A 144179-nucleotide genomic window follows, 5' to 3' on the forward strand; every position below is an offset into this window, starting at 1 on the left:
GCAGTTTAGGGGTGTGTTGTATTATGCTTAATTTAGATAACGGAAATCCATGTCTGAAAGTTGGGTGTTGGCTTGAAAAAAATCTAAGACACGTGCTGGCTTGGACCAACATTGGTGAGAGGTTGAGAGGTGATGAGGGAACTCTCTCTCTCCTTCTCTTCTCTCTCTTTTAAAGAAACTAGTTATTTTTTACTTCTATTTCTTTAAAAGATTTTATTATTCATGAAAGACACAACACCACACACACACACACACACACACCCACCAGAGGCAAGCCACAGGCAGAGGGAGGAGCAGGCTCACACAGGGAGCCGCGCGGGATCACATCCAGGGGGTCTCAGATCATTGCCCTGTGGCGAAGGGTAGGGTGCTTAAAACGCTGAGCCACACAGGGCTCGCCCTACTTTCTATTTTGAAACAATTTTAGACTTACACCACAAAGTCGTAAAATGACAGAGGGTCACGTGTTTCTGCAACCTAGCTGTCCTAATAGTAATAAAGCATAACCACCAGGAGTAATGACAAACACCCAGAAATAACAGAAAGCTACAGCCTGTAGAACCCGCCAGCGTTCTGGTGAGATTCTTTTCCGGTTTCAGAGATGCCAGTCCAGGGCCCTGGTTTGCACTTAGTTGATGTATCTCCTCGTCTGGGAGGACCTTCCCAGTGGACGGCTCCAGGGGTAGTGAGGAAATGTTCCTGGAGGGGGCATGGAGAGCTGGGCTAAGCAGCGGCAAAATGTGTGTGACTGTGGAGCCGCTGGTGAGTGAGACACGGAAGACGGGAATACGTACTTAATGAGGTTGCAGATCATGGCGAAGGCGATTTCAACGCGGCATGTTCAGGAGTATGGGTTGGCTTCCTTTAGTGATGTGTGATGGTGTTGTACAAGAGAGAGACGCCTTAGAAAAAAGGCACTATTCGTTTTCAAGCGGCACGTAGAGGAAACAGGCCAATGAGTTCTCGGTAGTCAGCAATAGTAAGGGAAGAAGATGGCCTCAGGGGCCTGACTCGTCCAAATGTGGCCTCAAGGTAAAAAATCCAATCAAGGACATTATGTTGAAGCCTAAAAAATGTTAAGATGTTGTCTAACTAGACCCTCGTTTGTCTACGCCAAAACGGCTTTTAGAAGAAGAATCTTCGGGGAGTCCACAGTAGTGCTCCACAAGCCCAGAGTGTGTCTTGGAAGTGAATTACAAGGATGTTGCTTTATGGGCATAGTTGTGGGCAAGAAGGAAACTCCATTAAGGTCACAGAAAACCCACACATATTTTGAGACTGCCTATTTGATGAAACCCCCACCGCCTGGGACTAAAGAAGAAAGAGACTCGTTGAGAAGGTAAAATAAAATGCCACCGGGCTCCCGACTTCCAATGGATAGGACGCATGCGCGAGTGATGCTGGTCAGCCAGAGGGCAGGCCAATTAACTTGCATTATGGAAACGGAGGAGCCCCAAGGTCATACGCCTGACCCGGAGCCCGGAGCCAGTATTCCGTGGTTCGGGGAAGCGGCTCCCAGGGGAAGGAAGAACCAGACACTCGAGAGGATTGGGTCTGCAGAGTGAGGGTGACTTTCAGCACTCTATGGCATGGTGGCTGCTTCGTGCCTTGTCCCCCGGTTACTGACACATACATGTCCCATCCCGTAGTTGACTCATCCCTCCCAGTGGGCGCCGTATGTCGGTGGTTACAAGGTCTCCAGAGGAAGAGGAGCAGCATCTAAAAGGCTCTCAGCCACTCCTCAGGGCCCAGGTGGTGTCATTAATCCTGGACCTTAGAGCCAGTGCGAGCACGAACGGATAATTGGGGGGAAGGGTGTCGTGTGTGTGTTGTGTGTATGGTGAAGTGTCGTGGCCAGGGGGATGGGATATGATAGAGTGTTTCCCAATAGGATGCTGGATTAGTTCCCCATTCCAGCGCGCTTCCATCCATTGGAAGTGTGGTTCTTTCCTGCCCCTCGGATCTGCTGGCCTGTGATGGGCTTTGGAAGGAGAATAAAATGGAAGTGACCTTCTGGGCTTCCACACCTGGATTCGAGAGCCTGCCTGATAGCCTCTGCTTTGCTCTTTCTTTGGGATCCCAGGCTGAAAAGAAAGCATAAAGGGCGCTGGGAATGGCCACTGAATGAGTGAGCGATTCACGTGAAGGGGGGGGCCCCAGCAACTTCAGCTGGCCCAGCCTAAGAATCAGATGTGGGGGGTAGAATCTGGCATTCTGGCCTCAGTGACAAACCACAGCTACAGGACACCGGTCGACCCCAGCTGCCATTCCTGGGAAAGCAGAAACTGCCCAGCGGGTTGCCCTTCCAAACTGCGAATTGTGAGCAAAGATAGTGGTCGATGGTTTTGTATTAAGTTACAGAGCTTATGTGGATGGCTGTCATGCAGCCAAAGATAACTGAAGCCATACCAACCCCGTCAGGGTTCTTCCAAGCTGCCTTAACCCTCCCTAATGGGCTGTGACGAGGCTAGCAACAATGTCAGAGAATAGAAGCCAAGTTTCATGGAGGAAAAACTCCGTTCCGTAAAAGGCTGGGACCCTGTATGCCAGGGTCATGGCCTGATGACAGAACGAGCACATAATTAGCTCAACTATTTGTTGATGGACATTAAATTGAAAGGCATGGAGATAAAAAGATTGTCACATCATGAACAAAGTAAACAAAAAAAGATACTTTAAACAGTTTGTCTCATTTTCGCTTCACGACAGGGCTCTCATTTTCGAAACACCGATGCCAAAAAAAAAAACCAAAAAAAAAAAAGAAACCCTGATTGCCCCGGAAGCCCGAAGGGATGCCTGTGAAGGGCAAGATTGTAGGACGTGAGGCAAGGGCAGCTTGACTTCCTTCTCATGTCCATCACCGTGGCTACACAAAATGAGGGCCCCTCTGGGAAGCACCTGGCAAGTGCTAAGACCTACTGGCAGATACAAATAGTACCTCTTTTCTAATGGAAGAGTTAAAAGCAGAATATGTATTCCATAGACTACCATTGGGGTAATACTAAAAGGACCGGAGGTACAATGATCCAGTAGCAGTGTTAGGTTGGAAAGTAAAGCAGTCAAAGCAGTATTGTTCACACATTAGGTCTCTCTTTCTTTCACTCTCTGGCCCATGTCACAATCTGATGCATCTTGACACAGCAAGACGCCCGTTCCACTACTATTGCTCAGGCCGGGGGTACTAGAGAATGGAGAACAGACAACAGAACAAAAACTGGCAGAATTCCCTGACACTCTCTGAGCATTAGGACATGCTTTTCCTGATCCTTGGGCCAGAGCAGAACTGGAGGGCTCCTTCAGGAGCTTGCTCTAGGCCCTGGCGCCCATTCCAAGTTTCAGGCTGCCTTACATTTAGACCAAGGGATTCTGGTAGGGGAAAAAACAAAACAGAAAACTCGCTGCTGATTCACTGGTGCTTTGCATTCTGGACTTCTTTTTCAGTTCACCTGCTGCTATTTTTAGGCTTTTCAAATAGCTGTTCCATGTGTTTCATCCAGCCTTTATAGCTAAATTCAGTGAGAAAGACAGGGTAGAGTTGCTTACTCCATTTTACCTAGAACTGGAATAATATATTTTATTTGCTGCTATAAATTGAATGTTAGTGTCCCTCCAAAATTCATATGTTGAAGCCCTAACCCCCAATGTGACGGTCATTGTAGATAAGTCCTTTGGGAGGTAATTGGGGTTGGATGAGGTCATAGAGATAGGGCCCTGGTGATGGGATTAGTGCTTTTGTAAAAAAGGACACCAGAGTGCACTTGCTCTCTTGCTCTCTCTTCCCCACCCTCCTTGTCAGGTAAGATCAGAATGAGAAGGCAGCTGTCTGTAAGCCAGCAAGAGAGCTCTCTCCAGGAGTTGAATTGGCCACCACCTTGACATTGGATTTCACAGCCTCCAGAACTGTAAGAAAATAAATTTCTATTCTGTAAGCCCCCCAGTCTTTGGAACTTTGTTATGGCCATCCAGCCTAACTTAAGACGATTGCCAAAATATTCATGAAAAAGACTCGTGGCACTACATATTGATTGTGTCCTCTTCCCAATTCAATCACAGCCTTTTCCACATAGCATATTTTTCTGCAGGCTTATTAACAATTTTTACTTAGCTGAATTTCCAGACAAAAGGAAATAATCCCCCTAAAACTAGACTTGTAACTTTAATGCTTTGTATTGTTAGTTATAATATTGCAAATATATTTTTTGATATGTCAATGTTTGAATTAATTTGCTGCTTAATTATTTGGGTCCTGGTCCCCTTGACCTAATTTAATTTACTCCATGTTTCATGTAAATAATCTCAAGGCTAAATGACCTAGGTCCTGTTTGGACCCATTCTATCTCTCTCTCTCTCTCTCTCTCTATCTCTCTCTCTTTCTAGCTCTCTACCGTCTTTGAGAGGCTTATTTCAAAGCACATGTGGTTAGAAGCCCACAAATCCATTTATTTCACATACAGCGTGGTAAAATACAAGAAATGAGAGTCGTGCTAAAGAAACATGATTGAGTGGAAGGAAGACAAAGGAGCTATGGAACTATGTTTAGCTTACTTGATAAAGGCTGTCTTTGGCAGATAATAGTTTTTAAAAATTCACATGTGAAAATAAGAACATTAATAATACTTGACCATTAACAATGAAGGACAAATCCTCATAATTGGAGTGGAATGAGGCTAGAACTAGGTTATTGTCTCAAGTGAGCCGAAGACTCTAGAATACATCAGTGAGCTTTGGTACCTAAGGCAGTTTCAGGTCATGCTCCATTGCTCTCCACCAGATGGACTTTCTTTCCTTTTTTTCTCCCACTTATCCTTTCCATCTCACCTGTTCCCTTTTCTTTTTCCCCTTTTCATAGTTTTTTACCTCTATAAGCTTGTGTTAATCAGTAGAGCAGGCTCTAAAGAAGCTGCTGATCCTTGGGGGTAGTGCCTTTCCTTCATGGGCTTCTCATCTCTTCCTTGCATGCTTACTGCACTGCACCCCCATTCCTATTCCACCTCTCTATACCATCCTGCTCCCCAGGGCCGAGCTTTTTTTTTTTTTTCCTCTAGGGCCAAGCTTTAGCTTGGCAAGAAGACATGGTTTTAACTCTGCTTTATTGAAAATAAAAGCTCATTACTTATTCTATAGTAACTGTAGTTTCCCCCACACACAAACACACTGGCATTTTATGAAAGCATTACATTGTTCCAGAATTAATATGTATAATTTGTAAAACTAAACCTCAGCTGTGATTTAGCCCCTTCCATCTTAGAGAAAATCCAAAAAGCAGTATTAGAAAAAAATAATTGCACTAGAACCTGTTTGAAAGAAAGAGTTAGCCTCTTGAATAAATTAGGAGTCCACATTCTGGGGATTTTGATTATTTGTGCTGCCCGCTGAGTAATATTAACTAAATTAATAACAGAATATTAACTAAAACAGACATTTCCTCTGTTGATGTTTCCTTTGGGAAACAAAAGATAGAGATTGTGATTAAGGCCTTTCCAGATAATATCCCACACCAAAGTATTGAAAGAAAAGGTTTATATAACATGACATGATAATGTCATGTAATATATGAATATTATTACCTAAGGATTATGTTATATCCAGCTGCTAAATGGTATTTGTATATTTAAGCCTATATTGGAAAAGTACGTAGTCTTTCAATCATTGGGTTTATAAATACTTAACTGAATGTCTGGTGTGTAAAAAAAAAACCTGTGCTAGACATCGTGAGAAGTAAAACGGTTTACACAAGGGGTTTTTTCTCCCCCTAACCTTCAAGAAACTTCAGTGCAAAGTGGGAGTACCTTCACTGAAGGGAAGACTGCGATGTAGTTAGGAATTGTCAGGGCGTAAGCTAGAGAGTCTAGGTTGCGTTTTGATTCTGAGTTTTACTATACCTTCTGATTGCTGTGAATCAGGCAGGTTCTTGGGAAGCCCCTGCTGGTTTGCTCTTTGCACAGTTCAGCTGGGATTAGCATCCTTCTAGTTGTAGGAGACATTACCCAGGAAGCTGTCTAATCCATGGGGGGAGGTGGCATCTTCTGAACCAGGCCCCCACAGAGAACTTTGAATGGGTGGAAAAAGGAGTTTGTGTGCATTCTTGCTCATGTCACAATGTTGGACATGTGACTTAAAGAGAAGCACGTGGCAGGTCAATGTGATTGGACTGTTTGATTACCAAGCCTTGACTCTACAGTGGCTCAGCGGCCAATGCTGCTCATTTAAACTCTGAACTGCCACATGGGTATGACATAAGATATATCAATAAAAGGCATAAAATTATTTAAATGTACTGTTTTTTGGGATATCTTGAAGGACTGGGGGGAGTCCTTGTTTCCTTGTCACCTCCCATCATGCACTTATTGATAATTAATCATCCATTCAGCATTTACTGAAAGCTACCAGATGGCTGACGGCATGCAGGGTGTCGGAGGTGGCAGCAAGGGAAGTGTGAAGGAACAGGCTCTATCTCTTGACTCTGTGACCGCGAACAGTGGACACTCATGCAGTGTTTGCCACGTGCCAGGCTTGTTCTGAGTGTTGTATATCTCCTCACTTAACCCTTAGAACAACCCCGTCAGTGAGTACTCTTATTTTCCCCATTATACGCTGGATGACACTGGGGGCACAGAGAGAGTAACTAACTTGCCAGAGGTCTCACAATTGGTAAAAGCGGAGCAAAATCTGAAAGCAGACAGTCTGGCTGCAGGAACAGTGCTTTTAACCTCCATGTCAGATAGCTTCTCAAGGAATTTATAGTCTGAGGGCACATGGGGAAATACTTCCCTGTTCAGGGTCAGGCAGTGAGGGATAGGTGTATAGGGACACAGAAGGTGACTGAGGTTGAGTGTGTTTGCTGGAAACTAATACCAAGAATATCTGACTCAAGAAATGCTTCATTCTGTGCCCCAAAGAGAAGAACGGAACGACAGGAAATTGTTAAGCCCACCAAAATGTTGGAAATATTTACCAGCAGTAGCAATCCAGTTTAATTTTATGTCCAGGGTTACACAGGGCTACACCCCTGAATCCTCCTTTCACATATACACTATGAGGGTGAACGAATACAGTTAACCCAATGACATTGTTTTCTCCCTTTCCTCTGCTTTGGTAGGGGTACCTGTGTGAAGGCTGCATCCCTAGGGAGGTTCGGACCTGTGTGGGCATGTCTCCTAAACTGATGGGATGGGTCTGCTGGGGGAGTACTTGCAGAAAACGGTTACTTCTGGAGAAAATCCCTGAAGGTGGAAGAGTGCAGAAATGATAGCCAAGCCTCAGCTATTATAAGAGAGGGATGACTTCAGTGCTTGTGGTAGAGGGGCAGGATAGGATCAAGTTGTCAGAAATACAGGGGATGTATTTGTATAGGTCACTGACAGCAGTATGTTATTGATAAATACTCATTATTTATATTATAGTACTCACCCAGGGCTGTCCTTGTAAAAACATGTTTGCAGGGACCTAAGAGAGAAAATGTAACCATGCCAGAGGTCTTCATTTACATGCATTTCTTTAATGACTTTATGCATTTCTAAAGTTATCAACAAATGTTAATAAGTGGTAGTAGATAGTATCATTATTGCTCTTATCCCCATTTTTTTGTCCCTAATTTTATATTGTGGTCAGTTGGAAAATAGAATTTAGTTTTGAAAATATTCAAATTTTACATAGATTTTTCTAAACAGAAAGAAAGGAATGAAATTCACACAAAGAGGCAAGGAACTTAATTATCAGTGGGCATTATGGATTTTGCATTCCTACAGAAACAAACTTGTGAACTATGATTTTATTATTGTAGAATTAATTTCTTATGAAGAGTCATGTTCTGCTTATCTCACCATTTGATATTTGCAAGATCACTAATATTTCTTCTGTTCACCCTAAACACCTTCCTTCTTTCCAGGCAGGTAGAGATTTCAGAAAGATGATGAGGAAATTCTATTCCTTCTAATTGGTTCTTTGGCCCTTTTAATCCCCCTTCCACCACCCCCGGGCAGGGCATGAGTCATTAAAATGCCTCAGACACCTGTGGAACCTTCAAGATCATAACCGTGATATGATCATGTTACACACCCATTCAAAGTTCTCTGCTCCAGGGTCAAGGTTTGGATGATGTCACACGGCCTCTGGATTGCCTGCCGGCAAATCCTGGACAGGTTTTTCTGTTGTGAGGATAGGAAATGAGAGAAAGATGAGCGCCCCGCCCCCCCAATATTCCTGAGGACCACATCTAACTAGAGTCTCATAAATCTTGAGATACCTCCATCTTGATAAATTTATCTAATTTATTCCTATTAACTTGGTACATAATCTATTGCATGAGAATGTCACATTTTATTCATCCATATTGATGGACATTTAGGTTCTAATTTCCTGCTACTTCAAATAATATTGCTGTGAACATCCCTCTGTAAGTGGTTGTATGACCTAGGAGAAAGTTTCTGTAGAGTAGGGGTCTTTAAACTCTTTTGCTAGCTCACCTCACAATTTGGAAAAACTTTTCCTCCTTACTTACACATTTTAGAATTGGAATCAAACTTTCTATCATAACTTTTAGTTGCAAAGGAATTAATTTCCCTGTAAACATTAGCATTTAAAAGTAGAATTCTAAAAAATAAAAAAATAAAAAAATAAAAGTAGAGTTCTTTGGGCACCTGGGTGGTGCAGTCCGTTAAGCATCCAACTCTTGGTTTCAGCTCACACTGTGATCTCAGGGTTGTGGGATGTAGCTCTGGGTCCAGGCCCTGTGCTCAGTGGAGAGTCTGCTTGAGACTTTCCTCTCTCTCTCTGTCTCTCCCCTTGCTCTCTCTCTTTTTCTCTCTCAAATAAATCTTTAAAAAAACAAAAGTAGAATTTCTTAAATATATCCAATGGCATATAAATACCATACTGATCTGACACCGTTATGCATGAGAACAAGGCTCTTACAGTGGGACTTGAACTTTATACTTGTGTCAGATTTTAATCTGAATGTAACATACGTTTATGTATGAGTGTCTTTTATTGATCACTTTGCCATATTTATTTATGACAAATATTATGTATAAACTTAAATTTCATTACGTTTTTTTTTTACCATGATACTCCAAAGTGTTAAAATTTTTTCCGAGTTATCATTATTTTTAGTTCATAATCAACCAATTAAACGCTTTTAAATGTTCATCATTATGAGACATAAAAAAAAATCATCGGAACTTTAAGAAATCGGTTTGCATATGTGAACAAATTTTACTTATTTCTAGAAGAAGACAGGTTCAGCGTCAGTTTACCTCCAGTTTTTGCTTTTATATTATAAACACGGAGGAATATCATTCACAGAAATGAGTAAATGACGGAAAAAGTGTGTAAGTGATGTTATTCATTATTTGAAAACTTTCCACATTATATGGCCCGCATCACTTAGTGGTGTATCTTTAATGATTTTATCAGTGAGTGGGTTTGCTTAGGTCTTTCTTCAATTTCACTAGGAAACAAGTGTCAAGCTTCGAAAGTGTTAGTAGACCCATTCAGCTTCTCAATATTAATCTCATTATTTCAGATTGTCTCTTTAGCTTCTTGCAGGTTTTTACCCTTGGGGGCAATATATCCTTGAGCATTCAGATAGAGAAGACAGGTGTGGCCTTTGTCTTTTAAAGAGAGAGAAAGGGCTACTATGAATGGGAGGTGGGGATTAGGAACCACAGGGCATTTGACTACACTAGTTCTCAGCTAGTTCAGATTTAGGTAGGAGTATACATGCAAGCCCCGGTGGCGCAGCAGTTTAGCGCCGCCTGCAGCCCAGGGCGTGATCCTGGAGACCCTGGGTCGAGTCCCACATCAGGCTCTCTGTATGATGCCTGCTTCTCCCTCTGCCTGTGTCTCTGCCTCTCTCTCTCTGTCTCTATGAATAAATAAATAAAATCTTAAAAAAAAAAAAAGGAATATACATGGAAGGTAAGGATCTGGAATTACTCCTTGGAAACCATCAGAGTGCCTCAGTTCTCACACAGTTTGAAACTCTTCCTCTGAGGTTTATATACTCAGCAGCAGAATTGCTAGTGTTAGAGTCTCCTGCGCTGTGTGTTGCTGGGGACATTGCTCTACCTCTCAAGGACTCGGGATAAGTTCCCTCTGAAGATCCCCATATGTGAGTCAGTGGAGTTTTTGAACTTTGGGAAAATCCACAGTCATTGCATTTAAATAACTGGTGGCCAATGAGTGGTAACCCACCAGAGACCTATGAGACATTTAATTCCTCTCTATAATTTGCTTTGGGACAACCTCTGAAAGTATTTTTATTCATAACTTTCTTTCTTTTAAAGGGCATCCTTAGTCCACATCAACCAAGGTGGTATAAAAACAGCACTGCACTTGGTTTGCATTCTGTGCCCTGAAGCAGAAATGCCTTTAATTGTTCATTGTGAAATAAACAGATGTCTACTGGAGAAGATTATTAAAAACATTTTGTGCACTTTGGGAGAACTAGAGGTCAGGACTGCTTGACCTAGCATCTCAAAGGAAACCCAAGCCAACCCAGCTACCAAGGTAAGTGAGCTACTAATATAGCTTATTCTTAGGGCAAGATTTTCTGATTGGCAAATTTCTTTTTTTTTTTTAAGATTTTATTTATTTATTTATTCATGAGAGACACACAGAGAGAGGCAGAGATGCAGGCAGAGGGAGAAGCAGGCTCCATGTGGGGAGCCTGATGCCGGACTTGATCCCGGGACCCCAAGATCACGCCCTGAGCAGAAGGCAGACACTCAACCACTGAGCCACCCAGGCTCCCTGATTGGCAAATTTCTGGATATAGTTAAAAGGGACAGTACATTTCAAAAAGAGAATAATGGCCATCCTCGGGCAGGATAATTCTACTTTAAAAACAGAAGATTTAATGTGCCAAATTCAGATCATAAAGAAAAGTTGCCGTTAATAGGATAATTGCCTCAACATTGTAAAATAAACAGGATTTGAAATGCAGACCATCGTATTTTACAGTTAAAGGTTATTTTAAAAATCTTAGTAAAACCTAATAATAAAGTAATAAGATATTATACAGTTAGCAGGTCTATAAGAACACATTAATAATGAGGCACATCCAAATTAAGGCCTCCCTTCTACTTGCTTCAACAGGTGAACAAGGAAGATGGTGGTCCTATGAGCAACAGCAGCCAGTGGCCTGGCACTGCACCCTGCGAGGCAGCCAAGACCAAGGTACTATGTCCAGGAAAGAAATTTCAGATAAGACTTAAGTCTCAGAGCTAAGTCAACAGGGATTTGTTTGTTTTGTCCTTAGAAAAATAGACTGTTTCTATCCACTAGCTTTGTGCCTCCTCCCAAGTTCCCAGGCTTCATAAAACTTATGTTGAGGGTTTCAAGTATTCCCAAATTAATTGTTAAGTACCACGACTTGTTCCTTATAGACCTCCTTTTCCTCTAGAGCTTCCTGAAATGTAAAACCTGTACATCTTTTAAGAAGCACAACACACTTAAGTGTGACTAAGTAGCAAACCTCCACCAAAGAGAACTGTCTATCATATTTAGAAAAGATAAAATTTCCCTTATAAGCTAGGTCTGACATTAGGTTTTTCTATGGTGTTCTTTCTGAAGTTGCTGCAAGATGGAAAAATATCAATCACAACGAGAGTACCTTTTGAACTCATTAATCCTAAGACATCATTAACAGGAAGGCTTTAATGCCTAGGATCTAGAACTGCTTTGTCATTAAGTAGAATCATGGAAATTAAATGGTGCCCCCGCCCCACCCCCCATTGGGCCACTAGGTTAGGTTTAAAACATTAAATGTAAATTAAGGATACTATATTCATGTGGTCGAAAAATCGAAGGGCATGAAGCAATGGCATAACATACAATGGGAAGTACGGCCCTTGGAGCTGTGGAACTTGGCAGTGCTGTAAATGTCACCTTCCCACTTGTCTCATAGCCATATCACTATATTAATAAGGAGAATCTTTTTTTTTTTTTTTTTGAAAGAGAGAGATAGGGAGGGAGATCAGTGGAGGGAAGGGCAGATCTTAAGCAAGATCCATACTCAGTGTGGCGTCTGTCCCAGGGCTTGAACTCACAACCCTGAGATTGCCACCTGAGCCAAGATCAAGAATCAGGTGCTCAACGACTGAGCCACCCAGATGCCCCATTAAGGAGAATCTTGAAATGTAGAGGCGAGTCGGAGGAAAATGGAAATAGATTGGCAGGGATGGCAAGAAAGAGGGCAGGAAAAGGAGAATAGGAGGATGGAAGGAAGAGGGTGTAGCCCATTGGGGCTGAGACAACTAATAGCTGGGTAGCTTCTAAGCATTGGAAATGTGCTTCTCACAGTTTGGGAAGCCGAAAGGCCGACATCAGCCCGCCTGCAGGATCGGGTTCTATGGCGGGGGCGAGCTTCCTGAATCCTGGATGGCTGTCTCCCCCGGGGGAACCTCACCTGGCCTGGGGAAGGGAAGGGCGCCTTCCAGGCCTCCCGTCTAAGGGCACTTCTCCATGTGTAAGGGCTCCACTCTTCTGACCCAATCACCTCCCAAAGGCCCACCTCCTCTTACCGTTACCTTGGGGTTAGTTTCAACCTAAGTTTTGGAGGAGGACACCAACATCAGTCCTCGGCCACCTGGGAGAACCAGGGCTGTACACAAAGGATCAGCCTGGTCCCAGCCCTCTCTTGCAATTGTCCTTTCAGGGGACGTGTATTTGTGTAAGAATGGAAGAGGAAGGAGCGCCTCGCTGGCTCAGTCAGCGGAGCGTGGGACTCTTGATCTCAGGGGTGTGGGTGCGAGCACCGTATCGGGTGTGGAGATTACTTAAAATAAAATCTTGGGGCACCTGGGTGGCTCAGTCAGTTAAGCGTCTGACTCTTGATTTTGGCTCAGGTCATGATCTCAGGGTTGTGGGATGGAGCCCCGCCTCAGGCTCCACGCTCAGCGCAGAGTCTGCTTGAGATCCTCCCTCTCCCTCTCCCGAGCTGACTCTCTCTCTAAAATAAATAAAACCTTTAAAAAAAATCTTAAAAAAAAAAAAAAGAATAGAAGAGGAAGAAATGGGAAGAGTAAAGAAAAAAAAGACATTTATCTGGGGAAGTGTGTGAGTGAGCCACTGGGAATTCTGCACCACGTGAAACTCTTGAATAAATTTGCTTGTATTGCTTCCCCCCCAACCCCCCAATATCCCTTTTATCTAGCCTCAGCCAAGTATATTTTATTATTTTGAGGTTTAGGCTTTAGGGAAGAGTTCAGAACTAGTAGGAGTCAATAGTGGGAGAGAGGCAAGCAGGGTTTCTCCTACCAGGAACAAACTAACCTTCCTGTGGGGCGCTGGCCGCGTGCGGGGAGGTGGGTTCTGGGGTGTGCGAGCGGCTCCGTTTACACTGCCGCTGGCCCTACAGCAGGTGGCGGTGTTCCTTCTCTTCCCGGCAGCTTTGGCGTTCCCTCTTCTGTGTTTCAATCCACATGTAAAGGGCTGCCTCCCTGGCGCCCTTGGGAGATGCTCCAGTGGTCCTGGCATGAGGAGGAGAAGCAAATGGGCAACGTGTAGCAATCCGTGGTTTTGTGTTTGGTCTGTAGAGCCCTGATCTGGTCTAGAGAACCACCCCGCTTCAGGGGGAGACCGTGAGTGTCACTAATCATATTGTGTACTCGCCCCCGTCTCCGCTGTACTAGACCCTATTCGGATCCTCAGGGAAGCTTCTTGCTCCCTTTGCTCACGCCTGTCCGAGGCTTGAGAATACTAATAAAAGCTCTCTCTAGCCAAATTTCTCTCTAATGAACGTGTTTGGATTTTCATCAAAATGAGGTTTTCTTCCCAGCTTTATTCACGAATTAACCCAGGCTGTGATCCAGGGTCCCTCACTGGGAAGCTACATAATCTGGGCATATAAACCCTGTGGGCTCCCGGTCATCATTTGTAAAATGGGATTGGTAAACTAAGGGACTTTTGAGGTTTCTCCTAGCTCTTATACTCTTGGATCCTCAAATAGTCGGCCACTGCCCTGCGTGGTGGTTGTACTGTGATACCGGAGGAGTAATTCTGATATTTTCTTTGAGCAACTGCTTCAAAGCAATGAGCAAATAGCTTCATGCTATTATTAAATAGCATGAAAAGTCAGAGTAGATTGAGGGGAAACAGTTGATCTGTGGAGAGGGGGTACTCAGGGTCAGGTACAGCATGTCCACTACACTAGACACCACGTATGACAGATATTCTCACGTATTTCTGTGGTGCAGCAGACACTGGCCATGCATTCAGCCTTAAATGTTAGAACTTCCTTAGCGTGCTCATTTATTTAAAAATGAAATCAGGGTTGGGCTGTCTCCCTGGTTTAGTTGATATTTTTCTGATGACGGACATTTGTTGATTTTTAGACTCAATTCTTCTATTGGGTGAAATCATTTTTTTTTTTTTACCTTATGAAAACACTAAGCCATCATTGTAAAGAACTTTCAACCCATACAGAAAGGAAGAAGTGGAAAGAAAAGTTCTCCCCCTGAAGCCCTCCCTCCCCATCCTGTAGACAGAGATAAGCAGTGTTATCTTCTCGTTTATCCTTTCTGATATTTTCCATGGATTTATACAAACATGGATATATGTATTATCACTTCTGTTTTATTTCATTGAATTTTCATGAATAATTTTATAGCATGTATTAATCCTAGAGTAGAAATATGCATGTAACACAGAGGAGAGAGCCAGTGAAAAAAATCATAGGGCTAGGGAGCAAGATAGATGACAAACAGAAAAAAGTTTTTAATCAAATTGTCATGATAGCAATGATTTTTTTTTGTGATTTATTTATTTGAGAGAGAGAGAACACAAGTAGGGAAAGGAACAAAGGGGAGGGAGAGAGAGAATCCCAAGCAGACTCCCCACTGAGTGCAGAGCCCAGCGCAGGGCTGGATCTCAGGACCCTGAGATCACGACATGAGCCGAAATCAAGGGTCAGATGCTTAACCGACCAAGTCACCCAGGCACCCAGATAGCAATGATTCTTAAATGATGGAGGTTCTAGGAAGAATTGACCAGGGAAGATTGTCTGTTTTAAGGAGACATTTCTAGGGGAGTGGGGTGTGGTCATGGTGGTAGAGGGCCACCAGCAATTACGCTGTCTCTCTCCATGCTTCCTACTAAGAGGTAGAGTCTCTTTCTCCTCCCCGGAATTCTTGACAGGCTCCATTACTTGCTTTGGTCAATAGAATGCGGCAAAAATGATGCTATTCCAGTTCTGGGCCTAGACCTGGCAACTTTAGTGTTTGCTTTCTTGGATGATAAGGAAGACTGACAACGGTGCTGAAGACAACAGCCTCATGGAGGCAGTGAGACCTAAGGAAGGAGACAGGCCCAGCCCCTCACTATTTCAGGCACTCCAGCTGGGCCCTAGCCCCGTGCTTGATATCATCATGGGTCCTCCAGCCCCAGTCAAGCCACCCCAGCCAACAGTACATGAAGGAAAGACAAGCTGTCATTGTGTTCTGTCCCTAGTGCAGAATGGCGAGTGAGAGAACAGTCGATGCTGTTGTAAGCTGCCATGTTTCAGGGGTGGTGTATTATGCATAATAGATAACGGAAATCCATGTCTGAAAGTTGGGTGTTGGCTTGAAAAAAATCTAAGACACGTGGCATTGGCTTTGGGACCAAGCATTGGGTAGAGGTTGGAGAGGTGATGAGGGAACTCTCTCTCTCTCTCTCTCTCTCTCTTTTAAATTAACTAGTTATTTTTTACTTTCTATTTTTTTAAAAGATTTTATTTATTCATGAAAGACACACACACACACACACACACACACACACACACACAGAGGCAGCACAGGCAGAGGGAGAAGCAGGCTCCACACAGGGAGCCCGACGCGGGACTCAATCCCGGGGTCTCCAGGATCATGCCCTGGGCCGAAGGTGGCGCTAAACCGCTGAGCCACCAGGGCTGCCCTACTTTCTATTTTGAAACAATTTTAGACTTACACCAAAGTCGTAAAAATGGTACAGAGGTCACGTGTGTTCTGCACCTAGCTGCCCTAATAGTAATAAATGCATAACCACAGAGTAATGATCAACACCCAGAAATCAACAGAAGCTACAGCCCTGTATGAACTCCGCCAGCGTTTCTGGTGATGATCTTTTCCGGTTTCAGAATCCAGTCCAGGGCCCTGTGTTTGCACTTAGTTGATGTATCTCCTCCGTCTGGGAAGGACTCTCCCAGTGGAGGCTCCAGGGGTAGTGAGGAAATTGTCCTGGAGGCTGGAGAAGTGGGGCTAAGCAGCGGCAAAATGTGTGGCAGCCGCTGCGTGCAGTGAGACACGGAAGACGGAATACGTACCTAATGAGGTTGCAGATCTGGCGAAGGCGATTTCCAAGCTGCATGTTCAGAGTATGGGTTGGCTTCCTTTAGTGATGTGTGATGGTGTTGTTACAAGAGAGAGACGCCTTAGAAAAGGCACTATTCCGTTTTCAAGCGGCACGTAGAGGAAACAGAGCCAATGAGATTCTCTGTAGTCAGCAATAGTTTCAAGGGAAGAAATGGCCTCAGGGGCCTGCCTATCAAATGTGGCCTCAAGGTAAAAATCCAATCAAGACTCTATGTTGAAGCCTCTAAACATGTTAAGATGTTGTCTCATAGACCCTCTTGTCTAGCCAAAAGGGCTTTTAAGAAGAATCTTCAGGGGAGTCCAACAGTAGCTGCTTCAACAAGGCCCAGAAGTTTGTCTTTGGAAGAATTACAGATGTTGCTTTATGGGCATAGTTGTGGGCAAGAAGGAAACTCCACTAAGAGTCACAGAAAACCCACACAATTTTGAAGACTGCTCTATTGATGAAACCCCCACCGGCCTGGACTAAAGAAGAAAGAGACTGTTGAGAATGTAAAATAAAATGCCACCGGGCTCCCGACTTCCAATGGATAGGACCCAGCCTGCGCGAGCTGTTCAGCCAGAGGGCAGGCAATTACTTGCTTATGGAAACGGGAGCCTCCAAGGTCATAGCCTGCACCCTGGAGCCCGGAGCCAGTATCCGTGGTTCGGGAAGCGGCTCCCAGGGAGAAGAACCAGACACTCGAGGAGGTCTGGGTCTGCAGAGTGAGGGTGACTTTCAGAACCTCTATGGATGGTGGCTGCTTCGTGCCTTGTTTCCCCCGTTCTGAACATACATGTCCATCGTAGTTGACTCATCCCTGTCTGGGCGCTGTATGTCGTGTGGTTCACAGGTCTCCAGAGGAAGAGGAGCAGCATCTAAAAGGCCTCAGCCACTCCTAGGGCCCAGTGTGTGTGTCATTAGATCCTGGACCTTAGAGCCAGTGCTGCACAGAACGATAATTTGGGGGGAGGGTGTGTGTGTGTGTGTGTGTATGTGAAGTGTCGTGGCCAGAGGGTGGGATATGATAGAGTGTTTCCCAATAGGACTGCTGATAGTTCCTCCCATTCCAGGCGCTCCTTCCATTTGGAAGTGTGGTCTCTTTCCTGCCCCTCGGATCTGGGCTGGCCCTGTGATGGGCTTTGGCCAGGAGAATAAAATGGAAGTGACCTTCTGGGGCTTCCACACCGTGGCTTTCGCAGGCCTGATAGCCTCTGCTTTCTCTTTCTTGGGATCCAGGCTGTAAAGAAAGCATAAAGGGGCTGGGACTGGCCCACTGAATGATGAGCGATCACGTGAAGAGAGGGGGCCGCCAGCCACTTCAGCTGGCCCAGCCTAAGAATCAGATGTGGGGGTAGCATCTTGGCCATTCTGGCCTCAGTGACCAAACTCACAGCTACAGGCCACCGTGTCTGACCCCAGCTGCCATCCTGGGAAAGCAGAACTGCCCAGCTGTGCCCTTTCCAAACTGCAGAATTGTGAGCAAAGAAGTGGTCGTGGTTGTCTTAAGTTACAGAGCTTATGGTGGCTTGTCATGCAGCAAAAGATAACTGAAGCCATTACCAACGTCAGGGTTCTTCCAACTGCCTTAACCTCCTCCCATGGGCTGTGAGGAGGCAGCAACAATGTCAGGTAAAGAAGCCAAGTTTCATGGAGACTCCGTTCCGTAAAGGCTGGACCCTGTATGCCATGGTCATGGCTCTGTGCACAGAACGAGCACATAATTAGCTCAAATATTTGTTGATTGGACAATTAAATGAAAGGATGGAGATAAAAGATGTCACATCATGAAAGAAGTAAACAAAAAAGATACTTTAAACAGTTGTCTCATTTTCGCCTTCAGACAGGTGCTCTTCATTTTCAGAAACACCGATGCCAAAAAAAAAAAAAAAAAAAAAAAAGAAACCCTGATGCCCCGGAAGCCAGAAGGATGCTGTGAAGGGCAAGATTTGTAGGAGTGAGGCACAGGGCAGCCTTGACTCCTTCTCCATGTCCATCCCGTGGCTACACAAAAGAGGGCCCCTCTGGGAAGCACCTGGCAAGTGCCTCAAGACCTACTGGCAGATACAAATTAGTACCTTTTTCTAATGGAAGAGTTAAAAGCAGAATATGTATTCCATAGGACTACCATTGGAGTTAATACTAAAAGGACCCGAGTACAATGTCCAGTAGCCAGTGTTAGGTTGGAAAGTAAAGCAGTCAAAGCAGATTTGTCACATTAGGTCTCTTCTTTCTTTCACTCTCTGGCCCATGTCACAATTTCTGAATGCATCTTGGACACAGCAAGCGCCCGTTCCACTCCGCGGCTCTCCTGGAATACCCAGCCCCACTGTCATTTCTCTGAGAGCGATCATTTCCTAGGGCACACCTCTCTACCGGGATGGGAGACCCAAGTGCCCTGTGCAACAGCTCCAGGAGGGCTGACAGATAAGAAGGGAAAAATTCTTTTTTGGATATGGTTACTTGTAGCGCCTTCCGGAGAAATGTCTTGGACTAATAAGCATCTTTATTCAAAAGAACCGTGACATTTATAATCAGGATAAATGAAATAAGGGGAAAAGCCTTGGACCCTTGGAAGGATAGGGTGGTTTAAATTCAAACCAGTAATTATTATATTTTTTTCTATTCTGTATTATTTAGGAAAACAGTGGTTAAACAGATAAAAATAGAAAAGACTGCTTAAAAATTAAAGCCATTGATTTAGATCTCTATTTGAAAGGTCAGTGTGTGGGAGACGAGGAAGGCATTATAGCAATCAGTGTTCAGCAAAAGACATTTTAGCAGCAGAACCTCCAAAAAGCACATCAACTATTTATATCACCCACATCGAGTTGCCGGTCATTTCATTTATCAAAGAAAATAAGAAAGCTATTTTCTTTGGACATCCTTTGGGTGTAGTGACAATATAGTTTTGGAATCAGCTGTTAGAAACTATAATTAAAGCTGGTTCATCGTGTTTACTAATTATTCTGCATAGTTAGCCTCCCCGAAGCTTTATATAATCCCCCCTTTGTTACAAGCTTCTGTTTCTCCCTAGGGCGGTCTGAATCCAGACAGGTAAAGGACTGAAGCGCCTGGAAACCGATGTCTTGTAATACCTGTGCGGCCGAGCGATGTCCGCAGTTGAAGTTGAAATTTTAAACCTTCTGTGCGCAGGTAGAGTCAGCTATTTAAGAGTTTTCAGCTCTACCACTTGGGTAAGGGGATCCCCTGAGTACAGGACGATGTGAAGGGAAACAAAAATCGAAAACTGAAATTTCCTTGAGGAACCTCTGTGACACTGGGGCGGGGGGGGGGGGGGCGGGGTTAATTCAGTCATTGCCCGATAACTACCCGCTATCACCGTCTGGCTGACCACTGTCTGTCGACACCAGGGGTCCTTTGGTTCAGTGCTGGGGGGGAGGGCGGCTCATGCTCAGGGAAGCCGCGAAACTCCTGGGCCGTCTTCCCCCCCCTGCCAGCGGGAGCGCAGTGGGCCGACCTCCTAGGCCCGCGCTTCGGTGCTGGGGGCGCGCCCTCCCCGCCCCCCGAAGAACCCTGTGCCCGGGAATGGGAAAGCCTCCTCTCCTCGCCTCCGACGCGCAGCGCCGGGCCCCTTTCCTCCCGGGGAGGTGGATTCCAGGGCACCGCAGACTCCTCCCCAGGTAGGGCAGCTCCCGGGGAGGCGCAGGGGAGCGCGCGCTCACGGCAGGGACCCCGGGCGGGGTCGGCAACCGGAGACACAGGTGCGAAGTTCTGCCTTCCGCCGCCGACCTCCCTTCCTTGAACCTGCTCCTCGTCTCCCATCCCCCACCAGGTAGCAGCATCCGCTGCTCGGGGCAGCGCAGCTCGGCTCCGGAACCCTGCGACCCGGCGGCACAGCTGGAGGGCAGGGCGTCCCGCGTAGCCTCTGGCCCACCGCAGGCCGCGCACGCGGGTTTCGGTTCTGGAGACCCGACGGAGCCCTCCCCTACTCCCCCGGACCCCCGCCCGCTTCCCTCTTCTACGTGTGGCCTCCCCCCGCCCCACGCGGGCTCCGACCGACACGGACCGCGAGGGTCCCGCAGGTTGCGACCTCCTGCGGCGCTCCCCGGAGGGAGGCCGAGCGCGAGGGCGGGGCCGGGGCCGGGGCCGGGGCCATCCGAGGGGCGCTCTGGGCGCCGCGGGCGTAGCGAGGGCCGCCTGCGAGCACCGCGCGCCGGGACAGCCGCTCCGGGCGGCCTCCGCGTCCTGGCGCACCTCCCCGGGCGGCGCGTCACTTCCCTGCGCTTCACCCGCAGGCCGCTCCGGCCCCGCTCCGGCCCCGCTGCAGCCCCGCTCCTCTGGGCGGCCCCGGCCCGCCTGGTGGTGCTCCCCGGGCAGGGCAACGGGCGCGGCGCCCCTCGGCCGGCGTGGAGGGGGCCGGGGCTCAGGCGGCAGGTCGGTGGCGGCGCACGGCCGGGCCGAGCCCTCCGAGCAGCGGGGCCCGCAGCGGGGCGCACCCGACAGTCCCCGGGCCCGGCGCAGCCGCCGCAGGGAAGCGCAGCGCAGCGCAGCGCAGCCGCCGCAGGGCGAGGCCGGCCCCGGCTCTGCGGCCACCGGCCCCGGCTGTCCGGCCGCGGGGGGCACGTGCGTGGACGCGGGTGCTTGTGTAACCAGCTCCCCCGGCGCCGCGCCCGCCCGCCGCCCGCCACTCGCCGCCCCACCGCCGCCGCTCGCCGGCCGCCCCCGACCCTCCTCGGGGACTGGGAATTTGGAAAGTTCCCCAACTAGGGCACACGTGACCGCCCCTGGAAGTAGTCCCGGCCGCGGCCCGCGGAGCCCTCCGCCGCCCCTTGAAGCCCCTCGGCCCCGCCCACCCGCCGGGCCGGCGCTCCCTCCCGGCCCGGACTCCTGGCTCGGGCCCGGGGCGCAGCCCGACGCGCGGACGCCCACGCCGGCCCGCGGCCATCCAGCCGGCCGGGTTTTCGCGGCGGCCCGCGGGGGGCGGGGCCAGGCGGCCTCGGAGCCCGGAGCCCGGAGCCCGGAGCCCCGAGCCCCGAGCCCCGCGCGGACCGGGCAGCAGGCGCCCCGAGGGACGGACGCCCGCTCTCGGGGGCGAGGCCGGGGCGGCGCGGTGGTCGCGTCCCCGGGGTCCTGGGCCCGCGGCGGCGGGGGTGGGGCGGCGGGGCGAGCCGGGGGCGGGGACACGCGCGGAGACACAATGGGGGGAGTTCCTCGGGCTCACGCCGACACGCGGGGGGCGGACACGCGGGGGGCGGACACGCGAGGGACAGGCACGGGGGGACACGCGGGGGGACACCGACACGCGGGGACACAATGGCGGTGTTCCTCGTGCTCACGCCGACACGCGGGGGACGGACACGCGGGGGGCACAATGTGGGTGTCCTCGTGCTCACACCAATGCGGGAGGGACGGGGGAACACGCGCGGGGGGTGCTCGTGGTCACACCGACACGCGGGGAGCAGGCACGGGGGCAGTGGCCACGCGAGGGCCATAGTGGGGGTGTTCCTCGTGCTCGGACACGCGGGGAGCGGACACGCGGGGGCACACGGGGCGGACACAGGGAGCTGCGGGCGGGGGAGGGGCGCCCCGGGTCCGCTGGCCCCGCCCTCGCCCCCTGCGCCCCCGGTGCGCGGCGACCTCCGTCCGACTCGGGTCCCCGACGCCCCCGCCCGCCCGTCCGTCCGTCCGCCGCTGCAGGAGCGGCCGCGGCAAGTGCAGCTCCGGGGGCCGCTCGCACTGGGCATGCGCGGCGGTCGCCCCCCGCCCCTCCCCCCGCCCGGCCCCGGCCCCCCCCGGCCCCCGCCTCCCCCCGCCTCCCCCCGGCCCCCGCCTCCCCCCGGGCTCCGGGGCGCCGGGCTCGCGGCGGCGGCGGCGGCGGCGGCGGCGGCGGCGGCGGCGGCGTGGCGGGACTCTTTGTGCGCCGCGGCAGGATACGCGGCGGGGCGGGCGTGCGCGCTGCTCGGCGCCTCGTCTCGGAAGCTGCAGCCATGATGGAAGTTTGAGAGTTGCGCCGCGGAGAGGCGAGGCCGCGCGCAGGGAGGGAGATGAGAGACGGCGGCGGCCGCGGCCCAGAGCCCCTCTCAGCGCCCGTGAGCAGCCGCGGGGGCAGCGCCCTCGGGGAGCCGGCCGGCCGGCGGCGGCGGCAGCGGCAGCGGCAGCGGCAGCGGCGGGCGGCCCGCCCTCGGCCTCGGCCTCGCGCTCGCGCCCGCGCCCGCCCCCCCGCCCGCGCCCGCGCCCGCGCCCGCCCGCGCCCCCGCCCTCGCGCCCGCCCGCGCGCCCCCGCGCCCGCCCGCGCCCGCGCCCGCCCGCGCCCCCGCCCGCGCCCCCCGCGCCCGCGTCTAGCCGTGCTCCCGTCGCTCGGCGCCCCGCGCGGGGGACCGTGGAAGCCGCGGGCCCGGCCGGGCGGCGGCGGCTCCGGGGAGGGGGCCGCGGCCGCCGGCGCCCCGCTGCCCCCCCCGCTCCCGCCCGCACCACGGCGGCGGCGGCGGCGGCGCGCGCAGGGCCCCGGGCCGCCCGAGAGCCTGCCCCCCGCCGCCGCCCGGCCGCCCGGCCCCCCGGCGCCGCCCCGGCCCGCGGCCGCCAGCCCGCCTGAGCGCGCGCAGGCCCCGCCGCCGACGCCCGCCCCGGCCGCGCGAGGGCCGCCCGCCGCCAGGCCCGGGGCCGCCTGCAGCCTGCGGAGGAGGCCGCGCCGCCCGCCGCTCCTGCCGTCTCTCTCCTCCTTCCTCTCCAGCCACCGGCTCCCAGACATGACAGCCATCATCAAGGAGATCGTCAGCAGAAACAAAAGGCGCTACCAGGAGGATGGGTTCGACTTGGACTTGACCTGTATCCCTTTCCGCGCGGCCGCGGGCCCCCGCACCCGCACCGGGACCCCGCACCCGCACCCGCACCCGGGACTCGGGACCCCGCGCCCGCACCCGCACCCGCACCCGCACCCGCACCCCGGACCCCGGCCTCGGCTTCCCCGGCCCGGCCTCCGACCTCGGCCTCGGGGCTCCGGCCCGGCCTCCGACCTCGTTCCCGGCCCCGGCCCCGGCGCCCCGGCCCCGGCGCCCCCGGCCCCTCCGCCCCTCCGCCCCTCCGCCCGGCCGCGGCTGTCGGGCGGCGGCGGGTCCCGGCCCTGCGCGCGCCCGGCCCCTCCGGAGGGCCATTGTCCGCGCCCGCGGGACTCGGTGCCCCTCGGCGGACCCCGGAGCCGGGAACCCGGGCTGCCCGACGCGCGGAGGGGACGCGGCGCCCGGGCTCCGGGGTCGAGCACGTTTCGGTCAAACCTTGGCTTTAGGCCCCCAGATCGACGGCACAGATTAGATGAAGATGAAAATTAGCGTTGCACGTATGCAGATTGCATCAGAATCTCGCAGTGATTTAGTTTCCTGGGTTGCTCGCATTGATAGACTTTTTTTTTTTTTTTAATTCGTAATGGGAGTTGTGAGCTGATTTGCATAACTTTGGAAGCAGAATCGCTCTCAGCACTCGGGGCGTTCGTTGGAGGGCACAGAAAGTAGGTTCGCGTGTGCTCACGCCGAGTTGAATTACAACCGGGAACTGCCTCTCCCAAGTTGTGTAGTTCGCGATCAATAGTGTCACAGGTAACGCACGTCCTGAGCCGCTCTTGCTGCTCGGTCTTTCTGAAATTTGCCTCCCCCTCCCCCTCCCCCCCTCCCCCCTCCCTTGATGGGGTGATCCAGGACAGGGCATGGGATTTTGCAGCTCAGCCGCATTTTAGGTTCAGTGGTCTTGTCTCACGTAGCAGAATGGGGATTGACTGCTTCTTGATGCCGGAGGAGCGTGTTGTGTGGGTTCTGGGGTATTGTGTGCAGCAAATCGTGATTGCAGACATGAAGCTTCAGTTCTTCCTTGAAATGCAAGTGCCACTGCGAGTCCAGAACTGCTGCTCACCTCATCCAGCTTTCAGGACTCCTGACGCCGCGTGATGTCCGTTAATTGTACTCGGGCTCGGGTGTAAGGTCAGGTGTAATTTACCAGCTAATCACCAGCAACGCAGGCAAGAGCGGATCACTCCAGCTTCGCATGGTCTAGGTATGTTAGCTGGTTTTCCACACAGTGTCTTGAATTTACTGACTCAGGTTGTTGAATGACACAGAAACCCGAGAATTTTTAACAGGAGTATCGTTTCGGTTGCCTAAAAGTTAGGCCTTTGTACCTGAAAAGATAGCGGTTATTGAAAGGCATTGATCTTGGCAGTTTCAGGTATAATGAACTGGTTTTGATCAAGAGTTGGGGCAGAGAGCCCTCCTTTTTTTTTTTTTTTTTTTCCCCCAGAATGGAAAGTATCACAGGCGTTCAGCGTTCCTGCTTAGGCCAGTGTCTAAGGCATGAAAAACAGAATTGACTTGTGGGTCTGAGATGCCCACAGCATCTTATTAACAAGGCCTCTGTGAAGGCCAGAAGTTTGGTGATGTGAATTATAACAGTGGACGGTATTTAGTTCAAACGTGATTGCGTCGGTTGTTATTGGAGGATTCTTAATAAAGATCATTTTTAGCGAACACCAGTAAACATTTTGCCTAAAGGTGGAGTGGCGCTGAAGGATCCATATGTCCTGCTAAACACTGTGGGGAGGATTTGGTTTTTGAAGAAAATTCTTTACATCTGAAGAGGTTTTTTTTTTTTTTTTTTTTTTTTTATAATTCCCTTTGGATTACATAGCAGCACATAAACGTGCACAGCTAATTCTGCCCAAGTGTCTGTTTTGAGCTGAAGGTAAAAGTCACCGAAGAAGGAGCTTTCTAGCACACAAAACGTAAGTTTTCTGTTGATTAAAAAATTATGTATTAGAAGACTATTTAGAAGTTTTGGAGTCTGCATTGATTGCAACACTGGTCAGGCTGAACTTGACCCGCTTGCCTAGAAGGTGACCAGTTGCTGGACAACTTCTGATTTGTAATTTATTTCAAAAGCAATCTAGCGTTAGTGTGAACTGACAGCCGTCTGGGTGTATAGGAACAAATTGATTACACGTTTCTTTGACTTTTTAGGAAAAAATCCCCGTGCAAAAACCAATGTCTGTGGATGCTGTTTGGTAGATTGCTTTTATCATTCAGAGTAGGTTTATTTTTACGTTACCCATTTGCTCTAAAATAGTCAGGGCTTTAAGATTCAGATCGTTCTGCGGGGTTCTTACACAGGAGTCCTGAGCTGGTTGGCCAGCTCGCCTTTGACTTCACAGGTGTGTGCCTCCATACCTGAAATTTACGTGACCTAGAGACTGTTACTAGAAGGGTACTTTTAGTTAGGGTGTGCATAGAAAGCAGTGTCAGACGCTGCGTCAAATGACTAGTAACACTTGATTTCTAGAGTTGTGGTTTTATTGAGCCAAATATATGAAAAAAAAATCATTTAGGAAAAAGTCAGTGAAGGGCTCTTTTTTTTTTTTTTTTTTTTTTTTGTTAGTTGGACTTCCAATAATTTTGATTACACCAGTGCACTTTGGTTTGCTTGGTTTCGCTTTAGGGTTCTCTGTGTATTGTGGGGGGAAATTAAGGTGGCCATTGAGGACTTTGGCAGGTTGTAGTGTCTGCTTCAGCAGCTAGCCTGTGAGAAGTTACGTTCCCTTATGAGAGTAGTGATTGGAGCATTTCTATCTGATAAGAAAGATGAAGAACGTAGTGATTTCTCAGAGGAAAACTGAAGACGATTATTTGCAAAATTGAGTTGTCCTAAAAATAATTTGTTAACATCTGTTAGTCTGGAAAATGGTGGTGACCATGAGACTAAAAAAAATTTTAGTGTCTTTAGATTTCATGGGAACTTTAGGCTCTGTTTGTATGTATTTTTACATCTTGATAAGTTTGCGTCTTTTCAAATATTAACCATAGGGAGTATTTTTAACTTGTAGAGGGTAACAGTGACTATGGAAGTTAACTGTATTATCTTTTAAGATCAGTGATTACTGAAGTGCCCGTATTGTGAGGTGGTTTTTTTTTTCTTTTTTTTTTTGTTGTAGTTGTTTTGTTTTTTTAAGATTCTATTCACAGTTTTTATTTTACACTGTTTTGTATCTGCTAAGTTGTATTTCTTTTCCGAGCAACATGACTGGGCATCCTGATCGCTGTGTAACAGTTTACAAACTTCATTTTCATAAAGATTGTTCAAGAATAGAGCGCATCTAAAAGGAGAATAATTCACAGTTTATATGACTTTGTATAAGGAAAAAGGAATTTTATTGCTGTCCATTGTAAAAGTTTGCACAGGAGTACAACCATCAGTACAGATTTTACATTGCTTATGATACACTAAATGAATAATAGATGAATAAGCGTCATAAAATATGGTGAGGTATAACCACCGTAGTTTTACATTTATTTTTAGAGAGCATAGAAAAAGATGCATTGGTGTTCCTTACCTTTTAGAATTTTACTTTAACACGAGAAAGGCGGCTATTGATATTTTAGTTTTTATGTGGGACGGTGTATCTGCTTTTTCCTAATAACCACTCAAAAAAAATACTCAAACTTCTTAATGTTCGAGGTTTCCTTGGTTTTTAGAAGTGAAATCTCTGATTCTTATTTTCACATGTTCTCATTTTGAGAGTTGCCCCGTTTGCTGTTGATTTGTGTGGTGATAGCTTAGTACTTTTTAATATATCTTAAGCCACTTAATCACTTCAGTGACTTTTAATGAAGGAATATTTATTATGGGAAAATCAGTGCACAAAGTTTCAACATTAATTCACTCTCAGTAAACATTGTACTGTAAAGTTTTGACCTCAGCCTTTTTAGTAAGACAGATGTGTAGGAAATGTTTTTATACTACAGTAATGTATGTGAAATGGAGTTTGTAAAGAGAGATTGAGAAGTGTGCATGCATATGATAGTTTCTCACTTCCTTGGAATGTTTGGGCTTGGTCATGGTACAAGGAAGGATTTAGCTTCCAGAAGCTATGTTATTAATTATCATGTAAAACATTTCTTTGATATCATTTTTTTTTTCCCCTTTAGAGACCACGAGTTCTTAAGTTCTGTTTCTATCTTGCAGAGACCTCACTCTTACCTTTTTTCTCCCTCTCTGTTTTTGTGAGCTAAACTTTGATTTTAAGTGAGGTCAGCATTGGAGAATTCTTTTGGTGACCTGAATTCTTTGAGAAAATGTGTTAGAATTTGTTCTAAGGATGGAGAGACTTAAGACATTTGTATCAACGTCTGAGATAGGGGTCAGTAATGATTTCAGTAAATATTCAGTTTTACAGTGGCTTTCTGTCTGGTAGCTTTGAAATGAATGCATTTGCTCTCAGAGCTGTCAGTAATGTTGAGGTTAGACTGCATAACCTTAAGTTCGTAAGGATTTGCTGAGCAAACTGATATCCTTAATTGTTTTATAAAGGCCACTTACTGCCACATGCATTCTTTGCTGGGTGGTCTGTCAATATGATTGCTTTTCTAAGCACTGGATACCTGCACCCACTAATGGACAATAGTTTCCTTTGTCAGGAAAGGTAAAGTTAGCATATTGGATTTGACTCTTCACCTAGCCTCTAAGTTTTTGAAATTTTTTTCACTGGTTACAGAAAAGGTATTAGCAGTCTGGTTCTTTACAAGTAATTTGCGCTGGAATAAAGGCTGTTGGGAAACATAATAATATAAGAAGAACAAACATCACTTAGGCGTGAATTAGTTTTAGAGGGGATATTTCAGTTCAGTATAGTTAGGGCATATTCTCTTTATTTGCAGCACTTTGCATTTAACAGGCAGGTGGACGTCTTCAGGGTGTCAGGGTATACACTCGGTTGTCCTGAGAATACCGACTAGTGGATATGTGTGGCTACACCCGACAGCACACGGTGTGCACGTGGTGTGGAAAGGAAGACTGTTGATGTATCATATTTTAGGTGGTTATGCACTTTGATTGTCATCAATAGTCATCACTTCAGATATGGACAGTGGATCTGCCATAAGTGTTTGAATATTCTGTGTAGATGTGTAAGTAGGTACAAAGTTAGCAAACTCATAATATTTCTAAAAAATGAGGCTACCTTGGTCGATACTGTTTTATCATTTTCACATAAGGTTACATTTATTTTAAATTACATTAAAATATTGACCATTAATTTTATCTTCACATTGTGTGTACATTGTTTCATTTTAGATGTTAGGGTGGTAGAGTAGGTAGGTCCTGGAGCCAGCCAGACTGGCCTGTGTTGGAACCCTGGCTCTCCCGCTTAGCAGCTGGGTGACTTTGGGTAGGTTGCTTAGCCTTTCTCAAACTGTTTCATCTGTAAAATTTGTCTTAAAGAATAAAGGAGATAATATGAGTAACTCACTTAGCATACTACCTGCCACATTGTAAATACTTACATGGTAACAGCTGCTCTTAAGAATTATAATTTCAGGGATCCCTGGGTGGCACAGCGGTTTGGCGCCTGCCTTTGGCCCAGGGCGCGATCCTGGAGACCCGGGATCGAATTCCACGTCGGGTTCCCGGTGCATGGAGCCTGCTTCTCCCTCCTCCTGTGTCTCTGCCTCTCTCTCTCTCTCTCTCTCTGTGTGACTCTCATTAAAAAAAAAAAAAAAAAAAAAAAAAAAGAATTATAATTTCAGATTACCCATATAGGAGAAATTATTTGTATTTTCATTTATGAGAGCAGTGATTGTAACTGAATTTCCTCAGTTTTGGACATGTTAGAATTTTCACTGGGCCAAATTACGAGTATTTTTTGAAATACGGGTATTCCTTTAGGAGTTCTAAGTCGTAGGTGTCTGTGACTTGATTGTTTCATCACAATGGAATATAAAGGTCTGTTCATTCATACTGTTGACCAGAGGCAAGTTAATCATGCTAATCAAAAAGTGTTTGCTTTGAGATACTGAGGTAAGATGAAAACTTACTGTTATTATTGCGTAATGAAGTAGACGTTTTAAAATAAATTTGTTATGAATTTTTTTTTTTAGTGTTAGAGATAGGTCAACTTGTATATTTTATTCACAAGGTAATCTTCTCAAAACAACTTTTAATGTAGAATACAGAAGTAATGTACACAGTTTACCCATAAAGGCGTGTGAGCATTTGTTTTTAAGTTCATTTTTGGTTGGGAGAGGCATGCAACTTTGAGTGCTAAGTTAGATTTATTACAGCACAATTTACACTTAATGTAATCCAACAATGCATTCATATAATTTAGGAATTTTAATTTTGTGTTAAACCTTTGTATTCTTGCATCACATTTTCACATTTGATCAAGAGTGAGTATCAATATAATATTAGGCCTTGGAAACGGGAAGAAAACTAAGGGGTCTTTTTTCTTCTTCATTGATTCTTGCCAGGGGAGGAAGGATGGAAGAAGCTTGAGACCTACCTGCTAAAGGCCATTTTGTGTGCATAGGGATGGTTCTTTTTTTTTTTTTTTTCCTTTGCTGGTCTCCCAGTACTATCAGTAGTAAAGCATTTGCTTTCCAGTGAGGTTTTTTTGCTTATTTGTTTTGCGTTGCAGAATGAATGGTGCTCTGTCTCATTATCTATGACTATTTGATGATGTGATTTTTATATATTATGTATCATATAAACTAGCTGTATCTTTGGTCTAAGTCTTGATAGTAGAATTGGACATTTTGACATCTTACAGGACAGTTGAGTTGTCTGAAACTCTTGTGCCACATGCCATCTGTGTTTTGCTTTATGTCACTACCCAAAACTTAGAGTTGATTTAATATTATTAAGACTCTTTAGGATAGTTTCGAATTTTATTTCGATTTTTGTAGATTTTCAGGCTAAAATACCAGGTTTTGTTCTTTACTATTAATTGCAAGGATTGCATTCTGCCAATTTTATATGTTTGATACTTTTGACCTTTAAAAAAGAATGTCTAAAGGTGTTAGGAAGTGCATTGTGATTTGAATCACATATTCCTTAAATCACATGTATTCTTGAAGTGATTTATAATATAGCATACATGTCCAAAGTTGCAAACAACTCTGTTTTAAAATGTATGCGTTTTGCATATTCTAGACATTCTGAACTGATTGGAGATTAAAAGAATCAAAAACTTTTTTCTACTTTTAGAATGAAGTTTGGGGGATGTTACTAAGCTTGATTTTTAGGTGGTTATTTTTAAAATGTGTATTTATGAATTACTTTACTCTGAGTCTGTTAGAGATCAAATGGAATGCTTGAGCTTTTCCTGTTTTTTTTTTTTTTTTTTTTTTTCATAATGTGAAAACAGTGTTTTGCCAGGCTTTATTTGGCCAATGTAAAATTTATTTAACATTCTCAATCATTCAGGAAATATGAAGTAAGAGAAAAATGAGGACTTGAATCAGAAGGAGTTTGTTTTTTTTTTTTTTTTCTGTTTAATTAATGTAGTAGAATAAGCTGGCATATATCCTAACAGTGTCTTATCTTTGTTTAGTGGTTTGTTTTTTTTTTAATTAATAAAGTTTTTGCTTAATCTTTAGCTCATTTGGTTTTGCAAAGAAGAAAAAAGCCTGGCAAGTATTCCCATCTTTTATTATTATTATTATTTTTTGTAGTATAGGAATCCTAGTTCCAGTAAGAATCGGTAGCTTGTTAAGGGCCAGTAGACATGGAGTCCAAAGAAGGATGTAGAGATTTTAGCCTCTTGGTGCAGTATTTTCCCTCATTATATCAGTAGCTCTCAAATTTGAGAGGGTGTCAGAGTAACCTGGAGGGCTTGTAAAACCGGAGATTACTTGTCCTACCCTGAGAATTTGTGATTCATTAGGTCTGGGCTGGAGCCTGAGAATTTGTATTTTTAAGAAGTTCCCATGGCCCGGGGAATCACACTTCGTGAACCATCGTGTTATGGTATCTTCAATCAAACAAATCCTTAATGTGTTATTTTCTTTAGGTTGATAGAATTTATACATACATTATCTCATTTGATCTGTAAATCCTAAATAGCTCAACATGGCAAATATTATTCTGATTATGTAGATGAGACAGTAAGTTTAGAAAAGCAGTGTGATATGGTAGAGCATGGACTTGGGAGTCAGTTAGCTAAAGTCTAGCTTCACTCCTTGCTCGGCCACTTATCAATTGTGTAATAAAAGATACGTTGCTTAACGGTAGCGAACCCTGTTTTCCACATCTCCGTCATGGTGGTAAAGATCCTCGTAGGTAGTTTTTAGGTTTGTTAGAAGTAGAGGTGAGGTGTTTTCAGAATATTGGTTGCCAACTGGGAGTGACCTCCTCCCACCTTGTCTGGGCCTTTGGCAGTGTCTGGAGACATCTTTTGGTGGTCACAGCTGGGAGATGGATATGGGAAGGATGCTCTTGGCCTCTGGTTGGTAGAGCCCAGGGATACTGCTATACAACCCTACTACTGTGTAGAGTATGTCCCTCTCACAACAAAGAATTATCTGGCCCAAATTACCAGTAATGTGAGGTTGAGAAATTCTACTTTAAAGGTATAAAGTGTCTGGTAGGTAGTAAGAGAAGTATAATATTTGATAAAAGTCATTACCTTTGCCCTTAGGCTGTGGTATTTTAAGAAGGTCAATTTGCTAATACATGATGGAGTGAGGCTTTTAACATCTAGGTTTTCTCACTGCTGCTAGGCGAATATTCTTTAAAATGGGAACTTTGTCACAAAGGGTATCACTGGTAACCAAAAAGGCTTGTTTGAAGAAGGCTCATGTGTTATTTGGCTGTTAGTGAAAGTGTTGCTTTGAACTTCTTTTAGAAAAGGCTGAAGATGTTTTCAATAAACTTGTAAGTGTAATGCACCGTAAGATTTATTTAAGAGGTATGTAGAACTGCTCTAATAGGATGGATAGGCTTTATTTAAAAAAACAAAACAAAAAAAAACCTCTTTTTTTTTCATTTTTATGTTGCCAATAGTTTTTAAAGTAATCTTTAGCTAGTTTCCTTTAAGTATGTAGTTGTTGAGCTGTTAAGAGATGTTTTGCCCCCCATGTACTTGTTTTTTTGTTGTTTAATGCATTTTTTAAAATTTATTTATTTATTTTTTTAGTCTGACGCTTTATTCTAAAGCTGCTTTTATTACAGTCAGGTATGGTGTAGTTATATGTGTTGATATAAAATGACAAATTTCTGACAAGCTCTACAAACTTCTCATGTCTTTCCAGATAAAGAAATTAGGCCTGACTCTAAGGTTCTCTGATGCATGTGTTACATTCTTTTTTCTACACCCTAACTTCACTGTGTCAACCTGTTGAATCGAAAGGCTTTAATTATCTGATTTAAAAACTTGTATTAATGTGACGTTTTTAGAAAAAATTAGGATGGAGCTTTAGATTAGTTCAGAGATGAGAAAATGACAGGGGAACAGCTTTGTGGATTCTGAATTTGTTTTGTTTTGTTTTGTTTTTAGGGCAGACAAATGTAATTACAAAAGTGTTCTAGGTGTAGATTGCTGTGATTTTCCTTTTTTTTTTCTATTTGCTTGATTTTATAATTTGCTTTGCCTCTCACTTTGCACAAGCAGAGTAAGATGTCAGGCCTGTTTTAAAAATTTTTTTTTTTTTTTTTAAAGCTTTCTTTTTTAGGAAGAAATGTGATTTGAAATTCTCCCCTCATGGTTTTTTTTTAAAATTTTTATTTATTTATGATAGTCACAGAGAGAGAAAGAGAGAGACGCAGAGACATAGGCAGAGGGAGAAGCAGGCTCCATGCACCGGGAGCCCGACGTGGGATTCGATCCCGGGTCTCCAGGATCGCGCCCTGGGCCAAAGGCAGGCGCCAAACCGCTGCGCCACCCAGGGATCCCCATGTTTTAAAAATTCTTAAGAAATTTAAGTTTTGACTGAGTGTTGTGATTTCTTTTGGAAATTGCAGGAGATACCCAGAGATACTGATAAATATTTTAAAACCAGGACTGCTAATTATATGATAGCTTCAAATTTGTTAAGAAAAACAGATGGCATTTATTGCTGTAATTTAATTGAGTAAGGCTTATGGTATTTATTTCAGTATATGAATAATAAACTTCATTTGCTTGCTATACTTTAGAAAAAAATGTGTCTTATAAAAATAAAACTAAGGAGAATTTTCAAAAAGTGCCTATTGCCCTACTTCTCTGAAACTTCATGTTTCTGTACTGGCTTCTAGTTTTGTTTGTATGCATCTACTTTAAAATGTAGTTCATCGTTGTGGATTTAAAAGGTGTGTGGATTTTTAAACAGTTTCCAGAGCCCCTCATAGCTGCCTTAATTATTTTAAATGGTGAAGTTGTCAGAAATATTTGTTTCCCTGTTGTTACACATTAGACTTTTTTCCAGTATTTGGCTAATATTTTTTTCTGTTATGTTCTGATTTTTCTTTAGAGTGGATTTAAGATGACCTGAATATTAGGAAAGATTTTCATGATTTTGATTCACAGAATCATAATCTGTTACGCACAAAGCTGAAATGTTGGACTCCTGAAACTTTTTTCCCCTTAGTTATTTCTAGGAAAGCTATTCCATATTTAAAATCTAAGCATATTTTATTTATTTAAGACAAAATAAAACTTTTCCTATTGTAGGAATATTAAATTGTATTGAAATTAAAGTGGATATACAAGTAATTTTTGAATAAACCATCACATCATTTTATACCAAAGTCAATACAACTCTGTCACTTTCCTGTCTTTAATCAGAAAGGGTATGGCTTGTCATGATGATACTGTTTCCTGGAGCATATTTTGAATGATACAGTTTATATTTGCATATGTTGCCTCAGTAATTGGTGATACTTATTGATGAATGTTTGCTGTGCATTTCACTTGTAATCAAAACTTGGCATTTGTTAGCGTCAGATTTTAAAGTGCCCAGATATAAAATATTAAAATAGGGAGATATTTTAACCTTATTAGCTAAATGATTTTTCTTAGCAAATGTATTAATTCATGTACTTATAACAAAAATATTGAGGAAGAAACAAATTCTTTTTTTTTCTTTGTTTTAAACAATTAGTTGCTAGAGTAACAATTTTCTAAGTGAGATAACGTTTCAATACTAAAACATAAGGAAATTTTTATCTAGGTGTGGTATATACCTTTTTGGTGCTAATGAAAACAAAGTAATGATAAAAATACTTTGTGAATGTATGCATGTATGTTTTTTGAAAACTGAAGAAGCAATCTGACATCTGGATAGTTTTCATGGACTACTTGTAGGAAATTTTTTGTAAAATAAATATACCAGTACGTCAAGAAAGTATGATGTAGTTTGAATATCTAGTTTCTGTTCACTGTGATCAGGATTATAGGCAATACTGTAAAATACACTAAGGTGCTGGATATTAAGGCTACTTGGAATCTTTTTAATACTGAAAAGGTCACACAGATTGTGATTATTGTGTAGTGTCCAAGAACTAAGGCTTGCCATCTGTTACTCAGATATAGGAAAAAGTTAAGATAATCTAGTGATATAAGTGGTTTTGACATTTCTGTGTTTTGGAATCATCTATTAATTACAGTCTTTAAAGACTAATATCAGATTTTAAGCTTTTGCAAAAACAAAACTTAGTGGTTATGCCAGTGTTTATATTTTTCTACTAAAAATGCAAAGATAGGGTTGAGAACTAAAGCTTATGTAATGGAAGCCTGGCTTTTAGTCATTTAGTTTTACAAGATTATTTGGATATTTAAGTGGAAACATCATGTTTCAACTTGAGCTATTATATGAGATTTTGGTATGTTTTAAACTCCAATTTTCCTAGCAGTTGATACATAAGAATTCATTATTACAGAACTTCATCAGGGAACTGATTTAATATGTATCCCTTAAACGTTTGCTTTAAATATTTTTCAGGCCCTCTGCTTTCTTGTATAACTCAGTTCTTATCTTTCTGCTAGAAAATGAGTTTCCCCATTTAAAATTTTGCTTTTTCCTTTTGAGCCACAATATAAGTTGTTTTTGTGACATAATTCCTTTTCACGAACCCCTGAAAGGGTCTTGCCAGGTACAAACCCAAAATTGCATTTTGGGTTTAATAGGGTCTGATTAATTATCATATACTTTTATTTATTACATTGACTTTGTTTTTTTATTGAGAGTTTGTCATCATGCCAAATGATTACTATGACCAGGTATAGTATTTCAGTTTAGATATGATTTTGTATTTATGTTCTCACATCCAACTTTGTGTTTAGAGCCTCTGTTTTTTTGTGTAAGAAACATCTTGCCAATTTCAAATTCATATCTGATGAAAGTAGATTGTTTTATTAGCATCACTTTACAGAATTTGTTCAGGTCTGAACTGTAGGCCATAGAAAGAATGGTGCCTTTTTGGACAGACAGATGTGTACATAAATTATCTTTCTCACATTAAGTGAGGTGGCACATATGTAGGTGACATCTTTATCCAAATACTAAAAGTCTTTCTTTACCTGTTTTGTTTACCTAATCATATATAAAGGGTGTGAAGCCTTAAGAGCTCCTTTCCCTTGCTTTCATTTCTGTCCCTCCATCTCACTGTTGGTGTTTTTGTTTTTCTTATATGTTGAACTTCATGTATTTAGAAAGTTTTACTGGTTGACAGAGTTAGCTGCTTAGTTTTATCTTTCATGTTTCAGCTTGTTTTCCAAGATTTTTAGTATATTCTCCTTTGCATATGAAGATTCTACAACTAACTTCCTTTTTCCCCCAATTATTACAATTGGATTTATACTAAAATGGTATTACTTCAGGAACAAGCATTTATGGGTAGCTGACTAAAATTAAAGGTATAACCTTTTCAAGCCAAGCAATGTAGACTTGCTCTTATATTTTTAAACATACTTAAAAATTTCATAGCATTAAAATTTTAAATATGAATTTTGACTAGTATTTTGGTAAATGTAATTTCAGCGTTTTTTTGATAATCCATTATTCAAATGATTGTAAAGTTGATACAATGATTAAAAATACCCTCAAAAAAAAAATACCCTCAGTGGGAATATGAATCATATTTTTCAATATTAGAAGAAGGCAATTATCATAAAATCATTAATATGATTCTTACTAATGTAGTAGTAAATGCCAATATGTGTGCCTTCATATTTTAAAATAGACATGTATTTCTAGTTTTATATTCTTATCCAGGATTAAAATACAGCAGTTAGGCAAAACTATTTTTGCCAGTTGGAAAAAAAAAGAAAAAAGCATGTCATTTCTAAATGATTTCCTGGCTTAGATATAAAATAAAGAGACTGGATTTTATTATATTAGAGCCAAATATAAAATGAATCAGTCTAGCACACACTTGTTTGGAGCTTTTCTGGATTTAAAATGGTTGGAATTAGCAGTGCTTTCATTGAAAGGTAAATTTTATTGTTAGAAGTAAATTTTTTTAAATTTTTAAAAAAGATTTATTTATTTATTTATTATTTATTTATTTATTTATTTATTTATTTATTTATTTATGAGAGAGAGAGAGAGAGAGAGAGAGGCAGAGACACAGGAGGAGGGAGAAGCAGGCTCCATGCTGGGAGCCTGACATGGGACTCGATCCTGGGACTCCAGGATCACGCTCTGGGCCAAAGGCAGGTGCCAAACCGCTGAGCCACCCAGGGATCCCTGTTAGAAGTAAATTTTAAAGATTTACAGTTTTAGTTTAAATTAGTAGGAAAATGAAAACCCCATTTGTTGGAGACACATTTTTGTATTAGGACTTTTTTTTTCTTAGTACCTTATGTGTGTAGTAGTTTTTGACTTAGCGCGTGGTTGCATCTAAAAGATCAGTACAGTTGGAAATATTGGAATCTTTTTTTTGGTGCATTTTACTAATAGTGAATTCACACTAAATATTATTAGGCCTTTGTTCTCAAACTGTTGACACATACCTTGTCATCTTCTGTGTCTTACCTGTTTGAGTGTCTTTTTTTCCGTAAAAGTTAATGGCCTTATAGAGCAGCCAAAACCTAGTGTTTTAGATAGTTGTCTGTGATAAAATGATAAAAAGCATGGCTTTTATAATGGAATGAATTACAGAAGAAACATAAACCTAACACTGAATGTGAAGATCAGAGCATAAAAGATACACCTACGTACTTTATAGTAATGCTGGATCAGTGTTAAAATTTTAACTTTTCTGATTTTTTAATATATTTTATTATGATTTTGCTGTAGAAAATGAGAGTAAGCATTTGGCTTAGTTTAGGTATATAATGCTGACAAATATGTCTAATGCACGTTGAACTGACGATCTTTCTGAAAGTTCTGTAAGTTACAACCATATTTGATTTGTCATTGGGAGTCAGTCTTGAACAAAAACCAGAGGGGGTGGGGTGGGGTGTGGGTGTGCGTGTGTGTGTGTGTGTGTGTGTTTGTGTGTATTTTAACAGCAGCAGAGTTCTGAAACAGGAAATCAGCCTTATCGTATTCATCCAGAGACCTAGGAAGAAGGTAATTGTTTCTTATGCTCGTTAAAACCAGTTAGTTGGGCAACTTAAATTTTTAGAGGTTCACAGATGTAGGTCTGAACAGTTGTAGATGCATTATTTCATAACAGCTCTGAAGAAAATTTGATTAAGTTTGTTGAGGGGAATAATCTCTCAGCTGATATATGAAAAATATTGTACTTTGGATTTTAGAGTATTGCTAGCATTATCAGTGACCTGATAAGGTACTTTTATGTGGTTCTAATTTGCTTAAATTTAAATCAAGTTCAGAAGGCCTTGATTGTTCCTTTAAAAAGTATTTGTTTAAAACTGCGTAATCGTCCATTTAAACAATAGAAAAAAAGTTAATTCTATGTCAGGTGTTTCTTACTGGAAATTATCTTTCCCTTTTTGTTAATGTATGTATACTCATAATTACATACTTAGGTATTTGTTCATGATTTAATTTTTATCTGTCCGTGGGTAGTCGTCATTTTTAAAGCTGGATAGTTAATATTATATCGAGCTAGATACCATGCTTTGCTTACTGTACTGTATTAGGAGTATTTCCATTTTCTCCCTTTATAAACAGCACTGGTTGTGACTATCTATGAATAGTTTACTTTGTTATTCTTAGAGTACATTATTAGAGTGGAGTTTTTGGAATAAAAAGTAAAACAGTTTCATAGCTCTTTGATACAGATTGCAGATTTCTTGCCAAATTAACCAATTTATAGTATTGCTACTAAGTAGAAGAATTACTAGCAATTCTTGATGTTACCTTTGAAGAATGTGATATTTTCCTTTAGAAAATGAAATCTAAGGGTACCTGGCTGGCTGGGTTGGTAGAGCATAGGACCCTGAAACTCAGGGTCGTGAGTTCAGGCCCCACACTGGGCATGGAGCCTAAGTTTAAAAAAATAAATAAGTAAAAAATAAATTTAAAAAGAAGACGACCTCTAGGAAGTGAGATCTAAACTTCATTTTAAAGCAAAAATATGGGTAAACTTTTCTGTCAAGGCAAGTTGGTATAATGTAACAATTTGAGAGAAAGTTGTGAGCTCCTAATTGTTTGGAGGAGTAGAAAGCTCCAGTAGAGCTCATAAATTATTTGGCAGTCAGTTTCCTTTCTGGTTTGGCACTGTGGGCAGTTAATTTAGAAGTGTTAAAAGGAACCTAAAATTTATGCTAACGTGAATTTAAGTGAATATATTGGAATTCTTTTCTAATTTGTTTATAAAAACATCATATTGGGTTGCTTTGTAATGAGACATTTAAACTAAAATTAAATAACACGGCATTTCTAGGTGGCATCTCTCATGCAACCTCAAATAATAACAACTTCTTATTACAATAGTAGAGCTCTTTGCAGTTTATGGAATTGAAGATAATGTCCAGATATCTCATATGATCCTTGAAACAACCAGTGAAGAAGTTAGAGCAGCTGTTAGGATCATTATTTTTGCAGAAAGAAGAAACAAAAATATTTGAGGCCCAGAGATTTAGTAACTTACCAGCAGTCCATAGGCTTTTAAGTTGAAAGGGGAGAATGGAACTCTGGTCTTCTATATTAAATGACATTATGCATTACGTATTTTAGTGCAAGGCCTGACACCTAGGAAATATTTAAATATTCCTGTGTCCTGTCGTGTTTCTGACCCAATACTTCTTTATTCCTAAAATCCCCATTTTTCGAGCATTCTTTCTGTTAATATATCCGTAGTTCAAGTTTTGGCACCCATTTCATTTTAGAAAATAAGATTTTAGGCTTTATTAATTTGCTCTTTACATGAATGATTATATGCTTTATATGTTAGGACAAATTGTTCTCAAATAATGAGCAATTAGCACCTCATCAACTGGAAAATTCAGGGAACTCCTATTTCTGCTTTCCTACCAATATGAATCTTTAATTTAGAAACCAGATACAAACATTTTACACATTTAATAGGGAAAAATAAAATCTAATAAGAAATATAAAATGTTTCATTAGATGAAACTCTGACAGAAGTCTGTGAGTGTGGCAATTATTTAAAGCATAATTTGATTAGTAAAGACACTATGGATATAGCTGTGACATGCATGGAAACTATTTGTTAAATTTAAACTTCTTAAAAACTTTCGGGAAAAAAATGTAGACCTGATGTAGCTTATGAATCAGTGGCTGAATTATTTTTCCTCTCACCTGATCCTTGAGTATCTGTTGGTTGATAGCCCTGAGAGAAAGCAGGGGAAAACCTCCAGAAATTCCTGGAAAATAGAATTAAATGGTGAAGTCCTGGTATTTGCTAACTTGCTTTTCATTTTCCGTGTCTTCCTTCATTAGTCTGACTTTATTCCTTCACTCCTGCTGCCGGATAAGCTCGGTGTTCATTCCTCTCGTGAGCCAGGTGACTTCAGATTGTCTTTTGATGCTTTTTGGTCACTACCTCTGTAAATCTGTATGTCCCTATTTGCCATTCATGCTCCATGTATGCTACGGCTTCATATTGTTAACTTCTAGCTAACTAGAGTTTAAAGAATCTCTTTATTTGATCTGTGGATATAATTTTTCTTAAAACAATCGTGGCAAGAAAAAAGTGTTACTGATTTGAATACTAGTACTGTATACTGGTATTGTAGTGTAGAAGTTGTTTGGGGATAAGTATATATATTAAGTAGTACTACAAAGAAACTTCAGAACTGCTTTATTTTCCATAATTAAGATTCAGTCTATATTCAGAAACACATTTCTAAAATAAGGCTTAACAAGCTATTTTTTTTATCCTCTGTTTGAAAATTCTAGTTAAATTTGTAACATAAACCACGTTAATTTAGGTTCAAGTAAAATTTTAAAGACAAAGTAGATATGAATTATCAGCTCACATGTGTTTTTCTAAAGGTATTTTGTTAATTAGATGTAACTTAGAATGTACTGTCTAGTGTTTTAAGTCATGATTGGATGCTTAGAATAGCCAGTAAAAATTTACTTAGCTCCTATAGTAGCCACATTATTTTACAATATGTCAGTTATATTATTGGTGAAATTGACTTCTGTGGACTGGCTTTAGAACTTAATTACCATTTTTTTTTTCTTTCAGTCTACAGTATTCTGTGGTGTGAGATGGGATTGTTGTAGCACTTAAATCAAGACTGTCCAACATGATATGTATGATTATCAAAGCTCATCAATGAATCACTTAAGATCTTGTATGTAAATTTTGCCTTAATTAAAACAAATTGGACATGTTTGCTCAAAGGTGAGGCGAAAGGAGACTGTCTGCTGTTACGTCATGTATCTCATCTCCAGATCTCCTGTAGCAATGGTGGCCATCCACCTTAGGCATGACAAGAAGTACCCACATGTGCACATACACGCATTTCTTTTACCTCTCCACTTATTGCATGTAGCCGCTGATAATGTGGGGAAAGAAGACCTTTTTTTCCTTTGGGAAATTTGGGAATATTTTACATTTGTTCTTAATTTAAATACTTAAAAGGCAGGTTGCTAGGGTTAAGATTTCACACAGTTAAGGTTTCTGTTAGGCTTTGATGCTCTTTAGAAGGATTAGGTTGGTTACTCAATAGTAAGTCAGTGTCATTGGAAAAAAAAAAACCCAAATAGTTATGGTGAGCCCTTACAGTCTGGGTCTGTACCATTTGTTCAATTGATGGACAGCTGTCACTATGTTCTAGTTGTTTTCCATATATTGATGCGTTTAATCCTTATAAACAACCCTGTGTGATAAGTACTTTGAGCAGTCCCATCTTACACAGAGAACTGAAGACAGGTAAACTTGGAAAAGATTTTTTAATACATGAAGCTGGAGGTCAAGTCCAGGCAGCTTGGCTCTAGAGCATATGTTCTTAACCATGGTGCCACCTTGCCTGCAAGTAGATTACTAGATGGCAAAAATATTTGGCTTCCTTCAGTGACCTAGTTATTCTAATTTTTTATGCTCAACATTTATAAGTTATTAGAGGAGAATTTCATATGAAGCCCTCTACTTGTTCAAAAGTATATCCAGTAAGTGCAGGTTAAGGCTATTCTGTATTAGAAATCTTGTATATATATTTTTTTTTTCTCAGTTATTTTTATTTGGTTTACATTGTCTAAAAAAAGCGTATCAAATTTTTTACATTGGGAAGCAAAAAAATCATATATTAGGTGTTTATTGGTATAATTCTTGGCATAACAAATATTTGTCTCAAAATTCAGTGCTTATCAATTGCTGAAATCAGTTCTGGAAAAGCCAGTGGAGTTTTGTATTGTCTTTTAGAAGTTTTAAAGTTTTAACATCTGATTAGTAGATTCACTTTCATTTGAACCTGCTCCCTCTGAAAATTTTTATATTTTTATTATTGATTTGGAAATAAAAGAGATCTTCATCTCCTTTCATGAGGCAGCATGGTATAAAAAGCCTGGGCTTTGGGTTATGTATCTAACTGGTTTGAATCATAGCTCAGTACAGGAACTTAGTGCAAATTACCCAGTCTTTTTCACCCTCAATTTTGTCATTCATGAAATGGGAGTATCAACTCTGTAGGATCTTTAAGATTAAATGGGAATGTATTTCTTGTACAGTGGCACACGCTCTCTGTGTCCTTATAACTTATGATAGATGCTAAAGTCTTGGGTAAAAGCTCAAACTATGAATAAGGATGGTGAGAGCCTCTGTGAACAATGAAATCTTAAAAAGACCAAATGCCTAGGTTCTGTGTAAAGGAAGAGACCCCCCCAGGCTGATTGTGGCCTTTGGCTCTTTATCTGTCTGGTTAAATCAAACTCCCTGCCACAGCATCCTTAAAACTAGACCCAGTCTTCCATCCTGCATTCTGCATACAGCCTTGTGTGTGAGTCGCGCTGGACTGCTTGTGTGTTCCAGATGTATGTATTTCCGTATCCCTCTTCTGTCCTCTGCCTGGAATGTTCTAACTGCTCTTGTTCGTTCTCCTGTCCTGCTGATGTGTGACTGACTTCTTAAGAATTATCTAACATCACCCACTTTGTGAAGCTTTATCTGTGCCCCTGCAGGATTCATCCCTCTCTCTTTGTCTCTTAAAATGTCTTGGTCTTATATTCAGGAGAGCCTGTGGCACCGTTGCACCTCCATGTGTCTGCCTCTCCTGATAGAGTAGGAACTCTTCCAGTGCAGTAGTCTTTGCTTACTTAGGCTTCTACCCTCAGTGCCCCTTGCACAGAATGCTCGCTCTGTGTTTGACTAATTGAGTGGAAGAGGGGGCCAAGTGAGTTTAATGAGTGTGTAACATAACATCCCTTTTTATGCATAGTTATAGGCCTATGGTTTTTTAAAGTAAGTTAACTAAGTCTTTTGCAACCTCATTTACTTTATTAGTTAGCATTCATAGTGCTAACTAATAGTTACATTTGAGTTTAGTCCCAGTTACAATGACTGCATTTCCAGGGGCTTTGTACTACTGTGCTTTTCTGCAAGGCTAAAATCTTACTAGCATCTTCACTGAAATGAAGGATTCAGTTGGAAAGTTTGTTAGTAGCAGTAATTGTTATTTCTTTGAATAAAAAATTTCTCTGTTGCTCAGAAGAAAAACTTGGGTGACCAGTTTATATTCTTGACTGACATGTATTCATAATTTCTTAGGTAGGAATTCTGGATTGGTGGCAGCTGCTTTGGGTTTACTGTTGCCTCATTTTTTTCCTGAGTGTTATTTCTCATTTTCTATATGTTGGTGCTCCCAAGACAGAGTTACAAGGTAAAGATTATTCACTTTCAGGAATTAATACTGCTACAGGCTTAATTTGAACCTCCAATTTCTTTTTTTTTTTTTTCTCATGAATGGACATACTACCTAAAACATTTTGGTAATTGAACGTAGGTCTTTGAATTGAGCTACATTTTTAGGTGGAACTACTTTCTCATGTGAGAATAATAGATGACAGCTATTATTTGTAATGTTAAAAATGATAATCCTAAGAGTTTCAGAGCCTTTATAGTAAAAGAACCCTTTGAGGTTGGGGGTGAATTTCTGTACTCTTAAAGTGACAAAAATTACATGGTCTTTTATCGTTATATGAGAGTGTGTGTGTGTGTGTGTGTGTGTGTGTATGTGTATATACATATATGCATTTTGATAGAAATTCATTTTTTAAAACTATATACAGAGCTGAATTTAAGTCATGAGGGACAAGACAATATTTTGTCATGACAGTAAATAGACTTGTAGATAATTATAAAACAATTCAAAAAATGTTTTAGAAATAGTGCAGGTGCATTGTATCAGCAACAGAAAATATAAGACAAAAATGAGAAAAATATATATATTTCCACCACCTATACATGATTATTTGTGATCTTTTCGTCTACATGTTTATTATGGATATATATGCATTATATGTGGCATAATGCTGTATATTCTCTCTTGAAACCTTTTTTTTTTTTTTTTTGTCAGTAATGTCTGCTTTTCCATGTCAGTAAAATTTCATCTCACCTAATGCCCAGATCATGTTCAAATTTCTCTGGTTGGCTCAAAAATGTTCTTTATGGCCGGTTTGTCCAGAGCAATATCCAAAATAGTACTGTACCTATGAACTTGGCTCCTTAGAACACTTAAGTCTTTTTATTTTTTGAAGATTTTATTATTTATTCATGAGAGACACAGAGAGAGAGAGAGACAGAGACACAGGCAGAGAGAGAAGCAGGCTCCATGGTAGGGAGCCTGATATGGGGACTCGATCCCGGGACTCTGGGATCATGCTCTGAGCCGAAGGCAGACGCTCAACCACTGAGCCACCCAGGCGTCCCATAGAATGCTTAAGTCTTTACATCAATGATAGCTACCCTCCTTGCCTTTTTAAAAGACATTGGAGCAGAGACTGGGTCATGTGCTACAGATCTTTTGAATCTGTCCAGTTAATTCTCACATGTCATTTAGCTTGTTTTCTTTGTTTTATTTACTGTAAATTATTGTATTTATTGTAAATTAAAATTTATATCTAAATGCTTGGTGGATTCTCAGATTGAAGATACCTTAGTTATTATAGATGATGCTGTGTCCTTTGTATTGTATTTGTATTGTATTATAGGATCTCTATGTAATTTTCTTGGTGATGGTGATGGACCCCCTGAAATTGGGTGGTGGTGGCCCTTTCTGCCTGCTGTTCAGTTGTATTTGTCTCCTTACATTAGAAAGTATTTTGTTCAGTGTTACTGTTTCTCTAAGAAAGTTCATCATCCAGTCACCTGTTGGTGTAGAACCAGTTGTTCATCTTTGCCTAAATCAGTAATTTTATTAGGGGTTGCAAAATACCATTTTTAAAGTTCTGTTCTTTTGTGTTTATTAACTGGCGTTTTTCTGTAAAGTAGATCTTTACCCTTATGAAATGGGGCTATTTGGTTGCCCTGAAATACAGAACCTACAGGAAAAGTAGCATCAATACTTAATCTCCCCCTTTACCTACTTTCAAAGTAAAGAAAGAACTGTTAAAATAGCCACTTCAAAAGGGTGATAAATGAAAAAGATTTAGTTCTTTTTTTCTTCTGAGTATCCTTATAGACTCAATGGTTTTAATTTTATTTAGGGTATTTTAATTTACTACCATTTAAATTTTTTCTTTGATACTCAGATTGTTACAACTCAAGGCCCTGGGATGTCTTCTTGTTAGCTCCAAATCTGTCTGATAGACACCATTAATCTCTGAATACCTTCCTTGTCTTCTGGCACAGAAAGATCTTCCTGTATCTTCCTGCCCCAGACCTGGCATCAGTTGTTCCAAGGAGTTTAGTATCTTTTAGTGTATTATATATTAGAGATGAAATCTGCATTCAGGGATTGTTTGCTGCTGGGATTGACATGCTTTTAGGCCAGGTCAGTGAAAACACCTAGAGAACATAAATTCTTATAAACATGAGTTCATGATGATGTTTTAGTGTTTTTACTTGATTTCTTGATTTTATAATGGTATCTCTTTTATACCTGTAATCATGAATCTTAAAATTATTAGCATAATTAGCAGTTTTTTCTACAATATAGAAAAAAGCTTGAGGATATCAACACTGAAATTAGTAAAAACAAACTCTCAGAAGAAGTTTAAATTTTCTTTGTAGTTCTTTTTGTTCTTAGAGTGCTTCCTACCAAGAAGTACAGTAAACTTGCAATGTCCAAATAACTCCTGTAAGATAAGCCCTGTCTCCTGGTTATCAATTTGGTATTTAATCCGGTTTGTTGCTGTTTTTAAGTGTATGCTTCTCCCCTTTGCCTCTCCTTCCCTGTGAAGCAATCATCTTTATTCGTTTCTCAGTTATCATCTGTGTGTGTGTGCACATGCACGTGTATGTTGAGAAGTTCAAATTCAAGCAACTATATGTGTAAGAGTTCTTCATTTTATACAAAAGGAACATTTTTTTTTTTTTTTTTAAATACAGAACTTAGCATACTGTGTATGATGTTCTATGTCGGTTTTTTTTTTTTTCCCTTAAAATATTTTTAGGTCTATCCAATCTGTATGGTAAAACTATGGATAAAACCTTTTAAAAAATAATACTAAAATAAAGGCCTTCGGTAGCCTGATAATTATTTTTGGATTGAAACTAATACTGAAATCAGCTCAATAATGTGAATGCAGCAGGAAGTGAAAAAATAAGATCTAGAAGAAGACACTGGATTTAGTGAATTTTGGATTGTATTTGAAGAACGAGTGGGGGTCCAGGAGTAGGCAGGTGGAGAACTTCAGGGATGGTGTTGATAGGAGGCTTGAGGCAGATTAGCTTGGTTATTTGGGAAGGTCTGTGTTCTCAAAATCATGAGATTAGAAAGAGGGATGATGGCACTCAAGAAGAAATGAGAGCTGCTACGATTGACAAAATGCATAGGAATGTAGATTTGGTGATGGTTTCTTTTTAGTTAGTTTGGTGCAGATTCTTCTGGAGCACAGAAGTTTGTTTTTATGCCAACTGTAGTGTGTAACATAAATGAATAGAACGGCTTGCTAAGTGTTGACTACCTTGATAGTAAATGAGAGTAAGTTTCTACCTTAGTTCAGTATTAGACACAAATACCAAGAACTTGGAGGAGATCACTGTGGTTGTCTCAGCCTAATTGCATGGAATGGGAAATTGAAGGCTAAAAAGGTTTAGTTACATGTCCAAATTATACAACTGGATGGAGGCATAGCCAGCTCTTAAATCTGGCTTCCTAATTCTTTTTCTCTGTGCTGTGGTGCAGTATATAACTATGAAAAATGAGTAGTTGTGTAGCTATTTTTGTTTTTATTTTGATGCTTGGTTTTTGTCCCAAGGTGACTTCAGTTCTGTGATTTATAAACTCTGTGGTTTTGTTTTTCAGGTACCCATGTCTAAGCGTTGGAAGTTGCTTTTTCCCTTGAATGTGTTTTTAATGTACTAGGTAGAGGGATTTGAAAATTATTTTGCCTTATGATTATTTTGAGGATCTGTTTTTGGAATTATGTACTCCCCTGTGTTTCTTAATTACATATGGTGGTTTATAAATACCTTGGACAACCGTTTAATTTTTAAAATCAGCTCATGTTTTACCACATGTATATGTTAGTTTGCATTGTTGTATATTTCAGACATTTCCTTAACTTAAGTACTCAGATATTTATCCCAACATTATTGCTATGGGGTTTCCTGCAGAAAGACTTGAAGGCGTATACAGGAACAATATTGATGATGTAGTAAGGTAAGAACTATTATTTTCTGTTTCAAATATTGATGTATTCATGCTGTATTTTCATTTAGAGAAGATTTCTAAATCGTGGAAAATGATGTACTATGAGATGTAAACTCTATTTTTATTATGTTGGTGCTCTGTAACTGCTTTCTGTTTGTTTAATGGACCTCAGTGGGATACAACTCATTTATAAGAACCTTTGACATGATCAGGTGTATGTGATACGGTTTCGTGGACTCCTTTCAACGCTTCTTACCAAGTTAATTTTAATTCCTGGATTCCATTGCACTATGATTTGTGTCTTTTATTTCAGAATTAGGGATTAGGTTTAGAATCCTTGAGTGGATTCATTCACTTAAATTTATTCATTCTAAGGTAGAGATAACTGATACCATCTATTTTTTACATAGAACAGTTTGTAATGAGCCGTAAGTATACCATGCATTTGAAGAAGTATTTTGTACAGAGGATCTGGACAGGAATTGCTGGACAAATGAAAGCCTGACTTTGTCTCTTTTATAAACTTGGGTAACTTTCTGAGTATAATTATTACTTGATTCAAAACAGTATTTTTCAAGGCTGATTTAAATGATTTAATACATGTATAACCTGAGTACATGATATATTTTATGAGAGAAGGAATTTGTATCTGTTGTGCAGTCTTAATATATTTTCTCACTCCAAAGCAAAAATATATATGCATGAAAAATTAACTGTAAATGTCAGCAGAAAATTTAATGGGTTTTTAAAGTTTATATTTTTGGATTATATCCTTTATCCTCTTTCAGAAATCTCTTTCTTGGAGACTTTCAATTTAAATATTTGGGGAGAATTAATGTTTTCATAATGGGAGAGCACTTTGCAAAGCATTATGCAGATGTAGAATCCTTTTATAATAGTTGTCTAAGCATATGAGCCTAGCTGTATTCTTATATGAGCTAGCCATAAGTTGTTTTTCTAAGTGGTTAATTTTTTAGTTTGCTTTGAACTGATGTATATATTTGCATTTTGCAGTATTGTGTCCAGTCGGACTGTTTTAGTGTTTATATTCTGTTCAGAATTATTCAATGTCAGTATCTACAAAAACTACAGAAAAACCCAAACTACTACTTTCTTTGTAGTTTCTGTTACAATGATAGGTACATGGGTCTGTCAGAAGTACTATTTAAGAGTGTGAAAATAGGAAAATAAATGTATCTTCTCATGGTTGGGCAGGACACAGTTGGAAGGATGGGTAACATCACAGATCCATGATACAGCTTCGTCAGTGGTGATACACATCTACAGAAAATGCAGTAGGGGATGGAAAACAGAATGAGGGGCATAAATTTTGAATCGAGAGTGATGGGAGAATCTGGAAAATGAGCAGTGCAGTCACTGCACATGTATTCTCTGCTGTGGCGCAGGAGTGTTTAATCAGGCCTCCTTATGACTTAGATGAAATGTTTTACAGGTTGATCTCTTTTGTATTACTACTGTATAATTCTGTATTCAACCGAGTACTAATTCAACCAAATCAGATTAGTACTCGTATGGAAAGAAGAGTATGAATACTGTGGGTAGAGGACAGGTTTTCTGGTCACTGCAAGGGCATCCTTGTGCTAAGTTAACCTGGGGGCTGGTCGTGCTTTGCCTGCTCTTTGCTCTCTTATGACAGTGAAAAGTCACTGAAAGTGATTGATTGTCTTTTCGGTTATTAATAATTTTGGTTTCTGGATCTACACATTTCATTTTCAGACCTTAGACTATAATAATCTCACCAAGAAAATACTGTGCTGGGAAGTGTTTTGATCTGTCATCTTCTGACTTAGTATCTCCTACCTTTGTGCCTCTGAATTGAGATTCATGCATTTAATTTGCTATCAATAACCAGGGTTGAAGTTTATTCTGTCTGCTTTAGTGTGTCTAGTTTATTTTAGCTAGCTTTTGATTTTTTTCAAATGTTACTCCTTAAAAAAGGTTTGTGAATATGGTTTGTTATTTAGCTAATGTTATTTAACCAATTGATCTTGTGACCCTTATGGTAATGGCAATGGCAGTAGCATGTAAATAATGAAGAATTATAAGAGTGTAATAGCTGTGATATGCTTAGTTTGTCTTGCCCTCCCCCATTTTTTGACTGGGGGGATTTATGGCTAGTGAGGTTGGCTTCACTTGCTCACTCCATTTCGCTTCTATTACGAGAAAAAGGATGAACAGTGACCACAAAGGTAGCTGTAGCTTTTTCCCTATGAAGTAAAATAAAATAAATAACCTTCAGGTAATTTTCCTGTGAGGATTAACCTCTCCAAGGGACTTAAGTACTACTGTCTCTAGTACCTAAATGATTGATTTCCTTGATCGGTTCCCACAATATTGGACACAGTAGTAATAATCAGTAGTGATTCCTTTTTGGTTCAAAGATGATAACATCTCAATGAAAAAACGTGTCTTTATTTCCTTACCAGTTTTCTCTTAACAAAGGTATTTCCATTTGGATTTTCCTTAGCCCTACCTATTGGGATGTCTTTTTATTTATTTATTTTTTTAAGATTTTATTTATTTATTCATGAGAGATACAGAGAGAGAGAGGCAGAGACACAGGCAGAGGGAGAAGCAGGCTCCATGCAGGGAGCCTGACGTGGGACTCGATCCCGGGTCTTCAGGATCACGCTCTGGGCCAAAGGCGGCGCTAAACCGCTGAGCCACTGGGCTGCCCCCTATTGGGATAGCTAAAGAATATTTAAAACTACCTTTCCTTCTCTAAATCCATGTTTTTTCTATGATTTTCCCCCCAAACAAGAAATGCTGTGCCAGGTTCAGATTTTGTTGGTGTTGTATGTCTTTGAGTAAAAGAAACTGAAAGTGCAAATGCCTTTATGCTTAAATTATGCAGTATTCAACTCTTTTGGGATATGGATTGTTATGGCAACGTGAAATTTTATACTTGAGGTACTCAGGTGACAAATATTTAACCTCTCTTTTTGAGGTTACCTCCTAGGATCAGGAATTAATGTAAATAAACAAAAAGTGGGGGAGAAGTGAACTAAGCTGAAATTTTTTACTATCTAAACTGTAAATGTTTTGTTTAATAATCAGAATTGACAGGGCAGGACAAGGACAAGGACATCTCAACAAGGGAAGTTGAAGAGCTAACTTTTCCCAGATTGTTTTTCTTCTTTTCCTCTTATACCCACCTTCTCTCCCCCTCCTTTACTGTCACTAAGCTCTTGCTCTGACTAGCTGGTAATTTGAAACAATGTTTTATTCAGGTAATTGATTATTCTTGGATATGTGTGGTAATCTTATCCCTGGGGCTAATATTGAAGTTACCCTAATTTATATGTTATCGGGATAAATCAAAGCAGTCTTTAACAAAATGATGCATTATGTGTTTAACAGACATATAGCTTAAGAACTCTTCTGTACTTAATAAATCAGACAGATGTAGGTTTCATAGAAGTGAACTGGCTTTCTTACTGCAGAACCTTTAATACACTGCTGTGTCTTGTGAATCTCTCAAGAGTGAAATTCGAATATGCTGCTTTCCTGTTCCTTTTTTTTTTTTTCTTTCTCTCTCTCCCTCACCCCTTCTCTGTTTTCTTTTGTACTGTATTGAATAGCATTTCTCTAAACAGTGTTCCTTGCAGTTTGGGAAATGTTGAAAATGAAAAAAGGTGGATGGATATAACAGTATTTCCCCCTACTCTGCAATCAGTAGCACACAGTTTACTTCCCTTTTTATTGGAAAGATTTGAGATTTGGGTAGATTGCCCTATTTATTGTAAGGAAATGCCTAGAGCTTAGTCTTCTGATATATTGTGATTTTTTTTTATGAATTAATCCATCATCTTCTTTACTATTAGCTTTTTTATTGATATATATATATCTTCCAACTTCCTGTTTTACATATTTTCTTCTTGAAAAAGCTTCAAATAATCTTCTTAATTATATGTTGATCTTTCAATCAACTTTATTTAACATGTTGGTTTTTGATACAAAAGGAAAAGTGTTTGTCTTCCCAACATTGTCATTATTGGCTACTTAGTTCAAAGAATTAAAAAGCGAGTATATAGAGGAAAATTTCACAGTAATTTACAGGAAAAAGTATCAATTCCAGTCTCCCTTTTCAACAACTTTTGACTTCTTCCTTCATATTGCCTTTCTGTGTCCTTCCTTTTTTTCTCTTTATTGAGGTGAAAATTATATAACATAAGATTAATCATTTTAAAGTGAACAGTTCAGTGACATTTTGTATCTTCAGTGTTTTGCAGCTATCAGTTTTCTCAAGTTCCAAAACATTTTTATCACCGCCAAAGAAACCCTATACCCATTGGCTGCCTCCCACTTCTATTAGTTCTATTACAAATAGCAGAACCTTAATGGATTGGACAGTGTTTATAGTATCTATACCAATCCAGTTTTTGAAATTTTAATAATAGGTAGGTAACATTGTACTTTATTCACATGCATGTGCTGCTGTTGCAAAAGCAGTTTACATGTGTCGTTGTATTAAAAATCTCTACCGTACACCTGTCCCCATTTCATGTCCCCATTTCATATATGGTTTAATAGAGATTACCTTCCCCAAGTGCTGCAGTTGATAATAGTGAGGTAAGGGTCACATCCAGTCTGTCATTTTCCCAAGCTGATTTTCTTAGTAACCATATCTATCAGAAGATGAAATGTACCATATACATGTATATGCCAGAGGTAGATGCTATATTTAGGCATATGCCAGAAAATTTATTTAAGATTTGTTTCCAGATTGAAAAGAGATATATAGTGCCAAGCGGAATGAATGAAAACAGGCCAGTGCCAGGCAGTTATGAAATTTTTTTAGGAACACCAGAAATGATGAGAATGTCTCAAAAGCTTGCAGGATCATTTAGGAAGGATTAGGAATATAAATGACATCTAACTTCTCAGCACCTAAGAGTTAAAGATGGAAGATGGAGGAGCGTGCTGTACGAGTTCTCTGTTCAGCTTAGAGTTCTGCATCCAGCCAAACCATCAATCAAGTGCAAAAGTAGGAGAGAAAGACATGCAAGAACAACCAAAAAATATGTACCCATGCAGCGTTTCCATACAGTGCACCCTAACAAAATGAGAGAATAAACCAAGAAAGAAAAGAGAAGGGGCTTTGGTAAACAGTGGATCCAACTCAGAAGCAACAAAGAAAAGTCGAGAGATGACAACTGTGTTATAAGCTGAAGAGCAAGCAATTCTGATGGGAGCAGTAGGAAAGAGGGCTTCAGGAAAAAAATTAAAAATTGAACTGATAGATGGATATTGAAATGTTTGGGGAAATAGATTCTTTGAAAAATAGGTGAATTAGCATAGGAAGCAAATAACTAACATCTGTTGGATGGCCTAACCCAGAATCGTCGTATTGCCATTTAAGGTTAGGAATAAGAGAAGTAAAAAGTGGGGATGGTACTGGTTTTGTAGGCTTCATCTACTGTGGCAGAAGCTATGCAGGTAATTGATAAATCTTCAAGAAGTAGTGTTGTATGTATAACATAGAAATGCTGAATTAAATCCAGGAAAAAAATAAATGAGTAGTTGAGGATGATTACTTTGGGGGAAGAAGTGAGGATATTGGTTTGAGGATGAATAGAGCTAAAAATGAATTTTTTTTATTGTGGTAAAATTATATATATAGATTATATGTATACATATAAAATATATACTATAAAATCCCCCCCCCCTTTTTTTTTAGACATGGGGCAGAGAGACAGACAAAGGGTGGGGGTGGGGGAGAGTCTTAAGCAGGCTCCATGCCCAGTGTGGAGCCTGATGCAGGACTTGATCTAATGACCCTGAGAAGATCATGACTTCAGCTGAAATCAACTGAGCTCCTAAAATTACCATTTTAACCCCCCCCCCCCCCCGCCAAGATTTTATTTATTTATTCATGAGAGACACAGGCAGAGGGAGAAGCAGGCTCTTTGCAGGGAGCCCGATGCGGGACTCGATCCCAGGACCCCAGGGTCACGGCCTGGGCTGAAGGCAGACACTCAATCACTGAGCCACCCAGGTGTCCCCATTTTAACCATTTCTAAATGTGTACTTCAGTGGTGTTGGGTACATTTGCATTGCACAGCTGTCATCACTGTCACATCTAAAACGTTTTTTTTCTCCTACCACACTGAAATGTTGTAGTAACTCTCCATTCTCTCTACTCTGAGCTCTTGGCAACCACTGTTCTACTTTCTGTCTCTGTGTATGGAATTATTCTGAGTACCTTATATGAGTGGAGTCATGCAATATTTGTCTTTTTGTGACTGACTTAGCATAGCATGTGATTTCACTTAGCATTATGTATTCATGTTGTGGCCTCACAGGACACATTTTCTTCCATTGTACATACATACCACATTCCGTTTATTCATCCAGGGAGAGACACTTGGGTTTCTTCTATCTTTTGACTATTGTAAATAATGCTGGTATGATCATAGGTGTATCAGTATCTGTGCAGGGCCCCGCTTTCAGTTTGTTTGGTTACATACTCAGAAATGGGAATGGCTGGGTCAAATGATGATTCTGTGTTTTACTTTTTGAGGGACTGCCATATTGTTTCCCACAACAGCTGCATCATTTTTCATTCTCACCAGCAAGTACAAATGTTCCAATTTCTCCACATCCTCATCAACACTTGTTATTTTCTGGGCTTTTTTTTTTTTCTTTCTTTTTTTTTTTTTAATAGAGCCATCCTAATAGGTATGAAGTGTATCTCATTGTGTGTCTCTCCCCCTCCCTGCTCCATCGTTATTTTAAACCAGTGTAACTTGGGGAAATCGCACATGTCAGCTATAGAAGCAGAGACCTGGGAAACTTACCCCTCCCTATGAGCCTTGGTAACTGACCTCTCCTGCAAAGCCCCTTCCCCCAAAACAAGATGAAGCATAAAGAACCCTTATTTTAGCTAGAAACTTTCCAAGATCTTCCCATTCTTTTTACTTCTGGAGTGTGATAGCTGATAATTGCTTCATTTGCTAGGAACCAGAACTCTGGGAAATCCATGTTAACCGCTTGGTCACTCTCATGTACCCAGGCCCAGTGTTTTAAAAAAATGAAGAAATGCTAAAAGAGGATTTTAGAAACAGGTGCTTAAAATGTGCACATTGGACACATCAGTACTTTTAGTGTACATGTTTACAATGACTGTAATTATCTTGAGACCACTTCCAAAGTCTAAATTTGAGGCCTTACAGTCTCCCTTCTGAAAGGCCTATTTAAGCATCTAGTAGATTCAGTTTTACTTTTTTTTTTTTTTTTTTATTCATGAGAGAGAGACACAGAGAGAGGCAGAGACACAGGCAGAGGGAGAAGCAGGCTCCATGCAGGGAGCCCGATGTGGGACTCGAACCTGGGACTCCCTGAGCTAAAGGCAGATACTCAACCTAGCTGAGCCACTCAGGTGTCTTACATTTTTGACCACCTACTAGGAGACTTTCCATCCCTCCTTCCCTCTGTTCCTCTTTTGAGTCTAGACAAGTTTAGTGCAAGTTCCAGAGGAACCAAGAAAATGACCAGCGATTTTTTGGTCTTTGGGGATTCTACTTTTGTAATATTTGCCACATAATTTTTTTTTAATTGAAATATAGTTGACACACGTTATATTCGTTTCAGGTTTATAATATAGTGATTGGATAACTCTATACATTGTGGACTACCATCTGTCACCATAGAACACTATTACAATACCGTTGACTATATTCCCTGTGCTGTACTTTTCATCCCCATGACAAAGCCTTTATCTCCTGCTCTCCTTCACCCATTTCGTCCATACCTGCTTCCCTTTGTATGGGTCTATTTCTGCTTTTTGTTTGTGTATTAATTGGTTTTGTTTATCAGATTCTACATTATAAGTGAAATCGTATGGTATTTGTCTTTCTCTGACTTACCTCTGTGTCCATCTGTGTTGCAAATGGCAAGATCTCATTTTTTATTTTAAATGGCTGAGTAATATTCCTGTGTGTGTGTGTGTGTGTGTGTGTGTGTGTGTGTGTGTGTGTGTGTGTATTATCTCCTCTTTATTGATCTGTCAGTGGACCCTTGGGCTGCTTCCATAATTTGGATATTGTAAATAATGCTGCAGTAAACTAGGGGTGTGTGTATCATTTTGAATTAGTGTTTTCATTTTCTTTGGTTAGATACCTCGTAGTGGAATTAGTGAATCATAGGGCAGTTCTACTTTGAATTTTTTGAGGAACCTCCATACTGTTTTCCACAGTGGCTGCACCAATTCACATTCTCACTGACAGTACATAAGGGATCCTTTTTTTTCCCACATCCCTGCTAACACTTGTTTCTTGTCTTTTGGATTCCAGACATTTTTGAGAGTTGTAAGGTGATACCTCAGTGTGGTTTTGATTTGCATTTCCATAATAATTGTTGATGTTGAACATCTTTTCATGTGCTTATTTGACCATTTGTGTATCTTTGGAGAAATGCCTAAGTTTTTTGTCCATTTATAAACTGAATGGTTTATGTTTTTATTGTTGAGTTCTGGGACTTTATATATTCTAGGTATTATATATTCTTTATATATTCTAGGTATTAATCCCAGATAATGTGATTTGCATATATTTTTCCCATTCTGTCGGTTACCTTTTTGCTTTGTTGATACTGTCCTTTGATGCACAAAATGTTTAAAAATTTGATGCAGTCCAGTTTAGCTGTTTTTTGTTGACTGCCTTTGGTGATACATCCAAGAAACCATTGCTAAACTGGTATTATAAAGCTTTTATATTTCCTTTTAAGAGTTTTGTAATGTTCAGTCTTTTTTGTTTAGATCATTATTAATCCCTGTTTAGTAATTTTTTTTTTTTTTTTTTGGTGTAAGATAAGGGTCCAACCTAATGCTCTTACATGTGGATAGCTACTTTTCCCAGCACCATTTGTTTAAAAGACTGTCCTTGCCCCATTGAATGGTCTTGGAATACTTACCAAAAAATTATTTGGCCATATATACAAGAGTTTGTTTCTGGGCTCTCAATTCTAGTCCATTGCCAAATATGTCTATCTTCATGCCAGTACCACACTTTATATCTTTATAGTAACTTTTTGAAATCAGGAATTGTAAGTCTTACAGCTTTGTTCTTCTATTTCAAGATTGTTGTGGCCATTGAGGGTTCTTTGAGAGACCATATGAATTTTAGGATGCATTTTCTTTTTCTCCAAAAAAAAAAAAAAAGTTTTGGAAATTTTTGAATATCATTAATCTGTAGATTTTGTTGAGTGGTATTGAAGTCTTGACAGTATCAAGTCTTGCAATCCATGAATGTGGAATGTCTTTCCATTTATTTAGGTCTTTCATTTTTCCAACAGTGTTTTGTGGTTTTCTCTCTGTATCACCTTCTGATGAAGTTCATTCGTAGATCCTCTTTTTCAGCTAATCATGGATGGGATTTTCCTTTTTGGATTGTTCATTGTTAGTGCATAGAGATATAACCAATTTTTACATGTTAATTTTGTATGCTGCTGCTTTGTTTAATTTGTTTATTCTAACCATTTTTTTGTGGAATCTTTAAGGTTTCATACATATAAGAACATGTCATCTGCAGCGATGGTTTTATTTCTTCCTTTGCAATATGGATGCGTTTTTGGATAGAGGTGGCAAAAGTAGACTTCTTGTTTTGTTACTGACCTTGAAGGAAAGGTTTTGTCTTTTACTATCGCATATCATATTAACTACGGTGTGGAATTTTTTTTTTAAAGATTTTATTTATTTATTCATGGAGACAGAGAGAGAGAGAGAGAGAGAGAGATTGAGAGAGAGGCAGAGACACAGGCAGAGGGAGAAGCAAGCTCCATGCAGGGAGCCCGATGCAGGACCTGACCCTGGTTCTCCAGGATCACGCCCTGGGCTGAAGGTGGTGCTAAACCACTGAGCCACCGGGGCTGCTTGAAAATTTTTTTTTTTTTTTTTTTTTGATAGACTTTAGTGTTTCGAGCCATTTCCCTTTCACAGCTCCATTTGGTAGAAGGTACAAAAGTGTCCCGTATGCCCCCTGCCCTCACACCTGTAGAGTCTCCTTCGTTATGATTGCCCTCTACTAGAGTGATCTGTTTGTCATAATTGATGAACCTGTACTGACCACATCATTATCATATAAAATCCATAATTTACATTAGGGTTCACTCTTGGTTGTGTGTCGAATGGGCTTGGACACATTTAATGACATGTGTCCACCATTACAGGAGCATACCCAGTAGTTTTACTGCTCTCACACTAGTCTGCATTCTGCCTATTTATACCCCCACCCCCACCCCAGCCTCTGGCAACTGCTGATGTTTTTACTATCTCTATCCTTTTGACTTTTCTAGAATGTCATATAGGTGAAATCCTATGCATACAAAACTCTGGTAACGGCAGTCTGTGAAATAGCCACAGTGCGCAAAATGGTATGGCCGTTTTGGAAGAGAGCTGGTGGTTTCTTACAAAACAAAATCTATTCCGTAAAATCGAGCAGTTGAATTCCCTTTGTTTACCCAAAAGAGTTGAAAACTTACGTTCACACCAGCATGGATGTCATGTCTTAAATGCCTGGCTCCCAAAAGAGGAAAAAGGGAGGTAAATGAAGGAAAAAAAAATAGGTTCTGGATCTTAAAGTCCCCTGGAAGCCTTAAAGTGGGGATTTCAGCAATGGTGGCCTGCTTCTGTGTCTGCATGTCTGTAATCAGAGGAGTCAGTGATCAGAACAGATCTCTGATATTTGGAGTACAAGGTCCCATAAGCTGGTGCAGACTGTGCTGGGAATGTGTGGTGGCTGCCTGCTGGGAGCTGAGGGCGCTGGGCGTGGGTGGGTAGCTGCTCCTACTAAGAGTTGAAATTGACTAAAATTGACTGTGATTTACTGTCTCAGCCTTCCCCTGGAAGCTGCAAGCTTTTGAATAGACTCAGGGTTCCAGAATAGTTACACGGGTCAGATTATACCAGTACAGTTGTCTAGGTGCAAAGATGGATTCCTGGTGATTCCTACGCTGCTGTCTTCCCTCAGCTGAGTTTTTATTACAAGTTTTATATGTCTTTTGAAATATATGTTTATATATTTTTGACAAAAATAATTTAAAATGTAACTTTTCAGCTTATTTAGAACTAGTTCATAGGAATTCTTTGAAGAAAGTGAAAACTTCTAAAAAAAATAAAGAATTTATTCTCACAGCTGTCTTAATGAATTCTGAGTTTTATATATTGAAATTATTTGAAGTTGCCTTAGATTTGTGTTCTAGATTTCCCACATTTTGAGGGTATTATCTCTTTGCTCTTGTCTAAGTTTTTAGTCTACTTTCTAAGTATCTACAGTTAAATTTTCCCATTTCCCTTTGGAAAGTGCTGTTTTCTTGCTTTTTTCTGCTGTTCCATTGTATCAAATTTATAAGGCAATGAGCCAATTGTGGGCATGAAATCCTTGGGAGGAGAGAGGAGGAAGTGGGAGGGGCAGCCATGGTGAATGTTTTCCTAAGTAATATTCAAGTTCTTTAGAGGACTTACCCTCCCCCCTTTTAAAAAATGCGGTGATATTTTCTTTTAAATAGATTGTTTATTCTCCTGCCAGTCTCACTGTTGCCCAAAGTGCTAGATAAGAAATTGTAAAGTTCACATATTTAAGGGAGCACAAAAAGTATTTTACCAAACCTCACTCAAAAAAAAAACAAAAACAAAAACAAAAAACCCACACACACAAAAACCACAACCCAAAAAGCAAAAAACAAAATAAAGCAGAACAACTCAAGGAAAATATAGTTGAATATATAACCTAGATTTTATATATAGATTATATATATTATATATAATATAGAAGCCTGCTTCTCCCTCTGCCTGTGTCTCTGTCTCTCTCTCCCTCTCCGTCTCTGTGTCTCTCATGAATAAATAAATAAAAAAAGAAAAAGTAAAATGTTAGATAATTTATAGCTAAGAGAACCAGGCTTGGAAGGATTTGCAGAAGCTGAAGGAAGCAAGGCCTGATCAGGAGGTTACAGTAAGGGCTTTCTGCTTAGGACACTGCTGCTTGGATACTGAGTGTCCAAAGTACTCCTGCCATGACTGCATTTGGTGACTGTGCTCGGAAGCCTTCAGCTCTCTGGAGATCTCTTTGAGGGATCTGAGTCCTCTGCACCTTGCTTGTTCACCACCTGGGATTCACTGTCCAGAGCAGGAGGACCTGATTGGTCTTATGCTTGCACACATGAGGAGAAAGATGGGGAAGGGAGTATTTGCTTCTCGTCTCTTGAAACTGTCTCCGGATTAGAATGGTTTTGGATGCTGGGCAGCCTAAGGAGGACGAAGATCTCCTACAAACTTCTCTTACTTTATATCTTCTATCCTCAGACTCTCTTCCTAAAGATACCTACACTTAAAACTTACAGGTGTTCTTTAAGATATTATTTCCATCTTTTATCTACTGTTTAAGAAAAATAGATGGGGGGATCCCTGGATGGCGCAGCGGTTTGGCGCCTGCCTTTGGCCCAGGGCACTATTTGGAGACCCGGGATCGAATCCCACATCGGGCTCCCAGTGCATGGAGCCTGCTTCTCCCTCTGCCTGTGTCTCTGCCTCTCTCTATCTGTGTGACTATCATAAATAAATAAAAATTAAAAAGAAAAATAGATGGGAACATATTGCATGCTCTTCTGCATCTTGCTTTTTTTCATTTAACATACTTAGGAATTTTCCATACCGGCATGGAGATGGAACTGATTTTGTTATTGGCTGTTATTCCATTTTATTTATCATTCCATAGTAAACAGTCCCCTCTGATGTACATTTAGGCTATTTCTTTATTACTATTGAAAATAGCACTCTAATAAACATTTTCACACATGTATCTTGGTGTCCTTTTTTAAGTATTTACTGAAGGTAAATTCTTAGCAGTGGAGTTGCTGAGACCAATGGGTCCATGGATTAAATTTTTACCCTCAAAAACAGTATTATTTTGTGTTCTTACCAACTTGTTTGAGAATGTCTTTCCCCTGTTCACAGTCTTGGCAAACTGAATACTATCAAGCTTAAAACTTTTTGCATTTATTGGTAATTTGATTTTTCATCGCATTTCTTTAATTATGAGATTAAGTAACTTTGTGATGTTTATTGGTCATATCTTTTTTTCCTTAATGGTTTTTATGAACTCTTTGAAAAATAAGGAAGTTAGTGGTATTCTTTGTTCAGACAGTTTTATAATGCCCCACCTCACTAGTCTTTTGAATTTTATACCTGTAAGATTCAGGTGCAGCTGTTACAAAGAGCTTGATGTATTTATTACCTGTTTTGAATTACTGATTGCTAACTATATGCTTTACTAATATGTATAATCATGGAATGTCAAAGATTTTGTTGATAGTTGTTTGTTAAGGAATGAATACTCTTTAAGAAATAACCTTGCTTAAGTAGCAAGTTTTGAAACACTCTTAATCCAGACAAACCCACTCTTGAGTTATTAAATGAAAGCAACATTCTCCTGGATAGGGATGATGGAAGTGAAAGGGAATTTAGTGGCTCCTACACTTTTTTTTTTTAAGGAGTTCTGCTTGTTTTCTGGTTCTGGTGTCATACCGCTGTCTACTCTGTGGAGTCTACCTCATTTAATGTTCTTTTTGATCCAGACATTTTCCTCACTCCAAGCCCTTTCTTTTGTCTTTACCAGTTTTATGTCCTTTTATTTACGCTCTCTTGTATTCATCTAGGATTATTCCCCTACCCCCTTTTTTCCTGGTTGTGAACCTTTTAAATCTGAACATTGTGAGTAAATTCTCTGCAGCTGTATTGATTGGTTTTCTAAGATAATTTCTGTTCACTTGCCTTTTTAAAGCTACTATCATTTGTGATTGTTTATATAGAATTTTAGTTTGTAAAGTCTCTCTGTAGTCTTTCTAGATTTTGAGTTATGAATTCATAGCCTGTTATTTAAATGAAGCTTTTGAAATTTGTTTTACTGATCTGTATCATATCTAACTATGCCAGTATTTCCTTCCTTGTCTGACGTGAACTCTAAAATTATATGAACACTTTCTCCCTGTTTCCTGGCATTTCCACTCAAACTTGTTCCTCATTCTTGGTTAGAAATATTTCCAGAGTTTTAGTTTTCTTCTTTATTTTATTAATCTGCTGATAAAATTAATCAAACATATCAGGAATTTGTTAGAAAACTGCACATAGTTGAAAATATTTTTAGTAGTTATTTTGACTGTTGTTAAGTCCCAGTTATTACTGTATCTTTCCTATTTCAATTTTATTCCCTCTTCCAAGAATATACCCATTTCCACTACTTTATTAAGACATATGTATTGTGGTCTATTGGATTTTTTATCTACCTGTTTTAGACTTGTGCTATCCAATATGTTAGCTATTAGCTACATAGAGGTATTTATGTTTAAATTTAAATTAGTTAGGTTTACTCATTGATTTTCATTTGCAGTAGTACTCACTAGCTATATATGGTTAGTGGCTACTGTGCTACACAGCATAGATACAGAACATTTTCATCATTGTGGAAAGTTCTATTTCGCAGTGCTGTTATTCTTAGTGTCATTTTGCTTTTCATTCTAAAAGTTCTCACTCCTGAAGATGGTACACTCCTTCTATTGCTATCTCTAGTATTAAGCAAAATACATTAGACATATTTTGAGGTGGGTTGCATTTTACATATTTGTAGTTATGTTCAAATTACTTTTAAAATCAACTTTATTGAGGTATAATTTATATGCGGTAAAAATGTACTCACTTTAAGTGTATATAGTTCAGTGAGTTTTGACATGTATATACATCCATGTGAACATCACCGCAGTCAAGATTTGGAACATTTTTATTGCCATAAAAGTTTTCTTCGTGGCCCTCTGCAGTCAGTCCTCCAACCCTGGTTCTAGGCAGTTTCTAAATCTTAACTGTAGTTAAGTGTTTGCCTGTGTTAGTATTTTATATGAATTCAGTTACATAGTATGGTACTTTTTTTGGTCTGGTTTCTTTCTCTTAGCATAATTACCCTGGTAGCTGCTTGCATCAGTAACTTGTTTCTTTTTATTGCAGAGTAGTATTCCATGGTATGGTTATCATATAATTTATCCACTCACCTGTGACGGACATTTGGGTTGTTACAAATTTGGGTCTATTATGAACAAAGCTACTATGAGCATTCATGTCCAGGACTTCTGTTGACATATATTTTTATTTCTTTTGGTTAAATTAAATATCCATGAAAAGAATTGCTGGGTCTTTAGGTTAATAAGATTATTAAAAGAAAAAAAAAGTATATGTATTTAGGTTAATGGAACAAAATAGAGATTACAGGAAAACGCATACATTGTTAGACAAAGATGCCAAGAGAATTCACAGGGAACAGGATACTCATATTAACAAATGGCTTTGGAACAACTGCATGTCAGTATAAAAAATGATATGAACATTGACTACTTCTCATGATATAAAAAATCTCCTGTTACATGCAGACAGATTGTAGATAGAAGCATAAAAGTAAAATGTAAGACTATAGAACTAATTGATTAAAACAGAGAAGAAAATTTTTGTGGAAAAAAAAATCTTTGCAGACTTTGGTTTAGTCAAAGATTTCTTAGTACATAGGGAGTTAACTATGTAAAAAAAATTCACAAGTTAGACTTAATCAGCATTTAAAGCTTATGTTGTTTGAAAGACATCATTAATAAAATAAAAAAACAGCAAGTCTGGGAGAAATATTTGAAATATGTAGTATCTTGAGTTCAACACAATATAAAGATAATTTTACAAATTCATTAGAGGACAACCCCATGAAGAAAAGGACAAATGATTTGAACAGAAACTTTACAAGAGAAGATACATAAATGATACATACGCATATTAAAATACATTCAAAATCAGTCATCAGGAAAGTGAAAATTGTAAGATAATGAGGCACTTTTTCATATTTTACTGGGATTACTAAAACTTAAGGGGCTAATGGGTTGGCAAGGATGTAGATCAACTGGAACGCAAATCCATGTTGGTAAAAGTGCAGAATGATATAACTTCTTTGGAGAAATGGTTGGCAGTTTTTTATTCATAGTAACAGCCTTCTGAATTTTTTTTCAATGGGTTATAGTTCACTTCCTCTGCTGTTTCTTTTCTCTCTAGTTTTATTCCTCTTTTGAGAGAGATTTTCTTTCCGACTGGGGGATCATTGTCTTTGATCAGATTTTAATATAAAATTCATACTTTGGCTTTTTTGTTTATCTTGAGGTAAGAGAGAAGGCAGTACTGTGCAGGCAAGTGTTGAGTGCATTTTTAACAAGATATTTTACTTGTATTGGATATATAACTGATTTTAAGTTTGTCAACCTGAAGATGACTAGGAGAAAATAGTTACGGATTAGAATGTTTGGAGCTTGCCTGTGTTAATGGGATTAAGGCAAAGATGACTCCTGTGTTGAAAAGGAAAGCAGCAACCCAACTTCATGTTTTAGTAGTAGCAGTAGCAGCTATAGGTATATTGGAGTTCTAAGAGCAAAGTTCAATTTAACATGAATACAGCAGAAGTAAATATGGTGCCAAGTAGTGAGTTAGCTACAGAAAAATGTAGCAAATAAGCAATTATTTTGTTTTTTTTTTCTTTTCAAATTTGTATTTTTCTTTTTTATCTATTTTTGGATTAGTAGGGACTGTCCAGTATTCTTAGGCTCTTTTCTGAATGAGGTACCTTAAAGAGCTTTTGCTTCTGGGTTTCTCTCAAACTGCTAGGAGCATTTGTTATTATGATTGTAGTTGTCAGTACTACACTGTATCTACAGTAGTGCTTGTCACAGAAGTGCTCGATAAATATTTGTAAGATGAATTTTTATCAATTCTCCAAGCTTTTGAAAATAATCTAATGCTCTAATAATATAAGCTTTTGTATCATTATGTATTGGCACCAAGCAGAGATATACCAGTTCGCCTTCAAGAAACAGAATGACTCTCAAGCTTTAACGTAAGACTTGAATTTAATTCACTAGAATAGATTTAGTCTACAAAAAGCCCTTCAGTGGATTATCTCTTAGCTCTTGAAAAATCGTCGATGGGAAAAGTGTTAAAGTTAGGTTGAATGGAGAGCCATGTGGGATGTGGGATGCAGGATGCAGTCATTCTTGAAAAACGCAGTTGGCCACATCTGCAGTCCCCAGTCTTCTGTTAAAAGAGTAGATGTTTCTTTCCAGACTGAACATGTGAGGCTTAGAATGTCTGTCTTTTATGGTTTTTGTATCTTTGTTGAGACTCTCCATCCATTCACTTACTGTAATCATCTTCCTTTACATTCGTGTATGTATTTATAATAGCTACTTTCAGATCCCTATCTGCTAATTCCAACATCTGATTCATCATGGAATTGGTTTGTATTGACTGCTTTTTTCTCTTGGTTATGGGTCATGTTTTTCTGCTTTGCATGTCTAATAAATTTTAATTGTATGTTGAATGTCATGACTGATATATTGTAGGGAGTCTGGATTGTTACTTTCTTTAAGGTTGTTGAGTTTCATTTTGGCAGTCCTTTATTTTTATTTATTTATTTATTTATTTATTTATTTATTTTCTTTTTGTTACTGTGTTTTTGTCTGTTGTGTAGGGTTTTTTTAATGTGACTGAATCCACTTGTTTCCTTTTTTTTTTTTTTTTTTTTTTAAGATTTTCTTTATTCATGAGACACACACACACAGAGAAAGACAGAGGCAGAGACACAGGCAGAGGGAGAAGCAGGCTCCATGCAGGGAGCCCAATGTGGGACTTGATCCCGGGACTCCAGGATCACGCCCCGGGCCAAAGGCAGGCGCCAAACCTCTGAGCCACCCAGGGATCCTCTTGGCAGTCCTTTAAATTAACGATTAATCTTCTGGTTTCATCAGGCTTGGTTTTTCTTTGTTAAGGCAGGCCTATTTCAGTTTTGTCTTTTGTCTTAGGGCATGATCCTCAGTTCTAAGGTGTGGCCTTTCTGGGGTCTCAGCTGAATACCTGGAGTCCTTAAAATGAAGTCTGTCCATTCTGGCTGGGCCAAAACGTCTCCTCCTGGCTCTGCTATCTCTGGTGTCCTCTCCATTATGCTTTCAGATCCTGCATATATGCATCCCAACCCTTGGCCAAGGACCAGAGGTGAATTTCTCTGCAGACTTCTGAGGCTCTCCTGTTCAATTCCTTTTCTCTACTATTCTGTTCCACAAACTTTAGCTGCCTTAACACCCCAAACTCAAATCTCTGCCTTTTACCTCAGTGAAACCTTTGTTCCATTTGTTCTGTTGCCTTCTGCTGTGTCAGAAGAGAGCCTCAACACTGAAAGTAAGGCAGTCATGGGAGTTACCTTGTTTCTTTATTCTGAAAGATCACAAACCTGTGCTGCCTTCTGTTTAGTGCCTAAAATCGTTACCTCCTACATTTTGCCCAGTTTTACATTTGCTTGTAGCAAGAAGATCATTCCTGTTCCAGATGCTCTGTAATAGTCAAAAGTATATGCATGCCACTACAAGAAAATTTATAATAGATGACCCCTTAATACTGAAGATCAATATAAAAAGATTTTAAGAGCCAGCTTATTTAACACCTGTAATTTGGTTACAATAAACTTACATACTATAAAGTAATTTATAATGTTTAAATTCTGCTTTTTACTGAATTTTACCCATAAATTTGTATTAATTTTTTTTTCCAGAAATGGCAAAAGCAGGTGAAAAGTTTTACATATTCTCTCTTCCTGACTGATGGTAGATATTGCTAATCATTTTCTTATTCTTCCCCAGCCTCTAACCTGGATGTTGTTTTAATAGCCTTGATTTTGCAAACCAACAAGCCACTCCGGCCGCCGCCGCCGCCGCCACCACCACCACCACCACCACCACCTAGATGCCTATTTGCCATTTCTAGTGTATTTCTGTTTACTAGACCAATCAGTATTATTTTGTGCAATATTTAATTTTATGAAAGGTCACCTCTAGAATTAAGGTGATTTTTTAAAAATGCATGTTAGGGGCACCTGGGTGGCTCAGTGGTTGAGCCTCTGCCTTTGGCTCAGAGCGTGATCCCGGGGTCTTGGGATCAAGTTCTGCATTGGGCTCCCCACAGGGAGCCTGCTTCTCCCTCTGCCTGTGTCTCTGCCTCTCTCTCTCTCTGTGTCTCTCATGGATAAATAAATAAAATCTTTTTAAAAAATGCATGTTAAAAGAAATCATTAAGGCTATTTATTTAGTAAGTTCTCAGTACTTCATGAGTGGAATGTAGGAAAATGTAGGAGTGGGAAGCAGAAATTCTCAGCACTTGTGCCTCTGATAAATAATACTTGTAATTTAAAAGAGAATGAAAAACTGGGTTTGAATATAATTTTAGGCACCTGAAGTAACACAGTAAGTGTCATGATGGGATTAAAAATTGGGCTTTTTATTTTATGGCTGTGCCTGTATGAGGGATTTAAAGAGCATTTATCAGCATTTTAACAAATTGTTTTGTTAGTTAATCATTGTTTTTCACTGAGATCAGATTTGCGGTTTTGTGATAGTATATGCTAATAGTTTTTTTAAATGTCCTCAGGACAGGCTCAGTATGAATGAAGATATAATTTTTAAAAAGCCTTGTGAGTCTTTATAAACAAGAATTGCATGAATCTCATTAAAACTATTTCTCGAGGACTGTTGTCACACTTAAAAAAACCTGGTTTCCATTTTTTTCTAATTCAAAAATAGTATATGAAAATATTTAGGTAAACTAAAATACACTGTTCAAAAGCAGTTGGATTTCTAAGCTCATCAAGCCCACTTTTTGAAGGTAAAATAATGTGATATATAACTTCAATTCTGTACTTATTTGGAAAATAAAGTAGGACAGGAAACTTTTTTTTCTTTTGAAAGTAGTGTACACTTAAGTCTTGACAGCACAGTTGCAGAAATGTTGAAGGTGTATAGTGAAAGCCTCCATCTCTCCCTGAGAACTTTTGATAACTGTTGTGTCCATTTTGGTATTTTGACCTCACTTCAGAATGTGTGCAGGCCTGCCACGTGTGAATCGTGTTCCCTGGATTGGGCTATAGGATGTGTGTATCTTTACTTATTTATGTATTTGGATTACTTAACGTTATAGACCCAGAATGAACTAAAAGTGAATTTTAATCCTTCAAAACACCTTTTTCTCTGCTCACATTTAAATTGTAGGCTTTCTGTGAGAAAATTATGTTTTGCAGATCATTTCCTGCTTATTCATTTTTTCTCCCCCCCCAAAAACAAGAACCCTTGGAGGAAAAGATATGACATTTAGCAATGAGTTATTGTTTTCTGAATTTTATAGTTACTATTCTTCAGATAATTTGTTCTTGTCTCGGTTATCCCAGTTATCCTTAGCATTTATCTAAATTTTTGAATTTTGAACCAAATTAAAATGCAAACTGAGAAAAAGCTAAAAGGATAAAGCTTCAAGAAGAAAGCATAAGAGTATTTTTGTGAACTCTAGGGATAGAGAAAGATTTCTTAGAGTACAAAATTCTAAACAAAAGAAAAATTTAATATATTGGATTTTATCAGAATTTAAAATTGTTGATTGTCAAGACACATTATTAAGGAAATGAAAAGACAAGTCATAGATAGGGAGCAAATATTTATGTCAATGTGTATATCTGATAAAAGACCTTTACCCAGAATATATAAAAGACTTCTATAAATCAATAATAAAAAACCAGTTAATCCAACTGGGGGTGGGTTGGGGAATGAGCCTGTGACTTGAACAGACATTTCAAAGAAGAAGGTATAAAAATGGCTAATCAACAAATGAAAATATGCTTAATATCAGTCATCAGGGAAAGGAAATTTAAAACCACAATAATACCATTTTATAGGAATGCCGGGGTGGTTCAGTCAGTTAAGCGTCTGTCTTAGGCGCAGGTCATGATACCAGGGTCCTGGGATTGAGTTCTGCGTCGGGGAGCCCGCTTTGCCCTCTGCCTGCCGCTCCCCCTGCTTGTGTTCTCTCTCTCTGACAAATAATATCTTTAAAAAAAGAAAGATACCATTTTATATCCATTGGAAAGACTGTGCACCAAATATTGATGAGACTGTGGAGCAACTGGAACTCTTAAAATGCAGATAGGATTGTAAAATGGTATAATTCTTTAGTAGTTTCCTATGAGGCTAAATATACACCTACCCTATCTACCTTATGACCCAGCAACTCCACTTCGAGTTATTACTTATTTACTCAAAGAAAATGTGTGTCCCCACAAGTCTTGCACAAGAATGTTTATATACTTATTCATAATAAGCCCCAAACTGTAAGCATCATAAATATCCATCAAATGATTGTGTAGCCACACAATGGAATCATACTTAGAATAAAAGGAATGAACTATTGGTACGTGTAACAGGGATAAATCTGTAAAACATTAGATTAAATGAAAGAAGCCAGTTACAAAAGACTACATATTATATATTACATATATATTACATATATTACATTTATATGAAGTTCAAGAATAGGACAGGTTAATCTATGGGAATATTAGCTGCCTTGGGAGCTTAGTGCGGTTTGACTGCAAATGGACGTGAGAGAATTTTCTGGGGCGGTGGAAGTATTCTGTGTCTTGATTGAGTTGGTTGTATACCTAAGATCTGTTTTCACCGTGTATAAATTTTATCTCAGTTTAAAGAAAAATTCCCAAAGTACAAATGGCATAGGGATTGATAAGAGGGTACAAGACAAGAGTCCAAGAGTGTGTAGCACCACTTTTTTCTGTAATATATTCATAGTTGAATCGAAGTCGTCTTAGCAGAAATCAGTGCTGCTTTGGTTAGTTGAAGAAGCGGGCTAAACAGAAGAATCAGGGCAGCCCGGGTGGCTCAGTGGTTTAACACCGCCTTAGTCCCAGGGCCTGATCCTGGAGACCCAGGATCTAGTCCCACGTCGGGCTCCCTGCATGGAGCCTGCTTCTCCCTCTGCCTGTGTCTCTGCCTCTGTCTCTGTCTCTCTCATGAATAAATAAATAAAATCTTAAAAAAAAAAAATCGTAAAAAGTGACACATACCTTAAATATTTAAAGAAAAGTACACGTGAAATATTAGAATGAAACATTGTTCTCTAGGGTTTATTCTCCACCACCACCAGAACCACAAAGTAGTAATTTCCTTTGTTTCCCTCTGCCCCTTAGCAAGAATTCTTAGTCTTTTATACCATTGTCCCTTTTTGGCAAATGGACTCCCTTCTTAGAGTGATTTTAAGTTAGGATTAGAAGTACACCTGTTATACTAATATTAGTCATTTGTTTTTGTTTTGCAGAAGGAAATCAAGATTAGAGATAATTGAAGTTAGAGAATAGAAAAACTAGAGAAAATCAGTGATCATCTTCATTTCCCCTTCATTAATAGAATGCTTGTTTTGTTTGCTGTGTACATGTTTTCCCAGAATGCCCGTGGTAATTTCAGCTTTCCCTGTGGCTGGATTTGATAATGTAATAACTTGAGGTCTGTTGTTTTTAAGTAGAAGTGAAGTTCCTGAAGGAACTTTCCTTTATCGTCTGCTCTTGCTATGTATATGATGGCACATTGTTTTGGACTGTGGACTATCATGTTGGCTGAGCATATGATAGAAGGGTCCTGGGCTCCAGTCCTTGATGAAACAAATCTACCCAACCAATTGTAGACTACTAATCCTGAAATTTATGTGAGAGAGTAGTGTATTTAGTATATTTAGTAGCGTATTTGTTTATGAGGCCCCCTCCCTTTTGTTTCTCGCAGCTAAACTTTATTCTCACTGATAATCTAGTTGATTACTCTTTTCTTACTTTGATAGCAGAGACAGTAGTTCATAAATCATCTTATTCTAGGGAAGCAAGAGCAATTTCAGGTACTTAATACATGTTCTCAATAAATTTAAATAAAAGATAATATTGATAGGAATGCGTATCAAGGAATGAAAACATGAAAGCATACCATTAAAAAAAAAATACTAGTGACCTGAAGCCCTTGATGAAACAGTGCTCATGCAAGGAACGAGCCTGTTCTAGAAACTGCTGAGTGGTTTATGGAAGGAGGGCCTGACTCTGCAGAAATAAGAGGAACTCATCTTGTCATACTAAATCCGTTAGAGAATGTTTTGTTGATATAAGAGAAAGTCACTGTTACGTTCATTTTGGTTATAATCGTACAGAAAATATTAAAAAGCAAATATCTGATAAAATACTATAGTTAACACATTAAACAAAGTCTATTTATAGTCTAAGGACTTACTTTAAAGTGTTGATTGTAAATAAATTTTGACATTTGCAATAGTTATACAGTGACCTAAAAATGCATCATTTCACTTAGTGGCAAAATTACAAGTAATGCGCATATTACTGTATGGCATGATTTTTCACATCCAAATTTATGAACTCTTTTTCCCCTCTACCCAACTACATACATATTTTCAGCCCTCCTTCTAGTAGTATTGTATTTTTGGTTATATCAGATTTGGGTTTTTATGTGATTATTACTAGATAAATGCTATTTACAGTTAAGTGAAGTAGTATAAACTGTTTTTTCCTGAACATTTTGTTATACTTGGAGTTAAAATTCTCTCTCTCTCCTTCTCTCTCTGCTTCTTTAGTTTCTATGTTCTTAACTTTAACCCTAAACTGTATAAATCTCTCAACATGTTCCAGCATATTTGGCATTATGTTGATTTAATCTTCTTCAGAAGGAGCCTTCTGATCCATCCTGATCTGGGTCAGTTGTTCACTAGGCTTGCGGTATAACTGTCTGCTTGGGATGGATGTTCCTTTCCTTCACCATTATTCTGGGGATTCCTTTTTCCCTTCTCATGAGTTGGACTCTTCAGTTCCTGGAATCGTCATCTTTCATGGTTTCCCACCCTTGTTTTGGTGGAACATGTCTTCTAGTAACTTCCTGAGAGAGAATATGTAGGCAGCAAAATTACTGAGACTTCTCTCATTTAAAAATGCCTTTATTATATATTCACACTTGATTTATAGTCCAGATTCTTTTTATGAAACCTTTTCCTCTCCCGCTTCTTCTAGGGTTCTGTGTTTATCTCTTCAGTATTCAGAAATTTCACTGAGCTGTACATGCCTGTATTTGGGTCTATTTTCATCATTTTTGCTGAATACTCATTGTATCTTTTGATTTTGGAAATTCCTTCAGTTTAGGGTATTATTCTTAAATTGTATCTTGAATTTCTTCTCCTTATGTTTTCTGTTTTCTGGAACTCCTATTCATGTGTTGAAACTCCTGGACTTTAAATCTTTTTAAATCTTTTCTTTTGTTTTTATCTTTTTATTCTGTTCTCTATTCCTCTCCTCCATTACCTACCTCCTAAGAGTAAACATATTTATATGTGTAAAGGACTTGAATATGGTAAAAAAAAAACACGTGGGAAGTACTTTTGTTGGCTGTAATTGTTGCTCTGGTGTAGTTTCTTAATTGTTTGGAGGGAGAGGTCTTTGGTCTTGATTCTCTGACTTAACTAGCTGTATGACCTTGGGCAAGTTTTGTAATTTCTTTGACACCTACTTCCTCATTTGTAAAATGTGGATACACTCTGTCTCTCAGATATTTGTTGAGTGTCGACTGAGAAGATATATGTGAAAGTACTTAATGAACTTTGTATAGAGTTAATAGTTACTACTTGCATCTTTCAAATGTGAAAAGATTTCTAGTTTGAAAGAAAATGATGGCTTAATTTTCAGGGTTATTTTTAAGATTACTCGATTGCACCTGTTTCTCACACATCTGTATGAGCTAGGTGAACTTGAGCTAAGTGCTAACACTACCTTTTAAATAACTTATTTCTTAATACCCAACCTCATAATGTTAGAACGAAGAGAAGAAGGTTATGAAAATATTTATTCTATGAAAAGCTCTGGCTTTACTTCAGATTGTATAAATCTGTGTAATGTAATAATTATTTAAGGATGACCTGATTACTAGAGTAAGCCCATGAAGGGAATATTTATTGGAATTTATTTATATATTTTTCTTAAATGGTATTTGAGATTAGGAAAAATGGAATCTTTTTTAGGTTTTCTCAATAGTATAAATGTAATTTCAAATGTTAGCTCATTTTTGTTAATGGTGGCTTTTTGTTTGTTTGTTTTGTTTTAAGGTTTTTGGATTCAAAGCATAAAAACCATTACAAGATATACAATCTGTAAGTATGTTTTTTATTTGTATGCTTGCAAATATCTTCTAAAATAACTATTAAGTGAAAGTTATTTCCTTGTAGAATCAGGTAGAGTTAAAGATACATTTTAACAGAATTGTGTTCCTAAAACAATTAGTCCAAGAAGTCTGATTAAGAGCATTGTTAGGTCATTCTGAAAGTGTAGTGATGAGGTCAAAACAATGTTGGCATACATTCGCGTTACTTGATCTGCTTTAAATGACTTGGCATCTAGCCCATCTTTGAGCCAATAACCATGCAGTAACTTGAAGTGTAATTCACAGGAGAGCTTTTCTGTTAAAGTAGTAATAACATCTTCCATGGAGGTACGCTTCAGAGTGGGTATAGTTTTGTTTATTCTTTGTTAATGTCTTTGGGTCATTTGATTGAAATGACTGTATATAACATAAGTTATTCTGTAACTGTATATAACATGAATAAGTCACGTAAAATTGTTGAATTGGGTGGTTTGTCTTGTCTGGTGCAGGGATGTAAGGATTGCCTGCTTTGGTACAGCTAGCTTATCTTTAACCTTTTGTTTTTCTTTCTGACTTTGTGAGTAGGGATGTGAAAAGGAAAAAAAAGAACAAAAAAATGGGAAGAAAATATTTTATCATTTTTGCCTTTAAAAGACTATTATTCCTTCCCAAAATAACCATTTTCTACCTTTTAAAAAATGATATATAAAATGTGTTATTTTTCTATCTGGTTTTTATTTTTCCTATATGATGTCTGTAAATTATGCAACAGGAAAAATTTTAATCTGAAGTTATGTTTCCTAATTCACTGTCACAGTTTCTGTAGAATTTATTTATCCAATGTAAGAGCAAGATCCTCTTCTGCCTTCAGGGGGCATTTAAATCATCACTAAAAAGGATAGAAGGTTGTATGTGCCTTGTTCTGATAAGACCTGGTAAGACCTTAGAAAACCTGAGAGTGAGGTAGACGCCATTATTATTTCTCCTGATGAGTTTTCACTAATTTCCATAGATTCACAAAGAAGCAAACATTAATGCTGTGTTTGCCACATGTAGACATCCTAAAACGTAAAACTTGTTGGTGGAAGAGGTGAATAAGATACAGTTTCAGTCTGTGTAGTTTATAGTCTGGTGTGATAGGTGGACATGGTGTTGCAGAAGAAGGAACTGTTGTAAAGAAGAGAGCTGTGCGGAGAACAGTGGAAATAGTACTTGTATTCTGTAGGAAAGTTTTCAATAAAGAAAGGCATGTTGGAGCTGGGGTGAAAGAATCTGCAGAGGCTGTCCTGCAGGCCTCCCAGTGGGGAAGGGCGTGGCATCGTGGGCAGAGTGGATGGCATGGAAGAGGCTTGTTGGCATGTTGTAGTGTTTAGAATATGGCAGATAATCAGTGTGTGATGGTCAGATTATGGGGGGTGTGTGTGTGTGTAGGTTGTGCTGGTGACAGGGAACAAAGTGAAAGACAAAGGTGCTGCAGAGACGTGACTGTAGATGGGCCCCAGGTCCAAATGATCCGTGCATATATCTTCTTCTCATTCTGATTAAGCTCCTTTGACAAACCTTGTTGCAGATGCCAGAATGTTTCCGTGGAGGAAAATAAAAACCACAAAGCTTTATACTTTTTGAAAAACTAGATTCAGAAGTTAAGTTTAAAAAAAGAAAAAAAGCCCAAGACAAAAATTGTCAAAAGCTGCAGTCCATTAAGTGAGTCATGTCAGGTTCAGACTCTCAAGATGAGGCATTTAGAGTCCCAGAAGGAAGGTAGAAAGATACAAAGACAAATTCTACCTTTTTAAAAATTTTATTCGAGTTTAACATTATATCCAAAGAAAGGGAAGGAAATTCTTTTCATTCCTGTATTCAGTGGCTTCCTGCTTCCAGAATTTAGGACGCAGGGTTGCACTGTCACTTCTGTGGTTCACTTAACATTATCATGTTAAAGGTGGCATCGGGAGCTGGTCTGGGAACTTGGCTGCCCGTTTGTTTTTGTATTTCTAAACATTGGACCCCAGAGTTAATGAACTGTCTGGTTATTAGTGGAGAGTAGCTTCTGGTGTGTGTGTGTATACCTATACACTTCGGCTCCCCTTCCCCACTCCACTAAACGGACTCATAGACTTTCAGAACTGGAAAGTACCTGAAAGAGATCATTTAGTCCAACCTTCTCATTTTACAGATGGGGAATCTGAGGCCTATAGAGAGGTTAAGTGATTTGAACAAGGTCACACAGGTACATATGGTAGCAGACCACCCACTGTTTCTGCCAGTCTTCCCTTTCTGGTTTTGTTGTCATCGTCGTTGTCATTGTTTGTTTTAACCTCCCGGAAATGTTACTTCAGAAATTTCTGGAACTACCAGGTTGTGGCATGTTTTGAGTTCTGATGTCACTTTTCATTCTTCACCTTCTTTCTACCCTGTTTGTATTTCTGGCTCTGGGTAGGTGGGTCTGGCAAGCAGCAGATGTTTCTATTTTATTTCTTTTATTTTGGGGATGTTAATTACGTGTGATGTATGCCTTTGCAAACATATATAAATTGAAAAGTCTTAAGATATGTACACTAGACATGTATTTAATGGTAAATTAAACCTTTTATGACCGTTATAACATGTGGGTGAAGAACAGTTCTTAATACGGACTTTTAATAATTGACTACCTGTTTATGTCTTTATATTATCAAACATTTAGTAAATTATTTTAAGAAAGGACAAAATTAGCATAATATCATTAATTAAATTCGTGTATGATGATACTTAGTAAATTAGTTTGTTTTGTGCAAGTGTGTGTATTTCATTTTTTGTAAGTTCCTCTCTATAACCTTTAGGCCGGTGGGGGTAGAGGAAGGGGGGGGATGGGGATAGAGGTGTAATACAGTTCTTGCCTTTCTTTTTGAGAAGCTTAAATGATCACTGGATATTTGTTTTAAAAAGGTTACTGTAAAAAAAATAATAAAAAAAAAGGGTTACTACTGTATATCATCGTGTTTTCTGTTTGGCATATAGCTCTCGGTCATTAGGTGAAGAACCTTTAGCTGTTAATTTTTACCTGTTAAGTTTTCTTTTGTAAGCTGGGCTAGTGATGTTGAAGAGAGTTACAGAGGAGACTTACTTATCTGGCTGAGTCTTTGGCAAGTCTCATTTCTCTGGAAGCTTTTCCTGTTAGTAGTCTTCTCTCTTCATTCACCTTCTGTCTCCTGCTTCATTAAAAACTCTTTCAATGCTTCTTCATCTCTCTTGTCTCATGTAAGCCAATATAAGGTGAAGATTTTTTAAAGTGGTATCTTTTAAATTGAATTTTAATTATAAGGAAGTATAAATGGTCATATCTACCTAATACTTGTCTCGGTCAAATCCCATTTTCCATTTATGTATCTTCAATTTTGGTTTGTAATGAAGACTTGTTGAGAGACTTGTCAGTTAAGAAGAGTCATCATTCTTACCCTAGCAACCCTTCCTCCAGATCGCTTCCATCACTACTGGCCCCAGTATCCATACCTGTAGAGATTTTCATAACCTTTTCATGTTTTCATGATCACTTTTTTGTTCTATCTTTTGTGCCAAATACTACTCTTGTAGGAAGGCTGATTTTGGGTAGAATTTGTTATTGCTTTTTTTTTTTTAAACTGTTGGTGGCAATTTTTTATTTTAAATGGGAAGTATGGAGCAGTGCTGGAAAAACTTTGACTTTTTAACCAGAGATACTGGGTTTGAGTCCTGTCCCTTCCACTTGCATATTGTAGTTTGGGACAAGGGTTTTAATGCTCTTCTAAATCTTAGCTTTCTCACGTTTAAGATGGAGATTATATTTTCTGTTACATGGTTGTGACTATGAAATTAAAAAACATGGAAACTCCTTTGTAACGTGTGTACATCTAGTAGACATGGAATATAGCTCATTTCCACTTCTCCTCCATTTCCTCCTCTTACCAGTAATATTTGAGAATCAGTTTATGATGGTAGTCTTAAGCAATGTTTATCAAACCAAACATGAGCTTCTGAAGAAGCATGGGAATTTTAGAGAACTAAAGCTACATGAAAGTCAGAATGTTTATTTTTTTTTGTTGTTGTGCTGCCATGAGACCAGCTTCTTAGAATTATTTCCTAGCTTACTCCTTCTCTCTCACCTTCTGAATCCTATCTTTATATGATTCCTTATAAAATATTCTGTTATGGATTCTTCACTGTTAATCAGACCTCTTCTTTAGTCTGTACTAAAGAAAATGTAAAACATGACTATTTTCTTGGTCAGTCTTCCTCTTACCTGTTGTGTTCTGTGTATGAGTAAGTATGAAATTATTTAGCAAAGATACATAAATGTGCATATGGCATTACTAAGTAAGTTTTTTTTGAGCAAAACTCAATATACTAAATTATAATATGCAAAAAAAGGGGAAAATCTTTGTTTTAAGCAGTAGTATGAAAGTCAATTTATTTCAGGTCTGACAAGTTAGAAATTGGTGGATTCTAATTTGTTTATGATTCAACTTTCATATGGATTTGGATTTAAAACTGTTTGAAGTAGATGAACTATACAGATATTTTTAGAATTCCTTAAATGTAAAATGTATTACCACCATCACTTGCTTGAACCTCTTAGAGCCAGTTGTGTTTCAGCATTCGGGATTTTTCCCCTTGCAGAAGGGTAATATGGAAGCATATACTGCTTTGTATTACATAACACAGCAGTGGGCTTTGTAGCAGTACCTAGCATGAAGTGTTTGACTCTTTAAGTGTATTAGTTGAAGAATGCATACAGTGTCATAAACTCAGGTTCTGCTACAATTGAGTTTGTCATAGTTTAACATAAAATGTTAGATGTCTCAAACTTCTGGGATTTTGGAATTGGAGATTAAGGGATTGTAGACCTTTATTTGTTTTAAAATGCTAAGTTTTTATTTGAAATAATTTTTTTTATTTGAAATAATTTTTTAAAAAACATCTCACTTGGTTAGTAGCTGTAGTTACCATTATTTTGCTGACCACAGACTAAAGTACAGGATCCCTTTCAGAGCCTTATTAATATTTATAAATACACCTATTAATCATGAGTGAACCAGTACATGATGACAAACATGTCACTGCCATTAAAAAAGACAAATTTTAGTATTCTATATGTAATGCTGAGTCAACATTTTACTGTTGTAGATTTATTTTACTTATTACTCTTTCATTACTCTCAGACTTTAATTAAAACTCATTAACCTGAGAGATTATTGAAAAAGATGACCTTTGGCTTCTCTAAAGAGAGAAAGGTCTGGCCTAAAAATTTTTTAGTGAGTGTTTTTGAGTAGATTCTTTTACTTTTTTTTACTCTTATTTTACTATTTTAAAAATAATAGCTTTTAAAATAATAGTTTGAGAAAACTATGTTCAACTCTGAGTTGAAGACAATGTTGAAAATAGTTGTTTGTATATACTTGGTGAAATCAAAAATAAATTCCCTTAGCATGCAGAATGCCATAAATGAAATTTGAAGGTACAGATGCAGCAACTGAATTTACAGTGTTGTGCATTTGTGGCATCACAAGTTTTTAAGCAAGTGTGTAAGCTAAGGTATGATTGCATACACTTAACATTTTAAGCCTTGATTTCCTTAATTGTAAAATGGAGATAAAGACACTGCCTACTTCATAGGATTTGTAGGATTGAAAGAAATAGTTAATACAAAACAGTGTGATGCCTGATCCATTAAAACAGTTCAGAAAATGTTTGTTACTTTTTTTTGCCAGTGCAAAAAATAACTAGGTCACATTTAAACTTTTCTTTTAGGTGTGCTGAAAGACATTATGATACCGCCAAATTTAACTGCAGAGGTAGGTATTAACTGCTGAGTAATGTATTATGTTATATAACTTAAAACCAGTACACTAAATCTTAACAGTCATAGCAGTAATGAATAATCTCAATTATTAAGTGAGGTAAATAAATATTTGTCTTAAAGATGGTCTTTGACAATTTGGAAAACAAATGTAATTTTGTTCTTGTGTTGTAGGAAGCAATTACCAAATAAACCTGCCAGTACTAGTAGGAATACTAAATAGCAGAGTAGACTGTAAGAATTAGGAAAAATGTCTAGACTAACAATAAAATGAAGAGAGGGTTATATCTACTGTTGGAGGCATTTGGTGTAACAGTAAGAAATTATAGATAGAGCAGAGTAGCAGTAAGAGATTAAGAGAAAGCAGAGCCACTTAATAACTGTGGAACCGTGACAGGGGCCAGTCAGGGAGAAGGGTATGTGACAAATATGGATAAGAGGAACCTGACAGATGCGAGCAGGAGCTACTTTGAATGGGTTCTTCTCCAGGGATAGTGAATTCCTCTGAGAGCCCACAAAGGAACTTCCATCTCTGTTTGTGGAACCCTTTGAGCCATAAGAGACCTGGAGAGTAGAGAGAAGCCCGGCAGATGCTACCGTGACAGAAAGAGAAGCTGGATTCCGTGAGCTACATGTTGATGTGCTTGCCATTGATGCCTTCTGAAAATCCAGAACGGACTTTCCGACAGCTGCTTTGAGAATTCAGAAGCATTAATGGTTGAGAGCCAGTACAGATCCACTAAGAATTTTTCCTTTTTTGTGAATTTAGGCTGCTCCTTACCAGGCGAAGTGTGTTTTAGTTAGGGTGTATCTAGCTGTAAATAGACGTTGAGCAATGTTTCCTGGATGTTTCTGTGCCTCTGGGGAGATGAAGATGGAATGCCAGTGCAGCTGGGCCGAGGCTGAGGTGCAGGCCTTCCCGGTGACTCCCCGTGATAGTTGTCATCATCTGCCACCCAGGCTCACCCAACACAACAGAGGACTTAATGGACTGAGTCCTGTTCCACATTATCAGTGACTTGATGGAAGATAGAAGGCATACTTTTCACATATTTAGATGACACAGAGGGTAATTCTATATAGTAAATGTCAGTAAAGGATTTTAATAGAGTGGAACCGAGGCAGGGACCAATAAGAAGAAATTTAATAGTGATATAGCTAAACTATTTCTAGGCAGGTTAAAAGAAAATGCTTAGCTCTGACTATAGGGAACAGAGAAATTTGGGGTTTTTATGACTATCCACATGAAAAGATCTGAAACTTCATTAGATAAACTTTACTACAACTATGTAGATTTTTGTAAGTAGTTTTCTGAGTTTCTTTTGTAAATGCCTTTAAAAATCCATAGTATACAACACTAACATTTGCCAGACCATCCTTAAATAACACACTTAGCATTTTTATTATATCAAGTGTAAAATCAATCCTTTCCATCATTGATTTATCGGTTATTTATACTTTCTCTGGAATATATATTTTGTGATGACGTAGTATTATAAATATTATGACTCCTTTTGTCAGAAAATGCATTGAGAGCCCTGACAGGAAACCTGTGTGCCATTTCATTTTGAGTTTGCCTCTTCCCTCTGATATGTTGACGTGTGCTCCCTCTCCATTGCAAAGTTTCCTCTTTCATTAAAGTGGGGGAAAATAATGCTTAGCCTCTCTCTCTAGTGGTAGGTTTAAGAATTAATGAGAGACTATTTTCTATTCAAAAATTGGAAAATTATCAGACAGCAAATTATTTTTCTCTGGAGTTCCGTTTTTCTTTTAAACATCTGTTAAGCTTACATGCAATGTTTCTAAAGTTAACCTACTTTTAATAAACAGTTCAGGAAAGACTTTTTTCTAATTCTGAGGTTATCTTTTTACCACAGTTGCACAGTATCCTTTTGAAGACCATAATCCACCACAGCTAGAACTTATCAAACCCTTTTGTGAAGATCTTGACCAATGGCTAAGTGAAGATGACAATCATGTTGCAGCAATTCACTGTAAAGCTGGAAAGGGACGAACTGGTGTAATGATTTGTGCATATTTATTACATCGGGGCAAATTTCTAAAGGCACAAGAGGCCCTAGATTTCTATGGGGAAGTAAGGACCAGAGACAAAAAGGTAAGTTATATTTGATTTTTTTTCTTTCTTTTTTTTCTTTCTTGGAGAATTTATTGGAAAACAGGTTTTTTAAAAAGATGGATGATAGTGGAGTGGATTCTAGAGTGAGGGCCTGAGGTGTTTATTGTGGTAACTCTTATTTCTTTATTCTGAACATTTAAATCATTTACTACCTTAACTGTCATATTAGCAAATTACTGATTCTTTTAATTTTTTTGTTCATGCTAGCATTTTCATATCATGCCAGTAAATCTTACCCATTAACTGTCTAGCATATTTTGGTCTCTAAAATCCTGAAAAAGCGTTTAAAAAAGCAGTACACTGATCAAAAGTAAGCTTGGTATTTCTGAACCTTGCTTGAGAATAAAGTGTCTGGATAATAACTTGAATGCTCTTACCTAGTAAAGTGTGATCTTTACTTGTATAAGTACATGAAAATTATTCTTTGATATGAATATTCATGAATGTAGTTATATTAAGATTAGTCAAAGGTTCTCTTATTCAGAAGGCTAATAAAAACTGTGTTAAATCAGTGACAAACTTAATCTGTGTAAGTATGTTTGAGTGGAAAACGTAAACTTGGGAGAACTTTCACAGTGATTTTCAAGGGATTCATTTCTTTGGATGGCAAGTGTGAACACAATATGTTTATATTTCTTGCGAAGAGATTTTGTACATTTCTCTGTCTCTGAGAAGGAGAAACCCAAACCACTCCAGATAGAGAAACTCACCTAGAGACCGCTACTGAGGGAGACATCACAACTTTATGTACAGAGTTTATTCTAGTTTTCATAATGTTTACAATCAGGAAAGTTTTCTTCCAATAACTTGCCTGCCTTCTTTCACTTCTTCCTTCCTTTTTGGAAGGAAATGTGGCTTGAACTCATGACCCTGAGATCAAGACCTAAATTGAGGTCAGGAGTCAGACACTTAACCGACTGAGCCACCCAGGTGCTCCTAGGCTGATTTCTCTTTAGTTCAACTTCAAAACAAAGATAAGTGATCATTTCAACCATCTTAGCTGAGTAGTTGCATCGATTCCTGGTTCCTTTTTTCCTTCCTCATTTCTTGTTTTGTCTTTGTGACTTTTTAAAATTACATCTAAGGATGCCAAGTGCTGTATATTGGCGATAGTTTATAAAACTGAATATTATATTCATACTTGATTTTAGTGAATATTGATTAAGGTAGATTGCCTTATATTTCTTTATGTTGTGAACACCCTGGGATGATAGCAGTGGAGTGGATTCTAGAGGGGCCTGGGCCTGAGATGTTTACTGTGGCTCATCGTTTCATCATCTCGAGGAAACAGTTGCTTTTACTGATTAAAAATATAGAAGGTCACTTGTTGTACACTTAGAATAAATGCAGGGCAGCACAGGGAAAAAGAGAATGAAGGGAAAAAAAAAACAGAGTATAATTGCTGAAGCAGTAGGAGGAGTTTAGAGCAGGGTTGATGAGCAGTAGACATGGTAGTTGTGGGAAAGAAATCAAGTAAAACGAATTTAAAGTAAAAATAGAGAAGCTCTGTAATATGGAGCCAGAACACTAGATTTAAGTCCATGGCTCTCAAAGTATTTATGTTACATACCTTCTACAAATATGATGAAAGCTATAAATAGCCTCTCACTAAAAATGTGCATGATATACATGAACATAAAATTTTCCTTACAGTTTTTAATTACACTAAATTTTTTTTAACGTGGAAAATAAGAATTATGTCCCCTTTTTTAATGGAAAAAGCAGGGCCACTACTTGAAGATAGTGAATAAATCTAAATGGTTACAAATTAATCAAAATTAAGCTTTAGTTCTGCCCAATAGTAGTTTTAATGAAAGGGCTGCTATTATTTAGATTTTTTTTTTTTTTTAAGATTTTATTTATTTGAGAAAGACTGAGTGAGAGAAGAGAGAGCACAAGCAGGGGGAGGGGCAGAGGCAGAGGGAGAAGCGACCCTCCATTCTAGAACCCTGGGATGATGACCTGGGCTGAAGGCAGACGCTTCACCAACTGAGCCACCCAGGTGGTCCTAGGTTTTAAACAATACATTAAAACTAAAAAGCCATCGTCTTTGACTTGACAACTTTTATGTCTTCTTTGATGTCCAATCCATTTTGACTTTGTTTTAGGTGAAAATAAGTGCTTAAAACCCTATCTCACGAAAGAACAAATGGAATCTATAGATTCTTTTGTCAGATGAAAGTAGGTTTATGTCAAAAAATAATTCTCTAAGATTCTTCAGATAAGTTAATTTTATATCCTTTTCTTTGCTGTTAATGAGATCATTTTTGGCAAGATCCTGGCATAATACTATGTTAGGAAGGGATTATGACTTCATATTTTAGTTTCAAGGTTGAAGAGTTAAACTGTGTAAATCAATTTGTATTTTATCCAGTTAACAGCGGTTAAAATCTTGGCCGTAGAAATCCTTCTGAAACTAGGGAACTTATGTGTAGCGAAACATTTCATAATTGCTCCCACTTCTTGACAAAACCTCTTGAGAAGCCCTTGATTGAAAGTCTTGGCTTTCCTGAATTTGGCTATTTTCATAACAGTAGATTTTTCATGACAAATCCTCTTGTACAGGCTGTGATTCAAGGCTTGGCACTCATGAAGTAGTAGAATACTTCCACAATAATAAATAAGCTTTCTCCCAGGATCAATGATAGAGTCTTGCACCCCAATACATAATGATGAACAAAGGATTGAGTCACAGTGACATGTAGAGAGCTCTATCTTTACCAAAGCAACCAAACCAGATATTTTGCCAGATATTAAGGTATTCTATCTACAGAATACTGAGATTTCTTCCGGAGAACTTTTCTGGGAGCATTTTGAAGATGTTAATGTTCCCTCAGGTTTCCAAAGAGGACTCCAAAATAAGTATTTTTCTTTGATTATGTTACCGTGCATGTATTTGATGAAAACTAGTAGCTGGCTAAACTGAGAAGCTGTCATCATACACTGAAGGGAAGTGGTATTTCCAGTCCTTTCATGCCCTGCTTCATAGTTTTAGAGAAAGTGGTTGGTTTTTCTGGAATGCGCAGGTTTGTTTGTTAGAGATACTGCAACAGTCTTAACTTTTCTGTTGCAAGCTACACACACGTTCCACCATTTTTAAAGTATTTGCCTTTACCACATTCAGCTGCAACTTTTTTGTTTCTTGGGCATTACAACCAACAGACTTGTAGAGTGTTTTAATCAGGATTTTGAGTTGGGGGGTAAGGTGTTTTTTTTTTTTTTTTTTTTTAGAGTAGTCTGTAACCTTTCCTAACTAAGCTGTGCTCTCACACATTCTCTTCCCCCCCTTCCCTCCGTCTTATAGACACTCACCTACACACATACACACTCTGTCTGATGTAGATGCTTCTTCAGGAGAGTTCACTAAATGCTTCTGATAGTGGGAACTAGCCATATAAAAAGCACTCGGGATAGTCTTTCACATCATTTTCAGGGATATAAGTAAAACCCAATGGTGCGTAAGCAGTTTCTGTTAGATCCAAGAAAAGTCTTCATAGTCAAAAAGTGAGGACATATTTTAATTTGTCATTGGGAAGATATTGTAGCCCTCACAATCTGAAAATATGGTCAATTCTATCTCTCTGTAAAGGTGAAGAGAGATTTGGTAAACTGGCAAGGCCCGTGGGATATTGTTGTGTATTAGGGGCCAGAGTGAAAAGATAGTAAGAGAAGTATTTATGAAAATCAAATGCAGTATGTTGTATTTTGTACAATGCTCCAGGCACACTGCTTTCTTCTTCCTCTCATAGGTTTGAATCTACCCCAAGTAGAAGATAACAGGCTAACAGAGGATGGAGTTCTGTGTGTACTCAGTAAAATTGTTACATTATTTAGCTCTTGTATAAAGACTCAGAGTTCAGTAATTTAGACAAAATTGATCACTTTTAGCATCTTGGAGTCAAAATAAATCATTAAGATCTGTTGTGCTTTATTTAGTTCATGATTAATTAATATACCCAGACCATTTTTGGAGGAATTTTTTTCAGCTGTGGTCTAAAGCAGTATCCTAATGTGCTCCTACCTTTATTTCTGTGGATATTTAAAAAGACAAAAAGAAATTTATGAGCAGATGCTGTTGATGAGACTATATTTTACTGATGGTTCCATTTGCATTTTATGCTGAAACAGCGTTAGAAAGCTTAGATTAAAGGGATAAAGATTATGGGTGTAAGATTATGAACCTTTTTTGGCAGGAATTTTTATTTTAAAAATGATAAAACAGAGGCCCAGAAAGATGAAGTGCTTTGATTAGGATTATTCAAACAGTGACTGATAGCATTCAGAGTAAAATTTGAGTCCCCTGCACATTGTTGAACTTTGTTCTCTGCTATCTTGGAGCTGCAAAGGAACTTTGAGACTGTTCAGAATTAATCTCTTGTATAGGGACACGCTCTCCCAAAATGGGCCTATTTTGACAAGGCTCCTCAGTTTATAGCCTTTTTTTTTTTTTTTTTTTTTTAAACTGACGCTCAGGCATTTAGTGGACCCAACTTAAGGAGAATAAAGACAGCTTGAAGTTGTTAGTCTTGTAAATACAGTGCTGTGGGTGTCCTTTAAATCTTTGACAATTTAATTTTCTGAAAACTTCCAGATATATCACATGTTTATTTAATGGTTAGGGTGCTGGTGAAATAATGTGTTTTTAACCTTTAATAAGTATAGTTTCATCATGAGAAATGAGCTAAGCTGAACATGGTAAAGCTGTTGTTACACAACTGTGGAAGTCTTCCAGGGAAGTAAGTATCTTAACTGAACCATTATTATAGGAGATACATATATTTTATCAATTTTTCCATTTATATGGCATTTAATATTATTAAAACTGTCTTTAATGTGACTTTGCTTATATCCTTAATTTCAGCTATAGGGAAACATTCAGAAGAAAGTTGTGTTCTGGTGATAGTGATATCGGAGGTTATTGTTTCTTTTCCTCCTTCTCTTTCTCCACATCCCTCCTTTGTCCCCCTCACCCTTTCCCACCTCCTGATCCCCTACTCCTACCCACTCTTGTTTTGAAGAAAGAAGAGCCAGTTGTCCTGTTTTAGCAGAGAACTTGTGGACTTGGCAGGGACTCTCAGAGTCATCTGGTGCAGTCTTGCCATTCCCTCGGCAGGCTCGGTACAGATGAGATGGCCGAGTGGTTGGTGCCAGCGGACCGGACAGTGTGCCTTGTGTTAGTAATACCCCAATAATACTTCAAGTTTGGAGTGTTGCGCAGAAGCTAGAGCACAACTGACACCTCCTCTAAGGAAGCATGTTTTCTGAAGGCACAGTAACTGCTTGTGAGAAGGAAGAGTCCTTCTTTCATTCAATAATTTAGAAGAAGGCAACGATGTTACACTTCCCTAAGAGTCATTCCTTTGCAGATTTGATCCTTTTACTTTATGAGTAAAAGCCACTGTCAGCAGTTCCCTATACACCTCCACCCCCACCCCGCCCCCAAAGAGCCTGGTGCAGGGCAGCTCGCAGAGCTGGTTCCTGCCAGTCCTATGCCTCACACTGTCTCTACTTACGCTTACGTATCAGAATGATCATTAACCCACAGGATTTATTGTAAACTGAATGAAAGAGATAAAGCATCCTGCTAGTGCTTGTAAGTATATATTTTGGCAAGATTCCCCAAATATCTGAATTCAAAGAGGCAAAATTTCTACATGACAAACTTACCCAGAATTTCTGCTACTCCTCTCTCTTTCTGTTGCCTTTCCTCACCCTTCTAGAATGGTGGCAAGTAAAGTAAGCATTAATACTTACTTTCTTTGATTAAACTCTTAGAGAAAAAAATTGAGCTCTTGATTTCTTTTTTGTTTTGTTTTCAAAGCAATTATTAGAGATAAAATTCATATATATTATGATCTCTGTACTTGAGTTCATTAGCTTATCTGTAATGAAGACTTAAACTTTCTAGAAATAATAAATATTAACTTTATTCTGAGTGATCCCAAGAAGAGGAAATTTTCTAGTTTGTCTGAGGAATGAATTTTTATGTCCTGATGATATAGTCAGGTTATGTTTTCTAGTTACTTACTAAATTTCCCCATATGATAACCTATTAAAATTTTCTCATTTTTCTCCTTACTTAAACTTTAATTCTTCTCATTTTCAATAAAAACAAAACAAAAAGAACAACTCCTAATATAACAATCTTATTTTTTCTAACATATTAATTCTTTTGGGCTAAACTGTGTTCCTCTAATACATGGTATTTAAGCCTCTTATACAATTTACATATTCATTAAATTATAAGATTTTTATATCTTGAAGAACTTTAGCAATGATTTAGTTTAGACCTATTCTGATATAAATGATCAAATAAATCTGTGATGATCAGTCTATCCGAGGTCATTTCATCTGTCTGTGTAATGACTCAAACTATCTCTTAACCTCAAATCTAGTATTCTTTCTACAGTGCTCTGTTCTCTTGTCCCAATTATTACTCTTTATTATTTTGATCCCCAAAGTAGAAATAGAAATTTAAAAAAGAAAAAAAAAAAGTAGTTATATTATAATGCATTAGAACTCTTTCAGTTTCCACTCACAGAAGCCCAATTCAAAGGAGCATAAACACAGGAGACATTTATACTGGCTTATATAGCCTAAAGAGCTCTGGCCCAGACTTAGATGCCTAACAGGTATGGGTAATCTCTCTCGGCTCTCCCATTTTCTCTCTGTATGCTTTATTTTCAGGGAGGCACTATGCAAATAATAGCCAGGTATGACTCCTAGTCGTTCCAGGTTTACATTCTGTCTACTTGAATAACTGCAGTAGGAGGGGAATTACAATTAGAGCAGAAATTCCTAGATTAGGTTCTGATTTACCTGGATTCGAGTATGCACCCATCCCTGAACCAAACATTCCGGCTGGAGGCTTGGGACATATATCTGATGCTGAAGAATAGAGCCCATCCCACCTCCACAAAACCACAGAGGGAATGACAGCTTCCCAAGGGGGAAAGGGATGAGGTACAGAGACAACAGTGCCAGTGGTCTGCTCTGTATTAGTTGGAAAGGATTCTGTGGTTCATGCAGCACTGTTATTGATACATTACTTACAATAAGTTTCATGGAACCAAAGCACCAGAATAAACTTTGGAGACTCTTCATAAATGGGAAAAACAGTGCTCAAACAGGTCATGACTTCTTTTGCATTACCTTGTAAGTTTGTGTGCTGTTAGTAAAACCCAGGACATTGGAGTTTAAAGTTCTAGAATTAGAGTCATATTTAGATTCAAGTCTGGGTTTTGAACAGGATAATTATGTGCACCAGGACTGTTTTCTTATCCTTGAAATAGAAGTGATAGTCTCTGTCTTACAAAGTTCTAGTATATATAAAATGTCTGGCACTTAGCTTAATATATAAGAACTACTGTTACATGTTGTCACTGTAATGATGACCATTCCTAAGAGCTATATTTCTTCCTTTGTTGAATTACTTTTCCTGTAATAATCTTGTTGTGAACATTCTGAAACAGATTTTCAAGCTTCAGGCAAAAACTATTATTTTAAAACATTGACATTATTTCTGAGTTTGGAAGTGCCAGTGAAGTTTACTGAAGTAGAAAAATACTTTTTTAAATGAGGAATCTGGATTGTAATCATTTTAGAGAAGATGATTCAAGGGTACAGAATATGAGCAAAACCTTTCATATCTTGTATTGTGCTGTATCCAGGTTGAATTCTGGCTTGGAAGTACTAGGACAGTGTTCTAGGTTTGAGAGATGTGTATAACCTATACTTCTAAGTTTCTGGGTTTTTTAAAGAGATTAGTCATATACAAGAGACTTACATAGAACAACTCAGGTTAGGAAAATAAGTGGTTCATTTAAGATACATTGGGCAAATGTAAATTTTAAAAGAAGATGACAGGATATCATTATCAGAGTGCATTTACAACAAAATGTATAAAACTAGATCAAGAATGTCAGTTTATATTAACACAGGGTACACTCCAGATTATGAAGATTTATCAGTTAGTTACGAACTCTTATGTGCTAAATGTAACATCAAATACAGTAAGCAAAAGCTGGAAGAAATGGAGAAAAAAATTGGTGGAAAAGCAACAGTAATAGGAATCTTTACTTGAAGATCAAGAAGGTTCAAAATAAGATACATAGATGGCTTGAATAATACAATAAAAATACCCCACAAAATGTATCTTTTTTCTTTTTTTGTCATCCAGAAATCAGTTACCAAGTTTAATAATTCATTAGGTCAGCTGCAAAGAAAATCTCATCTCCAAGTAGAAATAGGTCAACCCCATTCCTTGATTATAATTCGGAATGGCTAGACATTTTTTTTAATATATAATTTTGTTTTTTTCCCTATGCTTTTAAGGATTGTATTTATTTATTTGAGACAGAATGCAAGCAGGGGAGGAGCAGAGGGAGAGAAAATCTCTAGCAGATGCTGCACGAATGAGGAGCCTGACACAGGGCTTGATACCACAACCCTTTCGACTTGAGCCGAAACCAAGAGTTGGATGTTTAACTGACTGAACCACCTAGGCGTCCCCAGCTAGGGACTTTTTTTTTTTTTTAAAGTTAAATCAAATCAACCATTTGGAAATTTAAAGCCAGTTACTTACATAATTTTGGGTCAATGGGGGAAATACAAATATATTTTAGAGATTATTAAGATAATAACCAGTAGGAAAGAGGGATTAATAAAGATTGTGAATTTGCAAACAGTAAACCACTTCAACTAATAATTTCAAACGCTGATTATATGAAAATGCCAATCAAATCAATACATCTCTTTTAAAGCTCTTTTCAAGGAACAAGAAGAGAAAGGGGAAACACAAATTATACATTAAGTTTGAGAAAGGTGACAACTACAGTGTGGAGGTAACAAAATTATATTTAGGTCTGTGCTAATGAATTTGAAAATTTCAATGGGAAATAAGCAATTTTCAGTGAACATCATTGCTTCAAGGTGAAATACAAAATTTGAGCAGACTATCCAACAATGAAAATGTGTAGGAGCCCTCAACATGTACCTAATCTGAATTGTATTTCAGGTGGCTGCTATCCAGCCTGGAAGTATCAAATAATTCTGTTATCTAGTTGGTCTAGGTGTTAGAAAATATATAAGACTTCCAGACTGCTTGCAGATTAATGTCCTTAATTTGATAAAGATAGCATACTTAAAAAAACAGCAAGTATGATATGGGAGAAATTAGTACTTTGGTTTGGTCAAAAGTAAAAGCACATTTAAGGTTGTTGTGAGAGATATGAGTGGAAAAGAGGTTGGGCTGTATTTTTATGTTATGGAATTACAGTGTGTGATACATTTTCTTATTTGAGTAGTCACTGAGAAACCATATAGCATTATGAATTGTTAGTGTGATTAATCTTACACTTTTATCAAGTTAATCAAAGAGGAGTATAAAAATAGTTTGGAGAGAAGATAAATCAGAGGCTGATAATCATTTGGCTATTGCAACATTGCAGGAGGTGACTGAATTAGAATTACCACACAAAACTAGAACTGGTATTTTGAGAGGTATGTCAAAGTCTGGATTTTGGCATCTGAATAGATGTGAAGAAATCTACTAAGAGTATTCTAAATGAATTTGACTTCTAGTGTGCTTTCCATTTTGTACATCCTGTGTGTGTGTGCGCACATGTGCATTGTGTGTATGTCCCAGGCAGTTGATCTGCTGACCAGTCTCTGTCTTTAGTCTGCTGCCTGGGGCTTTGCTGTAGTGCAAGGGTTTCTTTACCCTTCTTTTCTATAACCCTGTGTAGTTCACTGTTGCCTCTCAGGTTGTTTCCTTTACTCTTGCAGGATAGTATCAGTGGTTGAGTGTAAACTCTGGAGTTGGGAGTACTGGGGTGAAACTTAGTTCTGTTACTTACAAGATGTGTGACCTTAACTCATCTATAAAATGGTGTTACCAATAATACCCACTTAATGAGTACTAAATTATATTTATTAAGGTACTGAGAACAATGTGAAGAACATGGTAATAGTTCAATAAACAGTGGTGCTGGTGGTATTCAAAGAGGTTTGGGGCTCAGATGCCAGGGAATATAGTGAATATCATTCAATGTAAATAATAGAGGTTGGTCCATGCAAGAATAGGAAAGCTTCAGTTTTTGGATATGTTGTATTTTAAGTGTTTCTGAAATTTCCAGCTGGAGATGTCCATTCCAGTGTTAGAAATTCTGGACTGGGAATTGGGAATAAAGTCATATTGAGAGATATAGGCTTTGGAGATAATGTATAAGATTGATAATTAAACTACTATAACAAAGGGGATTGATAAAGAAGGGCTTGCTCAGGTCAGATTTTTGAGCTGTGCCTACAGCTAGGGACGAGAAGAGAAGACATAGTAAGGGTAGGAGAAAACCTTAGAGAAGATCTCCTATCACAGAGGCAGAGAACTTTCTCAAACTTAATGTATACTTTGTGTTTCCCCTTTCTCTTCTTGTTCCTTGAAAAGAGCTTTAAAAGAGATGTATTGATTTGATTGGCATTTTCATACAATCAGTGTTTGAAATTATTAGTTGAAGTGGTTTACTGTTTGCAAATGAAAAAGGCAATGAAAAAGGATACAGGATGGGACTAAGCAAATAATAGGAAATAACTGTTAGTGACCATTAAGAACTATTGACCATTAAGAAATCAGCCTCATGATAACAGACTCCTGTGAGTTAAGGAGCAGAGGCTTACCTTTGAGAATTTATGTGGACAAGGAGGGTGACAATTTGAGAGAGATACAAGATTTGGAGAGAGAGTGCATTTTCAGTCTTTGAATTGTTTTGGATAAAGGATAAGGGTTACCTGAGCTGATTATTAGGAGGAGACAGGTAGAACAAAGACAAATGCCAGGGAGAGGATAATTAATAGAGCACTTGCGAAAATGGAACCTATGTTGACATGAACTCCTTACAAAATGGCCAGGAGTAAAAAAATTTTAAGATGGGAGAAGGGAATTTTGAGAGTATCCACACTGGATAACCTCAAGAGTTCCCAGTAAAATAGGAGCTAAATTCACTGAGGATGATGTCTGAGACAGGATTGGAAGAGAGGTGGTTTGAACATAGTGCTGCAGTCCTGGCGGTTGAGAGTTTAATAAGTGTGTACCAGAAGAACAAGGTATGGAAATGAAAGATTGGAAGTAGTAGGTGAGACTGAGTAAAGGCAGTAGCCCTTGGGAGGGAGGAGCACCACACATCTTCCCGGGCCTTTCCTCCTGGTCTGTTAACCTGAGGGAATCGAAGAAGCAGTGGCTGCTTTTTGAGATGATGGCCAGCAAGGTGGTGTGAAGTCGACCTGAAGAATGTCAAGTATAACTAAGATTAGAATGTTTTAAAAGTTACATTTGAGGAAAAAAGGTTACAAATATAAGATTGTCATTAGTGGTAGAGGGTGGAACTATACTTTGGGGAAATGGTTACAGACCAATTTGACTTTAATGTTCTTGGCTAATTTGAATGAAGAATGGAAATTTTGAAAACATGTAGTCATCTTTTAATCTCTAAGAGCTTTGAAGTTCAGCCTTCTTTTCATATGTATAAAATAAATTTTTGAAGATCATTAACATGTTCATTTCTTAGATTTTAAGAGATTTTAGTCTTTATCGTCAAAATGCAGTAGGTAAAAACAGTTGTTTTCAGTATATGCATTCAGGAAATATTTGAAATGTAAAAATTGCAATATCAATTCAGTACAGTTTTATTCTTTTTATTTCAAAATCTAAATAACAGTGATTTATTACTGTTAATTATTTAGTAAGTGTGCATTGTGGCCATGAGAGATGAGACTAGAGAGAAGGATATAACTGAAGCCCGTGGTCCATACATATTTGAGTCTTCCAACTCTGTTATTTCTGCTAGTTTAATACATGGAATTTGAGGTAGTGCTTGGTAGGAATTGCAAAGTTAAACTATAGAGGTGAAATTATGCATATTTTGATAGTAAAATAATTAAATTTAAATTGTACTTTCCAGTGTTTCTCTTTGAATTGTGTCAGTAATTTGGTTCAGTTTATATTTACACACAAATTATTAATCCAGGGTTGACATCTGGTAGGTTCATATATTCTTTCTCTATACATTTGCCTTGCCCTTTTGACAGAGATTAACTCACTATATAAATAGCTGCATTATAGGTGTGCTACCATTCGCTTGCTACTTGAGAAAAATTAAAGCTTTGCAAACCTTTTAATTATTCATACAAACTTATACCAGGAAGATAAAGAGGAAAATATCATCTATCATTCCACTAAACCCCAATAGACAACTTGATAGCTTGGTCTTACAGACTTCCATTGATTTAATTTCTTGAATTTTAATTTAATTTTTAGACTAAATCATAAATTCATATGGTTCAAAAAAGATTCCTTCCAGCCATCGTCCATTTGCTATTCTCCCCCTACCTGCTTTGCAATTCTGTGCTTTATCTTGATTAATATGAATGATAAGTTGTTTACTGAAGTAGTATTAAATAATGTGATACAATAAGTCATTTTAAGTTTAAACACTTTTCAGACTTTAATAATGATTTTCAACCTTAGTTTTTTATAGGAGCTTTTCACAGTAACACTATTTTACTACTGTTTCTTTAAGAAAATACTGTACACAGAACTAAAATTCCAGTTCTTCCAAAATTATACTCCAGATGTAGATAGGATTTGTAAAACTGCTAATTTTAGGATTTGTGTAACATTTTGTAGGTTTAGCATGCTTTTGTGTAAATGCATTTATTGTTTACTCCTCATAAGGATCCTGTGAAGAAGACAGGGTAGGTATTGTCTTTATTTTCCTGAGGAAACAAATCAGAGTTGGTATTTTGACTGTCAGCTTTCAACTCCAAGTCTTCTGATTGTGTGGTCTTTGCCCTATAGCCAGAATCTTAAATCATTTGTCCTGATTTGAAATGGCTTTTATACCGTTTTTGATGTATTTTTTTAATTGTAATGAAATCATGCTACCCTTAATTTATTTATTGTTTTAAAGATTTTTATTTATTTATTTGACAGAACACAAGCAGGGGGAGTGGGAGAGGGAGAAGCAGGCTCCCCGCTGAGCAGGGAGCCCAGTGTGGGGCTCGATCCCAGGATTCTGGGATCATGACCTGAGCCGAAGGCAGATGCTTAACCAACTGAGCCACCCAGGCTCCCCTCATGCTACCCTTAAAAAACAACAACAACAACAACAACAACAAAAACAAACCTAAGGATACTAGAGTGAATACCTGTTTACCTACCATTCTGTATATCGGTCTTTAAAGTCACATTAACGTACTTTATACTTTTCCCTACAGGGAAGAAAAGCATTTGTGTCCAGAGTGTTTAAACACATGCAGAGATTCACATGCCAATAATAACTTTAAAATATTGTAAATTCTTTTTTCTCTTGAATATACTTTTAAGTTTTCTGCGAGTAACTTTCAACTGTCAGATGGCTTCATGTTACTATTTACCTTCTATCTCTAAGTCAAATGCTTACACTTTCCTGAAATCAACACATGTCCTAGGGAAGGAGACTTCATACCTCATTTATTCAGCAGCATTAATGAATGCATGGCTGCACACACTAGATTTTTTCTTTAGATAGGGTTGGTTGTTTTTTTTAATAGCACATGAATTACGTTTTTTTGTTTGTTTGTTTTTTTGTTTTGTTTTGTTTTTTTAGCATTTGTAATACTTATATTTTCTCTAAACATGCTGTGTATGCCTGGTTTCTTCTGCAAAGAGATCTGTGCAGCTCAGGGACATCTCTTAAGCACCTCTGTTATGGAACTCCTGCATACATTTATGCCAGCTACATATTCCTGTTTTAGGGGGAGGGGGTCTAAGGCCATCACTTTTTGCTGCTATTTCTGTCTCTTAGAGGTACTCTGCCTTTATGTGTTCTGATTCTGACATGTTTGCCTGAAAAATAAGTAACCAAGCTTTTGAGGAATTACGTATTCAATACAAGTCCATAAATTTTTGCAGGAAGCCTTATGTGTAAAGAGCACAGCTGTAGTGCAGATGCCTTTGACAGTTATTTTGGATATGCTGTGGCCTTTGCTTATTGGGTTCATAGGTTGGAGCATTGTTGTTACCATTGAATAAATGAGGGTATTACAATAATTATATTTTAAGGGAGAAAAGTTACTCTGATACTTTCCTTTGTACTAATGTTGCTCTGATTTACTCTGTTGTTAAGCTGGATTTAAATATTAATCATTCAAGGTCAAATTTCTAATGTATATATGTTCTTCAGTGGGTACAACCCAGTTACCATAACAATTTAGTGAAATAACTATAATGGAATTTTTCTTTTGAATTTGGCTTTTCTTTTTTATTTTTTTTTTCTGTCCACCAGGGAGTAACTATTCCCAGTCAGAGGCGCTATGTGTATTATTATAGCTACCTGTTAAAGAATCATCTGGATTATAGACCAGTGGCACTGTTGTTTCACAAGATGATGTTTGAAACTATTCCAATGTTCAGTGGCGGAACTTGCAGTAAGTGCTCTAAATTTTCATCCTTCCAGTACATGGAACACTTTTCTAGACATATCTAGAAGTTTACATTAAAATTTAGAAAGAAATTTACCATACTTAATTATCCAGGGGTATATATTTCTGAAGTATCCAAACTAAGTAAGTAGCTCAGTAGTTTAGCACATTGGGCTAAGGAAGCCAAGAGCAATGGATTTTAATGTCTTAGAAGCTAAATTATACTTAAGAAAAAAATATTCTTTGCTGCCTCTACCAAATGCAGCCTAAATTGTAACCAGCTGACTAAAAAACCTATATCCCATTAGAGATCCAGCATCAGAGTGGCAGTGGGATTCATTAGTTTCCTGGTGTGGAGGCAGGGACCAATTCCTTCCTATCTTAGGACAACTAGATGTTGATAGTAATGGTGACAGGGTCAATCAATACAGAGGAAGAAATTATAAGACATGGTGACCAGCTGAAGTCTGTCAAGTGAATAGGGTTGAGTCAAAGTGTGTATTAGAGACAACCTGGATGTAGATCCCAGTTCCTCCTGGCTCTGTCCTTACTGGATTATGTAACCCCAGATACACCATCTACCTGTCTTTGTATTTGCTCATCAGTAAAATGAAGATACTTTGACATCTGAAACTTTCTAGATATGTACTAAATAGAGGTCATGTCGGTGATGCCTGCCTCGCACTGATTTCCCTCTTACCCTAACCTCTGTGAGCCTCCCTCAGTCGCCCCTGTCCTGTTTTGCTTCTCTTCTATTCTAGACTGATAGAAGCTTTCATACTTGATACCTTAGACCCAACTATTGTTGCTCTTACCTGTAACGGAATTTTATATCAGTTTCTTCCTGGCAGTGATCAGTCATGTGTTCTTGTTTAAGAAATACGTTTCATTTATTTAGAGGCAATTTTGTGGTTTGTAGATAAGAAACTACTATAGTATTTCTTCTAATACCTCGAATAGTATTTCAGTGAGATTTTGTAATTTGCTAATGATTTTCGGTTATCTTTAAGTTTTGCTTCTTTGCTTCTGATTTATGTGATTAACAAATTTCTATCCTTAAATTAACCTATACTGAGGAAATTAATTTCTTGGTGGTTTTCATCTTTCTTATTTAGGTATAATCCCCTTCATTGTATCTTGCTTGTGTTCTTAGAGCTGGACAACTTTATCATAGGCCACAGATTTATTAATATAGCATGTTATAGGCTTCTAGGAGACCTCATTGATGGTTTCGTCCTCTCAGTACAGTTTTTTTAATTAAAAAATTTTAAGGGATCTCTGGGTGGCGCAGCGGTTTAGCGCCTGCCTTTGGCCCAGGGCGTGATCCTGGAGACCCGGGATCGAATCCCACGTCAGGCTCCCGGTGCATGGAGCCTACTTCTCCCTCTGCCTATGTCTCTGCTTTTCTCTCTCTCTCTCTTTCTGTGTGACTATCATAAATAAATAAAAAAAATTTTTTTTAAATGTCTCTCATGAATAAATAAATTCACAGAGAGAGAGAGGCAGAGACACAGGCAGAGGGAGAAGGAGGCTCCACACAGGGAGCCTGATGTGGGACTTGATCCCGGGACTCCAGGATCATGCCCTGGGCCGAAGGCGGGCGCCAGACCGCTGAGCCACCTAGGGATCCCTGTCTCTCAGTACAATTTTTAAAAGTGCTGATAAAAAGGCACAGTACAAGGGACTGTGGTCCCTGGCACTGTTGTAGTGCCCCATGGTGACAGGTGGGGTTGCTACACTGCTGGTGAGCACAACACGATGTATACACTTGTGGGATCACTGGGTTGTTTCCCTTAAACTGATGCAACATTGTGTGTCAACTATATGTCAAAAAATAATGAGATTTTGGATAAACAAAAAGACTTCTAGATGCAAGGCACTGGAGTAACAGAGATGATTGACATGGGAACTTTACAAATTCATAGAAGGAAAAAGAAAGGGAAAATTCTCGCTTGTTCTAAAGGATAGGTACCAGGTGTAAGGGCCAAAAGAAAGGTACAACATCTTAGGGAGATAAAAGAATAAAAACACTCCATTTAATCGTCTTCGAATCTAGTGTGATTTTTTTTTGTTTTGTTTTTTTCCCCACTTTGGCCTCTAGCAAAAAATCTATCAGCTCTGTTCTGCCTGCCTATACTTAAACAGTGTGGGGGTTTTTGTTTTGTTTTTGTTTTTGTGTTTTACCTCTTAACATTGCATTTAAACTAAAAATTACTGACTACTGAAAACTTTTTCTTCTTCTTTTTTTTAATTTAAATTTATTTTTTATTGGTATTCAATTTGCCAACATACAGAATAGCACCCAGTGCTCATCTTGTGAAGTGCCACCTCAGTGCCCATCACCCAATCACCCCCACCCCCTGCCAACCTCCCCTTCCACCACCCCTGGTTCGTTTCCCAGAGTTAGGAGTCTCTCATGGTCTGTCCCCCTTTCTGATATTTCCTACTCATTTTTTCTCCTTTCCCCTTTATTCCCTTTCACTATTTTTTATATTCCCCAAATGAATGAGACCATACAATGTTTGTCCTTCTCTGATTGACTTACTTCACTCAGCATAATACCCTCCAGTTCCATCCATGTCGAAGCAAATGGTGGGTATTTGTCGTTTCTAATGGCTGAGGAATATTCCATTGTATACACAGACCACATCTTCTTTATCCGTTCATCTTTTGATGGACACCGAGGCTCAAAAAAAAAAAAAAAAAACTTCATTACTAATTTTCTAGTTCTCCATTTATGCACTGTGATTTAATACTATGTAATGAAGCTATATTATAAGTAATACATAATTGAATGGGATGCTATATGTATAAATTATAAATGGTGTATTCAGAAAAATAAAAGTTTTGGGGGTTGTCAGATAGTTTCATGGAGGGGATCCAGCTCTTCACTGAGCAGTGGAGAAGTATACTGTTAGATTGGCATTGAAACTGAAGGATTACAGGCAATAGGAAGTAGCCTGACTTAAGGCATAGCAGTAGGAAATGAACTGGACACAGAACAGAAGAGGGTGGGATGTGTGGCTGGCTGTCAGAGGACCCTGAATTGGGATATCAGACCCGATTTGAGAGATACTCTGGCAGTACTAGAGGCTTACGCTCTGTTTTAAGTCTGGCTGTGTAGGAAGTGGTAATTGCAAGATGGGGGGCTAGTGGTAGAAAGGATTCCGGTTATGGGACTTGCCATAAGCCAGAAGTGCTTTGCTAAGGCATTCACGTGGGATTTGATTGCTTTTTCCTTTGCCGTTTATATCTAAATATATTGTCAGTTTTGATTCTGGCCATGTGAATAATTCCCAGAAAAGGGATGAAGGAAAAATGAATCTCACTGAGACTTGGAGACATGAATGTTTTTGGTTTTAAACCTGTTTTGGTCAGGTGCAGTTGAGCTGTTGATGTGAAGATCCTCAGTGGGTTCTCGAAGGTGTGGGTGAGAGAGAGAGATGTGGTATTTTGGAAAGCACCAGGCAACAGACAAAGTAGTAACTAGCCTTCTGTGTTAATCAGGTACGGGGCTAGAGGGTGGGAAGGGAAAAAGAACAGGACGACTGAGACATGGTGGATTCTGAGTCTGGGTTCAGGAGGAAGATCAGGAGCAGTGAGGAAGACAAAGAAGCTTCTGCAAAGTTGTTGGGGATCAGCAGCTGGTTTCTTACTGGATTATAGTCCTAATATTCCTAAATAAAGAAAAAGTTACTATACTCTTTACATCTAAAAGGGTTGAAACATTAGTAAAAGATGATCAGTGTGATTTTTCTGTCAATACACAATACAGCATATCAATATGCATATATCAGAACAGTTTAATTCTGATTTTTGTTTATCAGATATTGACTTACATTTCTTTAGAACACAGTCCTATTAAAGAGAAAATACTGTGTGTCTTAGAGGTCAGCAGAACCATGCTGATGTTGGACTTCTGATTAGTTAGGTCTTAGAGATCTAAGATGGGAAATGCATATTGTAAAGGAAATGATTTTCTCTAGTGATTTGAGGGAATCTTTTCCACTTATTTTTATTAAAACCGTTTAGCTTAGTTTTTGGGGCAAATTCTAAGTAATACTGATTTGTAATTAGCTTATGGATTGATCATACAACTGTAGAATTCCTGAAACACAGTTTAGATGTAGTTAAATTGATACCTGGCTTATACAGTTAATATGCTTTTGAAAGTTTTGAAATCAGGATTATCAGATTCTGAACTAGTGTGGTTTGAATTAATAAGATTACAAGTCATTTTCATCCTGGCTGATTTTTATCAAAGCTTTGAAATCATATCTTTTTGTTTGCTTCTTCAAGCTAGACTTCCTAGTGAAATTTTCAGAATCACATAGTCTTATAAAATGGCTCACTGTACTTTGAACCTTGAGTCAAGGAAGTGAAAATGATTGACAGATTGTTAGTGTAATGTTTCCCCTTTTTGAAGTACCCTTTTTCTCATGATAAATGCCTCACAAATTCATATTAGAAAAACTCACTAGGTAGGCTGTTATCAAACCTATTTATTATGTGAGTGCTGATGCTGCTTTAGATACTTCACAGATGAGCCAGCACATCTGTATTAAACTGAAAAATGCATCTAGATTGGATAAGCCTTTTACCTTTTTCTCACTTGTTGGTCATGTTGATAAACAATGTGATACTTCTTTTTGCATCTTTAAGGATGATGCCTTTTGGTGTTGAGGATTTTATGCCTGTTTATAAGTGTGTGCATATTTCATATATATATATGTATGTATGTATGTATGTATGAAATTTTTCATGTACTTTTTGCAAGCTTAGAATTGTATTTCTTAACTGTCTTGGCATATTTCTTTCAAGACCCACTACTTAGTCATAAGGTTAATCACTAACACAATATAATCCTTCCCTTTACTTTAAAACAGACAGGGGCCACAGCCAAAATACTTGTTAATGAAAATGGAGTGTGTTTTGGAGGGAGGAAGATTGTGCTACAGTTTGTGCTTGAGTCTGTTCTATTTCTTTGCAGACATTTCAAATCTTTTTCTTCCTGTTTCTTATGATGATGGCTTTATAATAACTTTAAGAAATAAAATGTGAACTATAGGTAAAATAAGTAATGGTTGATATTTTTATGAATATTGAGTCTTGTGTTTATAGGATTTATTATAATCTGTTATAAATTATATGCTCATGCGTCTTGTGAACATGTAATGATTTGTATTTTGTGGTTTTTGTTACATGGTAGAGACTTTAAAATACTGCAGCAAGTATCTTTTTTTACAGTTACTTTCTTTGCAGTTCATAGATATACCAGAAAATTATTTTAGCCTTTTAATTATGAATCTAATTTATATTAGATTTTTAACATTTTAATGTTAAAGTTTTGCTGTTATTGTAGTGCCAGAGTCTACTGTGGGGAGTTAGTATTTGTGAAGTAGAACCAGTGAATAAAACCTTGCGTTGAAGATTGAAATTAGGGAAACTTTTGTACTGATTATATTTTCGAACTTTTCTTTTTCATTGATTTGTTTTAGATCTGGGTTAAAGACTCAGAATTACTATATTATGTGTTTTGCTAATATTAACCATTAAAATGGTGTTTGACAGTTTGACATTTGAAGGCATTTCCAGTGAAATGATGCTAACGTGTATTTAACCGTGCAGATCCTCAGTTTGTGGTCTGCCAGCTAAAGGTGAAGATCTATTCCTCCAATTCAGGACCCACACGACGGGAAGACAAGTTCATGTACTTTGAGTTCCCTCAGCCATTGCCTGTGTGCGGTGACATCAAAGTAGAGTTCTTCCACAAACAGAACAAGATGCTAAAAAAGGTTTGTACTTTTATTGGGAACAATATCCCAAATCACTGTATTTTGTATAGTAACCTCAGAACTTTAGCTTAAAATATTTAGGTAGACGGGAATCATTCTGTAAGGAGAGATTACAGGCTATATTTTGTGCCTAACCATCTGGTGAATTGTAATTGGTTTTCTGTTTGATCTGCACACGCTTTGCTTACTTGAGCATTGATGAGCCATTATAATGGTAACAAATCTTATTAGGGGAAAAGTCCTTATGGCGTTGTAATTTTAGATGAATTTTCTGTAAGTTAGGTTATGCAGAGAAATTTTGTAAAAATGTTAAAGATTCTGTACCCCCTTAAATCTGTTATAATCTGGGACTCCTCGGTGGCTCGGCAGTTGAGCGCCTGCCTTTGCCTCAGGGCATGGTCCCGGGGTCCTGGGATCAAGTCCGCATCGGGCTCCTTGCATGGAGCCTGCTTCTCTCCCTCTGCCTGGGTCTCTGCCTCTCTCTCTGTGTCTCTCATGAATAAATAAATAAAATCTTTTTAAAAAAAGTTATAATCCTTTGAGAAAGAATGATCAATTACCAAGGAAAAGCTAGCAAGGGGCCCTGAGTTTATAAAAGATTTGGTCTCTATGTATAAATAAGCTCTGTCCCATGGTATTATTGTGTGATGACACTTTCCCCCATTTTGGTTTGTTTCTCGAGACCAGATCATTTCATATTTAGCTTCCTCAAATTTATCGAATATTTTGATTTTTAGCTTAGGAGAGTGATAAGTATGCAAAGGAAGTAATAAAGAATGAAAAAATGTATTAAATGTGCAGGTTTAGAAAGTGAGGTTTGCATCTTACTGAGCCATAGTTAGGTAATTCAAGAGCTAATTCTTTTTTTTTTTTATTTATTTTTTTATTAAAGATTTCTTTATTCACGAAAGACCCAGAGAGAGAGAGAGAGAGAGAGAGGCAGAGACACAGGCAGAGGGAGAAGCAGGCTCCACGCAGGGAGCCCGACATGGGACTCAATCCCGGGTCTCCAGAATTACGCCCTGGGCTGAAGGCAGGCGCTTAAATGCCGAGCCACCCAGGGATCCCAAGAGCTAATTCTTAAACTCTCTTGATTTAAAATATTGTGTGAACATAAAAGTAAAGTGAGTGTACCTTAGGTGGCATAGTAATGAACAAAAATACTAGCTTTGTATGTTGTTACTGCCTCAATAAACATTCCACATAGTATATTGCCAATCTTTAGACATTCTCAGTAATAGGACTGATTTAGTTTTCCCAATATTTAGCTTTTTTTTTTTAAGAAAAAGATGAAGTTTCATTTATTACAAAAATTTTAAGCTCTACCTTGACTTATCTGAAGAAATACTATTTTCTATATCCAGAATCCACATAGCTGGGAAATTTACAAAATGTTAAACTCTTATTTTTTCACTAGAAACCCATTTCCTGCCTATTCTGTATAAATGAAAGTTAAATATATCTTGATAACTTTGGAAAATAATTTTTTAGTAGTCCAGGAAGTGTTAGCTAGTGTTTAAAATTAAGGTATTTTTTCTTTTCTATTTGTTATAAGACTGGTACATGTAAATTTTTATTTTTTTATTTAAAAAAAAATTCATTTATTTAATTAGGCTCCACACCCAGCATGGGGCTTGAACTCATGACCCTGAGATCAAGAGTACATACCAACTGAGCTAGCTAGGTGCCTCTAAAATGTTATATTTTATATTTAAAACAGACACCTGCATCACTGTCTCCCTGTATCTTTAGTAGGAGTGTATAAGTTCTCACTTGTAGTTACCATGTGTACATTACTTTAATACATGTAAAATGGAAGATTAGATTAATATTTGTAATATATCATTAACTGGGATTACTTTACATATATTGCCATTTTATGTGATTTTCCCTGCCTGTTACAAATGTTGCTATGATTTAAACAAAAACAGGTTTAATATAATCAGTACCTAAACAGAATCCACATTTTTGGAGATTTAAATATCACTAGCTTATGTTCTTTTGACTCTAAGTAAAAGATATGTACAGTTACTAACTCAGTGACTTTGCTATAATAATTGAAATTAACAAATATATTTTTTTAAAGACTTACATACAGGATTACTAGGTACTATTAAAAGATAAAAAGTCAGGATAGCCCTGGTGGCACAGCGGTTTAGCGCCGCCTGCAGCCCTGGGTGTGACCCTGGAGTCCCGGGATCGAGTCCCACATCGGGCTTCCTGCATGGAACCTGCTTCTCCCTCTGCCTGTGTCTCTGCCTCTCTCTCGCTCTCTCTGAATGAATAAATAAATAAATCTTTAAAAAAAAAAAAAAAAGTCAGTTAAACGTAGGATATTTAAGGGTCTTACCATCTTCCTGGGAAAATAGCAAAACTCAAAGGTAAGTTAGAATAACAGATTTAATGGCAATTTAAGGCACCAGGTAAATAAGATGTCACAAAGCTGCACATCATTAGCTGTCAAGTGACCCATACAGGCCAAATTCCAGTCATTAGAAGAAGAGAGAAAGAGAGAACATTTTATGTATTGGTCAGGAAGGGTTAGAAGTGATGAACATCTGTTGTGTTTTTTTTTATTATTAATAAGTAATTTTTTAATAGGCATTTTTTTATAACATAAAAAAGTCAGATTGCTTGTCTCCTTCCCCCATATTATGAACATTTTATTTTATTTGTATATCTTTTTATTGGAGTTCGATTTGTCAACATATAGAATAACACCCAGGACTATGAATGTTTTCAAACACATGCATTGTCGTGTAAGGAACTGAAGCCACTTAGTGTTCTTGTTGCTTCTGAAGTAGAAATGTATCTGCCGTGCTTCCTCGGGAAGTTGTGTTGACATTTCAAGAACCTTTGTTAAAGTAAATTTTGTAATGGTTAACTTGTTGAAACAGCATTAAACCCATATCTGATTATTTAATACACACGTACATACAAACTCAAAGCATTTTATAAAGCTAACATTAGACAAGAAAGGAAATATTTTACTTATGGTTTTAAAACAAAAGTAAGTTATCTTAGAACTTGTGGAATCACATTTTTGGTCTAAAATTTGAACAAAAGAATAAACATGTGTGAGTTAGATGCAACAGATAACCCACAGATTGCCAAGTGTTTGTAGGTTTGTCTTTATTCAGACTGTCAAATGACACGAGCCTTATTTTATTGACTTCTTGGGGCAAATGTTGAATATAGGTTATATGTTTTCTTCTTTAAAAACAATTTAAAATTTGTCTTTTTTTTTTTAAAGGACAAAATGTTTCACTTTTGGGTAAACACATTCTTCATACCAGGACCAGAGGAAACCTCAGAAAAAGTAGAAAATGGAAGTCTATGTGATCAAGAAATTGATAGTATTTGCAGTATAGAACGTGCAGATAATGACAAGGAATATCTAGTACTCACTTTAACAAAAAATGATCTCGACAAAGCAAATAAAGACAAGGCCAACCGATATTTTTCTCCAAATTTTAAGGTCGGTTAAAGAAATTTTAAGGAAGCGGTGGGTGGCTCTTTGTGTGTGTGGGGGGGGGTTTAGGTGTCTAGCTGGTGAAGGACTTGAATGAGTGAGTTTTAAGTATTATTTAGAAGCAATATTTAGGTATTAATAACTTGAGTTTCTAATAAGGATGTGCACACAGAGTCAAAAGTCAAAAAGCTGCCCCCCCTTTTTAATTTTTTTAAAAATTTTATTTATTTATTTTTTTTATTTTCTATCCCCCCCCCCCCCCCCTTTTAAAAACCTCTTTCGCTGCTTTTGTTTGGTGACATGTGGGGCAGGGATTGGGAAGGGAACTTCAGTTTATGGGATATGAAGTAGGAATGGGGGAAGAAAGAGGTAGAAGGGAACTCCATCATTTGTGAATGATTCATATGGGATGTTCTTAACTGTTCCTGAGTTTGTCCCTTTCCAATTTATTTTCAACTCCTCAAAGTGATCTTAAAATAGACATTGTGTCACTCATGTTTATACTTTTTAAAGACTTTGTGGTTTTTTGATACGACTTATAAGGACCTGCCTAACTGAGCACAGGCCTTCCTCCTACGTGAGCTCTCGCCATGTCCTCCTGCTGCTCTGAGACCCACCCATCCTGGCCTCTCCTCAGTTCTGCCAGAGGCTGAGCTCTCCTTTCCTCTCCCTGTACGTCTCCACCTGCCGCCGTTCCCTTGCCCTTCCCGCATTTGGCTACCCTTCCATGTGGTAGCCCTGACTTCAGGCCTGGTGCTCTGAGAGGCCTTCTCCCATCATCCTCCTGTTACTCCCTTTCTGAAGCTCTGTCTGCTTCCTCATATAATGGAATTATTTGGATCATTACTTATGTCTATATGTGATGTGTGTATTTCTATTCCTGTGCATTGATAAGAATTTTCCAGATTAAAAAATGTGATTTGTCAATGTTTTCCACTGGTAATTTGCTCTTTTTACCTTCCCCTTTCCTGTTTCTTGTTCTCTCTGACCTCCCCCCTTCCTTTCACCATACCTTCCTCCTTTCTCTCTTACTTTGCAAACATTCTCTCTTACTTGTTTTGCCTCATTCCATTTCTAGAACATGCGGCAAGTCTACCTTTAGCTGATAAGTATGAGAATCTTGCAAGTAATCATAAAAATAAAGGGGGGTTACATATTTTAAGTGAAAGTAAGTCCAGTACTAAGTGCCTTTACTTCTTACAGTTCTTTTAAGTGGTTAGAAGTATCTTTGGATACTATCTTTTGGAATCCGTGGGTTTCCATTACTATCTTTTACCTAAGTCTGCATTTTCCTTAATTAATAGCTTTTAAAGTGTGACTGCTGCTATTTTGTTTCCTTTTTTAATAAGATTAAATATTTATGTTTACAAATAAAAACTATTTCAATTATCAGTAAGCAGAGATATATGATGGTAAGTACTTATGAACAAAGAAAGTAGAAGTGGGATAGAGAATGACCTTGGTGTATGTTTTAGCTCAGTAGTTAAGAGAAGGTGACATTTCATCGGAGGCCTAAATGAGATGAGTGAGCTGTACAAATACCTGGGATGAGAGCTCTGAGACGGGAATAATTCTCATATGTTTGGGGAGCAGTAGATACGCAGTCGTTTTGACTAAAGCGTGGCAGTCGGAGTCTGAAGACATTGAGGTGTTTTCAGCACAGGAAGGATGTCATCTGAATTTTGTCTTTAAAATGTAGACTGGAGGGGTGCCTGGGTGGCTCAGTCCATGAAGCATCTGCCTTTGGCTCAGGTCATGATCTCAGGGTCCTGGAATCGAGCCCCACATCGGGCTCCCTGCTCAGCGGGGAGCCTGCTTCTGCTTCTCCCTCAGCCTCTCCCCCCTGCTCATGCTCGCTCTCTATCTCTCTGTCAAATAAATAAATAAATAAATAAAATATTTTTTAAAATGTGGACTGGAGAGGAAAGTTAGGGAGAGGAGGCAAGAACAGAGATGGGAGGTGAGGTAAGAAGTTGCTAGAGTGGTCTCTTCCAGACGGGAGATAGTGGTTGCTTGGACTAGCGGTGGCAGCGCTAGTGGGGCAGTGAGAAGCCATCAGAGTGGGTGGAGGTGGCATTCTACAGGTGGAACTGAAAGGATTTACTGATGGAACGGATGCTGGATGTAAGATGAGGGGAATTGATGCTGATTATTGGAAAACAGGGCAGGGGTTTCACGGCAGATCCTATCAAAACCTCACATCCACTACCTACTTGCCTTTCTGGGCCTTAGCTTCCTGTCCTCCCAGATGGAAATACCTGCCTTGTTGAGTTGTTTGACAGGTTACTCAGCACCGCCTGCAGAGGCCCTTAGATCGTTGTATGCTGTTCTTAACCTCGAGGGCTAATGAGATCCTAACCATCATTATTGCTCAGTGTTTTTATAATACTTGTATTTGTTTAGTATTATTTGTATCAGAAAATGCACAAAGATTCAGACAGGTAGTAAGTGAAACATTCTTTTGGAACTCAGCTGTTTTTCATTGAATTTTGTGTTTGAAAATACATTTTGTAAATGACTGATGAACTTCAGTCTCTGTGCATCTCTTGTGGAATTAGTTAATGCTTGCAGCTTCCGCTTATTAAAGACGAGTATGTTAACTAGTGTATGTTTTCAGTGTGTAACACGAAAACCTAGAGGAAAACTGAAGAAGAGGGTCATTGAAAAGACATTGCCTTTTCGAGATCCTGTGTGCCACAGCACTTTTAAAAACGAACCTGCTAAAAATATGTATCTTTGCCAAGTAATTTAAGATTAGTCAGATTCCTGGACTTTCCATTTAAACTTTGCCTTTTTTTCTCTAGGTGAAGCTGTACTTCACAAAAACTGTAGAGGAGCCATCAAACCCGGAGGCTAGCAGTTCAACTTCTGTGACGCCAGATGTTAGTGACAATGAACCTGATCATTATAGATATTCTGACACCACTGACTCTGACCCAGAGAATGAACCCTTTGATGAAGATCAGCACACACAAATCACAAAAGTCTGAATTTTTTTTAATCAAGAGGGATAAAACACCATGAAAACAAACTTGAATAAACTGAAATTGGACCTTTTTTTTTTAATGGCAATAGGACATTGTGTCAGATTACCAGTTATAGGAACAATTCTCTCTTCCTGACCAATCTCGTTTTGCCCTATACATCCACGGGGTTTTGACACTTGTTGTCCAGTTGAAAAAAGGTTGTGTAGCTGTGTCATGTATATACCTTTTTGTGTCAAAAGGACATTGAAAATTCAATTAGGATAAATAAAGATGGCACTTTCCCATTTTATTCCAGTTTTATAAAAAGTGGAGACAGACTGATGTGTATACGTAGGAATTTCTCATTTTGTGTTCTGTCACCAACTGAAGTGGCTAAAGAGTTTTGTGATATACAGGTTCACATCCTACCCCTTTGCACTTGTGGCAACAGATAAGTCTGCAGTTGGCTAAGAGGAGTTTCTCGAGGGTTTTGCTACATTCTAATGCATGTATTCGGGTTAGGGGAACGGAGGGAGTGCTCAGAAAGGGAGATCTGTCATGCTGAACTCTGGACCATAGACCATCTCCAGCTATTTCATGCACCTTTCTTTAGCATGCTACAGTTATTAATCTGGACATTTGAGGAATTGGCCGCTGTCACTGCTTGTCGTTTTGTGCATTTTATTTTTTTTAAAGCATATTGGTGCTAGAAAAGGCAGCTAGAGGGAGTGAATCTGTATTGGGGTACAGGAATGAACCTTCCACAACTTCTTCTTAAGAATCCACAAATGAAGGGATATTAAAAATAATGTGGTCATAGATGAGAAACACAGCAACAATGACTTAACCATATAAATGTGGAGGCTATCAACAAAGAATGGGCTTGAAACATTACAAAAATTGACAATGATCTATTAAATATATTTTTTTTCAGTTGTAACGACTGCTCCATCTCCTGTGTAATCAAGGCCAGTGCGAAAAGTCAGATGCTATTAGTACTACATCAGTCAACAACCTACACTTAACTTTATTAGTTTTCAATCATATACCTGCTGTGGATGCTTCATGTGCTGCCTGCAAGCTTCTTTTTTCTCAATTGAATATAAAATATTTTGTAATGCTGCACAGGAAATTTCAATTTGAGATTCTACAGTAAGCGTTTTTTTCTTTAAAGATTTATGATGCACTTACTCAATCCAATAGCTGTCAGCCGTTCCGCCCTTTTGACCTTACACATTCTATTACAATGAGTTTTGCAGTTTTGCACATTTTTTAAATGTCATTAACTGTTAGGGAATTTTACTTGAATACTGAATACATATAATGTTTATATTTAAAAGAACATTATTTGTGTTAAAAAGGAAATTAGAGTTGCAGTAAATTTTCAACACTGCACAAATAATAAGGCATTTACTTTTTCAGTAGAAATTGTCCCACATAACGCTTTTATCGGTTTTTATTGAAAGAATAGATTTTTTTTTTTAATGTGCAGTGTTGAATCATTTCTTCATAGTGCTAGAGTTAGGACTAGGGCTTCAATTTAACTTCTTAAATATCATATATTTGATATGCCCAGACTGCATATGATTCTAAGCAGAGTACAACTACTATTGTAAAGCTAATGTGAAGATACTATTTAAAAAAAGTTTTTCCCCCACAGAAATTTGGTGTCTTTCAAATTATACCTTGACCTGGAGACATTTAAATATCCAGCCAATTTATTTCTAAATGGTGTAAAATCTCATTTTCAATAACTTATTGGTGCTGAAATTGTTCACTAGCTGTGGTCTGACCTAGTTAATTTACAAATACAGATTGCATAAGACCTACTAGAGCAGCATTTATAGAATTTGATGGTAAATAAATTAGGCAGAACTTCATCTAAAATACTCTTAGTAAATAATGTTGACATGTTTTCCATACCTCATCCGTTTCATTCAACAAGTAAAATTTTTAAATTTTTAACAAAGCTCTTAGGATTTACACATTTGTATTTAAACATTGATATATATAGAGAATTCATTGACTGCTCATAAGTTAAATTGGTAAAGTTAGAGACAACTATTCCTAAGATCTCAGCATTGAAATTTATATGCCACCTTATCTTTCATAAAAGCTGAAAATTGTTGACTTAAAATGAAAATCAACTATTCATGTTTTGACGATAGTTATTAATACTGTTATTTGTTACAGTTTTGGGCACAGTATATTAAAACATAACTTGTGTTGTTCCAATATGTAACATGGAGGGCCAGGTCATAAATAATGACATTATAATGGGCTTTTGCACTGTTATTATTTTTCCTTTGGAATGTGAAGGTCTGAATGAGGGTTTTGATTTTGAATGTTTCAATGTTTTTGAGAAGCCTTGCTTACATTTTATGGTGTAGTCATTGGAAATGGAGATATGGCATTATATATATATATTATATATATATAAATATATATTATACATACTACTCTCCTTTATTTCAGTTACCATCCCCATAGAATTTGACAAGAATTGCTATGACTGAAAGGTTTTTGAGTCCTAATTAAAACTTTATTTATGACAGTATTCATAATTAGCCTGAAATGCATTCTGTAGGTAATCTCTTTGAGTTTCTGGAATGTTTTCTTACTTAGACTTTTTGGATGTGCAGCCGCTTACATGTCTGAAGTTACTTGAAGGCATCACTTTTTAAGAAAGCTTACAGTTGGGCCCTGTGCCATCCCAAGTCCTCTGTAGCTCCCCTCAAACATTTTTTTTTCCATAATTACTACAGGGCAGTTGAATAAATAGCATCACCATTCTTTGCTGTGGCACAGGTTATAAACTTAAGTGGAGTTTACCGGCAGCATCAAATGTTTCAGCTTTAAAAAATAAAAGTAGGGTACAAGTTACATGTTTAGTTTTAGAAAATTTGTGCAATATGTTCATAACGATGGCTGTGGTTGCCACAAAGTGCCTCGTTTACCTTTAAATACTGTTAATGTGTCATGCATGCAGATGGAAGGGGTGGAGCTGTGCACCTGCGTGGGGGCTTTAATGCAGTGTTGGGCAGAGTTGCCTTCTACCCTGCCAGTTCAAAAGTTCAATCTGTTTTCATATAGAATATATATACTAAAAATTCCAGTCTGTTAAACAGCCTTCCTCTGATTCAGCCTCTTCAGATACTCTTGTGCTGTGCAGCAGTGGCTCTGTGTGTAAATGCTATGCCCTGAGGATACACAAAAACATATGATGTGTACAGGATAATGCCTCATACCAATCAGATGTCCATTTGTTATTGTGTTTGTTAACAGCCCTTTATCTCTTAGTGTTATAAACTCCACTTAAAACTGATTAAAGTCTCATTCTTGTCATTGTGTGGGTGTTTTATTAAATGAGAGTATTTAAATTGTTTAGATTTATTAACATTTTAAATAATGGGCAGCCAAATGTGAAAAGTTCTCTGTAAGTTTTGTGGGGTTTTTTTTTTTTTTTTCCTGCTGTGCTTAAAAACCTGCACTTATAAAAACACGAGCCTTTGTCAGCTCGGGAGTAGAGTATCAGTCTACTCGTGTTTTGTTTTTTTTTTTCTTTTCTTTCTTTTTATTTTTTAGTCTACTCGTGTTTGAGAGGCACTTTTCTTAGGGCTTTAGTCAACACTTAATTGTTTCAAGCACATTAAATAACATCCTAATCCTGAAAAATTCAAGATTCTTGGATTATTACTTTTTCTCTACCCCTCCCCCCTGTCCCCCACAAGCCAGATAGATATCTGAAGATCATTCCCCTGCGTGGATTTGATACTTCAGATTTCAACTTGGTGACTTTTCCATTCTTTATAATTCTGTAGACAGCATGTGGGAAGCTTCATCCACTCATTGTGACTTGTGCCATGTAAAAACTGATGGTTGTGAATAGTCTAAAAGACTTTGTATAACCGAATTAATCTTGTTATTTCTAATATTCCTAAAAGTTTAAAGATGAAGGCATATCCTCCTTTAAACAGAACATAGGAAGATCTAGGAAGTGACAGCGTAGCTTGTGCGTGTGTTTAGAGAATAAAGCAGACCATGTATGTAACAGTGGGATTTGATGTCATTTCAGGTTTACATTTTGACTTTAAAAACAGTAAATGTGAATCATGTATATCATCTGAAGAAGTATGAAAAGTGTGTGGGTTATACATGCACTTTTGTTTATTGTTTGGTATATTAAGGTTGAAAGCCATCCTGGAGTTTTAAGTTACTGTGTTTCATGAGAAGATCTTGGCAATGTCTGAAACATAGGATTTTAGTGACAACTTTGTTCTTTCGTGTCTTCGCTACACTATCTTGAGCTAGCTTGCTTCAGTGAATGCCACCACCATTTCTACCGGGAAGTAAAAAGTCACCCGTGTTTAGCACGCAGGCTTCCAAAAGCAGACAAAACATCAAACCCTTAAATATTGTGAATTTGCTGCTAACATCCAACTTTTTGTTCTTTCCTGCCAGGTAACTAGCCACTCATCTGAAACTTGGTCTTAAATGACTGAAGGATAAGTTTTGATTGGCAGTACTGTTAACCAGCACAGAGAGAAATGGTTTTGAAGGGAAACAAATAATTAGCCCAAATTGGTATAAGGACAATATTTTAAAGCTTTTAAAGATGAAATGTTAGAGACTGATTTTTCTATAGAATTGTATAGCTGTAGGAAACCTAATGATTAAGTTGCTTATTAGGTTTTTCTTTTTTAATTTTAATTTTGGAGCAGGCCTATTCCCTTATAGCCATGATCTTGCTATTTTTCCATCCTTCAAAGGAGCTTCCTTCTTACAAGTGTATCAAAATGTAGGTAGCCACTCTTGGCAAATTCATATCGGTTGGTGGCTTTAAAAGTAGGTAACGTGAAGACCGGAAAGGACAATTTCATTGGTGGTAATACCCATTGGTTCTTAAGTTAGCTGTTTGAGAATACTTTGCCATAACAATAATAGAATAATCACTCATAGTTCCACCACGTGGAGACATGGCCTCTGTGGGTACTTCTTGTGACTATATAATCATTTTTTCTGTATATTCATCTATATATTTTAAGAAATGAAATTTGTACTATGCATACTCTCAAAACTTTTAAGCTTAGCTTGTGTGACCTGTATTTGTAGAGTGTTCAGTCCCATCAGACAATGAACAGTGACTTGAATTTCATGCTACAGGCGCAGACCAAGTGCAGTTACCGAGAACCCTCTCCAAGTCCATGGGTTCATGAGGATGTGTAGATACTGTTAGCATGAGGATGGTAAGTGTCCAAGTAAATAAGACAGTTAACGTTTATTTAGCACAAACAAGCTTAACATTGTAAGTCTTAACTCCTCAAGAATCATTTTAAACGTGCATTTTGGAATTGCATGCTAAGTGGTTAAACAGAACATGTGAAGACCCCATGCAGTAGTTTCACTGTCACCTTTCAGTGTCCTTGGAGGTTGGAAAAGAAGGACAAGCTTCTCAGTTTTTATAGCTCCCAAACAGTTGTTCAGTTTAGACCAAATGGGTTTGACACCTGCAAAAAAAAAAAAAAAGGAAAAGCTACTGCTTATCACTTAATTATCTTAAAATCTCTGTGCTCCTGTGACTTCCAGCATCTCAAAGACAGTATTTCATGAGTGGTTCACCTTCAGCTCTGGAGCTTGACCATGTTTAGTATAATGAAGGGCTTAGAACACAACATGCAACTCTTCTTTGATAATTTTTTGAGAATTCTGGTGAAAAAAAAATCAGTGGCAGAGCACATCACTTAGAAATGTATTGCTATTTTAAGAACGTTTTTACATATATGAGTGAAGTCAACTGCCATCGTTGAGCATTACCAGGTTTTAAAATAAAGCTGCATATTTTAAAATGAAGTATTTAACAAGGACTTAGGTTTTTCATTTTTTTAATTAAAAATTTTTATGTCGTTTCATGTGGATTCTCCTCTGTTCTTGAAATGGTTAGAGGTTTTTGGAATGGAGCAAGGCTCTAGTGTTGCAGGCTGTTGGCTGTTTACTGCAGTGAAATTCTGGAAATGTTCAGGTGTGGCTTCCTGAAGCCTGTCATTTACAGGCTTTAATTGATGTGCACCTTTAGGATTTTCTGCCCGCTTTATACAGTTGTCCAAATGATATCCCATGTTTACAAATGCCTTTCAGTTTTTACTTTCTCCTCTCCATTAAATTGCCCTTTTGGGCAGTTTATAAATGTGTGTTGGGTGGGTGGGGGAATTAAATTTCTGAGTGCTAGACTCCAGAGATTAAATAATTTGATTCATGGATTGGAATCTCACAGTTCATTGTAATGAAACTAATGTCAACCTTGGAGGACCTTCGACATACGGCGCTGAATCTTGGGTATTAATGAATCTGTTAATAGCATCTTGATGTGTGCATCAAATGAGTTATTTTCAAACTTGTATATTTAACCAAAGTTGGTGTATGGGAAATGTTTATACCAAGTCCCACGTGGTTACTGATGGACATAAGAACAGAAATGCTTTCCTATGGAGAGTATTTTTTCTTTAAAAAATTAAAAAGGTGAATTATTTTGAATATTTGGTTTTATTTTTTATTTTTTTTAAGTTGTATTTATTCATGAGAGACACACACAGAGAGGCAGAGACACGGGCAGAGGGAGAAGCAGGCTCCATGCGGAGAGCTCGATGTGGGACTCGATTCCAGGACCCTGGGGTCATGACCGGAGCCGAAGGCAGACACTCAACCGCGGAGCCCCCCAGGTGCCCCTGTATATTCGGTATTAAATTTTTTATTCAGCAAGTACTTATCAAGCCCCTGCTATGTGTAACAAATGTTTGCCCTTGAGGAGTTTCCACTCCAGAAGAGGAAGTAGATTTTATTAAAATAAACTGTGATACGTGCTGTGAAATATGATCTGCATGTGACCTAGTAATGATCCCCGAGCGCTGCATCGGCTCCCCTGGGCTTCCACCTCCTCGGGGCTGTTGTGACTAGGTAATTGCAGGGAGCCAGCGGGAAGGTGATGTCACACTCCTGAGGAAAGGCATCAAGATCAGATCCCTTGTGCACTCCTCGGGCTTCTCTCTCAGGCAGGGACCAAGGACTGGACGTGTTGCAGGAGGTACAGCAATGTCAGCCTGGGTATTGAGTGACTTTATGGAGCAGAACCTACTCAGATTGAACACGTTAGGCGTTAGCATGAGCAAAAGCCAAACATTAAATCAGACGGAGATTTTGGGACGGTTTGTTACCATCGCGTAATTAATTACATTCTGACTGGTGGTTTGGAAGGGTCCTGAGAAGGCGGCAGGGAAGCGGGACGTAAAACGAACCAAAACGAAAAGGGACACCTTAAAACCAACGACGTGATGCAATCAAGAAACGACATTGCAAGTCAGTTGTTCCTGATCACCTGTCAGGCACTGTTCTAGATCCTTGAGATAGAAACGGGCGAACAGCCGATCCCAGCCGTCCTGGGGCTTCCGTTCTAGCGAGGGACGCCACGTGGTGAGCAGCAAGGCCAGCCTCCCAGGTAAGGCGGGCTCCGGCTGGCGGCGGGCTGGGGAGGCGGGGAGGCGAGGTCGGGTGTGGAGAGGCCCGGGTGGCCTGGAACCGTCCGCCCTGGGGAGGTGAGGACCGGGCAGCCCTGAGTCAGTGCCGCTCGAATGCTCTGTCATCCTATCCGTCAGCAAGGGGCACTCGTTACCCTTCATAAGAGTTTATTCTCACCTTTTACGACTCTCTATTTTTGATTCCTGGGTTTTTGAGATTATTACCGGTAGAACTAGGGATAATTTTTGAGGACGCCACCCAAAGTAGTCACAGTGTTCTAAGTCAGTTTGTTTTCTAGATTGGTCTGACAGAAATCCACATAATCAATATGTTCCTCTTCATTTTCAGCGTTGAGTTCATTTTTACATTTTTCTTACTAATGTGTTTGTGTGTATGTATGTGTGCTTTGAAAATACTTGATACCTTGGCTTTTCTGTAGAAGTTAAAGTTCTGTTATGGCCTTAAACATTTCTGTAAAGCTGAAAGGAAATGTCATTTATGATTTATCGATGGGAAACAAGTTATAAATTTTGAGTTACTCAAGAAGCAAAAGGGGTGAAATTTATGGCCTGTGCTGTATGCTTTAACTCTTAACTCACATGAGCAAATACTTCTTGAAAAGGACTAATTTCTAAAGAGTAGAAGAAAATTTTTTCACAAAGGGAAACTCTCCTTCTACCATGTTTCAAGATCCAAGAAATTTACTTTGTGGTAAAGGACAAATAGTGTAATTGAGTTAATTTGATACAATAGAAACTTGCAAATTTTTGTTTATTGTGGCATTATTATCTAGTATTTGCTTCTGATCACTTTCTCCTTCCCATCAGGAGGAAATTTTTAAAGAAAATATCAACTAATAGCTTTTGCTAATGATTTAAATTTAAAATATGACTCCAAGTGATTTTAAGGACAACTTCCTGTGGCAATTTTGCATTTTCTTTTTATTCTAAGTCTGATTAGATTTTTTTTTTTTTTTACGTTTTAATTTGCCTTAGGAAAAAATTAAGGTAGTGGAATAATAGGTTTCTCCAATGTAAGGAAAATTGTTATGTAAATTCAGAAAAAATATTGCATACATCCTTTATCCTTGGCCTGAAGTTTAGACATTACTGATCGAGCATGTCTCTTAAACCTACCTCATCAGAATTTGAAAGTACATTCCAATAGTGATGGTAAATATGCCTCATACTTAATTTTTAAGAAAATAAGCCATGTTTTTACTCTTCTTGAAATACCTGAGACTTGGAAAAAGATGGAGTTTTGTTTTTCTGTTTAATAATCTTCAGTTAAATGTGACATATGGAGATTGTGAAGCTTATCAAAAATATCTGTAAAAATAACTCTAAGCATGATGCTGCTATCTGTGAATTTAAAGTTGGCTAAAGCAGTCCAATCAACTGATATTCGAACACACCGTGTGACCTGTAAATTAGGAAAAATAACAAATCAGAGTCACGATTATGCTTCTCTTTTCAGTTAGAATCAGGTTTTTGAAATTACAGATCTCATAATTTCACAATCCTTATTATCTGTAAGGAAGAGAAATGTATTTAAATTTTACAGGTGAGTGTGACCATCAGCTGGCTTCTTTGTGTTCGTCAGTATTTCCATGAAGATCTCCTGGCAGGGAAGCCCAGCGTTTTACATGTCTGGTTCAACGAGGGAGCTGCGAGTGTTCTCCAAGCCATCACCCAGTAATGCTCTGCTCCCGGTACCATCACAGTGCATGTGACTAATGCATGGGCTTCTCAGGATTGTGCGTACCGTGTATCAGGTGAATGTTGGAAAGGGAGGAGAACTTTAAGTCTCTGGTAAAAGAGGAGGCACGGTTGCCATCTCCCTTTTGCCAGATTCAGCAGACACCATTCAGTGTGTTTTGATGTCCTTGGAGAAGACGTGAGGCCATCGTTTCCATAGAAAAATCCAGTAAGGTTAAGAGATAGAAATGTCACCATGTTCATGATCTACGGAGGTAAAATCATGGCACGGAGCTGCTCACCTTTTTTTTTTTTTTTTCTTCAAGAACTCAAATCCTTCTTTAAGAAAATTTCTACACGGTTCTGCCTCAGAAAACCTGAAGATACAAACTCCCAGGAGTTCTGTGCTAAGTCACCTACCTGGAGACCGAAACACAGAGCAGAGAGAAGTCGAAGGAGGAAGGGAAAGAAAGAGGACCGGGGAGCCCCAGCTACCTGTTAGGACGGGAGGGCAGGTAGGAGGGCACTTGGGGCCCGTCCTCTGTGCCAGACGCCATGGTAGACGCTTGCCCTACTTGCCCACACTTCGAGGAGGGTGGTTTCCCCTTGGTTTATGCACAAAAACGGAAAGAGTATTTAAATTGCCCGGGCCTCACAACTAGTAAGTAGGGAACTGAACTTGAGCCCATTCCAGCTATGGTTTTTACCATATTAGGATACCACACTACCTCTTACACAGAATCCAATTTACAAGGCCAACGACAGAAGTGTAGACGACGGATCAATAATGGAATCATGCCAATATCCCTTATTACTGACAGAGGAAAAGCACATTTTAGGTACAAGGTTTAAGTCCCGCAAAATGAACAGAGAAGTATTTAACAGTTGTTCGCACCATGAAAGGGAACCCTGTATCTTGCAAAGCTCTTGATGGCTAAGATGGTGAGATGTTGGCACCTGTTTTTATATCAAGACTCCGAACGAGAGCAAAATTTGCTAGTTTGGTCTTAAATCTGTTAAATAAACTGGTCCCCTATATAGGCTGAACTGAGAAATACGATGCTGTTTCAAGTAATTGGTTCTCCATTAAGCAGGCCAACCAGCCCTCTGTCAGGGGTTGGGCCCCTTAGCGTGTCCACTTGGAATGACGGTGGCGTAGGGGTCAGAAGGGGTCATCTGCACTGTGGAGCGGGAACCAGGGCCTACGCAGAGGGAAGAGCAAGAACCAAGTCGGTGCTTTAGGAAGCCGGGAAGAGAGGCTAGAGCACGGGGAGGGGCCTGGAGGGCAGAGAAGATCAACCCTGGAGAAGTGGACGGGACAACTGCCGATGCCAGGCGAGGCGGGGGACAGCCACCCACGCTCGTTTCTGCTGTGGACGACGACGGAAAGCTTCCGGACCCAATGCAAGAAAAGGCAAATACCTCCGAACTCGGAAGAGTAAACCCGAGCAGACAGGTTGTAAAGGAGACTCAACCCTCGGAAGAGCAACCTGCATGAGGACGCTTCCCTTCCTTCTGTCTCGCAGGTCTGCGCCGGGGCCCCCGGCACTGCGGACACGGGGGCTGAGACCCCGAGAGAGCAGGTGCTGGCCGGAGGACACCAGGAAAAGCGTGTCCTGTCGGCCACAGAGCATGCGCTGCGGGGACAGCTGGCCGGGGCCCCCGTTGTGTATACGAACTTCTCCGAGTCCTGGGCTAGCCCCAAAGCTAGTGTGTACAAGACAGAAAATAGAAATGAAACGGAACCTCCACTCACAGAGGTGACAGAGAAGTTGTGATCTGAGCCCGACTGGATGGGTTGATTGAACAAAGTATTTCTCAGAAAATTTTAAGAAGGCCCAAAGTCGGTACAGCCCCAGCATCCAAATTTGCTGGAGTGGGAAGAACCAGGATAATGGGAGCGATTTCCAAGGAAAAGTCCATTGAGAGATGCCAGCGTCGGGACCACCCAGGTGTTGGGATGATATCACAGGATCGAATCCCATGTCGGGCTCCCTGCATGGAGCCTGCTTCTCCCTCTGCCTGTGGCTCTGCCTCTCTCTCTCTCTCTCTCTGTGTGTGTGACTATCATAAATTAAAAAAAAAAAAAAAAAAAGGATCGTGCAAAGTTTCTCTTGCCGTGTTTCATACGGGCTCAGTCCGCAAAAACATGCCACATACGCCGTGCAGCTTGCAACGTCCAAGGCGGACACATGCACTGACAAAGAGAAGTTTCCTAACTGGGTCCATTAAGTTGCATATCTGCAGTAAAAGCGATTTTGAAACACAAGAGAGTCATCGCTAGCTAGTTGCCAAGCTCCCCGTCGGAGTCCGTGCCTGCTAAATTGCTTCGCTCGCCCGCTCACGTTGACTCTTTGATGTGGCCACATTTCCCCAAATGTGGGTGTCATTACAGAGATGCCACGTGGACCCCGGCCTATCCTGAAGGCATAATACCTGCTTTCCAATCTCATACCAACAACAACAAGAACCAATGTTTAATGCTGCGAGTACTTAGCAATCTGTTACGAGACATCATTAAGGCGAGTCTGGAGAAAAGTGGAACTCGTATCACGTTTGGAAAAATGACTTCCTGATGAAGGAAGACAATTTCAAGGCTTTCGAGTACTTCCCATTGTTACATTAGCACCACATTACTCTTTAAAGGTAGTGCGAATTCTTGTAAGAGTGATGATAATTCTGGATCTGAGAGTCTAACAAGTGTTTGCCATTTAATTCCTCCAAGACGGGAAGCACAACCACATCCATCCTTTGAAGAATCGGGGGAGACGGAAATGCTCAGTCACTGTTCAGCGGAGAAACACTACCAGGTGTGCTGTGTTAGTAAACCCATTACTTCCTGTAACAACTAAGTGAGAACTTTTTTTTTTTTTTTCCCTTTTAAAGGGCGTAGTCTTGAAGCTGCAACGGCTAGAACCGTGGTGTAAGAAGTGGTGCTCATGGTTTTTGATCCCAGGATTCTTTCAAACTCTTAAAGGATCTCAGAGAGGTTGTGTTTGTGTGGGTTATTCATACCGACTGATATTTTACCCTATTCGAAATTAAACCTGAGACATTATTCCCCGAGAAATACTTATTGATGAAAAATAACAATAAACTCACTACATGTTAACACAAATAACATTTTTAATGAAGGTAAGTATGCTTTCCAGAACAAGGCTTTAGCCATAAGGGTGGCTTTTTAAAAAACAAATATTTTTTCAAATATCTGTTAATACTTGGCTTAATACAAAACAGCTGGGTTTTCATATATGCTTCTGCATTTAATCAGCTGTGATAGGGTGTTTTGGTTGTAGTATACGAAGGAAACATGGCCTCTGTACTGATATGTAATTAGAAAGGGAGAAGTATTTTAAGAGCTTTTTTATATAATTTTAGGTATTCTTACTTGATACTACCAAGCTCAAGTTGTAATGTTTTAAAAAGTTCTTTGCAATGTGGGATTGGGAATGCTCAATGAACTCTTTTATTTTTTTTTTTAGATTTTATTTATTTATTTATTTATTTATTTATTTATTTATTTATTTATTTATGAGAGACACAAAGAGAGAGAGACAGCAGGGAGCCTGATGTGGGACTCGCTCTCAGGACCCCGGGATCACAACCGGAGTCCAAGGCAGATGCCCAACCACTGAGTCACCCAGGCTTCCCTCTCAATGAACTTTTTGTATTCAAATTTGTCGATTCAAATATGCTGGTGTATCTTGTTCTTTGAATGATCTTTTACTCACGTATAATTTTGTGACGTTATGGATGGCTTATTTGGAAAATATTGGCTCGCTGATGTTGACACATCTCACTGTAAATGTAAAAAAAAAGAAAAGAAAAATCACGTTTGCTAATATCACCCTGAGCTCGTCAGAAAAGTCTTTAAATACTGGGAAGCCGTCAAGTTCATAGCGGCAGAGACAAGTTTTTTAAAATACTAATTTTGACTTAAAAGCTTGCATTTTCATCACCGACAACAAGTACTGTTGTTGGTTGTTCTCCAGGAAGGGTCTCCATACCCCACAGGACGTGGGGGCCCTGGTGGGGCGCTCTGGGGAGAAGCAGATAAGACAGATTTTACCTAAAGGTCCAAACAAGTTAAGGTTCAGGGGTCTAAGGAACTTGAACAATTCTCAGAATCGCCCGCAGTACTCTGGGACACGTTAGGGGAAGTGGGAGAGAGTTCAGACGTGCGGGAGGGAGGAGGATTGCGGGGCTCCCTGGAGGGATGCCTTCGGCCACGCGAGTCCCGGAAAGGACCACCAGATGGTGGGCAGCGGGGCTTGAGGACACTGCAGAATCGGGCAGACGCCGGCGGCCTGCGAGGTCACCTCAAATTCCGTTTTTCCCCGTGCGATCGCCTGACACCACGCTCCACACGCTGAAGGGTTAGGATGGCTACGGAAAGAGCGTGGAGTAAGGATGTGCATGGTCCCGCGGGGCGCCCTGGCCCATCTCCCTGGATGAGGAGCTGTCCCTGCGCCCGGGTCGGGGGTGACAGGTCCGAGGACACGTAGGAGGGAAACTAGAAGAATTTGCCTTGGGAAAATGCCCAGGGCACGCTCAGGTGGGAAATGTGTGAGGCCTGGCTGCCCAGAGGAAGCAGCCGGCCTCCGGAGGGCCCTCGCCTTAGGACTTAGAGTCTCTGATAGGAGCTCCTCCGGGTTCCGCCAACTTAGCCGATGCCCCCGGGCAAGTGACTGCAGTTCTCGGGCTCCCATCTGGGATGTAGGACGCTAAGGCCCCAGAAGGAAGGGATGGGGTCGTACCCCTCGCTTCGTGGAGCAGAACCGAGGTTGACAAGTGGAACTTCGAACAGGACGGTGTGCCTTCCTCGCTCCATGCTGCCCATGGCTGTTGAGCCCTGGACATAGGACCAGTCCAACTGAGATTCGCTCCAAGCCCAAGTTACTCACCAGATTTGGAAGACTTAGTATGAAAGTAGAATGTAAAATACCTCATCAACAGTGTTTTATATCAATATATAATAATTATTTATCATGCATCAATTATATATCAATTTAATCACATGCTAATCAATGCATCAAATAACAGAATACTTACATCGATTAATCATTGATATTTATACCAATTATATTAATAATAAATATGGTTATATAATTAATTTATATATAATTCTATATTATATATAGGTTATATTATAATATAGAATTATATGATAATATAGAATGTAATATATAGAATATAGAATAGTATGGAATTATTATATAATAATACAGAATCATATCAATTACCTGTCAAGAAGATAAGCTTTGGCTACATTGGCTTATGTTAAAATATGAGTTTCATCTACATTTTAAAAAATAGATGGTTACTAGGGAACTTAACATTGCACGTATGGCTGGGATTATATTTCTATTGGACAGTGCTGTGGTAGCTAAGAGTATCCAACAAAAGAGTAATAACTTGAAGCAGAACCTAAATTTACTTTTGATTTTTCTTTGCAAGCAGAGCCTGGGCCAGAGTTTTGACAGGAGAGCCTCACAGAAGACTCGGTAGGGTCTGTACTGTGTTCTCAGTCTGGGTCTCGCTGGGTGCTAGGGCCCCACTAGGTCTGCACGCAGGATCGGTCAGTGACAGGGAGGCTGAAGGCCCCGAAGGGACGCCTGATACGGGACACGGGGATCTTCCTCGCCTCTTCCTTTATCCAAGCAGGAAACTGTTCCGGGTGCATTGACTGAGTGAAGGAATGGGTCCACCAAATCCGCATGGGTGTTTCAGGCAAAGGGGCTGATGGTTTAAGATCCAGGCTCTGGACTGCGCAGGCCCCAGGCTGGGTCTGCAGGGCCCCATTTACTAGCTCTGTGACTTCCTTATCCACCTGCTGCCTCAGGTGCTCCGAGGTGAGTTGGGCAGGTGCAATCAGAGAGTACGCTGGCTCTCCCTGCACAGGCGGCGTGCCGCGAGTCGCACCTGGCAGTGCCCTCACGCACATCACCGGTCCCGAGAGAAAGCGAGCCCTTTCTGAGATACCTTGCACGCAACGTCGTTGAGCATGTGGTCGCCACCCGTCCCGCATGCTTGGAAGCAGCTCCTGGGGCCGGGCCCTGCAGCAGGTCCGGATGCTGCCCGGCGCCCTCAGCCACCTGTCTCCTGGTGGAAGAGCCTCCTGTGGGGAAGTGGACCCCACACACGGTGAAGACCCCCTGGGTGCCGAGCCACCGGAGGGAGGGGCGCCCTCGGCAGCCCTGCACACCCCAGCCTGGCAGCATGGGACCGGGAGGCGGGGAGCTGACCTGCTGGCTGGCTCAGGATTCCCCCTGGGCCTGGGCCACGGGTAGAGGTTGTTTTTCTAAACCAGAGCCTCCTGGCAGTCCCGGTCTCCTCTGGGGTCCAGCTCCCTCCCTCTCCACAAACCCTCTCTCCGCCTGCACATTCCATCCCTCCCACTTCCTCCATTCTCTCGCCCAGACCTACCCTGGCCTTTTACTGAATAAATAAAGGCTCCCGACTTCCTGTCCTTCTAGCACCAACCCACACTCTCCCTCCTTCAATCCGCCTCCTGTGATGTAACAGGAGAGACAGTCTTCCTCTGCTTTAAGGCAAACTCTTCTACTGTGTCCTTAGTCCTCTCCTTCCCAGGACCTAGATCCTGTCTTATTGAATTATCTCTTTTTCATCTTATTTTTGACATTTTAATCTCCTTTGGGTCATTTCCTAGAGTCTATTAAATACCGTTAAGTCCCTCCCGTTTTTTTTTTTTTTTTTTTTTTTGGAAATAGAGAAAAAGAAAACCTTCTTTATCTTGCACTCTATTTGGGTATCACTCTCTTCTATTTTGTATTAATTTTTTTTACTTTTTAAAATGTATTTTTTTATTGGAGTATAGTTGACACACAGCATGACATTAGTTTCCGGCATACAGCATAGTGATTTGACATCTCTGTACCTAATGCTGGGCTCACTGCAAGGGTCACTACCCTTCTGTCACCGCACAACACAGTGACACCGTCAGGGGCTCTATTCCCTATGCTCTGCCTCGTATTCCCGTGACTTACTCATTCCTACTCATTCCGTAACTGGAAGCCTGCATCTCCCACTTCCCCTCACCCATTTTGCCCATCCCCCCACCTCTCTCTCCTCTCTTTTCAAAAATAAATTAAAAAAAAGAATCCACCCTTGTCTTGACTCACATCTCCATGCACTCATTTGTCTATTTACAATATTTACCATATTAATTTAGTTGTAAGTGCGCGTTCAAGAATGACATGTAGAATGAGCACTGGGTGTTATTCTGTATGTTGGCAAATTGAACACCAATAAAAAATAAATTTATTATTAAAAAAAAAAGAATGACACGTAGAATAATACACCAGTTTAGGAATGGTCTAGACCTCATCCAATTACGAACCAAGTATAAAGGTAGACTGTGCAAATCTTCAGATTTGTAGCGATCCGGGATCTTTATCACCTATGCAACGTTTCTTGGCAAGGAATGGGACAACATATTCTAGGAAAATGCAGAAGTAAACCAAGAAAGAGGAAGACATGGGATCTGGGAAAGGGGAGGGAGAACAGCAAAAGGAAGTCCTAAAAATAAAACTACGCTGCAGGCCGAGAGAAAAACCCAGTCCAGACTGAAACCGAAATGTGGAGCCCTGTGCAGGACTCGGGTCTCTGGGAGGAAAAATGGAACCAGTGCGTTTTGAGTGCACGCAAAAAGTTACCAGGGGGTGGGTAAGGGAGACGCCGGAGACTCTTGGAAAAAATGTGTCAGAGTGTTAGAGGTACAGGGAAAGTCAAACAAATGGGACGCCTGGGCGGCTCCGTGGTTGAGCGTCTGCCTTGAGCTCAGGTCATGATCCCGGGTCCTGGGATCGAATCCCGCGTCGGGCTCCCTGCATGGAGCCTGCTTCTCCCTCTGCCTGTGTCTCTGCCTCTCTCTGTGTCTCTCATGAATAAATAAATACAATCTTTAAAAAAAAAAAAGAAGAAGAAGAAGAAAGAAAAACGAATGAAAACATGCGGTAATTACCAACTCTAGGAAAAAATGAAGTGTTCAACGAGACTGGGTGTATGGTCACAAATGACTGTCGGGTTCCTCAGAAGCGTCACTGTACATTATTAGAGTGTGGACACCGATTAGGGATTTAACCAGAAATTGCTGAGGTGCTGGGGGTGTGGTGTGGTGGGATGAGAGGGGTGAGCTGTGGAAGAGCTGAGTCCTCACCCCCCACCGTGAGGAAGTCCGGGCCTATCACTTACTGTCTAAAATTGATGGATAAAGAGATAGAAGTAGGACGCCGAGTTTGACAGACAGAGACAATACCAGAGGAGACAAGCGTACGTGAGAATAGATGGGCACGGCCTCCTAGGGCATCCAGAGCACGGACTGGGGTAGGGGTAGGAATCTGTTTTATTGTAAACTTTCTAGTATTATTTAAAGTTTAAAATTACGTGCTTATGTTATTTTTCACACTAATACTTAAAAATTATGTGTACGATGTTGACGTCAACGTTCCCCAGGATTCCATCCTTCTCCCTCCTTTCGCCTGTACCGACAGCCTGCTTGGGGGATTTCCTCGGTTTCGTGACCCTCACTGTTATCAGTACTTTACAACTGATGCCCGGCTGCCCCCGCCCCAAAGGCACAGCTTCCCCTGTAGCCGTCTCAAGTGGAAGCTGATTTTACCTTTATAAGATTTTATAGGGTGGGATGATGGGATAGGTATGGCTCTTGCTCCTCATTACTACCTCTCTTGTCCGAAAACCCAAATAACAAGAATAAACACACGTTCACAGTCCCGGGTGCACGCACACACGGCCGTCCCCCCTGAAGTCCACACCACTAGACTACACAATCCAACACTTCCCGGCCTCGACTCCCTGCTCCGCTGCTCTTCTCCTCTGATGGTTCCAGTGTCCAGCCTACTGTCCCCCCCGCACCTGCATCCTGCTGGGATGTCTGGTAGATCATTTGTCCAGTCCCGTGGAGCCGCAGTTCCCGGCCCCAGTCGCTTCCATTCATTGGTTTCCTTCGTCTGCCTCCACCAGCCGCTCGCCTGATCACGGTCTTGGCCCCGTTAGTTCTAATCGTCCGATGTCGCCCGAATTTCTGGTTTCGAGCATCCTGCCCTGTATGATCCCAGGACTTGCACACACACATCCTTGTACCACTCCTACTTCAGCATGATTTCAGCTCCATAAGACTTCCTACCGCTTTTTTTTTTTATTATTAATTTCCCTCCTATGTCCTTAGGGGTATTCATCCCCGTTGTGTGCTTCATTATAATGAGTCTTAAGTAGCACCTTCTTGATTTCCTTGACACCTTCTTCCTCAGTCATTTGTCCGGCAAATTCCAAATCATCCGTTTGTGTCTGCACCTCAGCAGCAGAACACGGAGGGTAGGACACCACCGTGCTTTCCGGTGTCTCCCCAGGGCTGTAATTCCCGCCAATCAGACATTCCCGCCACCCAGCAGCCCTTCTGGTTTGTCTTGTTTTGTTTTGTTTTGTTTTTTCCTGGCAACTTTACTGTGTCATTCTCCAGGATGACTGCTTCATACCTTCTCACTCTTCAAACCTCTCTAGTCTTGATCAGTGACTTAAGCTTGTATTTTGTGGACAGCATTGAAGTACGTGTGTGCTAGTACTCACGTCCCTACCGCGGAACTGAGTGACCTCTCACAGTCAGACCCACGCTCTCTGACTTTCTTCCTGCTACAATAAAACGGACAACTTTCTGCTTATTTCAAAGACCAAGTTCTTCATCTTGCCCAAATGCTCTCTCTTCTGCTTCAAACCTTTTCTTCTTCAATCATCTCATCTCTTTGGGCAGGGATTCCTCGTTTTGTACGTGATTTTTCCCATGACCACACACTCACGCTTGGGTATTTCTTCCAGGTAAACCCTTAACTCATCAGCACAGTTTACAGATACTTCCATGGTTTGGCTGCTGTTGTCTTGCCATTTCATATTCCTGCATCCTACTTTCCAGTCACCCCAGACAGCTTGCTATTTGCCAAATAGCCCTTCTGTTTGTATGTCTCCAGGCCTGTGATTATAGTCAGGGCACAAAAAGCAGGGAACTATGACCCATAACCAGGAGAAAAATCAACCAATACCCATTTGTGATTAAACAAACAAACAAGCAAACCCAGCAAACAAAGAATAGAGGGGAAGAACCTTAACTTGATAAAGAACGTCTACCAAAACCCTACAGCTGACATTATCCCTGGCTGGTGAGAAACTAAAAACTTTTCCCACTAAGATCAAGGGTAAGGGAAGGATGAACCCTGTCACTCCTTCTTTTCGACATCATACTGGAAGTCCTAGATTATGTAATAAGACAAAAAAGTAAATAAAAGGTGTACAGTTTGGGAAGGAAGAAATAAAACTGTCTTTTTTTTGCAGGTGACATGCTTGTCTATGGAGAAAATCCTAAAGAAATGGGGCACCTGGGTGGCCCAGCCAGTGAAGTGTCTGCCTTTGGCTCAGGTCATGATCCCAGGGTCCTGGGGTGGAGCCCTGTGTCAAACTCCGTGCTCAGTGGGGATCCTGCTTCTCTGTCTACCTCTGCCCTCCGCTCACCCACTCATGCTCTCTCTCTCTCTAATAAATAAATAAAATCTTAAAAAAAATATTCGAAAGAAACAACAGAAACCTCCTGGAACTAATAACTGATTATAGCAAGGTTGCAGGAAACAAGTTTGATATACAAAAGCCAGTTGCTTTCCTGAGTACTGGCAATGAGCCAGTGGAAGTGAAGTTAAATACATTATACCACCTACATCAGCAACCCCCCTTCCCCCAAAGGGAAATACTTAAATATAAATCTAAAAGAATAGTGACAAGATCTGCACAAGCTTGACAAAGGAAATCAAAGAAGAACTAGGTCAATGGGGGAATTCTCCATGTTCAAAGATAGGAGGACTCAATATTAAGATGTCTAGCTGTTCGATGCGATCCCATTCAGTATCCCAATTTGTGTATATTGACAAAATGCTTCTCAACTGTATGCAGAGAACAAAAGACCCAGAATAACCAACATAAAAGTGAAGGAAAAGAACAAAACTAGAGGACTGGTACTACTCAAACTCAAGAGTCACTATAAATTTGCAGCAATCAAGACATTGTACTGTTGGTGAAAGAATAAACAAATATACCAGTGGAACAGATTGGAGAACCCAGAAATAGTCCCCCATGAATATTTTCAACCGATAGAAAGGTAATGGGGTGGAAAAAAGTCCTTTCAACAAATGGTGCTGAAATCCTAGGCATCCACGTGCAAAACGTGAATCTAAATATATCCCTCGCACCCTTCATAAAAATTCACTAGAAGTGGTTCGTAGACCTAAGTGTAAAATGTACAAGTGTAAAACTCCTAGAAAATAACAGGAAGAAATCTAGATGTCTGTGGGTGGGGTGACAGGTTTTTAGATGGAGCACCAAAAGCACAATCCATGAAGGAAATAATCGATAAGCTGGATGCCATTAAGTTAAAGCCTCCGCTGCGTGAAAGACACTGTCAAGAGAAGGAGGAGATGAGCCACAACCTGGGAGAAAATGTTTGCGAAGGTCACACCTGATAAAGAACTGTTATCGAAAATATACAAAAATATACCCCAAATTCAAGAACAAGAAAACAAGCAAGTGGGTAAAGGTTCAACTAGACACCTCGCCAAAGAAGGTATTCAGATGGCAAGTAAGCGTATGAGAAGATGCTCCACATCATGTGCGTCTAGGGGGTTGCAAATTCAAACCATGACGCGACACCACTACGCGTTTGTGACGGGGAAAACCCAAGACACTGACCACACGAGATGCTGGTGAGGATGAGGAGCAGGAGGAGCTCTCAGGCGCTGCCGGTGGGAACGTGAAGAGGTGCAGCCGCTTTGGAGGACAGCGTGGCCGTGTTTTACGAGGCTTAATACAGTCCTGCCGTAAAAAAAAAAAAAATACAGTCCTGCCGTGTGATCGAGCGACTGGGCTCCTTGGGATTTACCCAAAGGAGCTGGGACTTACGGCCACACGAGCCCATGTGTGTGGCAGCTTATCCCTAATTGCCAACGCTTGGAGGCAACCAAGCTGTCCCTCAGCAAGTAGGTGGGTCAATCAACTGTGGCCCGTCCGGTGAGAGAACATTGTTCAGCACTAAAAGGAAACGAGCTACAAACCCTCGAAAAGACATAGCAGAACCGTCGATGTGTGAACCAAGTGAGAGAAGCCAAGCTGGAAAGGCTACATATCGTGTAATTCCCATTATATGGCATCCGGGAAAGGCAAAAATAAGGGGGCAGTTAAATGGTGAGTGGGTGCCAGGAGTTAGGGGGAAGGAGGGATGATCCAGGGGAGCAAGGAAGGTTTTAGGGCAGTGAAGCTACTTTGGTAGTATCAAGGCACATGCGTGTCATTATCATATATTTGTCCAAACCCGTAGAACGTGAACACAAGGAGTGAACTCTTGTTGGAACTGTGGCTTTGGGTGACAATGACGTACCCGTGCAGGTTCATTGAGTGTAACCAACCTTCCACTCCGGCCTAGGATGTTGGTCGTGGAGGACACTACGCGTTTGTCCAGGCAGGGGGCATGTGGCAACTGTCCGCTCAGTTTTGCTGTGAACCGGAAACTACTTTTTTAACAAACGCTATTAAAAAAAGTAGCCAAGAGAACCGGATCCGGAAGTAACAGAGATAATAGAAGCAATAGAAAATAATCCTAAAGTATTTAGTGTGAATGTCATGATCTGCTAAATGATGTGGAGGAAAACACGATTGTTGAATTGGAAAACCGATTTTTAACACAAGGGCTCTTACAAAGGGTAAACTGGGACATTTCTTTTTTCTTTTTTCTTTTTTTTTTTAAGATTTTATTCATTTATTCCTGAGAGACACGGAGAGAGAGGCAGAGACACAGGCAGAGGGAGAAGCAGGCTCCCTGCGGGGACCCGGATGTGGGACTCGATCCCGGGTCTCCAGGATCACGCCCTGGGCTGAAGGCAGACGCTAAACCGCTGAGCCGCCCGGGCAGCCGGGACATTTCTTAACATAAGAGGCGTCAGCTCATCAAAAAGTCATTATCACTCTACGTGTGTGTACCCGCGGGAGGCCCCGGATGGCTCAGTCGATCGGGTGTCCGACTTTCAGTTTCAACTCAGGTCGTGACTTCAGGGTCATGAGATCGAGCTCCACGTCTGGGATTCTCTCTCCCTGCCCTTCTACTCCTCCCCCTACTCTCTCTATCTCTCTCCCTCTCAAATAAATAATAAATATTTTTTAAAAATGTGTGTACATGTAATATCAGAGCTTCAAATATATGAAACAAAAGCCAATAGAATGGAAAGGAGAAATAGACAAATCCACAATTGCAGTCAGAGATTGCATTTGTGAATATGAACTAAACCATAAGCAGGCAAAGATTATTCAGTTTTAATTTATTTTAAGTGGTTATTCCATTCATCTGGTTTATTTATTTTTTTTTAAGATTTTATTTATTTATTCATGAGAGAGAGAGAGAGAGGCAGAGACACAGGCAGAGGGAGAAGCAGGCTCCATGCAGGGAGCCCGACGTGGGACTCGATCCCGGGACTCTAGGGGTCAGGCCCTGGGCCTAAGGTGGGTGCTAAATTGCTGAGCCACCCAGGGATCCCCGGCTTGAAATTTTTCGACAGGTTTCAAGCCCATGGAGGTTGCATGAGAATTTTTTTTTTTTTTATTGAGATGTAGTTCGTGTACCGTGAAGCGTCCGTAGTTTTCAGTATGTTCAGAAAGTTGTGCGAACATCAGCCTCCACCTGCTAATTCCAAACCCTTTCCATCGCCCATTTCTGTGCGAAGTCGCTCCGCGTCCCTTCACGCATCTGGCAACCGCTGGCCTTCTCTGTGTCTCTCTAGATCTATGTAAAGGACATTCATGTAAACGAGACCATATAATACGTGGTCTTTGGCGTTTGGCTACTTTCCCTTAGCGTAATGTTGCGTGTTTCATCCATGTTGAACCTCAGTCCTTTTTGGGGCTGAATAATACTCCACCGTGTGCATGTACCACTTGTTTGCATTAGAACCTTAAACGTCCTTGTTCACGTTGTGCGATTCCATCGGTACAGGGCCAGGCGGTGTCATCAAATAGACACCAAGACACAAGGCCTTTTTAGGTTGTGGATTTGAAAAGGCCTATTTTTAACACATTTTCCAAGAATATTTAGATCTGAATTAAGCGCATTTAGGGGAATCAAGGAACCATGCCAGTTGCCACAGACTCTTGGCCAAGATGACGGCGTATATATACGTCTCTGAAGCTTTTCTCAGAATTGGGAATGGCCGAAAGACATTAAAGAAACAAAAATAAAACACCCCCAACCGATCTGTTTTGAAATCGGGGGAACGGTGCCAACCACATTCCACAAAATTCAAAGAATTTCTATTAAGCCCGGCGCTAGCAGGACCGGACGGAAGTGACAGAGAAGGAAGGAAATCCTAGAAGCCCTCTCAGCCCCGTTAAGTCACCGGGCTCAGGGCTGCGGGGTAGGATGGGCGGTGTGGCTAAAATAAGGAGGGGACACGGAGCTCACGGCCGTGAAAAGCGAGTCGGGGATTTTCTCTGATCGTCTTCTGAGTAACTCGGGGTTTCACGAGGAGGCGGGTAAGGCCTCGCCCCCCAGGGCTGGCCTGGGTGCCTGCGGGGCTGCTCCAGATGGGCCGGCGGACTGGGAGTGGTCACCAAGCCACCAGCCCACCGACGTGGAAAGTCGCCTTCCTGGGACAGAACGAACGACGGAAGCCACCGACAGACAGGTTAGCCCACGCCTGACCGGGGCCCACTCGCCTCAGTTCTTTGCAGTCTTCTGTAGACTCCTTTTTTTTTTTTTTTTAAGATTTTATTTATTTATTCATGAGAGACACAGAGAGAGGCAGAGACACAGGCAGAGGGAGAAACAGGTTCCATGCGGGGAGCCCGACGCCGGACTCGATCCCGGAACCCCGGGGTCACACCCTGGGCCGAAGGCAGACGCTCAACCCTGAGCCCCCCAGGTGCCCCCTCGATCTAGTCTATTCTTTAAACGCATCACACACTTCTCCTGTCCCAAACTGAACTGCTGATTCTCAGTCCTACACCTGCTTCCCTGCGGGGCTCGCACGTCTCAGCAACTGCGGTGTTGTCCACCCAATCGCTCGAGCCCAAAGCCCGGCACCTCCTTCCTCCTGTTTAACGAACCCCCTTCTGCACTACGTTTAACCCAGTTTGCCTAATCCAAAATTCCGATCCCAAAATACATCTCGAATCCTTTTTGCCGACACCTAAGCTATGACGATTTCTTACCCGGCTCACTGACTGCATCCAACAGACTCCCCGCTTCTACTGTTTTCCACCTCGTGCTTCCCAGCGGCACCACAGGGGATTTAAGGCATCGGTCAGACCGTGCGCTCCTTTCCTTGAAGGTCCTAGTAACCTCCCGTAGCATCTCCAAGAGCGGCCAAGCCTGGGCGCGACCCGGCTTCCTGGGTCTCTCTCACTTTAGATGCTGCGGCGTGTTGGTGGCAGAGACGAGCAAGAGGGTTTCGGGCCGCAGGGCATTGGCACGTGCTGTGCTTCACACCGTTCTGGCTCACGCCTCCCTCTTTCTTCATATGGATTTGCTCCTTTTCATCTTCCGTCTCTCACCTTCAGTGTCACTTCCCAAAAGGTCTGGAGGGTCATCCGCTCTATGGCAGGTTCTCTCCAATATTCTTGCTGGTAGGACTCCCTTCTTTTTCTTTATTTTTTATTTTTATTTTTATTTTTTTCCTTCTTTTTCTTTAATACCTTGCCCCATTCCTACCAGATACTTGTTTTTTTACTTGTTTAAAGTCTCTTTTGCAACAGAAAACGAGACTGTGAGCTAGTGCTTGTTTGTTTTTTTTTTTTCCCAGCATTACCCTTCCAGTAATGTTGCCTACCCTCTGGAGCTCCTCAATGAATATGTTTTCCAATTAAATGAATGATTTTAAAAATTAGCAAATAGCCACAGAACAAGACCGAAATGGGATATATGAAAAGACCACCCTCTGCCGCATGGGATCAGAGGATGGCCATGGCTCTCAGAACCAGAGGATGGGTGCATCTCAGGAAAGACGATGGCGTTTCAGGGAGCATTTGTGGAGCACTCTCAGGGCCCCGAGGAAATTGGGAAGAAGAAGGTATCTCTGAAGAAGAGATACGAGGCGTTACGGTGAGACAGCGGGATGGGAGCGAAAGGAAGGGAAATGTGAGCTGAAGTGCAAGGCTGGTGGGACCGCGGAGAAATTAGGTCAGCCTGGAAGCACCCAGGAGCACAGTCAGCACCCCAGGGAGCAAGGACCGAGGCAGCGGCAAGCCTAAGGTGCTCTGGGCACCGAGGGGACACGACAAGCGCGGGGCCTGCGAGGAGCGTTGGGGATGTGCAGCGGGCAGGCACAGGGGCCGAGCCATGGGACTGGTGTCCAGCCCCAGGATGGGGCCGCCTGCTTCCCCCACAGGAGACGTCCAGAGAGGCCCCGTATGCATTAGGGACCGGGTTGACGGCACCTGGGAGCAGCATGGCCAAGTCCTCAAATTCGGGCTCCTGGGCAGCTCTGTTACACTCTGGGCCCCCAAGCCCGGCCCAGGTGGGAGCCTCGGCTCCGAGCGCAGGGCCTCCCGCTGGTTCCCCACGTGTCCCCCGGGCACCTACACAGTAGGCCCAGCACGTATGGGCCATTTTAACACGATGGCTCCTTGTGTTCTTGTAAAAGGGACAGTGAGGACGGAAGACGGCCGTCGGACTGTCGACACACAGACGCCGGTAATGTCACTGCAATGCACTTGTACACACTGAGCGTCGAAGTGCGTGACCCAAGATCTATATGGGGAGTGAGGAAAAGAATCAGAACAAACTGGAAGGAAACATCAGCGTGATTCCTTTGAGTTTTTACCCAACCAGAAGTATCTGTGATCACAGATAAATTGAATAGGAGAAATTAATCAGATTTATTTAAATATATAACACATTTTATTCTTTGCCACAAAACCCCCTCTTCTCCTTAAAGTCCATGGAACCCTAGATAACACAGTTTTACCTAAAAATAACTCACGTGCATAATATAATTTTATTTGGAAAATCTGCATGGGGATCCCTGGGTGGCGCAGTGGTTTGGTGCCTGCCTTTGGTCCAGGGCGCGATCCTGGAGACCCGGGATCGAATCCCACGTCGGGCTCCCGGTGCATGGAGCCTGCTTCTCCCTCTGCCTGTGTCTCTGCCTCTCTCTCTCTCTCTCTGTGACTATCATAAATAGATTAAAAAAAAAATTAAAAAAATATGTTAAAGAAAATCTGCATGTATACAAAGATATTTTTATGGTTAAAATGAGGCAAGATGGAGACTACAGTGATTTCTCTGGGTGGTGGGATTTCTTTTTTTGGGGGGGGGGCTTCTGTTTTGTTGTTTTCAATTTTTATTTAGATTCTAGTTAGTTGACGTGCAGTGCAATAGTGGTTTCGGGAATAGAATTCGGGGGTTCATCACCTACGTCCAACACCCAGTGCTCATCACACTGCCCCCCTTAGTACCCACCTGGGTGGCGGGGCTTGTAATCACTAATATTTCCCTTTTATTTATATGACTTTCTACAAAGAAGTTGTATTTATTGGATGATTAAAAAAGCCAAGGGGGAGGTGAGCCAATTCACACTCACGTCAAATATTATTAGTCAAGAGACGGTCCGTCCGAGAGGGATGGGCGGTGACTGGTAGGAAGGAGGAGACGGGCACACAGGCAACGAAATCTTTAGTGTGTTTTGGGAGCCTCATGGCGCTACAAGCACTGCGGGGGCTCCAGGCCACATCTGTTCTCCGTGGAAGGGGCCAGCGAGGCGGTCGGCGCCCGTCGCTGGAGGAGGCTTCCCCCACCGTGGCCCATGGGCCCAGAAGGGAAGTGACCCTGAGGGAACGTAGGTAGGAAAGTGGCCGTAACCCTGGGAGGCCCCTGCTGCTGTCGGGCAGTGACGGGAGCCCCGACGGCGCGGCCAGAGCCGGGGACAGTTGCGCTGAGTCTGTGGGCGCGTGGCCCGGTGGCTGTGGGGTCTCTGGTGCTGGCTCCTGCCCCTGCAGGCCCAGTGATGCTCCCGTCGGTGACCATCACCCGGAGTTCTCCCAAGGCAGCAGTGACACGGGGCGACACACGCGGGTGGGGGAGGCCTGGGGAGGCTGCGCTCGGTCAAGACCAGCGCTTGCAAGATGTGGAGGACCTTGGATCTTGAAGAATTATCTCGGTAACTACTCCGGACGTGACAGGATGGGGTGGGGACACTGCCCGGGGCCTGCGGAGGCCACGTCTGCAGGTGCAGCACCAGGCAGGGGAAAAGAGGCTCCCGGGACAGCCGCGCTGGGGCCGGCAGGAGGGTGCCCCGGGCCTCTCGGGGAGCAGGGCCTTGCTGGGGGGCTGGACCCTGGGCCGGGGGGCAGCACACGTTTGGGGGGGGACAGCAAGTCAGCAGGAACTGCTCCACTCCACTTGATTAGATCCACAGGGTCGCGGCCTCAGTGTCCCTGATGCAGCCTCGGAGCTTGTTGCTCCGGGTGATGGTGCGGGGCTGAGAATCGGGACAGGGGTGCTGGCAAGGGGGTGCTGGGAAGGGGGCGCTGGGACAGGGGTGCTGAGATGGGGTGCTGGGATGGGGATGCTGGGACGGGGGTGCTGGGACGGGGCTGCTGAGACGGGGTGCTGGGAAGGAGGTGCTGAACGGGGTGCTGGGACGGGGTGCTGGGATGTGGTGCTGGGACAGGGGGTGCTGAGATGGGGTGCTGGGATAGGGTGCTGGGACGGGGGTGCTAGGAAGGGGGCGCTGGAACGGGGTGCTGTGATGGGGGTGCTGGGATAGGGGGTGCTGGGATGGGGTGCTGGGAAGCTGGCGAGGACCCAGCGCCCCGCGTCCATCCCTGCCCTCTTCCCCGTGACCAGCAAGGACTGAGGGCAGGAGGGTGGGTGGGAAGGCCCGAGGAGGTCGGGACGCTGGCTTGTCGACCCTAATTGACAGGTGGCGTTTAAAGCCCAAGCCGGGTTGTCCTCCCCCACCGGGTGGTCCTCCCCCACCCGGGACGACTGCTCCCTGACGCCAGCGGGAAGAGCTGCCGCCCGCGGACGCCGTGGAAAGGAGAAATATGGACAGAATAATCCTCTTTTTGTTTTAGGAAAATGTAAAGTGGTGCCCCAGGGATTGTTGGCAAACATCATCATCTTTGAAAGCTACCACTTAGCGTGAATTCCGGGAAACCAGAGGCTGCTGGGTGCGTGAATCACAGGGAAGGAATATGCCCCCCGTGGGCGCAGCTTCTCCTGCGACGGCGCTGCTCCTCCGGGGGCAGAAGGCCAAGGGTCGGGCGGCGGGCGCTCCGGGGTCCCAGCTCCCGGGGTCCCTGCACCCCCCGTCCTCCGGCCGCTGCACCGACCCCAGGCCCCGTCGCCCTCAGCACGAGCATTTACTAGGCGGGTCGCAGCCCCGTCCTGCCTCGAGCACCTGGATCCAGAGGTGGTCCCGCCGAGTCGGGGTGCGCTCACCCAGACAGCATCACTCTGTACTTTAAACCCGCGGGAATTTACCGCGGAGACTTGTCGCCTGCGGAGGGGGGAGCGGGGCTGTCGGGGCTGGGCGGCCCCCCGGGCTCAGGAGGAGCAGGAGCTGCCTTTGGCCCAGGGCTGCGGGGGTGGGGGGGCGCTTGCTGGGGTCCAGGAGTCCGGGCGCGGTGGGGGCAGGAAGCAGGGGGACACCTGGGTGGGGGATGGAGGGGGGTGGGGGTGGGGGAGGCCAAGGAACATTGTCAGGAGCATCCCGGAGGCCGGGCGGGGCAGAAGGGGTGGGGGTGTCTTGACTCGGTTGGCTTCCCAGCTTTGGGACCTTTACTGGGGTCTTCACGGGCCAACTGCGTCCAGCCCCGGAGGAAGGGGGCGAGTTCCTTGCAAATCGCAGTAAGTGGGGGCGAGCGAGGCCACCCCTGGGCACCGGGCCCAGTGCATGAACAGGACTGTCCTGCACCCGGTGTCGAGGTAGCTCCGTGGGGTTCGACCCTCCGGGAGCAGGTTGTAGGACCTCTGTGCGCCGGGGGGGCTTCAGAAGAAGATATTACGATTATTCTTTAAAGATCTTATTTATTATTTGAGAGAGAGCAAGAGAGCAAGAGACGAAGCACAGAGGCGGAGGGCGAAGCAGGTCCCTGCGGGGAGCCCCGTGCGGGACTCGATCCCAGGACCCCGGGGTCGCGGCCTGAGCCCAAGGCAGACGCTCACCCGCTGAGCCCCCAGGGGCCCCAGAAGGAAGATATATTTGAGTTGCTTCCTCAGGAACAGGGGGGTTAGGGGCGGGCGGGGGGGGGGCGTGAGAGATGGGGTGCGGCTCCAGGGGCCCCAGCTTCAGGCAAGGCAGCGAGCGGGCAGAGCGGCGACCCTGGCGCTCGGGCCACCAGCCACCGGCAGAGGGGGGACTGTCACCCGGCCCGGAGCCGCCCCGATGTGTGCACCACATAGGCCGAGGTGGGAGGCCGGGGCCTGGCCAGGAGCGCGGGGAGGCCGCTGCAAGGGCTTTGATGGAGACGGTGAGGGGACCGGGTGAGCCTCGCTGGGCGTGGGGGCCCTTCACCCGGGGGCCCGAACTCTATTTGCCTGCCTCCCCGTGTTTTCTCTGTCCCCGTGTGTCCCGGCGGCTGCCAGTGGGTTGCGAGGTGCAGACGGCCGGAGCTGCACCTGCCGGCGGAGGCCCATGGAAGCAGGCGACAGGACAGTCCCTGCGGTGCCCCCGGGCCCCAGACAGGCGACAGCCGGGGCCTACACGTCACTCCCAGGGGAGCCGCCTCTACCTGGGCCTGGGTTGGGGAGGGCTTCCTGGAGGAAACGGCTGGAGCCAGGCCGGGGCTGCGGGGGGTCGGAGGAGGCCTCTGCAGACGCCCCTGTCGCTCGCGGCTCACTCTCCTGCCACACGTCAGCAGGCTGCAAGTCGGACCCCGCGGGGAGCAGAGTGAAGCTCGAGCAAATAGCCGCTTTTAGCGGGGAGCCCAGCGGTTTTCCAGGACCCCCCACGGCTAGGCCCCCCCAGCTGCCCGTGCGGCCCTGTGGCCTTGCTCCCATCTCCGTGGTGGGGCGGGCGTGAGCTGTGGGGCACCCTGGTGACGCCCCTGGGGCCCTCCCTGCGCTGGGCTGGGTGCTTCTCCCCGCCTTGGCCAACTGGCTGGAGACCCTGGGAACCGGGTCGGGAGGTGCTGGTGCTGCCAAGTGCACAGGCCTCCCCACTTTCTGGAAACACACCCTGCACTGTTTCGCACGTGGGTCCTGGTGAGTCGGGCCAACCCCGAGGCTGGGCCACCCGGGCCTCCACAGGGACACAGGAGGTCGGGGTGAAGGAAGTGAAGGCCTCAGCGAGGGCCGCGGAAGCAGGGATGGAGACGCGCGAGGGGACGGGGGAAGGAGGAATAAGCGGGACCCCGCGGCCTGGGGGGTGAGAGAGGCCCAGCGTGACTCTCAGGTCCTGACTTGGGTGACGGGTCGGGTGACGGTGACATTCCCCTTAGGACCACACGCGCAGCGGGCGCCGGAGATGCATTTGGCGTTGGCCATACAGATCTGGCTCAGCGAAGAGGTCTGAGATTTATTGTATTTTTTTATTTATTTATCTTTTTAATTATTTGTTTATTTATTCATGAGAGACACAGAGAGAGGCAGAGACCCGGGCAGAGGGAGAAGCAGGCTCCATGCAGGGAGCCCGACACGGGACTCGATCCCGGGATCCCGGGGTCACGCCTTGGGCCGAGGGCAGATGCTTAACCCCTGAGCCACCCGGGCTGCCCGAGGTCTGCGATTTAAATAGGTGTTTGGGAGGCGCCAAGTTCCGAGGGCAGGAAGTCACTCATTTAAGCATGAAGGTAGAGTAGAGGGGGGCACGGGCAGGAGAAGCCCAAGAAACACCAGCGGGACGTGATGGTTTTGAAGCACCGGCCTTCACATGCTTCGGCCAGGAGGCTGCAAACACAGGAGATCGGGGGAGTGTCTGAGCCCCTCACCGTTACCGCCCTCAGGGGTCCGAGGCACGTCCCCGTTACCCCCAAACTCAGCAGCGCCCGCGTCCTGAGGATCGTGCACCACGCGGGCGCGCCGTAGGCCGGAGTGGGCCGCGTAGGCGCGGGCCGTGGTCGCCGGGGCCTGACTGCGGCTCGAGGACGTCTGTGCGAGGTGAGTCACCTCCACGCTGGGCGAGCCAGGCCGGCGTTGGCAGGCGGGCTTGCTCCTCCATGTGGCACAGACGTATATGTATTGTTGTTTGTTTATTTATTTGATTATTTAATTTATTCCATTGGCAATGAGGACTGGGTAGTGTCCCCTGGGCTTGGCGAGGCAGCCGTAGGCCTGTGACGACGGCTGCGGAGGGCTCGCCGGGCTGAACCCCGGGCCCCGCGGCTCGGCAGGGCCTGGGAGGCTCGCGGTGTAGACTGGTGGGCACGGTTCATTCGGAGGAAGCAGCGTGGCAGGCGGTGGAGGAAGGGCTGCGTGGAACCGGGGCTCGTCCTGTGAGCTGGAAACGCGTGGGCGCGTGACGCCGGCGGTGCGAGTGACTGTCGACATCTGGAAGGACAAGGAGGGTTACGGAGAGCTCGACGGTCGGGGACCAGGCGAGGCAGAGCCAGAAAGTTCTTCGAAGGCGCCAAAGCCGGCGGGGAGGGGTCCCGCAGGGAATTGCCTCAGACACCACGGGGATGACTTCAGGGACACGCTCGCCTCCTTCTCGCTGCTAGGAAGTGGGGGAGGTGCCCCCGACCCCCTCCTCAGGGCCCCCCCACCCCTCCCAGCGTAAGCCCAGGGCTTCCTTGCAAACCACGGAAAAGTCCCCGGGAAGCGGCGAAACCACCAGGCAAGAAGCAAAGGCCGGAGGAGCAGGAAGGAGCAGAAGTCCTCCTGCCGCTTTGTTGTGGTTTTCGGAAAATGGGGGCTTCTGGGCTGGAGCCGGGGGTGACCGCGGCGGCCGGCGGGCTGGCCAGGGCGCAGGAGCCCGTAGGCGAGGGAGCCAGTGCAGACGACACTCCCCGGCCATGGGACGCGGCTCCAGCAAGAGGCCTCTTTTTTTTTTTTTTTAATAAATTTATTTTTTATTGGTGTTCAATTTGCCAACATACGGAATAACGCCCAGTGCTCATCCCGTCAAGTGCCCCCCTCCGTGTCCGTCACCCGGTCACCCCCGCCCCTAGTTCGTTTCCCAGAGTTAGGAGAAGAGGCCTCTTTTTTTTCCCAATTCACGCCGAGTCCCACGGGCTAGAGGCTGCCCTGCAGCAGCGCAAGCGGATCCTTCCATGGAGGCTCTGCCAATGCAGAGGAGGGATTCCTTATTGATTTATTTTTTTTTTCCCAACGCTCCCATTCACCTAGAACCAAACCTGGAACGTGATTCTGTTTCCAGGACCTTCTCGAGTGAGGCTCCGTTGAAGTGGCACCTCTGATCATCAAGGAACCCTCCCCAGATGAGTCACACAAGAGGCGACGCAAGCGCCGAAGGAACACACGGGAAAAATCTCCGACCTCGTTAGAAAGCAAAGAAAGTAGAATCGAGCCGCCTTGGGGCGACACGTTAAGCCCATAAAAATAGAAGGTTATGCCCTGTGTGGGGAGGTGGGGCTGCGGCTCGGCTCGCAGGACAGCTGGCGTCGCTGGAGGACAAACCCTCTTGGAAAGCGGCACGGGGACACGCGGCAAGAACTATCAGACGCTCCTATTCTTCATGCCCCGCACAGTTATCCCAGGCCTGGAGATTCGTCCCATGGAATTAAGTCAGGGGAAAAAAAAAACCAAAAAACCCAAAAACCAGGCCTGTGCATGGAATGGTTCCCTGCCACGTCACCTAAACCATCAGCCCCAGTAACAGGAGCTCAAGAAACCGTGTGCACGGACCCGCGGGGAGCGGACCTGCCTCTCTGCCCCGAGAACGCCCCGTGCGGCGTGGCCCTGTCCCCTGGGTGCCGGGTGTGCTTCCAGAGGTCACACGTGCACAACGTGTCCCACACTTTACGGCCAAACCGCCATACGAGTTAAACACACACCACTGGGCTCCGGGTCCCCACAAGCGATCTTGTGCAAAACTCCTACAAGGGAGATAATCGAGGCACTGCTTGGTGCCTCTTCCTTTTTTTTTTTTTAAGAAAAAAAAAAGATTTTATTTATGTATTCATGAGAGAGACAGAGACACAGGCAGAGGGAGAAGCAGGCTCCGTGTAGGGAGCCCAACGTGGGACTCGATCCCAGGACCCCAGGATCATGACCTGAGTGCTTGGCTCCCAAATATCGGTGTGCCTCCCGCCCTACCTCCAGCAATTCGGATCCACTAGTTTTGGGGTGGGGACCGGGCATCGGCGTCTCCGGCCCGTTTCCCAGAGAAGCGGACACTGTTGCTCTCAGGGCCTCACTTTAGGGACGGCTTTTCGGACAACCCGTCTTTGCCCCGGGGCATCCTAATAGGGTCGAAGTATCTGGAAGAGAAAACAAAACAAGAGTCATAAATTATTGGGGGTCGTGAATCATGTCCTCCTCTTGCTGATTTGGCATAGGATGAATCTTTTATTTTTTTAGTTTTTAGATTTTTATTTATTTATTCATGAGAGACGCAGAGAGAGAGGCAGCGACGCAGGCAGAGGGAGAAGCAGGCTCCGTGCAGGGAGCCCGACGCGGGACTCGATCCCAGGACCCTGGGGTCACACCCTGGGCCGAAGGTGGTGCTAAACCGCTGAGCCCCCCCACGTGCCCCGAGATGGATCTTTTAAATTCCTTTTATCTTAGGGAGAAGCCATATTTTTATTATTTTGCGTTGCATTTTCCCAAGCCCCGGTGAGGTCAGACAAACCTCCAGTGTTCCCTTGTCCGTTTGTGTCTTTTCTTACGTCAAGAAGTGTCCTTTTATTCTTTCTCTAGGGCCGTTTCCCTCTTAGGATCCGACCACGTATTGAAGTGCGGGCAGCACCTGTGCTGTCCCTGTGACTTGTTACGACGTAGGGAGTTACAGGCACGGGCTGTCCCTCGGGCACAGAGACTCTGTCCTCGGTCACAGCAGCGTATTCTCTTACTATTCTGTGGGATCCGATTTCTAAGTATCCTCCCTTTGGGCATCAGTCCACGCGTGGGGTTTGCCCGTGAACCGTGAATCGCAGCTGGAGGGCGCGGAACCGAGGAAAACGACGACGTCGATCTCACGTCTTTCTGCCCCATTCGGCTCTCTCTGTTCAGACCGGTAGTTTTATTTTTTATTTATTTTTATTTTTTTAGTTAATTGGGTTGGGTTTTTTAGACCAGCGGTGACACTGTATGCGAACCACAACTTTGTCTCCTTCCCAAAAGCTGCATCTTCGCTATTTTCCTCGTTATTTCCGCGACCGGACGCTGCAGCCACGTTCAGCCCGGTGACGGGGGACGCCGGCCGTTATTTTCGGTGTCCACAGGCCTCCCTTCGTCACCACGCGTATCGCATCAGCTGCTGGTTTTGCCCACACGTTCTCTGTCTCGTTTGGGTCCTAACTTTTTGTTCCTTCTATTTCTACATTACTAAGCAATTTTTTTTTTTTTTAAGAATTAAGCGTTGATGTTGAGTTTTTGTCAAGTTCCTTTCGGCCTCCACGTAGAGGAGTAAGAAAGTCCGTTTCCTAAGGGAGAGAGGCCAGTGTCCTCCCCAGCCGCTTGGCCTTCCTGCGTCGTGTCCGACCGTCACCGCAGAGCGGGACCAAAGCAAGACGCTGAGCGACGCGTCCCCTGCCGGTGAGGACGGCCGACGCGTGGCACTGAGGCCCGGTCACCTCGCTGCCGTTGTCGTGGTTTCCGGTCGGTCGTGGCGGTGAGTCCGCATCGCCCCAGGAGCCTGACCCGGCGCCGGGATGGGGGGGGGACCCCTGCAGGGTCGCCTTGGGCCCTGAACGGGAAGGGCCGCGGGGCCCGGTTCACGCCCCCCCCCGCCCCCCAAGGCTGGATTCTGCACGACTTCGTGTCTGGCAATTTCCGAGAGTCCTGCCCCAGGCCTGAGCCTCGGGGGCCCAGCGCGGGCGGGTGCCTGTCCCGGGGCGCTCCCTGGCCCGGTCACCTCCCGGGTCGCCGTTCCGCGCACAGGCAGCTCCCGACCCTTCGGGCCTCACGGAGGCCGATGACTGCCGTGCGGGGACAGCTCGCTCTCTGCTTTCTCTCTTTCTTTAAGGAATTCAGCCTTCCGGACGGCGAGCCATCCTCCCGGAGCGTGCGCGGCCCTGGCGGCCTCCCTGGGGCTTCCCCCCGGGAAGGTGGCCGCGGCCGGGGAGGATGGGGCTGGGACAGAGCTGGGAGGGCGCCCGCTCGGCCACCTGCAGGCCTCCCGCTTCCCGGCCGGGCCACTACCGCCTCGGGCTGCTGGGAGCCTCACTTAGGCCCCGGGGCCTTGCTCTCGGGGGTCCGGGGGAGACCCGGGCAGGCGGGGAAGGGACCCGAAGCCCCCAGCTCGAGGGGGGCCGGGCCCTCAACACCCCAGGGAGGGGACGGGATGAGGGACAGGGCGGGGCCGGGAGCAGCTGTGCCGAGCAGACGGGCTGAGCCTAAGCAAGGCCCCGTTCTCGATGTTCCCGGGCTGTGGCCCCGGCAGGCGCCCAGGCTCCTTGGGATCCCGGATGCCCCGGGCACGCCGGCCGCCTGTCCCCCCACGCTGAGAGCTCCATGCCCTCGGCCCGGGCCGGCCCCCTCCCGGGGACCCGCAGGATGACAGCGAGGCCGGAACGTCCGGGGCGGGGGTCCTGAGCTCTGGCCCCCCGGGACCCCGCAGGCGGGGCGGCCTGAGCGGGGCCTCCCCCGGGACTGGCCGGCCGCCCCTGACTCTCCCTCCGGGCTCCGCAAACTGAAGAGCAAAGGAGCAGAGCTGGGAACTGGTTGTCGGGAGGGGCCCGACGGTGGCTTGACTGTCCCGGGTCCCCCGAGGCCCCGCCGGCCCTTCGGAGCTACTTTCCTGAGACGGGGCCTGAGGGTGGACAGGAGTGGGCCGCGTGTGCCCGAGAGCAGCGGCATCCCCTGTGGCAGGACGGAGGGCTCGGGGGAGACGGCCGGCCGAGGACGGCGGGGAAACTGAGGCTGGATCCTGGAGGGCTCGGCGGCTGGGCCAAATGGGCCCCAGAGTCACGGGAGCAGGGGACCGCTTCGGCCCGGGCCCCCCGGGGGGGAAGTCAGAGGCCGGGGCGCGGGTGCTGTCCTAATAGAAGGATGACACGGCCGGGGCGCCGGGGGGAGGCCGCCTGGGCCGCTCCCGGGGGTGGCTTGCTCTGTCTTGGGAGGGGACGGTGGTGCCTTCTGGAGAAGTGAGAAGTGCCCCTGGAGGGGGAGGGCACGGGGCGAGCAGGGGCAGGGGCAGGGGAGGCCCTGCCTGAACCGCGTTAAAACCCCCAAGACTCACCCGACGATTTCCCATCAGCTTTGAACACCCCGTGTCTCAGGCGGAGGCTCAGAAAGACTCACTTCGGTCAAGGCTAAGTTAGACCCGGGGTTTCCCGTCTACACGGGGGGCAGCGTGTGGGTGGACGTCTCTAACACGGATGGCACTACATCCCTCCCCGCGCTCGAAATTTGCATAAAAAAAAAAGCAAAAAACCCCCCAACCAACCAACAGAGCCAAGCCAGTCTCCTTTCCCTCCCCGAGAGACCTACGCTCCCCTCTGGTCTCTAGCCTTGGATTTTCACGTTCATTGTGATGATTTTCCAGTTAAAAATTTCCTGAATATTATGAGTTTACGGCGACAAATCGGAAGACTCCAAGCCCTCTGTCCCAGCACACGGCGTCTGCGACAAGACGTTCTTTCCACAAGGACGTATGAAGGATCTCGGGAGGCGACCAAAGGGACAGTGATTCTGAGCGAATTCAGAGGTCTCAATGACTGTTTTATTTAATTGCAAGTGGGTGCTGTGGAAACAAAAAAAGAAAAAAAAGGAAAAAGAAAGAGCTGTCAACAAAGGAAGTAATTATTCCAAAGAATTACATCTGCTCCGCGCTCTCTGTCAAAAATTTCGCACTGAAAATGTGTTTCTTTAAAAGTAACTCGAAGCAGCTGATGAAATGCAAGCGCGTGGGGAGTTTCAAGTCCCGGA

At 41.6% G+C, this 144179-nt stretch overlaps 1 protein-coding gene and 1 long non-coding RNA gene across 2 annotated transcripts; both read left to right on the forward strand.

Annotated features, from left to right (window-relative positions):
• Positions 1–3779: 3779 nt before the first annotated feature.
• LOC111092533 lies at positions 3780–13710 on the forward strand. The gene is made up of 4 exons (XR_005379564.1): positions 3780–3902; positions 10287–10509; positions 11098–11178; positions 13392–13710. It is a non-coding gene; the product is annotated as an uncharacterized LOC111092533 (long non-coding RNA).
• A 9203-nt stretch (positions 13711–22913) lies between these two features.
• Positions 22914–107025, forward strand: PTEN (phosphatase and tensin homolog). Its single transcript, NM_001003192.1, has 9 exons — positions 22914–23100; positions 47125–47209; positions 72252–72296; positions 78053–78096; positions 79979–80217; positions 94557–94698; positions 100321–100487; positions 103741–103965; positions 106764–107025. Exons 1-9 carry the CDS (start codon positions 23022–23024, stop codon positions 106947–106949), a joined length of 1212 nt encoding a protein of 403 aa, NP_001003192.1. The 5' UTR covers positions 22914–23021; the 3' UTR covers positions 106950–107025.
• The last annotated feature ends 37154 nt before the right edge of the window (positions 107026–144179 follow it).

The sequence above is a fragment of the Canis lupus genome, chromosome 26 (genome assembly GCF_011100685.1).
Source record: "Canis lupus familiaris isolate Mischka breed German Shepherd chromosome 26, alternate assembly UU_Cfam_GSD_1.0, whole genome shotgun sequence".
Classification (NCBI taxonomy): domain Eukaryota; kingdom Metazoa; phylum Chordata; class Mammalia; order Carnivora; family Canidae; genus Canis; species Canis lupus.

Coding starts and splice junctions, on each gene's coding strand:
- PTEN (NM_001003192.1), top strand. CDS start 23,022: ATGACAGCCATCATCAAGGAGATCGTCAGCAGAAACAAAAGGCGCTAC. Junction 80,218..94,556: donor TAAGGACCAGAGACAAAAAG/GTAAGTTATATT, acceptor TCTGTCCACCAG/GGAGTAACTATTCCCAGTCA. Junction 103,966..106,763: donor ATTTTTCTCCAAATTTTAAG/GTCGGTTAAAGA, acceptor TTTTTTCTCTAG/GTGAAGCTGTACTTCACAAA.